The 144,179-nt window shown below is 48.5% G+C and overlaps 1 protein-coding gene and 1 pseudogene across 2 annotated transcripts in view; both read right to left on the bottom strand.

Moving 5' to 3' along the window:
- The window catches only part of LOC308252561 (phosphofurin acidic cluster sorting protein 2-like), a 13,528-nt pseudogene extending 5,027 nt beyond the window's left edge, over positions 1-8,501 (bottom strand). Inside the window, exons 1-3 of the transcript in view lie at positions 8,425-8,501; positions 7,983-8,237; positions 7,442-7,632 (exon numbers count right to left, since the gene is read on the bottom strand). The product of the transcript in view is annotated as a phosphofurin acidic cluster sorting protein 2-like (transcript). The remainder of the gene's footprint in view (positions 1-7,441; positions 7,633-7,982; positions 8,238-8,424) is intronic.
- Positions 8,502-50,091: 41,590 nt separating this feature from the next.
- On the bottom strand, positions 50,092-108,321 carry LOC308252560 (phosphofurin acidic cluster sorting protein 2-like; the record flags this gene model as incomplete). Its single annotated transcript, XM_080677355.1, is given in 21 exon segments — positions 50,092-50,165; positions 50,168-50,245; positions 50,248-50,587; positions 50,589-50,680; positions 50,683-51,086; positions 51,088-51,214; positions 51,217-51,393; positions 51,624-51,868; positions 52,839-53,022; positions 53,025-53,238; positions 64,834-65,348; positions 65,351-65,441; positions 67,037-67,147; positions 90,329-90,405; positions 92,236-92,362; positions 92,814-92,931; positions 93,122-93,235; positions 96,767-96,885; positions 98,328-98,465; positions 106,603-106,737; positions 108,301-108,321. Coding segments are annotated over 21 exon segments (3,501 nt in total).
- Positions 108,322-144,179: the final 35,858 nt, after the last annotated feature.

The following is a 144,179-nucleotide window of genomic DNA, read 5'->3' as shown; positions in this document are numbered from 1 at the left end:
AACTCGATCAGCTCCAAAAATACAGGGGCATGTCCTCCCTCCAGCCTGAATATCGGGTATTCTCAGGTGACTAAGAATCTCTGTGGAGGTGTCAGGTCATTCCTCATGACATGCAGGGGCCCCAAAGCAAAGATTTCAACTCAACTGCAATTAAAGTGACTGGTTCTGGTGGGGGAGCACCCATAAGTATTGGTCAACTAGTTCCCTGAACCCTCTGGTTGTTTTAGACAGCAGGGAGATAAACCAAGGCAAATAAGAGGGTTGAATGTGACTTGAGGGGTGAGAGCCTCATGGAGCTCAACCATAAGCAATGCATGTTGACCAGCTACATTATATAACAATTCTAGAAAATTTGCTCAGATTCTGCAGATATCAGAAAAACAAACAAACAAAACAACAACAATAACACACACACACACACACACACAACTACAAAACAACAAAAACAAAACACACCTAAAATTAACATGGGATTGTGCCTCCAAGGCCAGGAGATGCCAGATCCCAGCCCTCATTAATACTCCTGATAGGAAGCTTTTACTTGCAAGTGCTTTACAGAAATGGGAAGATTTAACTAGAAAATATTCTACTAAAAATGGCCAAAATGCAGTTTTATTTGCGTGTCTAAATTAATTTTTGGCATGCAAGAAAAATGCCAGGTCTAACATTAAACTGAATGAATGAATGGAAGCATATCTTGATTTGGAAATGAGGAGATTCTAAGGAGAAGCACATATAAATTCTTTTTTAAAAAATTAAGGAATTAGAAATTTTAGAGAATATCTCTGAACTCTTCCGAAGCTAATGAATGCCAACACCCTATTCTTCCGCCTTCTCTAGTTCCACCACTACATCCTTCGCCCTTTCCCTCCATTCTTCCTTCCCCTTCAGTCCCCTCCACTACCACTCCCCACTGACTTAAGGAATAATGAGAATAGGAATTCCAACAGCTTCCTTTGGAGAAAAGCTTGTCTCAGCAAAAGAGGAACCAGCAATTGTTCCTGATTTTCTCAATGACCCTGATGGGTTCACAAAGACATTTAACTGTTAGAACATGTAATCCTGGCTATTCTAACCAATTCCAATGGATATAGCTAATGGTTTCTGCCAGCAAATGCAACACAATTTCTAAATAAGGTTTGCAAGAAAATTCCTGTAGCGAAGTCTGCCCACTGTTAGAATCATAGGAAACTGAAATAGGATGTAGAAAAAGAAAAAAAAAAAACACAAAACAACCATAGGGTTGACCCAAGGGTGTTTCTCCTTCTCACTGATAGTTTGGGAGAAGTTAAAATGATCATAGAAAGGGAAGCCACTAAGACCCCTGTAGATACTGGGGCTACTTTATTTGTTCCTAACCACATCCAACTAAGAGGAATTTTTATTTTATTTTATTATTCTTTTTATTTTTTAAAGTATTACATATGTTTCCTTCCCGCCCCCCCCCCCCCGCCATGGGTCCCTCCCCAGCCACTCCCAACCCCTTGCGCATGCTCCCACACCCCCAGTGTCTGTGTCCATTGGTCAGAGTAAAGCTTCTGTGCAAATGGCAGGAATATTTAACCAATGTCTGTTTTTAATCAAAACCTGTTTCCAACTAGGGAATGTTACAGCAATATTAGCAAATATATATCTTTGCTAATAAAATCTGCCCCAATCCAACTGATAGGGAGAAGTGTTTTGTTTGTTAATTTGTTTTATGAAATCAGTGATACCCATACTTGCTTTTTATAGAAGGGTAATATGCATTTAGAAATTAATGAACAAGATACCGAACCCAACAGAGCCTCAGATGAATCCAGTGGGGTGTCCTTAAAGTTGGGGTCCTGGCTGCACCCAGGTTTCCTCAGGGGCTCTGGAAAAGGATCTGCTGGTGGAGTCATGCACAGACATGGAGAGGCATGGGGGAGATGGTGAGCATTCAGCAGGCAAGATGGGCATCTGGCCAACATTTGTCTGAAAAGGAGCCCAGAGTTGGAACCACATACATGCACCTCTGTCCTATACCCACCCAGGGGGGGGGGGAGCTGGGCCCCTTTGTTCTGAGGTCAGGCTTATGCAGTTCTGAACCCAACCCTCAATGGAAAATGGGGAAACTGGTGTCCATAGAGTGGCAGATGTTACCCAATGTCCATGACATTCAGAGCCCAGAGTTCAGGAGTGTTCAGACCTTCCAGGCCAAGGATCCCACCTCTCCAGCAGAGTTGGTCTGGACATTAGAAATCCTGACATACTGGGAAGCTCCTGCCTATTCTTCTGTATCTAGGGCCTAGGGTGGGAGGGAGGGGGTGCTTTGCTCTGGGATCCAGAAAGAGCACTAGCTCTTTTTTTTTCCAAAGAGGAATTTTTATTTTATTATTTTTTTATTGTTTAAAGTATTATATATGTTTCCATTTCCCCTCATGGACCCCTGCGCAGGCACTCCCACCCGCTAGCACATGCTCCCATACCCCCAGTGTCTGTGTCCATTGGTTATGCCTATATGCATGCATACACGTCCTTTGGTTGAACTCTTACTCTCTCCCCGCCCCCCCCCCCCCCACTCTCCCCTGCCTTCCCATTGAGATTTGAGAATCGGTTCGATGCTTCTCTGTCTCTGGATCTATTTTTGTTCATCAGTTTATGTTGTTCATTATATTCCACAAATGAGTGAGATCCTGTGATATTTATTGTTCTCCGACTGGCTTATTTCGCTTAGCATAATGCTTGCCATGTCCATCCAAGCTGTTGTGAATGGTAAGAGTTCTTTCTTTTTTCACAGCAGCACAGTATTCGATTGTGCAGGTGTACCACAGTGTTTTATCCACTCATCTGCTGATGGGCACTTAGCTGTTTCCAAATCTTAGCTATTGTGCTGCTATGAATATATGGGTGCATATGCTTTCTGATTGTTGTTTCTGATTTCTTGGGATATATTCCTAGAAGTGGAATTACTGGGTCAAATGGGAGTTCCATTTTTAATTTTTTAAACAAACTCCATACTGTTTTCCACATTGGCTGCACCAATCTGCATTCCCACCAGCAGTGCACAAGGGTTCCTTTTCCTCCACATCCTCACCAGTATTTGTCCTTTTTTGATTTGTTGATGATAGCCACTCTGACAGGTGTGATGGTATCTCATTGTGGTTTTTTTTTAATATATTTTTATTGATTTCAGAGAGGAATAGAAACATCAATGATGAGAGAATCATTGATTGGTTGCCTACTGCACACCCACTATTGGGGATCAATCCCCCACCCTGGGCATGTGCCCTTAACTGCAATAGAACCCTGGACCTTTCAGTCCGCAGGCCGACACTCACTGAGCCAAACCGGCTAGGGCACTCATTGTTGTTTTGATTTGCATCTCTTGGATGATTAGTGGCTTTGAGCATATTTTCATAAGGACAAGAGACATATGAAAACAGAATTTTTTTTCTTGTGACTAATAAAAAGAATTTTATTAAACTCACTGAAGTCACATTCCACATACAACCATCATCACTGTGGTCTGGCCAGTGAGATGTGCTGATACCTCCACTCTGGGGCCCTGAACCACACACCCCAGAACCACCTGGATGTGGAAATTGGGAGCTGTTAGAAAGGGGGAAATGGAAGTCATGTCCACCACAGGCCATTGTCAAATAAAACATTGACTTCTGGTTCCCACTCTGACATATAAGAGCTTGGAAGTCCTTACTCTCATCCTTACAATAAAAAAAAAAGATGAACAATCCAAAAAATAGAAACTCCTTTTCAATCCATCTGAAATTAACTATGACTGTGAAGTACAATACAAGCTAGCCTATCTTCCTGATAAGATGGAAAACATCTTTTCCACTCAAAGTGAGAGACAAAATAAAAAAGCATAAGAGAAGACAGATCTGAACACATCAAAATGTAACACCTCTATTTGGCAAAACACACATCAAATTGAGACAAATGGTAAGCTAGAGAAACCATTTGCAAGTTACATGGCAAAAAGGTGATATCCATAACAGTTCAGATTTCCTAGGAATCCAATGGAAAAGAGGGCAAAGGGTCTCAAACCGAAATTCCAAAACAAGGACTAGGCCAAAAAAGTATGTAAAAGATATCCAACTGCAGTTTAAACCAGAGTGAAAAATTCAGATGAAAATATTGCTCTTTCTCACCCTGGACAGGGTGCCTCATCAGTTGGTTGGGGAGTCATCCCATACACCAAAAGGTTGCAGGTTTGATTCCCGGTCAGGACACATACCTAGGTTGTGGGTTCTGAAAATGTTCTGGAACTAGAGAGTGTTTGTGATGTTATGGAACAGTTGCAAAAAATTGTGAATGTACTTGATGTTGGAATTTATACTTGGAAGGATCAAAGAACTAAAATTTATATAATTTAAATTTCTTTTAATATAATATTTAAAATACATTTTATTTTACTCAATAGTATAAGGAAAATGCACTAAAGTTCTAAGTATGTGTAAGATAAACACAAAAATGTTTTAAATTGCTATTATTGGGGAGGGGAAGCCCTCTCTGCCATGGCAGCTGAAACAGGCTGCAGTCCAGGACCTGGGACCACAGGCCTCGCAGGAGCTGAGGCGAGTTGCTCACAAGCTGAGGTGGGTCCACATCTGAAAATTCAGTGACAGCTGTGCCTGGAGCCTGCTCTGGCTCTGGAGACGGCACCAGAGTTGGCGTTTCCTCTTTAGGTGTTTCTTCATCTTATTCTGGAGCTGCTTCTAGATATCCAGGAAGAGAATATGTTACACCATAACTGCCTTTTGTGTACCTTCCAAGGAAGGGAACCTCCCATCTCCATCACTAAAATCCCAGTTCAAACCCAAACCCAGGAAGTCCTCCAGACTGCAGGCCATGGGCACTGACCTGAGCAACTCTGTGCTCCTGCCCAACCCCAGCCTCTGGGAGCTCTTCTCTGTGTGGTCCAGCCCCATCCCACCCCCTCACACACACCACCCTCTCTGACTCCGCCTCCTTCTGTGTCTCAGCCTCAGTGGGCTCAGGTGCTCCAGCTGTGAGGGAGATACTGGGCCTGGTTTGGCAGGTCTGGGACTGGAAAGGTGGGCTCTATGGAGGCCAAAATCGTGATCAGGCTGGGAAATTCTGGTGGCCGATAAAAATCTTGAGGGTACTGGTCCAGCCAGATGCCCAGAGTGCAGAAGATGGCCCCAGGAAGAGAGAGAGATGGACAGCAGGGTCTGAGGCCTGGCCTTTCATTCCACACGGCCCTCCCAGATCACCACTCAGAGAGCCTGGGGTCCTGTGCCTGCTGCTCCTGCCCATCCAGAAGCCAGACCTACTCCTTGTCCACCTTCAACCTGGCAGTCCTGGCAGAGACGCGCCTGGTCACCCAGGAGGGGCTGGCAGAAAGCCCTCCTAACTGACAGCTCTGGATCAATGAGGGAACCACTTGTACCCCTTCTTCATGGGAACCTGACATGCCCTCTCAGTGTCCCTGTTCCCTCCCCCTACCCTCCCACCCAAATGTCAACTCCATGAGGACAGGGAGGGCTGGTGTCTGCTCTGTTCATGTCACTCATTGACACACAGTAGGTGCTCCAGGAATAGCTGACCAATGAGCGAACAAAGAAAAACCGTCTCTACCTCTGCCGACCCAGAGACCTCCTAACACCTCAGACTTTGGCTCCTGGACCTACATGCTGCCTAATTCACTAGCTGCCTGATTCACTAGCTGCCTGTGGGGTTCTTCTCCTCCCGTTGACATTTACCTCCCATGGGTAGAGAGCAACAGCCACACTGCCACTGAGGAGGTTCTACAGATTAGTGAACAAGGTCCCTGGATAGGGGTGCAGGCAGGGCTGGGATTAGGAGTGGACGGGTATGAATTTTCTAAGGGGCTCACTCTGTCCACTGACCTCCCCACTCGCCCACACCACCCATATCCACATGCACAGCTCTCTGATTCATGTCCTTTTCTCTAGGAGAAGCCCTCAGACCTCTGCCCTCTTGCAGAAATCCCACCATGAGTGGGATCCAGGGTTCTGCCAGCACCTTGAATTCACACTCCCCATACTCCTCTCCTGGCTCTGACCCAAAACTGACTCACGTTTTCTGCTGGAACAGAGGTCCACAGTCCTCTTCACAGTACGGGAAGATGCGCCATAGGTAGAGGAGGCCAGGATGATGTCACATCGGCTGTCCTGTGGACACTATGAGCCTGTGACTGAATCGCTGAGCCAACTGCAGAATCGCTCCCGATTAGAAGGAAGCTCTGCAGTGCAGGCTTGGGGTCTGCTCTGAACACTGGATATGGTCAATGCCTAGAGACATGTCTGTACCTGGCAGACTTCTCATATATTTGCTGAGTGAGTGAGCCCAAACCAGCCCCATCTCAGATAGCTGGGCGAGCCTGGGCCCCACTGCTCACCCCTGGGGTTTCTGATCTGGCTTCACCCAGGACAGGGACCCATAATGGAATTTCCAAACTCTTTATCTAATGAAAAAAGTGCTTAGCCCTAGGCCTTGAGGAGAATCACGAATTTGGCAGAGACTTTGTCAATAGTAAGAGAAAATGACCAATTGGCTCAAACACAGCCCCTCCAGCAGACATCTCCACTGTCCAGACACCCAGAGGCACCCCACTGAGACCCTACAATAACCTATTGGGCCTCATTTCTCCCCATGTTCCGAGGAACAAAGACTCAGAGACATGCAGTGACCTGAAGTTTCACAGCAAACAGGTGGTCAAATGACCACTGTGCTGTGCAGGGGCAGCGGCTCACCTGGTACATGGCTGGTCCCTCACCTGTTGTAGCAAATGCTCTATAATAACAACGAAAGGTGGGGACAAATGTGGGGTCCCTGCCCAGGAAGGTGGGCACCGGTATTTGAGCCCAGGTGGTCAGTACCACACTGGTCCTTTGCTTTCTCTCTTCTGTTTTGACTTGTGAGGAGGGAGTTTATTGGACACCACGAGAGGGTGGGACTGGGGCCATTGGGCTGGTTGCAGCTGGGCCCAGGGCTGGCTGACCGGCCTCCGTGTTCTGTCAGGTGCTCCCATGGGAGGCCAGCGCTGAGTCGGGCACACAGTGAGGCTGACTCCCCGGGAAGCAGAGTCCTGGCTTCCAGGAGGGGCAGGTCTTGACGGTGAGAACCTTTCTCAATGGCGGTTTCTGGGTCCTGAGGGCCATCACCTTCAATGATTGTCCAGATCAACGCTGTCTGCCTGACCCCCCACTCGCCAGAGCGTTCTGGGTAATAAGCAGAGCAGCTGGGGGCTCCCTGTGGGCTCCACCACGTTACTTTCCAGGTTGTGAGCTCATTCACACTGAAAAGGGTTCCACTTTGTGTTTCCAGAGTCTGTCTCGGTGCTAAACTGAAATGTGAACAGAAAAGCGGCTGGTCCTTCCCGGGATTGGCCAGGGCAGGGGAAGGGCAGGGGACAGGCAGGCTTGAAGGTGGGATTGGAGTGTCTGAAGATGCAGGTGGGGAAGTGCTTGACTTGGGAGCTTCACGTTGTTCCACTCCACGCCGTCGAAGAGGACCCGCAGTGTGTCCTGAGGGTGCTTGGCCCTGCAGATCAGGCGGCTGATGCCCTTCCGGCACTGGCTCTGGTACTCCACGTCCTTGTCCTTGGTTTTCCTGGGCAAACACATCACCTTCTTGTTGTTCTCCTTGTCCACAGTCATGGACCTGGAGGGCGTGGCTGCAGCCTCACCCCTGCTGGGCAGCCTGCTGAGCTGCAGAGACTGGAAGGTGCACTTGAGGGTGCTGTTGGCAGTAGCCTGGTCTTTGTTCTCGGTGTCTCTCTTCCTGTCTGTGGGCTGCGCTGCCGTCCAGTAATCCACCTGCAGCCCCATCAGCTCAGCACCAGCACCCTGGCTGGTGGAGGACTCGTCTCCACTCACAGAAGGGGAGGAGGGAAGGATGTGTGAGGCCTCCTTGTTTGCCACAGACCTGTGTTGCGGGGTGGACGACAGCACGCTAGAGCCCAAGTGGGCCACATAATCTCAGTGTCCTGATGCGACCCAGAATGGTCCCACAATTCCAGTTCCACCACCCCCACAAAGGGAATGATGGTCAAGGACTCCTCATTGGGGCTCTTCTGTTTGTAGGTGAGTGTGGCCTCCACGATGAGCAGTTGGTGGGCACAATTGGCCCCTGAGACGTACTGTGTGATTCTCAACACCAAGCCCAGCGTGTCGTGGACAGCCCTGTGGGCCTGCTTGTAGAACAGGTCCTTCCAGGCCAGGTCCTGGAAGAAGCTCTTGTAACAGTAATGCACGGAGCCCAGGTACCTGGCCACAGGGTGGGAACCCATCAGGATTACCAGGAAGCGAATGTAGCCCAGCCGGGAGGGGCGGGGGGGGCAGATTGTAGGACAGCAGCTCTAGGAAGAGCCACAGCACAGCGCTAAAGTACTGCTGTGCCCCTGCCATCACGATCTTCACAGGCTTCGGGGGCTGGGAATTGAGGTGACAGTACCTCTGTATCCACGAGATGATGGTGCTGAAGGCCGCCTGGACCTCAGCCTTGGAGCAGGTGCACACCCCGGGCAGCATGTGTTGCTGCAGAACTCAGACGGGAACTGCCCCTGCCAGTCGGAGGCAGTGAGGAGGAGGATGTTCTGGGGCAGCTGGTGTCAGAGATGAGGATGTGGTTCAGCTGGTCGTACACCGTCTCCCTGGGGATCTGCAGGTGGCTCAGCGAGTTGGGGCAGTGCTTGTTGTCCAGGCTGTGGACCCACTTGTTCCTGGCTGTGCCTCCTGCTGCTCCTTCAGGAATGTGCTTCAGCCCCAGCAGCCCTCCTGCTCCTCTGGGATCTGGTGGAGGGGATGAGGAGAGACTCGGTCTTGGTGATGCACCCACTGGTTGCTTGGGGCACGTCTTCTCAGGCACATGGTTTGGACCTGGAGGCTCCTCCTGGCACTGGCACTGTGGATGCTCTAGCTCTCCATCTGAGAGCTGGGCTGGGACATGTCTTCCAAGTATGGCCTGAGCCAGAGCTTCGGGGTCCTGAGGACACGCTCATGGGCCACTGTCCCTGGGGCTCCCTAGTGAGTCATACAGCAGATCCAGGTCCTCCACCTCAGGAACCTGCTCCGAAGACTCCTGCTCTGAGTCCAGGACCTCCTTCCACACTTGCACCCTGCGCAGCCACGCCCCAACTTTCTTGTTGGCATCTTGTTGCCTGGTCATGAATGGCGATCTTACTTCTCCTTGGCGCTGCTTTTTGGGTGCCTCAAAGTCGAAGTCCTCCTCCTCCTGGTCCTGCCCGTTCCTGGAATCATGGCTGGCATGTTGCTCCGAGAAGATTTCATATTCCATCTCTGAGTAATGAACCCTGGACTGGGTCTTGGGGCCGGCCCGCCCGGTGCTGTCCTTGGGGTCAATGGGCTAGCTGGACAGGGAGGAGATGCTGACCTCACCCACGTGGGCACATGCCTCCATGATGGTGCTATATGAGGCTCAGCATCTGGCCACCCTCAAGGGGTCACTGCATCACCTCAGCCATGTCGATGGTGCCCAGGGCGAGCTTCCGGTAACCCAGGATGGTGTGGTTTTTAAGACGCTGCTTCTGCTGCAGCATGATCTGTAAGCTGTTGCCTTCTCTCTTTAGGAAGTGAGGGTACTGCAGTGAGGTCAGTGCCAGGTCGGTCTTCACGTGACCGCTAGGGAGCAGCAGAATCTCGTCTGACCTCAAGATGTTTTTGGAGCCCTGCAGTTTCACAGTTATCCCCACAGGGCTGAGCTCCTTCTCCAACTTCTTGTAGATCAGCAGCTTGGCTAAGGTGAGGCTACACAGCCTGGGCACGCAGGTGGGGCTGGAGCATTCAAAAACAAGTTCATGGGCACTTGTGTGTTGAGTGCGGTGAGCATGCTGTCCAGGCCCGCAGGCGCCAACATAGCATTCTGATTTCTACCCTGTGTTGGGAGAGGGGGCACATGCCATCAGAGGCAGCTCATAAACTGCCAGGTGGGTTGGGGGCTGCAGTTCAGACCGAACTTCCAGGCACTCAGTGATTGGCAGCAGGAGGTGGGACAGAAGTGACCACAGGTGCCACATGCTAACCTGTCGGCCTTGCAAACTCAGAGACCTAAAGTGACCACAAAGGATGGTCTGAAATTAAAACTTAACTAAATGCAGTTTGTGGTGGGTAGTCAAGTCCTAGGCCTACATCTTCCCTGACGAGGGTCAATCTTTACCTTAACTGAGCCTATTGTCTTTTTGCATCTAGAATAACATATCCTCTGAATGTCAACACAATTTTCCTTTATTCAGATCCCTCAAAGCACAAGCGCCGCTCTGCTCTCTGCAGAGTCCACACATCCCCTCATTGTTATTGGGTTCGTTGTTGACTGTTAACTACCCTGCACACACCCAAGTGAAAGAAGTCACCATTTTACTGTTCATCCAACCTCAGAGTTTTCCCCACTTTGCTTTCTCCTGGCTCCCTAGTCTATCACCAATGGATTTCATGGGACCCACAGAGGTCTCCTGTTTGAATTTTAATGTATAAAATAAGGTGCAAAGCTGCCATTCTCCAGAGCATTATCTCCATCGATTTGAGATTTTGTTTCTCAGCAATTGGTGACACTTTGGCTCAAATAAATTCACAAAAATTCTTCACAGGTTTGAAAATTTTTTACATTGACATGAGAAAAGATACTTGACAGGAAAAGTAGAATTGTAGGGGAGGAATGATGAAACACATTAGTACCTTAGGTCATTTCTTAGCAGAGGATGGACAGCACCTCCCTGTATTAACAGCATCAGTCCTGGGATTTCTGACAAAACATCTCATTCTAAGATGGGAACACAGAGGCTATTCCTGGGGTGGGAGGGTCTGGATATTAGGACAATGGGGTGGGACTGGTATGTGATCCCACAATTGACATGTCAACAGGGCAGCACAGCTGACATGTCAACAGGACGGGATCATATCCAGGTCCCACAGCAATGAAGAGATGGATCGCTAGCCTTGATAACAGGTCTCCCTCCTGGTATGTTGTGCAGCACAAGGAGACCCAGCTCCTGACCTGGAGGGTCTATGGGGATGTGGTTCTCGGGGCAGCAAAGGGTAAAGCAACAGACTTGGTTCCTTGAGCCCCATCTCCTTTTGGCAAAAGCATCCCCACTAATCACGATGATGTGTAAGTGTGGGAGAAGGTGTGTAAGGATTGTCAGAACAACATGGACACGTGGAGATGGGCGTAAAAAGAGAAAGTCTGTAGAAAAATGAAAAAATACTCTTGACTGAGAATAAAGTGAAATGGAACAATATCTCTCCTCTGATATTCCTAACACTTTGTGGGCAGTGACTTTGCATCTCTTCTGAAAGGGGCTGGACAGTGAGAGTGGGTTGTGGGGAGGATACGGGCCCCAGATTCCTTTGGAAATTGGACTCTAGGAGGGACCTAGGGGCCTAGCAGAGCAGCTTCTGGAACCCAGGGCTCTCTTCAACTACATGGGATCCTGGAGTCTGGGTCACCTCAGCACCTGCACTCACCCCGCAGCCGTGCTGCACACTGGAGGAGGTATGGGGCACCTGTGCCTCCTGCAGGGGCATGGAGTTGAGGACCACATCTGATGCCTCCGGTCCGTTCTCCTGTGTGGAGCTCTGTAAAGACAGTTCCCAGTCACCAGGGGAAAGCCTCAGAGCCCTGTTTTCCTGGTTCTGTGACCCTTGTGACCCTCCACTCCAGACACACACACAGTGTGATCCGTTCAGACCTCCACTGCAGAGGAAAAGGAGTGACAGCCTGAGGGCTAGGACTCCCATTGGCACAGATAAGGGACTCCTCTGGAAGCCCATCTCCAACAGCCTGCCCTGCCCTGCCCTGCCCTGGGATGTGATCACAGCAGAGCCTCTAGGTGATCCGCTGCCCCAAAAGCTGTTCCTGCCCCAGGGGTCTCCCTTCAGGTTCCTCTTCCCAATACATGAAGAGGAGGGGATGTGGGTTGCACAGGGATGGTGCACAGAGGTGGCCTGGCCTGAATGGGTCTGACCCAGCCCACCTTGTGTTACCTGAGGCCATATTTTTGAAAATGGCCAAAAACATCGGGGACGAGGGTTGAACCAACGTCTGCACCGTCTGGAAAAGCTCTCACTGCCGGGTCTCCGAAAGCAAGAGCACCAATCACTGGGAACACAGCAAGAGAACATCTTGCACTGGCAAATGCCTCTTGGCAAGTGAGCTGCCTGTGGGGCTAGATGTGGGGGCCTGGTTACAGGGTTTCCAAGTTCTATTGGTTAGTGACCTCAGTACCTGGGATTGTCTTGCCTGAGTCCCCTCATCTCATGACAGCTATGCAAATAGTCCTGTGGGCGCTGTCAGTGGACCTCTCTTCCCCGTAAAGCACCTGATCTGTACACAGTGGCACCAACACACCCCTAGCCCCCTAGAAACTCTGGGTGCAGCCAGGATCCCAGAGTTGAGGAAACTGACCTGGGCTCAGACTCAACCCCTCATTCTTACTTCTTCTGGATCCTGGATAAGTCATTGTGCCTGTCAGGGTTCGTCTTTCTCCTGCCTGCACAATGGGTTATGCAGCAAGTGCTTCTGAGGGCTGTTCAGGCTCATGTGGGGAGTAGCTGTAAAGTAGGAGGAGGACTGTCACATGTAGGTAGTGCCTCCAACCTCTTTTTCCTTCCTGTTGTCACCTCCTCTGAGTCTGCTTTTCTTCTAATCCCACCCAAGATTATCACATCTAGAGTGTGTGTGTGTGTGTGTGTGTGTGCGCGCGCGCGCGTGCATGCCAGTGCTCCCTTTCTGGATCCCAGAACAAAACAGCCCCACATAGGGAGGAACAGGCAGGAGCTGCCCAGTACATCAGGATTTCTAATTTCCAGACCAACTCTGTGGGGGAGGTGGGAGCCTTGGCCTGGAAGGTCTGAACATTCCTGAACTCTGGACTCTGAATATCATGTACCCTGTCCAATCCCTGCCTGACTATGGGCTTCTGTTTCCCACTTATACAATGAGGGTGTGATTCAGGACTGTGTAAGCATGAGCTCAGCATAAGGGGGCCCAGCCTCAGCTTTCTCCACCATGGGTGGATTGTGGACTGAGGTGCACCTTTGTGATTCCAGATCTGGGCGCCTTTTCAGACAAATACTGTCTAGGCTGCCAAATGCTCACCGTCTCCCCAAGGCCATTTCCATGTCTGTACACGATTCCACCAGCACCGCCTTTTCCAGAGCCCCTGATGGAACCTGGGTGCACCTAGGACCCCACCTTGAGGACACACAGCTGGGTTTATCTCACGCTCTGCATTCTGACCATCTGTGATCCTGGGCAAGGCATGGACCTCTCGGGTCACCGGTTCTCTCCTCAGTGACTCCCCATGGTCTTCACCTTCCTCATGTGGTGTGAATGTGTGCCCTCCCCTTAAGTGTGGGTGTCAGTAGTGACTCCATAGAAGATGGCAAAAGGATCCAATGACCTCCATGATTTGGTTCTAAAAGTTAGTGCCTAGCCCAGCCAGAGTGGTTGAGCATCATTCTGGGCACTGAAAGTTTGCTGTTTGGTTCCTGGTCAGGGCACGTACCTAGGTTGTGGGTTTGATCCCTAGTTGGGGTGCATACATGAGGCAACCAATTGATACTTCTCTCTCACATTGATGTTCCTCTCTCTCTCTCTCTCTCTCTCTCTCTCTCTCTCTATCTCCCCCCCCTCACCCCCTCCCGCCCCGCTCTGCCTCAAGTCAATTTTTTGAAAAAGAAATTTAATTTAACAATTTTAAAGCAAATTCATTTTTTTTATTTTTTAATCTTTATTGTTGAAAGTGTTACATATGTCCCCTTTTTCCCCCATTGATCTCTTCTAGCCAATCCCTGCCCCCCACCCCAGGCCTTCACCACCCTATTGTCTGTGTCCCTGGGTTATGCTACATGCATTCAAGTTCTTTGGTTGATCTCTTCCCACCCTGAAAAGTTTTTTTAAAAAGTCAGTGCCTACCACTTGCTCACTCTGATCTGTTCTCTTCCCCACACACACACACTGAGGAATAAGCCTCTGTGCTGTGAGCTGCTATCTGGAGAGACCCACATGGCCTAGCACTGAATGAGACCAACAGACAGAGAGGAAGTCAGGCCTTCCATCCAGACTGAATCCCAGAGTCCCCCCGAGTGAGCTCAGACCCTCAGTGACACGGATCCTGCCTCAGGTGACACCACAGTAGTTCCAGATGAGCCATGTAGGATTTCTCGTCACAGACGTGTGAGCTAATAAGTGTGTCTTGGTTAAGTCTCTAATGTGGGGGAACTCTCAGCAATAGATCACTAGCATGGTCGTCCCACATCAGGCCCTGGCCCTGCCCTCCTATCTCCCTCATTTTTCTCCTTCCAGGTCCCTCCAGCCCCACCCTCTCATTTCTAACACCCTCTGCCTCCAGTTTTGAGCATGGCTGTGAAACTTAGGAAAGGACCCTGGAAAGTAGAGCCAAACTGAAAAGTGTAATTTAAAATAGGAAACAGCATCTGTTGAGACCACAGTTCTGAGCTTCCAAGGTGAGGAGACGCTCCACGCAAGGCGGGTGGCTGTTCCTCCAGGCCCATTGCCAGTGCGCACAAGTGCACTGACCATCACCACAGACCTCTAAGGTAGACCTGCCCCTTGATTTCCAGACCTCCATTTAATTTCACAAAGCTTTCATCGGCTGCCATTGTGAAATCAGGATGAAGAGGGTAGACAAGTACTTACTCTTCTTTCTGGTTTAGGAATTGCACCCTAAAGAGAGTCTGTACAATGTTCCCGCGATGGGCTCACGTTCTCAGTGCTTATGGTCCTCAGGGTCAACGTTAGCACTCCTCACACTCCATTAGAATTTCCTTTCTATCCGTGTCAACCAACAGGGCTAAACTCCTTGAGAGCAGGGACCCTGGGTGTGGTCCAAAGTTAATACCCATTTGTCCTGAGACATTGTAGCTTGTGCCATGCGGGGTGCCGTACAAGGCTGTTAGTCTATCCTCACCAGGGTGGTTCAGAGCATCGAAAAGGATTGATTTAAAAGGAGAAGCCAGGCTGATCCACAACCTCGTTCAGCCTTGGGCCATGAGAAGGAATGGCCGCTGGGCTCTGGTGAGATGGAAGAGCCACAGGAAAAAGCTCAGCTGAACCAGGGCTCAGGGGCTGAAGGCGGAGAGAGGCTCTGACCCCAGAAGAGATTTGGAAGCGGTGCCTGTGGAGGAGATGAGTGTGGACCCCGGGCCCTGGGACATTCCCTGTCCCCTCTTCAGTGCTATGGGCCAATAGCGGAGATGCTCAGAATGCTGTTCAGTGCTAGTGGAACAGGGTGGAGTTTCTGTCCAGGTGCAGGTGGCAGTCAGTGTTCAGGAACTGCTTGCTGCTGGTTAAACCCTACAGCATTCTGCAACGTGGACGCCAGGGGGCACTTAAGACCATATTTTGCCCATGTACTGGTGGGAGATGAAGTCAAACAAAATGTGGGTTCCCAGGGGCAGCCCTGACATAAAGGGTCCCTGCCCCAATGCTCATCAGTCAATTTCCCCCAAAGTCCCATTGTCCTGGGCCTCAAGAACATCACATTTGTAGAGCAGATGCTTCCTGAGAGACTAATTATTCCCAACCTATAAGTCATAGTAACACGCTGGAGGCCCAGAAGAAACAGACTTGCTCAAGGCTCTGAAGGTTTATAAAGTTAAATTTTATAGAATCTAAATTAAATTTATGTTTAAGAGTATTTCATTAAATTTTCTTTAAAATAGACTGTAGATTACTCAATAGTATGAGAAAAATAGAGTAACATTGTTAGCATATATAAAATAGACACAAATATTTTAAAACTGTATCTATAGGGCTTGTAGGAGCCCCATCTGCCATGGCAGCTGACATGCGCTCTGGCCCAGGACCTGGGACCACAGGCTTCCCAGGAGCTGAGGTGAGTTGCCCACAAGCTGCACGTGGTTCCATATCTGGAAGTTCAGTGACGGCTGTGCCTGGAGCCTGCTCTGGCTCTGGAGAGGGCACTAGAGTTGGCATTTCCTCTTTAGGTGTTTCTTCATCTTGCTCTGAGCTGCTTCTGTAGATACAAGAAGAGAACATGTTACCACCATAACTGCCTTTTTTGTGCCTTTCTAGGAAGGGAACATCCCATCTCCATCACTGAAGTCCCAGTTCAAGCCCCCACCCCAGGAAGTCCTCCAGACTGCAGGCCACAGTCCCTGACCTGAGCGACTCTGTGCTCCTGCCTAACCCAGCCTCTGGGAGCTCTTCCCTGTGTGGCCCAGCCCCATCCACTCCCCACTCACCCACACTTCCCAAATCCACATGCACAGCTCTCTTTGACTCCCTCCCTTTTTTCTAGGAGAAGCCCTCAGACCGCTGCCATCTTGCAGAAATCCCACCATATGTGGGAACCAGGGTGTTGCCACCTTCTCCAAGTCACAGTCCCCATACTCTCCTAAAGGCTCTGATCCAAAGCCCATTCACTTTTTCTGCTGGTCCAGAGACCCACTTTCTGCTTCAAAATATGAGAAGATGCGGGGATACTTCGAGGAAGAAGTCACATTGACTGTCCTGTGGACGCTACCTGCCTGTGCAGCCTAGTGTGACTGACTCACTCCTGACTAGAAGGAAGCGCTGGAGTGCAGTCTGGGGACAGGGCATTTGCTGAATGAATGAGCCCAAACCAGCCTCATCTCAGATAGATGGGTGAGCCTGGGGTCCCATTTCTCACCCCTAGGATTTCTAATCGACTTGACCCACTACAGGGATGCATAATGGAATCTCCAATCTCTTTATCACAAGAGAAAATAGCTTAGCCTAAGGCCTGAGGAGAATCACAAATAAGGCAGAAGCTTCTTTAAGAAGAAAATGGCCAATTAGAACAACCATAGCCCCTCCAGCCACCTCTCCAGTGTCCAGGCACCCAGAGGGCCTTTTCCCAGGAGGAACCACCCCCCTACCCCCCTGAGTCCCTACAATAACCCTATGAGGCTGGGCCTAGGCTCTCCCCATGTTCAGAGAAACAAACACTCAGAAAGATGCAGTGACCTGAAGACTCACAGCAAGCAGGTGGCTGAGTGGCCACTGTGCTGTGGAGGGGCAGGGCTCACCTGGTACATGGTTGGTCCCACACACGTTGGTTAGTTGCAAATGTTCTGTATTAACACAGAAGGGTGGGTGGGGGGACGATGGTGGGGCCGCTGCCCAGGAAGCTGGGCACCAAGTACTTGATCAGTTTGCCCAGTCACTGTTCCTGGGCAGCCTGCACTGTACATCCTTCTATTTTATTTTATTTTTGCCCTGTAAGGGTCAAGTTTATTTGGAAGCCTGAGTGAGTGGTGTTGGGGTCAATATGAAGGCCCAGGGCTGGGATGTCTGGCCTCCATGTTGGGCTCAGGATGCCCCCCAGGGAGGCCAGTCCTTGGCCTCTGGCCACCCAGCTCTGAGTCCGGGCACAGGTTGGAGCCAGCACCCTGGGAAGCAGAGTCCTGGCTCCAGGGAGGGCAGGTGGAGAAGGTGAGGACAGTTCTCCCTACGTGGGTCAGGGTCCAAAAAAACAGACTTGCTCAAAGCTCTGAGGGTTTATAGGGTTAAATTTTATAGAATCTAAATTAAGTTTATGTTTAGGAATATTTCATTAAATGTTCTCTAAATACACTCTATGTTACTAAATATCATAAAAAATACAGTAAAATTGTAAACACATGTAACATGAACACAAAACGTTTAACACTATATCTAAATAGGGGTGGGGGTGCCCTTTCTTCCATGGCAGTTGACAATCGCTGTGGCCTGGGTTCTGGCACCACAGGCCTCACAGAAGTTGGGTGAGTTGCTCAAATGCTGCAGGTGGTTCTTCTGCCTCTAGAAGTTCAGTGAAAGCTGGGCCTGGATCTGGCTCTGGCTCTGGAGAGGCCACTTGGGTGGCATTGCCTCTTAAGGGTTTTCCTGATGTTGCTCTGGAACGGGTTCTGTAGATCCAAGAAGAGGACATGTTACCACCCTCACTGCCTTTTGTGTGCCTTCCAAAGGCACACTCACCCACACCACCTCCAGAGGCCTCTTCCTCCTCCTGTCTCGGCCTCAGTGGGCTCAGGTGCTCCCGCTGTGACTGGAGGTACTGGGTCTGGTTTGGCAGGTTAAGGACTGGAAAGTTGAGCTCTATGGAGGCCAACAGCATCATCAGGCTGGGAAATTCTGGAGGTGCTGGTCCAGCCAGATGCCCAGCGTGCAGGAGATGGCCCTGGGGAGAGAGAGAGGTGGGCAGCAGAGTCTGAGGTGTGCCCATTCCTTCCACACGGCCCTCCCAGAGGTCCTTTGCCTCCTGCTCCTGCCCACCCAGAAGCCAGACCGACTCCTTGTCCACCTTCAGTCTGGCAGTCCTGGCAGAGACGCGCCTGGTCACCCAGGAGGCTCTGGCAGAAAGCACTCCAAACTGACAGCTCTGGATCAGTGAGGGAACCACCTGTCCCCTTCTTCAAAGGAACCTGACATGGTCTCTCAGAGTCCCTGTTCCCTCCCATTAGGACTGAGAGGGCTGGTGTCCACCTTGTTCATGTCATTCAATGGCACAGAGTAGGTGCTTCAGGAATACTGACCAATGAGCGAACAAACGAACCCCAGGGCCTTCCTATCACCTCAAACTTTGGCTCCTGCACCTACATGCTGCATAATTCACTAGCTGTGCTGTGTGGTTCTTTGCCTCCCACTGAAACTGAACTCCCACCTGCTGGGGTACACCTGACAAGCTGCCACTGAGAAGGTTCTACCAGATTAGTGAGCAAAATCCCGGGATAGGGGTGCAGGCAGGGCTGGGATTAGGAGCGGAAGGGTATGAATTTTCTGAGGGTCTGACTCTCTCACTGAGCTCCCACTGCTCGCCCACACCACCCATATCCACATGCACAGCTCTCTGATTCATGTTCTTTTTTCTAGGAGAAGCCCTCAGACCTCTGCCCTCTTGCAGAAATCCCACCATGTGTGGGATCCAGGGTTCTGCCAGAACCTTGAATTCACAGTCCGCATACTCCCCTCCTGGCTCTGACCCAAAACTGGCTCACGTTTTCTGCTGGAACAGAGGTTCACCTTCCTCTTCACAAGACAGGAAGATGCAGCCACAGGTAGAGGAGGCCAGGAGGACGTCACATCGGCTGTCCTGTGGAAACCACGAGCCTATGCAGCCTAGTGTGACTGAATCGCTCCTGACTAGAAGGAAGCTCTGGAGTGCAGGCTTAGGATCTGCTCTGTGCACTGGATTATGGTCAGTGCCTAGAGACGAGTCTGTACCTGGCTGGGCTTCTAATATTTTTGCTGAATGAATGAGCCCAAACCAGCCCCATCTCAGATAGCTGGGTGACCCTGGGGCCCCACTACTCACCTCTGGCATCTCTGATCTGGAGTCACCTGGGACAGGGACCCCTAATGGGATCTCCAATCTCTTTATGAAATGAGAAAAGAGCTTAGCCCAAGGCCCCAAAGAGAATCACAAATTTGGCAGAGGCTTCCTCAACAGGAAGAGGAAATGACCAACTGGCTCAATCACAGCCCCTCCAGCAGACCTCTCCACTGTCTAGGCACCCAGAGAAAACTTACCTGTAGGACCCCAGCCAGTCCCTACAATAACCCTATGAGCTGGCTCCCGGGATCACCGAGGGTTCAGAGGAACAAACACTCAGGGAGTGCAGTGACCTGAAGGCAAACAGCCAACAGGTGGCCTGGTGACCATGTGCTCTGGAGGGAGAGGGGCTCACCTGGTAAATAATTGGTCCCACAGCTGTTGGGTGGTAGCAAATGTTCTGTAGTAACAGACAGGAATGAAGGTGGGTTCCCTGCTCAGGAATTCGACCACTTTGTCCAGACAGTGTGCCGGGGCGATGAGCACCATACAGGTCTTTTTTTTTTTCTCCCTGTGAGGCCGAAGTTCATTGCGAAACTCCAGTATGTGGTACTAGGGCCAGTTGGCTGGTTGGCAGCTGGATCCTAAGGTTAAGCTGACTGGCCTCGGTGTTCTGCTCAGATGCCCGCAATCAGAGACCAGCCCTTGACCTCTTGCCACCCAGCTCTGAGTCTGGGCACAGGCTGGAGCTGGCTCCCAGGGAAGCAGAGTCCTGGCTTCCAGGAAGGGCAGGTCTTCAAGGCCAGAACCTTCTCGCTAGGAATGTTGGGCATCCTGAGGCCAAAACACATCTCCCATGATTCTCCAGCTCAACACTGCCCTCCTGACTCCCACCTGCCAGAGCGTTCTGGTTATTGAACAGAGCAGTGAGGAGCTCCCAGTGAGGGGCAACCCCCGTAGGTTCCAGGCTGTGAGAGCATTCAAACCCAAAAAGGTTTCCCTTTGGTCTCCAGGGTCTGTGTCTGTAGTAAACTGAACTGTTCACAGAAAAGCAGCTGGGTCCTTCTGGGCAAGGCCAAGGCAGGGTGAAGGGCAGGTGGAGGGGCAGGGCTAGAAGGTGGAACTGGAGTGTCCAAAGATGCAGACGGGGAAGTGCTTGACGTGGGAGGACCACTGGGCTGCCAGCTGGAGAAATGTCACGTCATTCCACTCCACATCATCGATGATGACCGGCAGCATGTTCTGCTGGTTCTTGGCCTTGCAAACCAGGCGACGGATGCCCTTGATGCACTGGCTATTGGACTCCACATCCTCGTCCTTGGTTTTCTTGGGCGCCTTCTTTGTTTTCTCCTTGGTGACCACTGTCATGGACATGGCAGGTGTTGCTGTGGCCTTGCCACTGCTGTGCAGCCTGCTGACCTGGACAGACTGGAAGAAGCACTTGAGTGTGCTTTTGGCGGTAGGCAGGTCTTTCTTCTCCACGACTCTCTTTGTGTGTATTGGCTGGGCTGCCGTCCAGTAATCCACCTGCAGCTCCATCATCTCTGCATGGACACTCTGGCTGCGGGAGGACAGGCCCCCACTCATTGACGGGGGGGAGAGTGTGTTGGATGAGGCCTTCCTGGCAGGGGTCGGAAACTCACTGGAGCATGAGGGGGCCGCATCACCTGAGTCTCCTGACATGGATGAAGATGGTTCCACTCTTCCAACCTTCACTGCCCCCACAAAGGGGATGAACTTCTTTGAGGACTTGTCGTTGGGGCGCTGCTGCTTAGACATGAGCATGGCCTCTGCGATGGGCAGCAGGTAGACACAGTTGGCCCCCGCAACGTATTCTGTGATTCTCAACACAACGTCCTGTGTGTCCTGCAAGGTGTTCAGAGACTCCAGGTTGTTGAACATGTCCCACCAGTACAGGTCATGGAAGAAGTTGTAGTAGCGGCAATCCATGGAGCCCAGGTAGCTGGCCAAGGGGTGGGAACCCAGTGGGATGACCAGGAAGCGCATGTAGTCTAGCCATTGGGGTGGCTGGTGGGACAGCTGCTCCACGAAGACCCCCAGCACAGCGCTGAAGTAGGGCTGTGCTCCTGCCACCGCGATCTTCACAGGCGTCAGAGCCTGGGAATTGCAGTTGCAGTATCTCTGCATCCAGGAGACGATGATGCTGAAGGCCTCCTGGACGTCATCTGTGGAGCAAGTGCACACCACGGGCAGCGTGTGCCCCTGCAGGATGTCCGAAAGTAACTGGCCCTGCCATTCTGAGATGTTAACCAGGATGATGTTCTCAGGCAGCTTATCGTGGGAAATGAGGATGTTGTTTAGCTGGTCACACACGGGCTTCCTGGGGATCTGCCGCTGTCTCTGTGGTTCTGGGTCCTCGTTGTCCAGTCTGTTGCACCACTCATTCAGGGATGTGCTGCAGCCCCGGTGGCCAGACTGCTTCCTCTTGGACCTCCTGGAGGGGATGCCTAGAGACTTGGTGAAGCGCACTATGGATGGCAGCTTCCTGGTGAACCAACCCCGGGCGGAGGACTCTGCCTCCCGGCTGTCCTCCAGCTGTGCCAGCTGCTCCCCAGGGGAGCGAATTCTATGGGCCATTGAGTCAGAGCCACTATCACTTGACGTGCTGTCAAAGTATCGCCTGAGCTTGGGCTTTGGGGTGCTGGGGACGCTGATATCGTTCTCCATGTCCAGGCTACTCTCGCTTGAGCTCTCCACAATGTCATACCGACGGTCCAGGGCCTTCTCCACTTTGGGGACATGTCTCACAAGGGCCTGTTCTGAGGACGCGACCTTCTCCGACACTTGGGCCGTGAGCATAGATGCCACGGCTTTCTGGTGGTAATTCTGTTGCCAGGTCATGCACCTCCTTCTTACTATCAGGTTCCCTTCCTCAAAGTTCTTCTCCTGGGACTGCCTGTGGGCAGCACTGTAGCTGGCCACCTGGTGAAAGAATCTCTCAGACTGGCCGGCAGAGTAGGTAGGCGAGGTCTGGGCCGTGGTGCTGGCCTGCCTGGCACTGGCCTCATGATCGATGGGCTGGCTGGACAGGGAGGCCATCCGGATCTTGTCCACCTTAGTGGTGGGTGTGCTGTAGGCCACCAATTTGGAGTCACTGTGGCTTGGCTGCTTGCCTCCCGGGGAGCACGTGTTCTCAGGCAGGTGGGCCAGACTCAGAGGTTCCTTTCGGATCCTGGCGCTGTGGAGGCCCCACATCTCCATCTGCAAGCTAGAGTCTGACAGGTCTTCGATGCATGGCCTGAGCTTGGGATTGGGGCTGCTGAGGACACTGTGATTGTCCTTCATGTCTGGGCCGCTAGACAGGCCTTTGAAGTATGGCCTGAGCTTAGGTGTGGGAGTGCTGAGGACGCTGTCATCGTCCTCAATGTCTGGGCCACTGTCACTGGGGTTCTCCAGCATGTCATACAGGAGGTCCAGGTCCTCCTCCACCTCCGGGACATGCTCCCCATGGTCCTGCTCAGGGTCCAGGACCTCCTCCAACACTTGGACTGTGTGCAGCCATAACAGGACTTTCTGGTGGTAGTTCTGTTGCCCGGTCATGGTCCTCTCTCTCACTACCAGATTCCCCTCATTGAAGTCATCCTCCTCCTGGTCCTGCCTGTGGGCATCATTGGAGCTGGCCTCCAGCTTGGAGAAGAAGTCCTCACACTTGCACTCAGAGTAGTTATCCGAGGACTCAGCCTTGGGACTGGCTTGCCTGGTACTGTCCTCGTGGTCGAAGTGCGGCCTGGACAGGGAGGCCATCCGGATCTTGTCCACCTTGCTGGTGGGTGTGCTATAGGACACAAATGCATTGTCACTCTCACATGGCTGCTTGCCTCCCAAGGCCCACGCATTCTCTGGCATTTGGGCCAGACTCAGAGGCTCCGTTTGGGTCATGTCACTGTGGCTGCCCCACATCTCCGTCTGCGAGCTAGAGTCTGAGGGGCCTTCAAAGTATGGCCTGAGCTTGGGCCTGGGGATGCTGAGGACGCTGTCATCATCCTCCATGTATGGGTCACTTTTCCTGGGGTTCCCCATCATGTCAGACTGACGGTCCCTCTCTGACACTTTGGACCTGTGAAACAGCGCCAGGACTTTTCGCTTCAAGTTTCCTCGTATTGATCGCCGCTGCTTCTTTGGCTTCCCCTTCTCAAAGTCATCCTTGTGCAGGTCCTGTCTGTGCTTTCTACTGCAGCTGGCCTCCCGCTCAGAAAAGGAGCTCTCACCCTGCCCCTCGGTGTAGTTACCTGCGGACTTGGCCTTCAGGCTGGCCTGCATGGCACCGTCCTCATGTTCGATGGGCTGACTGCACAGGGAGGAGATCCAGATCTTGGCCACCTTGGTGGAGGACTCCTGGACACTGCTGTAGAGGCTCAGCATCTGGCCACACTTGGGGTTTTGCTGCATGACCTCAGCCATGTGGATGGCGCCCGTGGCCAGTGTCTTGTAGCGCACGGCAGTCCTGTTCTTATAGCGCTTCCTCTGCTCCAGCATGACCTGTAGCTTGTTGCCTTCTCCCTTGAGGAAGTGGGAGTACTGCAGGGAGAAGGTCAGCGCCAGGTCGGTCTCCACTGGTCCACTGGGAGGCAGCACAATCTCTTGGGACCTCAGGATGCCCTTGGAGTCCTGCATCTTCACAGAAATCACCACAGAGTTGAGGTCTTTTGCCAGCTCCTTGAAGATCACTAGCTTCTTTAAAGTGAGACTGCACCACCTGGGCACGCAGCTGGGTCTGGAGCAGTCCACCGCCCAGATGGCGAACAGCTTCTGGGGTACCTGTGTTTTGAGCACAGTGGATGTGCTGGCCAGGCCCACAGTTCGTGAGGAAGATGCAGCTGCTGGCACCTTACTGGTCCTTTTCCTACTCAGGGTTGATGGTTTGTCCTCCTGTGGTGGGACAGAAGAGGGACATGATTGGTGACAAGAGGTGGGGCATAAGTGATCGAGTGTGGAGACACAAAAAGTGGCCACTCGCTAACCTGTGATTAGGTCAGGGAAGGCCTGGGTGGTGGTCTTTTAAACTCAGAGACCTGAAGTTGTCACAAAGGATGTCCTAAAGTTAAAACTTTTTAACTAAAAGCAATTTATGGTGGGTCGCCATGTGCTAGGCTGGAATCCTCTCTTAAAAAAAGTCAATCTTTACCTTCACTGAACATGCCTTTAACTTAACTGAACATAGCTTTAGAATGTCAAAGGAATTTTCCTTGTTCTGGACACTCTGTGCTCTGTGGAGACCACAAATCCCCTCATTGTTATTGAGTTCATTGTTGGCTATTCTATCCTATATCCACCTATGGAAAGAAGTATGTATCTATTATTTTACTTTTTATCCAATCTATCACCAATGGATTTCATGCAACCCACATACATCTCCACTTTTGACTGTAATATCTAAAATAAGGTGAAAACTGCCATTCTCCAGAGCATTATTTCAATCCATTGAGATTTTGCTTCAAGGCAATTGACAGTTTGGCTCAGATAAAATCGCAACAATCATTCACAGTTTTGACTGCTTCTTACATTGACGTTTACTTGGCACAATACAGCAGGATCCCAGAAAAGCTTGCCCAGCACCACCCTGCAGACCTACACCTGGTGCTGGGATGCAGCAAAGGGCCCATTGACCCACCAGTTCCCTGCCCGTTGGGTGAACTTGTGTGAGTTGTCTCTTGGATCCAGGCCCTTCCCTTGCTTGTGCTGCTGACTTTATTTGAGCCATATTTTTGAATACTCTTGGTGGAACTAAGGTTAATGGTTGACAGATCCCAGGCTAAGGAGAGACAGGAGGAAAAATGGGCCTGGTTCTGTGTTTTCTAGTGGAATTGCCTTTTGAGAGATTGGGGACAACACCTTGGCTGTATAAATGAGAGCTGATCTGGTTCACCTAGGAAGATAAAGGGGCACATCCTCCTTGCTACACGAATTTCAGGTGTTCTTAGACAACTGAGGATCTTTGCGGATGTGTCAGAGGTCATTCCTCACAACATGCCCGAGCCCCGTAGGGAAACTCCCACACAACTGTAACTAAACCAACTCGCTCATCACGGGGAGCACTAATCAGGTGTGGTCCATCTGCACTGGTAGCCCTTCTGGTTGTTTTACACAGCAGGGAGAGAAACCGAGGCACAGAAGAGGGTTGAATGAGACACTAGGGGATGAGCATCGTGCAGCTCAACGCACAAAGCAACACACTTCAACCCACTACATCACACCCTCAAAAATGTGCTGAGACTCTGCAGACACCAAACAACAATAAAAACAACAGCAGCAAACAAACCTCTAGTTAACATGGGAAGTTGTGCCTCCACGGCTGGGAACTCCCAGACTCCAGCCCTCATTAATATCCCTGATAGGGAGCCTTGACTTGCAAGTGCTTTACAGAAATAGGAAGATTTATCTAGAAAATAGCAACTATAAAGTGACCAATACACAGTTGTCTTTGCGTGCCTAAGTTAATTTTTCGCAGGGAAAAAAGAAAAACTAGAAAAATGCCGGCCTGAAAATTAAACTGATTGAATGAATAGGACGCATATCTTGATTTGGAAATTAGAAACTTCTAAGAAGAAGCACCAATAAACTCTCCTTAAAAAAGAAATTAATAAGAAATTAAGATGGCGGCATAGGTAATCACCTATACTTGCTGCCTCTCACAACCACATCAAAACCATGACTAAATGGCAGAACAACTACCACCCAGAACTGCGGGAAAGCTGGCGGAGTGGAAGTTCCACAACTAGAGAGGTGAAGAAAGCGCATTGAGACCAGTAAGAGGTGCAGAGGCGAGGAAAGTGCTGGCACCTGGATGTGCTGCTCTTTAAACCAGGAGATAAAAGCTCCAGCTTGCTCTGAACTCCAGTTCCCGGCGAGACTCTGGGGGACCCAGGTACATACGGGGTGAAACTGGACTGTCTGGCATTGGGACAGGAACGCGAGGGCGGCTTACTCTTAGAGATGCCCGCAGCGATCATTGTTCCTGCATGGGGGGGGCGCAGGACTCAGAGAACCTGGGAAATTCCAGTTCAGGGCAGCCATTGCTGTTTGCTCTGTCCTGGTGATTCTCAGAGACCCCGCCCCATGCCATTTACAACCCCACCCAAGCTGTGTGCAGCAGCTTTTGCATATGAATGGCCTGTCCTTTTGCCTAAAACAAACTACAGCTGGGTCAGAGAGACCCAGAGATTCCAAAAGAAGGCCCACCACCTGGCAGCAGCAGCGGCCTTGCTTCACAGCTGGGCCTTGTCTGGGCACTTCCAAACCCCATACAAAGAGGAGGAATCTGCAGATGTCTCTGTAGCTCCTGCTGGGCTGCCCCAGACAATGACTGACCTTGCACCTCCTTGGAGATCCAAGAGCCAGTGTACCCAGTGGTCAGAGTGAGACCATACTGGATTACAACTCTTCACATTCCTAAGAGACACATGCTCAAGGAGCAGACTCAGTGAGCAAAGCCCCACGGAAGCAAGTTCTGCCCCGTAAGGGTGTGTCCTGTGCAACAGATCTTCCAGGGTAGACACAGCTGGTCATCACAGCCTATTGGCCTGGAGGTCAATTCGTCCCAGTGATATCAACAACAATCAAGGGTTAACTACAACAAAGCTGTGCAAACAGCCCCCAAAGGGGTGCACCAAGAGTGTCCACCTCAGGTGACTGGGGAGGCTGAACCACTGAGCCCTATAGGACAATAACCACACAAGGCCACTCTATCAACTAAAGGATACTTAGCAGCTACCCAGTACATAGAAACAAACACAGGGAAGCAGCAAAAATGTGGAGACAAAGAAACAAGTCACAAATGAAAGAAATGGATAAAAACAAAATACTGGATATAGAGTTCAAAGCCACAGTTATAAGGTTACTCAAGAATCTTCTAGAAACCTCAGAGAAGTTTAGTGAGAACCTCAAGGATATGAAAAAGGACCAATCAGAAAAAAAGTATACACTGACTGAAATTAAGAATAATATACAGAGATCCAACAGCAGACTAGAGAATCCCAAGAATCAAGCCAAAGATTTGAAATACGAAGAAGCAAAATACACCCAACTGGAAAAGCAAAATGAAAAAAAGAATCCAAAAATATGAAGATAGTGTAAGGAGCCTCTGGGACAACTTCAAGCATACCAACATCCAAATTATGGGGGTGCCAGAAGAAGAGAGAGAGCAAGATATTGAAAACCTATTTGAAGAAATAATGACAGAAAACTTCCCCTACCTGGTGAAAGAAATAGACTTACAAGTCCAGGAAGTGCAGAGAACCCCAAACAAAAGGAATCTAAAGAGGACCACAACAAGACGCATCACGATTAAAATGCCAAGGGCAAAAGACAAAGAGAGAATCTTAAAAGCAGCAAGAGAAAAACAGATAGTTACCTACAAGGGAGTACCCATACGACTGTCAGCTGATTTCTCAACAGAAACTATGCAGGCCAGAAGGGAGTGGCAAGAAATATACAAAGTGATGAATAGCAAGAACCTACAACCAAGATTACGCAGCAAAGCTATCATTCAGAATTGAAGGTCAGATAAAGAGCTTCACAGACAAGAAAAAGTAAATGAGTTCATCACCACCAAACCAGTATTATATGAAATGCTGAAGGGTATTCTCTAAGAAGAGAAAGAAAAAGGTAAAGATAAAAATTATGAACAATAAAGTGACAACAAATATATGTCTATCAACAAGTGAATCTAAAAATCAAGTGAATAAAAAATCTGAAGAACAGATAAACTGGTGAATATAATAGAATCAGGGGCATAGAAAGGGAATGGACTGACAATTCTCGGGGGGGAAGGAGGTGTGGGGGGTGCGGGAAGAGATTGGACAAAAAGCTTATACCTATGGACAAGGACAATGAGGGGGGTGGGGGTAAGGGCATGGGGTGGGGTGGGAACTGAGTGGAGGGGAGCTATGGGGGGAAAAAGAGAAACAACTGTAATAATCTGAACAATAAAGATTTATTTTTAAAAAATGAAATTTCAGAGATTATCTCTGAACTCTCCTGAAGCTAATAAATGCTAACACCCCATCTCCCCCTTCTATAGCACTTCCACTCCATCTTTTGCTCTCTGAGCTTCCTTGTCCAGACGTGTTCTTTCCCTTCCCTTCTTCATTCCTCTTCTGTCTCCTCCACTACCACTCCCTACTGACTTAAGGGAAAATGAGAATAGGACTCCTACCAGCTCCCTTTGGAGAAAAGCTGCTCTCAGCCAGGGAGGAACCAGCAATTGTTCTCGATTTTCTCTATGGCCCCGATTGGTTCACAAAGAAATTTCACTGTTAGAACATGTAATCCTGGCTATTCTAACCTATCCCAATTAATATACTCCTGGTGCCTGGGAGCAAAAGCAACAGAATTACTAAATAAGGTTGTAAGAAAACTCCTGTAGAGAAGTCTGTCCACTTGAAGGATTATAGGAAACTGAAATAGGATTTAGAAAAAGTAAACAAACACAAACAAGCATAGGTTGCTCCAAGTGTGTTTCACCTTCTCACTGATACTTTGGCAGAATTTTAAATTATCATTAAAAGGGAAGCCACTGCCCTAGCCAGTTTGGCTCAGGAGATAGAGTATCGGAGTGCAGACTGAAGGGTCCCATGTTTGATTCTGGTCAAGGGCACAAGCCCAGGATGCGGGCTCTATCCCCAGTAGGAGGCGTGCAGGAGTCAGCCAATTAATGATTCTCTCTCATCATTAATGTTTCTATCTCTCTCTCCCTCTCCCTTCCTCTCTGAATTCAATAAAAATCTATTTTAAAAATGGGGGGAGGGGAGAAGCCACTAAGTACCCTGTATATACTACGGTTGCTTTATTTGTTCTTAACCGCGCCCAATTGCTTTCACCATCTAAATAAAGCTTCCCTGCAAATGTCTGTTTTTTAATCAAAACCTGTTTCCTTCCAACTAGGAAATGTTATGGGAATATATATATATATTTACATATTTATATGGGTTGCTTATCAAATCTTCCCCAATTCACCTGTTAAATGAGTGGGGGTTTTTCTTTTTAATGAAATCAGTGATGCTTATATATGCTTTTTCCAGAATAGTTACATATATACTCAGAATAAGTGAACCAGATACTGAACCAAAAGGGAAATTAATGATTTTAAAGGAACCTTGCAGGAGGAAACTAAGCTTGAGATTGACCGAACGTTTGCTAATCATCTTTTCTTCATTATTATCTTCCACGAGAGCCTGAGAGATGGCTTCACAGGGTCCCCACCCTACTCAGAATGGCCCCAAACAGCCCAAACACCTGCCTGTAACACTTGGCTTGCTCTTCTGTCTCTCTATAAATGGGGAACCAGCCCACAGTGACTTGAGAATCCTCTTTTGGGGTACATATTCACCAAATGGGAGAAACTTGATCCTGAGTCCTTCAAGAAAGAATCCAACCTTCATTTGTTACCCCACCTACCTGGTCCCAATATAAAGTGGGTGATAGAGAGGTTTCACAACATTAATTTCAAGACTATCTTGCAGCTAGGACCTGTTTTGCCATTCCCAAGGGAGATGGACAGAGGTTTCATATACCTGAAAGCCTTTATTCCTCTCAGAGGTATATGCTTTCTGGAAACTAGAAAAATGTACCCAAATAGAAAGAAACATTCAAAAAATGAGTGAATGATTTGGTCAGTCCCTTGCCAACATTTGAGTGGCAACCCAGTCCCTGAGGTATTGAAAATGACTATCCTTATTTCACAAATGAAGTTTTCAAGGGGCCAGAGGTTTGGCTCTAGAAACAATTCAAAGCCCATCAACTCCTTTTACCTTCCCCAAACCTCCCCTATTCATTTCAGAGGCTTGTAGATAATTGGCTTTATGCAACCAAAGTCCCAGAACCTTTGAAGTGGAAATACCTGAGTTCACCAAGACCTCTTGTCTAGGCCATTTTTAAAAATACAAATCTCTGGAAGATATGTCTTATCCCAATAGAAAAAAAAATATCTTACCCACCTACACAAATCACTTTAGCTTATTTCAACTATTTCTTTCTAACTTAGTAAGTTTTAATGAAAGTTATAGAATATTTAGATATTTTGAAATAACATGAAATACTGAAACATTGATTGCAAGACAAGTCTTAAGTTCCCCTGCTTTTGGGTATTTTATTACAGGTCTGTAAAATTGATTTGGAGCTATTGATGTAATGTTTTGTGCTTTGTTGAAGGTGTGTTTCTTTTTTTTTTTTTTAAAACTTATTTTGTGTGTTTTTTTGTTGTTGTTTTAATTTAATAAATCTTTATTGTTCAAATTATTACAATTGTTCCTCTTTTTTCCCCATAGCTCCCCTCCACCCAGTTCCCACCCTTCCTCTGCCCTTACCCTCCCCCACTGTCCTCATCCATAGGTGTACGATTTTTGTCCAGGCTCTTCCGTCACTCCCCACACCCCTTTTCTCCCGAGAATTGTCAGTCCACTCCCTTTCTATGCCCCTGATTCTATTATATTCACCAGTTTATTCTGTTCATCAGATTTTTTTATTCACTTGATTTTTAGATTCACTTGTTGATAGATATGTATTTTTCATAATTTTTATCTTTACCTTTTGCTTCTTCTTCCTCTTCTTAAAGAATACCTTTCAGCATTTCATATAATACTGGTTTGGTGGTGATGAACTCCTTTAGCTTTTTCTTATCTGTGAAGCTCTTTATCTGCCCTTCAATTCTGAATGATAGATTTGCTGGGCAGAGTAATCTTGGTTGTACGTTCTTGCTCTTCATCACTTTGAATATTTCTTGCCACTCCCGTCTGGCCTGCATAGTTTCTGTTGAGAAATCAGCAGACAGCTGTATGGGTGCTCCCCTTGTAGGTAACTAACTGTTTTTCTCTTGCTGCTTTTAAGATTCTCTCTTTGTCTTTTGCCCTTGGCATTTTAATTGTGATGTGTCTTGGTGTGGTCCTCTTTGGATTCCTTTTGTTTGGGGATCTCTGTGCTTCCTGGACTTGTAAGTCTATTTCTTTCACCAGGTCGGAGAGGTTTTCGGTCGTTATTTCTTCAAATAGGTTTTCAGTATCTTGCTCTCTCTCTTCTTCTGGCACCCCCATAATTCTGATGTTGGTACACTTGAAGTTGTCCTAGAGGCTCCTTACACTATCTTCATATTTTTGGATTTTTTTTTGCTTTTTGCTTTTCCGGTTGAGTGTTTTTTGCTTCTTCGTATTTCAAATCTTTGACTTGATTCTTGCGAACATCTAGTCTGCTGTTAGATCTCTATATAATATTTTTTATTTCAGTCAGTGTATGTTTAATTTCTAGTTGGTCCTTTTTCATATCCTCGAGTGTCTTGCTAAATTTATTGGCCTTTTCTAGAAAATTCTTGAAAAACCTTATATGTTTTGAACTCTATATCCAGTCGTTTGCTTTCCTCCATTTCTTTCATTTGTGATCTGTTTCTTTGTCTCCGCATTTTGGCTGCTTCCCTGAGTTGATAGAGTGGCTTTGTGTGCTAGGTGTCCTATAGGGCCAGTGGCTCAGCCTCCCCAGTTACCTGAGGTGGACACTCTTGGTGCACCCCTTTGTGGGCTGTGTGCACAATCTTGCTGTATTTAAGCCTTGATTGTTACTGGTATCACTGGGACGAATTGACCTCCAGGCCAAATGGCTGTGAGGATCAGCTGTGTCTTCGCTGGGAGAACTTCTGTGCTGGAGACACCCTTATGAGACAAGACTTGTAAAAGCCTCTGTGCTCAGCTTGGATGGGGCAGAGTCTCAGGGCAGAGCAGACAGCATTGGTTTCCTGTCAGCCCTGCCCTAAGAGGCCCCTGTGTCTAAGTGTCTCATGGTAATCGCTGCAAGCGCCTCTGAGGGAAAGCCGCCCTCAAGTTCCACCTGCTGCCAGACAGTCCAGTTTCTCCCTGAATGAGTCTGGGACCCCAGAGTCTCTCCTGGAACTGGAGTTCAGTGCAGTCGGGAGCTTTTGTCTCCCTCCAGATTGAAAAAGCCAGCCGTGTATTCAGTGGCCCGCCCTCACCACGCCCATACACCTCAGTACCTCTGCCTTCCGCATTTCCTCTGAGTCTCAGTATACTTTTCTCTTTCCTGACAGTCCAGTTTCACCCCTTATGAGTCTGGGTCCCCAGAGTCTCACCCGGAACTGGAGTTCAGCACAGTTGGGAGCTTTTGTCTCCCTCCCACTTGAGAAAGCCAGCCGCACACTCAGTTGTCAGTCCTCTCCACGCGTGCGTCTCAGTACCTCTGCCTCCAGCAGTTCCTCTGAGTCTCAGTGTGCTTTTCTCTACCCTTCTAGTTGTAGAATTTTCACCCAGCCAACCTTGCTGTGGTTCTGGATGATGTCCGTTTTGTCTTTTAGTTGTAGTTTTGAAATTGTTGTGCGAGGCAGCAGTTTAGGTGTTTACCTATGCCGCCATCTTGGTTTCTCCTCCCAAAGGTGTGTTTCTTGAACATGAGAGTGTGATTAAAATATGTTCATCAACATAAATCTAAGGAATGCTGGTTGTTCACTTTTGTGCTTATCACTGGAAATTAAGGCTCCTAAGAGTTAAAAGTTCCAGTTAAGTTGAAAGAAATTATATAGTTGTGCTAATAGAAGGGTTGAGGTATGGGGAGTCATATTTGAAGGAAAAGCACAAATGTAATTTTCTCTAAGGATAGTGATTTCTGAATGGGTAAGAAGGTTTGTGAAATTTCATGAAATCTTTGTAAAAGAGGGTACAGGCTATAAACTTTTGTGAAAGTTTTATATAAAATATTCTTGTATTTTCTCTGAAAAAAATTATGTGTATAGCCTTTATGTGATATGTTTTCATCTATGTGATATGTGTGGTGAATTTTTAGCCTCCAGATGTCATTAGTAGGATACAATCTTTTACCTAAAAGATTAAATACTTATGTAAATTAAGGTGAATTCTGTAGTCTGGACAAAATATTTAATATTAAAACTGTTTGTAAGTATGATTCATGTCTTTAGAGTTATTACCATAAGACTGTGTTTGCTTTACTTAGATTTACAAAAAGTACAAAGTATAATCTTTTGCATATGTATATTTGACAACCTTCCTAAAGTTCCCATTTTAAGAGACTTTTTTAAAAAATATATATTTTATTAATTATTTACAGAGAGGAAGGGAGAGAGATAGAGAACTAGAAACATAAATGAGAGAGAAACATCGATCAGCTGCCTCCTGCACACCTCCTACTGGGGATGCACCTGCAACCAAGATACATGCCCTTGACTGGAATCTAACCTGGGACCCTTCAGTCCACAGGCCGCTGATCTATCCACTGATCGAAACCGGTTAGGGCTTAAAAGACTTTTTAAACAAAAGATGGCTGTGTTGGCAAGGATGCAGAGAAAAAGGAACTCTTTTGCACTACTGGTGGAATGCAGACTGGTGCAGCAACTGTGGAGAACAGTATAGAGTTTCCTCAAAAAAACTAAAAATGTAACTCCCATTTGACCTAGAGATCCCACTTCTAGGAATATATCCCAAGAAACTAGAAACACGAATCAGAAAGGATATATGCACCCCTATGTTCATAGCAGAACAATTCACCATAGCTAAGATTTGGAAACAGCCTAATGCCCATCAGCAGATGAGTGGATTAAAAAACTGTGGTACATCTACACAATGGAATACTATGTTGCAGTAAAAAAGAAGGAGGTCCTACCATTTGCAACAACATGGATGGAGATGGAGAGCATTATGCTAAGTGAAATAAGCCAGGCAGAAAAAGATAAATGTCACATGATCTCACTCATTTGTGGAATATAATCAACGGCATAGACTGATGAACAAGAACAGATCCAGAGACTGAGAAATGTCGATCAGAACCTCAAACCTCAGGGAAGGAGGGGGTCGGTGGGATAAGGGAGAGAGATCAACCAAGGGACTTGTGTGCATGCATATGAGCCTAATCAATGGATGCAGACAACAAGCGGGTGGGGCATGAGTGGGGGGTGGGAGGTAATGGGGGAATAAGGACACATATGTAAAAAAATAATAATAAAAATAATTTTTTTAAAAAAAGATGGCTTTGAGTTAATTCCAATGGGCCCTGGAATACCTCAAGGATATATTCTCTCTCCTTATTAAAGGGCCATTGTTGAACTGAATTAGTCCTACTTAATATGCTTGAAATTACTTGAGAAGCTTTGCCAAATTAAAAAAATGAAAACAACTGTGCTATTTGTGTACATATATTTTTATTAAAATGGATGTTCTAAAGATTTCAACCTGTCCTAGGAAGGAACATAGAAAGATTCAAAGAAAAGTTCAAATTGGAAACTCTCAGATGTAACAGGGGTCTTGGTATCAACGACACCAGGCCAGCCAAGAGGGATGGTTCCCTATGAGGGCATCTGGCAATGGGACTCTGGTTATTTGTGGCTCAAACATTGGAAGTTTATGAATTATACCCAATGCTCAATACAAGAAGCCATGGACAATGTTTTAAAATCTTACATATTATTTGTTCTTTTTATATTGAAATTGTGTATTGAATCCAAATATATACATATACTTACATATTTTCATATTATTCTCTGTCATTTTATAGTAATTGTTATTTTCCAAAAATTATTGCCTTGAAATGTTATAGTTTACAAAAAAAGCAAAGTTTTTTTATCAATTGCATTACAATCAAAACTATAACCATGCCACTTTGTTTTGTCATTCGTAGTTATTGTTTTATTCTAATGAATTTTCAAATATGTTACATCTATAGAAAAATCCATGAAAAGGACTCTGACTTACTCTAAATTACAGGTTTCTAAGCAGGTCACATCTTTGAACTGAATGAAGAAGTATAGAATTCTAAGGAATAACTGAATTCATGAAAATGCTGGCAAATAATCAGGATAAACAAAAAAAATGGGTATGGAACTAAATGAAGTGAAGATGATTATTGTTGTTATGACTCTGTTTAAAATACTGCTGATTTTTAAATCTTTTTGATTTCCAAATGTAAGGGAAACTGAAAGCAGACATTCTATATTACTATCAATGACTCACTAAGGTTATAGGCCTGAAATGAGTGACATTCATTTCATAGTACTCCCAAGAGACAAAGACTTTAAAGATCAAAACTTACAACCAGGAAATTTTTATTTATTGAAACATTAATTAAAGACTCTCTCCAATGTGGAAAAAAACGGTGTTACCTTATCAGATGCCTAAGCACAAATGGACATCTGTCTCTGACACTGGTCGCCATCCACCATGGAGATTGAAGACTTTTCAAGGGTGAGAAACCACTGGCCATGCGTGCTGACAGCTATCCCAAGAAGTCAACAAGGCCTGGATGCTCACAAATTACTGCTGCTCAAACCTTGTTCTTCTGTCTCCTAATTGTTATTGATTAAATGTACATCAACTGACTTTATATTGTTATGACCCTCTTTATGGTTTCCTAATGGAAACAATATCTGTCTCCCCAGGTCCCTCCCTTATTACACATGAAAAGTTGAATTTGGATACCTGCTAATTTTTCCCATCTACTAGATAATGACATTCTGATGATCAGTTATGATAACGAAAGAGTAGAGAGTCTTAATTCATCTGGCCAAACATAGCATAAGTACAAGTGACAGTGGATGAAGGAGGAAAACATATACTTAGCTTAATGAACCATTATGATAATGCATGCAAAGGGTTTTTTGGTTGGCTGAGATGCTTATTCCCCTCAGTCTAGCACTAGATATTTTCTATTCCTAAATGGTGTTACTGCTTTAATACTGTTGCTTTTGTTCTTGGTATGGAAATATTATACTCGATGCAAAATACTAAAACTTAAGACAAGCAGCAAAAGGACCCTGCTCATGGTAGCTCAAAATTTAAAATTGATCCGGAATATTTTGTAACCAGGACATAGAGGATCTCATGGCCTCCCATTCACCTGCCTTTTATTTTGAATAATAATAAAAATTACACCTTGAAAGCCATTTAAGTTTATTTAAGGTCTTGCCTCATCCCCAATGATCCATTGTTCAGCAAGACAAAACACTAACACTGATCATCAATGCATAATGTGTATTGATTTATGAACAAAAGGAGAATGTGTGGACGAAAAAAGGGGCCACATGCTAACCTGAATACGTCAGGGAAGTCCTGTGTGGAGTCCTTGCAAACTCAGAGACCTTAAGTAATTACAAAGGATGGTCTGAAATTAAAACACTAACTCAATGGAGCTCATGGTGGGTAGTCATGTCGTAGTCTGGCATCTTCCCTGACAAAGGTCCATCTTTACCCTAACAGAGTCTATGTACTGCCTTTTTGCATCTATGATAACATGTCTTTGGATTATCAAAGGAATCTTCCTTATTTTGGACAACTCATGCACAGGCACCACTCTGTGCTCTGCAGAGATCACAAATCCCTTCGTTGTTATTGAGTTCATTGTTGACTTGAAGCTATCCTACATCCACCTATGGAAGTATGTGCCTATCATTGTACCGGTGATCCAATCACAGAAGTTTCCACACTTTGCTTTCTCCTGTCTGCCTAATCTATCACCCATGGATTTCATGTGACCCACATATGTCTGCACTTTGCTTGTAACTTATAACATAAGGTGCAAAATTGTCATTCTCCCGTGCGTTCTCTCAACCCATTGAGATTTTGCTCTCTGGCAATTGTCGACACTTTGGATCAAATAAAGGCACAAAACTTTTTCACAGCTTTGAAAGTTTTTCACATTGATAAGAGAAAAGGTTCTTGTCAGGAAAAGTAGAATTGGAGGTAAGGAATATGAAACACATTAGTATCTTAGGTCATTTTCTTAGCAGAGGACAGACAGCACATGCTGTATTAACAGTGTCACCGTGTGATTTCTGACAAAACATCCCAATGTAAGATGAGACACAGAGGCTTTTCGTGGGGTGGAGGGTCTGGATATTAGGACATGTGGAGTGTTCAGGGTGGCACCGTTGTCATAGCAACAGAAGGTTATAAGGTCCAGGTCCCACAGGAATGAAGACATGAATCGCCGTGATAACCAGTCCCCGTCCTGGTACAATGTGCAGCTCAGGGAGGCCCCAGCTCCTGACCTGGAGGATACAGGGACCCAGATCCCTTTGGGAACTGGACACTAGGAGGGATCTTAGGGGAGGAGCAGGGTGCCTTCTGGAACTCAGGTCCTGTTGACACCCAGGGGTTCTGGAGTCTGGATCAACTGGGCACCTATACTCACCCTGCGGCCATGCTGCACGCTGGAGGAGGTATGGGGCACCTGCGCCTCCTGCAGGGGCATGGAGTTGAGGACCCCATCTGTCAGCTCCTCTCTGTTCTCCTGTGCGGAGCTCTGTAAAGACAGTTCCCAGTCACCAGGGGAAGCCTCAGAGCCCTGTTTTGCTGGTTCTGTGACCCCTGTGACCCTCCACTCCAGACACACACACACACTGTGATCTGCTGAGACCTCCACTGGCGAGGAAAAGGCGTGACAGCCTGAGGACTAGGACTCCCATTGGCACAGATAGAGACCCCTCTAGAAGCCCATCTCCAACTACCTGCCCTGCCCTACCCTGGGGTGTGATCACAGCAGGACCTCTAGGTCAGTGGTTCTCAACCTTAATAATGCCGCGACCCTTTAATACAGTTCCTCCTGTTGTGGTGACCACCAACCATAAAATTATGTTCGTTGCTACTTCATAACTGTAATTTTGCTACTGCTAATGAATCGTAATGTAAATACCTGTGTTTTTTGATGGTCTTAGGCTCTAAAGCAGCGGTTCTCAACCTGTGGGTCGCAACCCACAGGTTGAGAACCACTAGCAGGGTCGCCTAAGACCACTGGAAAACACAGATATTTACATTACGATTCATAACAGTAGCAAAATTACAGTTATGAAGTAGCAACGAACATAATTTTATGGTTGGGGTCACCACAACATGAGGAACTGTATTAAAGGGTCGCGGCATTAGAAAGATTGAGAACCACTGCTCTAGGTGATCCGCTGCCCCAAAAACTGTTCCTGCCCCAGGGGTCTCCCTTCAGGTCCCTCTTCCCACCACATGAAGGGAAGGCATGTGGGCTGCACAAGGATGGCCCACAGAGGAGGCTGGCCTGGCGTGAATGGGTCTGACCCAGGCCACCTTCTCTTACCTGACGGGATCTTCTTGAAAACGGCCAGAGGTGTCGGGCACGAGTGTTGAACCCTCCACAGAGTCTGGAACAACTCTCACTGCAGGGTCTCTGGGAACCAGAGCCCTGATAACTGGGAACACAACAAGAGAACATCTTGAACTGTCAACCGTCTCTTGCCAAGTGAGTGGCGGTTGGGCAGTTGCTAGAAAGTGGGTGCCTGGTTACGGGGGTTCCAAGTTCTATTAGGAAGTGACCTCACTTCCTGGGATTGCCAACCCCCCCCAACACCCCTCACCTAATAACAGCTATAGATAGTCCTGTGGGCTGCTGACTGCTCACCCACCTTCTCCATGGAATACCAACAGTGTACACAGTGACACCAACACACCCCTCTCCACAGCCCCTAGAAGATCTGGCTATAGCCAAGGTATCAGATTTGAGGAGACAGACCTGGGCTAAGACTCAACCCCTCATTTTTACCTCTTCTTGATCCTGGATAAGTCACTGTACCTGTCAGGGCCTGTCTCTCCCCTGCCTGCCCAATGGGTTATTGCAGCATGTGCTTCTTAGCAATGTTCAGGCTCATGAGGGGGAGTAGCTATCAAGTAGGAGGAGGACTGTCACAGGCAAATGTGCCTCCAAACTCTTTTTCTTCCTATTGTCACCTCCTCGGTGTCTGCTTTTCTTCCGTCTGTGCGCACACACACACAAGAGCTAGTGCTAGGTTGTATTGTGTTAACAGAGCCCTGAATCTCAGTGGTTTGCAGCAGCAAAGGTTAATTTGATAGCCATGTGACTTCAATGATCTGATGGATCTAAAAAGAGTTCCTGTCTTTTGGATTGTTCATCTTTTCTCTTCTTGTAAGGATAACAGTAAGGACTTCCAAGCTCTTATATGTCAGAGTGGAAACCAGAAGTCAATGTTTTATTTGACAATGGCCTGTGGTGGACATGACTTCCAATTCCCCCTTTCTAATAGCTGCTAATTTCCACATCCAGCTGATTCTGGGGTGTGTGGGTCAGGGCCCCAGAGAGGAGGTATCAGCACATTTCTTTGGTCAGACCACAGTGATGATGGTTGTATGTGGACATGTGACTTCAGTGAGTTTAATAAGATTCTTTATACTTGTGACCAGAAGAAAATTCTGGATGTTCTCAACTAAATTAGAGCAGCCAGCGAGTGAGAGAAAGAGACAGAGCTGTTCACCTGTAATAGTTGGGAGCCAGTGGACTGAAGGGTCTTGGGTTTGATTCCAGTTAAGTGTACATACTCAGTTGCAGGCTAGATCCTTAGCCCTGGTCTGGGCAAGCGAAGTAGGCAGCCAATCAATGTCTCTCTTTCTCACATCAATGTTTCTCTCTCTCTGTCTTCCTCCCTCCCTCCCAATCTCTCTAAAAACCAAGGGAAACTTATCCTTGAGTGAGAATTAACTAAAAATATTTTTAGTGAGAAGAATGGCACTGCCACTTGCATTGAAACCTCAGGACTGTTAGCTGAGTTCATTAAGGCTTGTTTTTTTTCACGTGAAAGATGAGTTGCAAGAATAAAATTGAGTAATAAAGTGCTTAACATAAAGATTGGCATGTGGTGGGCACTCAATATATATTGCCCATTACTATTATAAATACAATAGAGGCCTGATGCACAAAATTCGTGCAAGGGGCTTGGCCCTCGCAGCTACTCACAGCACCGGCTTCATCAGGAATGTCGTCCGGACAGTCATTCGGCTGTTCGGTCTAATTAGTATATTAGCTCTTTATTATATAGGATATGTATGTAAACAATCATCAGGTGGAAATACAAAGTGTGACATCGACAAAATAATCTAAAGCAGTAAGATGTTAACAGGAATTGCCCAGGACCTTCCAATGCTCTATTTCTCCATTTAATCATAAATGCACGGACTTACTAATTTCTGGATAGAAAGATAAAATATCGCAAAGGCACATGTTCTCCTGAATTAGTCTAAAATTTACTTATTTGAAGTAAAAATCATAACAGGATTTTGGGGAAACAAAAAGTATTCTAAACCTTATCTAAAAATAAATATGCAAACAAAGCAGCAAACAGTTGAAAAGAATATAAGGGGACTTGCTCTGTCAAATAGACAGGATTCTCAAGCAGTGCGGAATGGGTGCTGGAGTGAGCAGGCCACGGGAGCTGGGCAGCGACATCAGGAACAGGGCTGAGCACAGATAGGACTGAGTGGATCATTATGGAGGCCCTTTGGCAATAAATAGCACTGTGACAGTTGCTCAGATATTGAGGGGAAAACTTTATTTATTTTTTAAGTATATTTTATTGATTTTTTACAGAGAGGAAGGGAGAGGGATAGAGAGTTAGAAACATCGATCAGCTGCCTCCTGCACACCCCGCACTGGGGATGTTCCCGCAACCAAGGTACATGCCCTTGACTGGAATCGAACCTGGGACCCTTCAGTCCACAGGCTGATCCACTGAGCCAAAACAATTGGGGGATTGAGGGGAAAACTTTAGATCAATATTTCAGATCTTACAGAAAACATTTAAATGTATTTTAAATTAATACATTTTCCTGTGCCTTTTTCCTTTTGAAAATCTAATGCAGGTGAAATGAAAATTTTAAAAATAAAAAATGAGAGAATATAAATAGACTCTATTTAATTCCATGATATAGAGATAGAGAACACTTTCCACATGTTGATGTCTTTTTTGGGTGAGATGTAAAGGAGAAAAAAGTCAGTCCTATGAAGTCCTGAACAAAGAGCCTTGCAGACAGAGAGGTGTGTGTGCCAAGGCCTGAGGTGGAGAAGGGCTCACTGGGTTGAAGGAATGAAATAGGGCCAGTGTGGCTGGAGTAAAGAGGAGAGTGTGAGACAGGAAGTTGTGCAGGCCAAAGGGGTGCAGAGCCTGCAGAGTCTTGTTCAGGCTGTAAAATTTATTCCAAGTGCAATGAGGCCTTTTAGAGGGTTTCAAGTGAAAGACATTTAGCAACTATCTTTCCGTTTGTATTTGACAATAGTACTTTAATAATCAGATATGGCTGTTGCATTTTTGATCAGACACTTTTTCAGTGCCTATCACTTTTTATTAACTTTTATTAAGATACGTTTTTAAATTTTAGAATATTTATTCCTAGGTTTAATTTTCTAAAAATCCTACAGCATCTGAGAAATTTATTTTTTATTTTTAATTTAAGTATAGTTGATATACAATCTTATATGGTTACTAGTGGCCTGGTGCACAAAATTTGTGCACAGGGGGCGGAGGGTTGTGTCCCTCAGCCTGGCCTGCACCCTCTCCAATCTGGGACCCCTCAGGAGATGTTCAACTGCGGGATCAAGCCTAAACCGGCAGTCAGACATCCCTCTCACAATCCGGGACCGCTGGCTCCTAACCGCTCACCTGCCTGCCTGCCTGATTGCCCCTAACCATTCTGCCTGCTGACCTGCTCGCCTCCAACTGCCCCCCCCTGCCGGCCTGATCACCCCCAATTGTGCCCCCCTGCCAGCCTTCTGGCCTCCAACTGTCCCCCCCCTGCTGCCCTGCTTGCCCCTAGCTGGTCCTCCCTGCCAGCCTGCGCGCCCCCAACTGCCCTCCCCTCCTGGCCTGATCGCCCCTAAACAACTCTGCCTTGACCCTGCCACCATGGCTTTGGCCGGGAGGATGTCCAGAAGGTCTCCCGGTTTGATTAGCATATTACCCTTTTATTAGTATAAATATTGTTTCAGGTGTATGATATAGTAATTGGACCATTTTATCACCTCACCAATTCTTATAATCAATCTGTCACCATGCAAACTTATCACAATATTATTGACTATATTCCCCTTCCCCTTTCACCCATCCCCCACACTGTCCCTTCTGGTAACTATTCCTTTTTCTCTCTCTCTTTTTTTTTTAATGAGTCTGTGTTTTGTTTTGTTTTTAGAGTCCACATATAAATAAAATTCTATGGTAATTGTCTTTTGCTGCCTGAGTTAGTTCGCTTAGTATAATACTCTCTAGACCAGCTGTGGGCAAACTACGGCCTGCGGGCCAGATCCGGCCCGATCGGCTGTTCTATCGGGCCCACGGAGCCAAAAGAGCGGAGGGTTCTCTTGCTCTCCCCTCTGCTCCTTCACCAGCAGCAGTGTTAACATGGCAACGTCGGGAAACACGGCCACAGCTCCTTCTTCTGAGTGGGCAGATTTATATCCGCCCATTCAGTAGAAGGAACAACCTCTCAATCTTCCAGAGGCTCCTTGTAATGCCCGTGGACGGGTCCCCCGACATCACCCTGGGAATGCGTAGACATGTTATGGTGGTGATGTAGGGAGACACGCCCCTGGAGAGCACAGTATCAGAGCATTAGCTAAAAAGGAGACCAACAACACTGTTCCCACTGAAGTTGATGTTTTAAAGACCAAAACCCTTTCAACCCAGTCTACATTGCCATCTACATCTACGTCCCGGGCATAATTTGGAAGTTGCACTAAAGAAAATGTTTAATTTACTGTTTACACATTTTGTTCTTTTCTATTTGTTTTAGTTTTAAATTATTTTATTATATTTAAGTTTCATTTGAAAGGCTATTGTACCTTTCCTTTGTTAGGCAATTTTATTTTGCCTTTGCCATCTTCAGTATAAGGTATGTTATTGTGCTATGATTCCTCCATTTTTTGAAGTTTCAAATTATAATAATTAGTGTTTACATTCTTCTTGTTAAAATGTTTGAAATGAATAAAACTATTGAAATAAAAAAAAAAAGACCGTACCCTTTTATGTAATGATGTTTACTTTGAAGTTATATTAGTTCACACAAACACTCCGTCCATGCTTTTGTTCCAGCCCTCCGGTCCAGTTTAAGAACCCATTGTGGCCCTCGAGTAAAAAGTTTGCCCACCCCTGCTCTAGACCCACCCATGTTGTTGCAAATGGTAAGATTTCCTTCTTCTTTATGATCCAGTAATATTCTGTTGTACATATGCACCACATCATCTTCATCCATTCATCTGTTGATGGACACCTAGGTTACTTCCGTATCTCGGCTATTGCAAATAATGCTGCAGTGAACAAAGGGGTAGAGCATAGAGGCAGGGCTTTTAGAAGCTCTCCTAATATTAAACCATACTTGTGTTCCAGTATAACCTAATGAAGTAGATATGCTAATGTTTTATTTAGGCTTTTGTAGTCATATTTATTAATAAGTTGGTCCACAGCTGGTATTTTGTGTGTGCCAAACTTAATTCTTATTACGATATCTGTTGCATTAACTTCCATATTGAATTTGCACTCACATATGTTTATTTTCTAATATTTGGATTTTGTTGAATTTTCTTTAATATCCTTAAGTATAAAATGTAAAGGAAGTAAAAATCACTCCAGGTCCTGTTTACATTTTCGTGAAAATTCTTCCAATTTTGTTTTCTTACTAAATTATTTTTATTCACTCAATGTGCTGGTGAACATACTCTGTAAATATTTTCATCATTTTTAATGGATGCATGCTATTACATTTTATGATTGCATCAGATATATTTTTAATCAATATTGTGATGATAATATTTAGCTTTTTTCCTGTTTTTCCTACTACAGACAATGAATCAGTAAATGTCTTTGTACATTATTTTTGGATATATTTCTAGGTACATTCAAAGGGAAGCACACTTCATTTTTATACATATTGCCAGAGGGTCGCTCTGGAGTGCCTCAGAGCAGCATGCCATTGGGTAAAGCCAGCATCCACTCTATTCTATCCACTGGGATTTTGTCTCTCAGGGCCAGTCAGCGAAACAAAGGCACCAACTCAGCAAACTCTTTGAACGCCAACTGACAAATGCAATTGCAGAGCATGCCATGTGCTTCTCTGGGCACTTGAAGAAAAATGTCAAGGGAAGTCTCAGGGTCCTTGCCCCTAGTCAAAGATTCAAGGGATCACTTTGATCCACAGCCATTTATTGATACCTAATGGGTGTCTATTGCTGCCCTGGGCACCTAGGCACAGGCTACCAGACATGGTAGAAGTTTGGTCCCCAGATCTCCTGGGACCAGGTCAGAAACTTGTGCAAAGGCGAAATAACAGGACGTGTTAACCTGGATTATCTCTGATCCCAGAGATAAGACCAGCCTCCATGGAGCCCCCAGGGAAAGGAGGAACTAGGGTGAGAGGGAGCATCAGGAGCACCCACCAGGTCAGGCATGAGACTGCCTCAGTGCAACCATCTGTGCCCTCACTAATGCGGCTCCAGGGAGGTTCTGCTTCCTCCTCCCTCCAGGTTCCTTGACTCAGATGCTGCATTAATCACTAGGAAGGTCTCTGCCATCCAGGTTAACCCACTTAGTGGGTAAAAGTTAAATTATTTGGAAAGTTTCTCAGAAAACATGTTCCCCATCTCAGACATGGGTCTCCACAGGGCGAAGGAAAATAATGGGTAGGGAGGAGGGTGGTTGCTGTTTTGATTTTTGTTTTCTTGGTTCAGGTCTCCGTAAATCATATGCCTCAATTCATGACACCTCGTCACCACCATTCCTTGCAAGATATCTTCTTAATATTATTGTCTTTTATTACATCGAATCTCCATTCCCTTCTCCCTCCACAAAGGTAGCCACTTAAAAATAGGTATTGCACTTGAATAATTCATGTCTTTGTATGCTTGTGTGTTTTATATACACACAGTGTTGTGCTATAAACCCCATAGTGTTTCTTACTTTCTGAGCTAACATTATAATTTTTATGATCCACTCTGCTTGCTGTGTGGATACTCAAATCCCTGCTTCTTTTATCTTTTTCCAAACCATTCTCTCTATACACAGACGAATTTTCTTAGTCTAAATCAAACCCCATCAATTTCTTGCTCAAAGCATTTAAAGAACTTCCCATTACAATTAAAAATAAAGGAAACTAGCCTATGAGGTCTACTTGTTGGCTCCTACATACATCTCTAACCTCAACCAGTGTCCTTCTCCTTCTTCTGCTCCCCACACTTCAGCCATACTGGCTTTCACTCAGTTTGTGGAATTCACAAAGCTCTTTCATCTCAGAGCCTTTGCCTTCTCCCCCTCCCCCACCTCATCTCTTGGAAGGGCTTCCTCTTTCTCAGCCTTCAAGCCTCTCCTAACTGTGGACACTGGTGCAGCCCTTTTGGAGAGACCTTGTCAATATTAGTCATCTTGCGCCAGGCTCCCTGGAAGCAGTGACTCCTGGGAAATGCGACAGAGTTTAGTGAAGGAGTGACCGCAGAAGGAGAAGATGGAGGGAGGTGAGCAGAGATGTGGACTCAGCACGTTACGTTCAGCCTGGTCTTAAGAGGAAATCTGGGACAGGAATGGTACCCATTGAATGAGTCCCATTGGAGGAAAGGAGCCAGGCTTGTCTACCCAGTGCCAGTCATTACTGGCCTCTGGCTGAGCCTACATCCCAGGGCAGTAGAGGGGGAGCACCTACCCCCTCTGGACAGGGAAAGGGCTGTCAGGAGCCATGAGCAGCCAACATCCAAGCAGCTGGGAGGCGGGGATGGTTGAACCAGCCAGTGAAGTTGCACCCACTAGTAAAACCTAAGGCATACATGGCCTTCCTGCTAGAAGTTCATTCTTAGCAACATACTCTAGAGAACCTTCATTCACGTGCCCATGAAGAAGGATACAAGAAGTCAATTTTAGCATTGTTTATGATGGTGGAAAACTAGAGATAACCTAAATGTCCTTCAACAAGAGAATAAAGTAATCATAGTAAATACCTAGTAAAGCGGTAAAAGTAGTGGACTGGAGTATGTGTAGCAACGTGGACAAATCTCATAAAGCATGGTTTGAGTGAAAAACCAACACTAAATATAACTTGTGTCTACACAACTTTTGAGTAAAATTATAGAAACCGACTTAAGGACAAGCACAAAGTGGATGATAGTAACTAGATCTGGGGAAGGAAAAACTGGGATGGAATCAGGAGTTCAACTGTCTCCCTACTGTCACCCTAATGTTCTATTTAAAGACACACAGGAATGGCAGCATTTTAAGATTCAGTAGTAACACAGGTGATCATAATTTATTCTACATATATTTTATTCTTTTACATTTAATCCATAATATTCACACTTTAAAATTATAAAAAATATTTATGTGGCTGTATGTACACCTACAGTGATACTTTTTGTTTTTCCTGCATTATCATTTTACTTGCAAATAACAACAGAAACAAGTACACAGATGATCCATTTTCTTTTTTTAGGCTCCATCACAACACCTTGCCACGTTTCATCATGACACATGAGTTTGTTAGCCATGCTGTTCGTATACAATATGATTAACATCGCGGAAGGATGTTTATGTCAGTGGAAAAATACTCATAAAAAGGCTAATGTTTTTGAGAGGGAATTGATAGGATAAGGTTTGGAAACCCACTTATTCCAGCTGTCTCTTTGCTATGTATTCTATCAAATATTTCCAGTGGTCCATTCCCACCCAGTGATGCTGATCAGAAGAACCAGGTTCATGCTCTTAGACTCTGGGGGGCTATATTTTGACACAGAAGCCCTGCTTTTCCCCTGTGTCCCAGCCGAGGAAATGTTATTCAAAAAGTGATCAGTTCAAGCTTGAGAATGAGAGGCCTATGTTATAGGTTCTCCTACAGCAGTGGTCAGCAAACCGCGGCTCGCGAGCCACATGCGGGTCTTTGGCCTTGAGTGTGGCTCTTCCACAAAATACCACGTGCGGGTGTGCACGTACAGTGCAAGTGAAACTTCATGGCCCATGCGCAGAAGTTGGTTTTCGGCCTGGGTGAATCTATTTTGAAGAAGTGGCTTTAGAAGAAGTTTAAGTTTAAAAAATTTGGCTCTCAAAAGAAATTTCAATCGTTGTACTATTGATATTTGGCTCTGTTGACTAATGGGTTTGCCAACCACTGTACTACGGTGATTCTTCATGTTCTTTGGACTTAGCATAATTATATATGTGAATATTCAAATATCTAAGAGCATATTTAATTTTAATTTTGCTAAGTACTTATAGATGGGCCTCCTGGGTGCCTGTACTAGTTTACAGTCCCATCAGTCCACGATGTTTCCATTTGTCCCATAGACTCACCAACACTTGGCATCATCACATTCTAATCGTCATGCAGATTGGTGTAAAGAGCGCCTCATTACTTCTCTGACTACAAGTGCAATTTAACGTCTCTTCATATCTTGTTAACGTTTTGGGTTTCCCTTTATGAAATTCCCTTTTCATATACTATACCCATTTTTTATGTGACAGACATTTCTTAAAAACTCTAGATATTAATCCCAACAAGGGATTTCAGAGAAAGCTTGCAAGTTTTAAGATGGAGCTCCTATAGGCATTTGTGCTCAGGTTTTTGAGTGGATGAAAGTTTCCATTTCTCTGGGATAAGTGCCCAGGAGTGCAATAGCTGGGTTGTGCGGTAGTTGCATGTTTAGTTTTATAAGAAACGACCAAACTGCTTTCCCCAGTGGCTGTAATGGTCTACATTCCCACCAGCCCTGAATGAGTGAGTTTCTCCACATCCTCACCAGCATCGAGTGTTATCACAGTCGTTTATTTTAGTTAGTCTCCTTGTGGTTTAATTAACCTTTTCCTAATGGCTTATGATGTTGAACTTTTCAAGTGCGCATGTGACATGTTATAGCCTCTTCAGTGAAGTGTCTGTTCATTTATTCCGTTTAATTCTCCAGTGAAACCACCTGGGCCTGGAAGCCCCTCATTAGAATGCTTTAACTACAAATTCAGTCTCTTTAATAGACTAGTCAGCGCATCACTTTCTTCTGAGGAAGGTTGTATAGTTTGTTTCTTTCCAGGAATCGGTCATTTCACCTAACCTGTTGGAACTATGTGCACAGCGCTGTTCTGTTTCTTGGTCAGTCTGGCTAGAAATCTGTTTATTTTACCAATATTTCTAGAGAAGCAGTTTTCCAGTTTGTTGAGGGCTGTTTTGAAATTCTTTGTTTTACTGATTTCTGCCATTATGTTTTCCCCCTTCCTTGTTTCTTCAAGGTCACTCTATTGCTCTCTCTAATTTACTATTTGGAGACTTAGATCTCTCTTCACAGCTGTAATTCTTCCCTTAGAAGTCTATTTAAAACTAAAACTCTCTTCTATAGCTGCTTTGATTGGCAGTTTTTCTTTATTGTTTTTTAGTTGTGAGTATTCCATAATCTCACTCATGATTTCCTTTGAACTCAGGGTTTATGTAGAATATACTTCACTTCAGCTTCAGTTATACCTTCTTCAGTGTCCAGATATTTGGGAATTTTAAAGTTATCCTTTATTATTAACTTCTTACCTTAATGCATTATGTTAGAGAACACATATGCATCATGCATTATGCATTATGGTTCATGAACATGTCAATGGAGAACAAACATATATTTCTTCACTGAAACTTATTGAGACTTCCTATGTGGCATACTACGTGGTAATGATTTATTTTGTTTAAAAGACTGGGTATAATCTGTTAGTCTATGTATAACAAAGCAAACAATAACTTCCATTTGTCAAATTTTCTTCTGATTTTTAGAAAATCATTTATTGCTTCTCATTTAATAGGTCCTATTTCTTAAAGGAGGTTAAAAATTAACACATTCTATTTTGCAAGACAGGATGCTTTCCCTAAATTAAAACACATTCAGTTAAATGTATCCCTGTGGTTTCTTACACATGTCTATATTTTCCTCAGCAAGACATGCTCTTTACCATGCTATCCCTCATCCACTACACAGTGCTGACACTAACTGGTATTTTAAAATTTTTTTCACACTTTTTCTGTATTCTTTTAGTCAAGAATAAACTTAGCATGGGGCCCCATTGCTCACTCCTGGGATTTTTGGTTCTGGCTTCACCCAGGACATGGACCCCTCATAGAATCTCTAATCTCTGTATCTAAGGAGAAAAGAGCTTAGCCCAAGGCCTCGTGGAGAATCACAAATGAGGCAGAGGCTTTGTCACGAGGAAGAGAAAATGGCCAATGAGCTCAACCACAGCCCGTCCAGCAGACCTCTCCACTGTCCAGGCACCCAGACAGCGCTTTCCAGGGAGGACCCCACTGAGTCTCTACAATAAACCTGTGAGCTTGATCCTAAGCTCACCCCGTGTTTAGAGGCACAAGCACTCAGAGACACAAAGTGACCTGAAGGCTCACAGCAAGCAGGTGGCCAAGTGACCACTGTGCTGTGGAGGGGCAGGGTGCTCACCTGGTAAATGGATGGTCCCCGACCTGTTTGGTGGTACAAATGTTCTGTAATAACACAGAAATATGAGGGTGGAAGTGGAGTTCCTGCTCAGGAAGGCGGGCAGCTGGTATTCCACCAGTTTGTCTAGTTGGTGTGCCTGGAGGTCTGCACCACAGAGGTATTTTTCTAGGGAACCACGAGTGGGTGGTGCTAGGGCCACTGGGTGGTTGGCAGCTGGGGCTCAGGGCTGGGCTGACTGGCCTCCATGTTCTGCTTAGGACTCCCCCATTGGGAGGCCAGCCCTTGGCATCTGACCACCAGCTCTGAGTTCTGTGGGGGCAGAGTCCTGGCTTCCAGGAAGGGCACGTGGAGAAGGTGAGAGCCCTTCTCGCTGGAAGTGTTAGGGGTCCTGAGGCCAAACTCACCTCCCATGAGTCTCCAGCTCAGCACTGCCCGCCTAACCTAACACCACCAGAGAGTTCTGGGTAATCAGCAGAGCAGTTGGGGGCTCCCACTGGGGGCACCACATTAGTTTCTGGGTTGTGAGCACATTCGCACTTAAGAAGGTTTCTCTTTGTGTTTCCAGGGTCGGTCTCTGTACTAAACTGAAACGTCCACAGAAAAGCAGCTGGGCCCTCCTGTGCTTGGCGTAAGCAGGGCTACAGGCAGGGCTGGAAGGTGGAGTCGGAATGTCTGGAGATGCAGATGGGGAAGTGCTGGACGTGGGAGGACCCCGGGCTGCCAGCTGGAAGAACTTCAGGTCATTCCACACCACACCTTTGATGAGGACCCGCAGCATGTTCTGCTGGTGCTGGCCCTGCAGACTAGGCAGCTTATGCCCTCCAGGCACTGGCTTTTGGACTCCACAACCTTGTCCTTGGTTTTCTTGGGCAAAAACAGCACCTTCTTTTTCTTCTCCTTGGTGAGCCCTGTCATGCACATGGTGGGTGTTGCTGCAGCCTCTCCCCTGCTGTGCAGCCTACTGACCTGGAGAGAGTGGAAGGTGCACTTGAGGGTGTTGTTGGGGGCAGGCAGGTCTTTCTTCTTCGAGTCTCTCTTCCTGTCTGTGGGCTGGGCTGCAGTCCAGTAATCCACCTGCCGCTCCATCAGCTTCGTGCCATCGCCCTGGCTGGAGGTGGACAAGCCCCAGTCACTGACGGGGTGCAGAGGGGGGTGACAAGGCCTCATTGGCAACCAGAGGTATGGAGAGAGGGATGAACGAAAGCATGCTGCAGCCCAAGGGGGCCCATTATCTGAGTCTCCTGACGTGTCTGAGGACTGTTGCACTATCCCAACTTTCACCCACTCCCCGAAGGGAATGAACCATAAGGACTCCTCGTGGGGGCTCTTCTGCTTGTAGGAGAGCAGGGCTTCCTCTACGGGCAGTTCCACAGTTGTCCCCATGATGTACTGTGTGATTCTCGTCACGATGTCCAGCGTGTCCTGCATGGCGCTCTGGGCCTCCAGCTTGTGGAACAGGTCCCGCCAGGCCAGGTCCTGGAAGAAGATGTTGTAGAGGTAATGCATGGAGCCCAGGTGCCTGGCTACAGGGTGGGAACCCAGCGGGATGACCAGGAAGTACATGTATCCCAGCCAGTCCAGCATCTTGTAGGACAGCAGCTCCAGGAAGCAGCGCAGCACAGCGCTGAAGTAGTTGTGCCCCTGCCACCAGGATCTTCACCGGCTTCGGGGGCTGGGAATTATAGTGACAGTATCTCTGTATCTGCCAGATGATGGAGCTGAAGGCTGCCTGGACGTCAGCCATGAAGCAGGTGCACAGCAAGGCAGCGTGTGCCCTTGCAGGGTGTCCGAGGGGAACTGACCCTGCCAGTTGGAGGTGTTAACGAGGATGATGTTCTCCGGCAGCTGGTCATCAGAGATGAGGATGTGGTTCAGCTGGTTGTACATGGTCTTCCTGGGGATCTGCAGCTGACTCCCTGAGTCCGGGCAGCGCTCATTGTCTAGGGCCCAGGCGTCATCAAACTACGGCCAGCTGGCCACATGGGCCCGCCGAGGACATTTATCCGCCCCACCGGATGCCGCTGCCTGTCCTGCTTAGCAGCCGGCTCGTCCCAGGCCCGCAGTGCGCATAGGAATTTGTTCATAGTTGTTTTTTTAAACTATAGTCCGGCCCTCCAACGGTCTGAGGGACAGTGAACTGGCCCCTGTTTAAAAAATTTGAGGACCCCTGGTAGGCTGTTGCCCTGCTTGTTCTGTGGCTGTGCCATCTGCCGCTCCTTCAGGTACATGCCCCAGTCATGGTGGCTGGGATGCTTCCCCTTGGCCTTGGTGGAGGGGATGATGAGAGCTTCAGTCTTGGTGATGCACCCACTGGGCAGTAGCTTCTTGGTGAGCATGTCCAGGGCTGAGGTCTCTACCTCGGGGCTGTCCTTGGGCTGTACTGGCTGCTGCCCTGGGTGGGCATGCTCTGAGGAGCTAAGTGGGAGACCCTGTCACTTGGCTATTGCTGCCTGGGCTTGGTCTTCTCGGGCACTGCGGCCAGACTAGGAGGCTCCTTTCTTTGTTTTGTTAACCTGCACTGGAGGTTATTTTTCCACTGATTTTTTAGAAAGTTGAAGCGAGGGGGAGAGACAGAGAAGGAGAGAAGCATCAATGTGAGAGAGACACATGGATTGGTTGCCTCCTGCATGTGCCATGACCAGGGCTGGAGATCAAGCCTGTAATCGAGACAGGTGTGCCCTTGACCACAATTGAACCCTGGACCCTTTAGTCCAGGGGCCAACACATTAGCCCTCAGTGAAACCTACAAGGCTTGGAAGCTCCTCCTGGAGCTGGGCACCTTGGATGCTCCCCATGTCCTTTTTCGAACTGAAATGTGACAGGCCTTCTCAGTATGGCCAGAGCTTAGGCTTGATGGTACTGAGAAGGCTGTCATCTTCCTCCCTGTCTAGGCTACTGTCGCTGGTTCTCCAGCATCTAAGACAGAAGGTGCAGGTCCTCCTCCACTCGGGGACATGATCTGCAGGGTCCTGCTCTGAGTGTAGGACATCCTCTGACACTTGGGCCCTGCTCAGCCAAGCCATGACATTCTGATTTAAGTTTGGATGCCTTGTCATGGACATGGTTGTGACTTTCAATAGTCGCTGCTAACTGGGCTCCCTCATGTCAAAGTCATCCTGGTCTGGGTCCTACCCATGGGCGGCATCTTCACTGGCCTCCTGCTCTGAGAAGCTCTCATACTCCTCCTTTGAGTAGTGATCTGTGGACTTGGCCTTGGGCCAGCCTGCATGGCACTGTCCTCATGCTAGTCATGGAGAAGGTACAGGCCCAGGAGACCTTGGGGTTGAGGGTGCTGTGGGCCACCGTGTTCCAAACACTGTCGATGGGCTATTTGATGCCTGAGGCTCATGTGTTCTCTCACACTTTGGCCAGATTTGCAGGCTACTGTTGGCTCTGGGCCCTGTGGATGCTCCCCATCTTTGACTGTGAGCTGGAGTGTGCCAAGCCTTCAAAGTACAGCCTGAGCTTGGGCTTGGGAGTGCTGAGGGTGCTGTTATCATCCTCCATGTCTGGGTCACTGTCGCTGGAGTTTTCTAGTGTGTCGAATAGAAGGTCCAGATCCTCCTCCAACCTGGGGACATGCTCGAGTCCACAACCTCCTCTGACACTTTGAACTTGCCCAGCCATGCCACGACTTTCTCCTTGATATTTTGTGGCCTGGTAATGGACGTCTTTCCTAATATCCATGGCCTCTGCTTCTTGGGCATCCCCATGACAATGTCCTCCTCAGCCCGGTCTAGGCCATGGGTGGCATTGTTGCTGGCCTGTTGTTCAGAGGAGAAGCTCTGATATACCCCCTTGGAGTATTTAACCCTTGACTTGGCCTTGCATCTGGCCTGTATAGCACTGTCCTCTTGGAGGATGGGTTGGCTGACAGGGAGCAGATCCACATCTCAGCCACTTCGGCAGAAGCCTCCTTGATGCTGCTGCAGAGGCACAGCCCCTGGCCACCCTTGAGGGGTTGCTGCCTGACCTCGGCCATGTGGATGGTGCCCACAGGGAGTGTCCTGTAGCTCCAGATGATCTGGTTCTTTTTTTTTTTTTTTTTTTTTAAATATATTTTATTGATTTTTTTACAGAGAGGAAAGGAGAGGGATAGAGAGTTAGAAACATCGATGAGAGAGAAACATCGATCAGCTGCCTCCTGCACACCTCCTACTGGGGATGTGCCCGCAACCAAGTTACGTGCCCTTGACCGGAATCGAACCCGGGACCTCTCAGTCCGCAGGCCGACGCTCTATCCACTGAGCCAAACCGGTTTTGGCCAGATGATCTGGTTCTTAAAGCGCTTCCTCCAGTGCACAGGACCTGTAGCTTGTTGTAGCTTGTTGTCTTCTCCCGAGGAAGTTGGGGTCTTGCAGTGAGGTCAGCCCCAGGTCTGTCTCCAGTTGTCCACTAGGGAACAGCACACTCTCATAGGATGTGCTTGTAGCCCTGCATTTTCATGGTGATCACCATTGATATGAGGTTGGAGCCCTGTATCTTCATGGCAATCACCAGGGAGATGAAGTCCTTCTCCAGCTCTTTGAAGACCACCATCTTCACTAAGGTCAGGTTGCACAACCTGGGCACGAATCTGAGGCTGGGGCTGTCCAACTCCTCGGTAGCAAACAGGTTCTTGGGCATTGGTGTGTTGAGCCTGGGCACGGGGCTGGGGGTGTAGGGGGTTGTGGAGACCAGGGCTGTCGGCATCAAGGAAGCTGCAGCTGCTTGCCCCATGCAGGTCCTTTCTGTATTCTGGGGTGATGGTTTCTCTTCCTGTGTTGGGACAGAAGAGAGACATTCCATCAGGGGCAGCTTATGAACTACCAGGTGGCTTGGGGGCTATAGTTCAAACTGAACCCCTAAGCACTCAGTGATTATTGTCAGGAGGTGGGACACGAGTGATCCAAGGACAGCGTATGCGAAAAGGGACCACATGCTCACTGACTAGCTCAGGGAAGGCCTGTGCGGTGTTCTTGCAAACTCAGAGACCTAAAGTTATTACAAAGGATGTTCTGAAATGAAAACTTTTAAGCTAAATGCAGTTTATGGTGGGTAGTCATGTCCTAGGCTGGCATCTTCCCTGACAAAGGTCAATCTTTACCTTAACTGAGCCTGTCTATTGTCTATTGGCATCTACAATAACATATCTTTGGAATGTCAAAGGAATTTCCCTTTTTCCGGACCCCTCAAAGCATAGACAATGCTCTGTGGAGACCACAAATGCCCTCATTGTACCCGAGTTAATTGTTGACTTGTAACTCTCCTATATCCACCTATGTAAAAGAAATATGTCTGTGTCATTTTAATGTTTATCCAGTCACATAGGATTCCCCACTTTGATTTCTCTGGGACCCTAATGTATCACCACTGGATTTCATGTTACCAACATACATCTCCTGTCTTAATTGTAATGTATAAAATAAGATGCACAACTGCCATTCTCCAGAGTATTCTCTCAATCTGCTGAGATTTTCTTCCCACCAATTGTTGACAGCTGGACTTAAAGAAACTCACAAAAATTCTTCACAGGTTTGAGTGTTTCTTACTTTGACACTTACTTGGCATAGTGGGTTAGGATTCCAAAGAACCCGCTCCACCCCCATCCTGGACCAAACTGTGGACCCGGTGCTAGGATTCAACAAAAAATCCATTGAACCCACTGGTTCCCCACCCATCAGGTGAACCTGGGTGAATTGTGTCTTAGATCTAGGACTTACCCTCTATGGTCATAGAGGGTTTGATTTATTTGAGCTGTATTTTTTTTTAATATATTTTATTGATATTTTACAGAGAGGAAGGGAGAGGGATAGAGAGCTAGAAACATCGATGAGAGAGAAACATCGATCAGCTGCCTCCTGCACACCTCCCACTGGGGATGTGCCCGCAACCAAGGTACATGCCCTTAACCGGAATCGAACCCGGAATCCTTCAGTCCGCAGGCCGACGCTCTATCCACTGAGCCAAACCGGTTTCGGCCTGAGCTGTATTTTTAAATACTCCAGGTGTAACTAAGATTAAGGGTTGAGGGAACTTAGGCTAAGACAAGACAGAAGGAACAATGGGTGCCTGGTTTTATACTGTGGTTTTCCAATTGGAATTGCTTTCTGAGAATCTGAGAAAAATTAACCTTTGCTGTATAAATTAAAGTTGAACTCGATCAGCTCCAAAAATACAGGGGCATGTCCTCCCTCCAGCCTGAATATCGGGTATTCTCAGGTGACTAAGAATCTCTGTGGAGGTGTCAGGTCATTCCTCATGACATGCAGGGGCCCCAAAGCAAAGATTTCAACTCAACTGCAATTAAAGTGACTGGTTCTGGTGGGGGAGCACCCATAAGTTTTGGTCAACTAGTTCCCTGAACCCTCTGGTTGTTTTAGACAGCAGGGAGATAAACCAAGGCAAATAAGAGGGTTGAATGTGACTTGAGGGGTGAGAGCCTCATGGAGCTCAACCATAAGCAATGCATGTTGACCAGCTACATTATATAACAATCCTAGAAAATTTGCTCAGATTCTGCAGATATCAGAAAAACAAACAAACAAAACAACAACAATAACACACACACACACACACACACACACACACACACACACACACAACTACAAAACAACAAAAACAAAACACACCTAAAATTAACATGGGATTGTGCCTCCAAGGCCAGGAGATGCCAGATCCCAGCCCTCATTAACACTCCTGATAGGAAGCTTTTACTTGCAAGTGCTTTACAGAAATGGGAAGATTTAACTAGAAAATATCCTACTAAAAATGGCCAAAATGCAGTTTTATTTGCGTGCCTAATTTAATTTTTGGCATGCAAGAAAAATGCCAGGTCTAACATTAAACTGAATGAATGAATGGAAGCATATCTTGATTTGGAAATGAGGAGATTCTAAGGAGAAGCACATATAAATTCTTTTTTAAAAAATTAAGGAATTAGAAATTTTAGAGACTGTCTCTGAACTCTTCCAAAGCTAATGAATGCCAACACCCTATTCTTCCGCCTTCTCTAGTTCCACCACTACATCCTTCGCCCTTTCCCTCCCTTCTTCCTTCCCCTTCATTCCCCTCCACTACCACTCCCCACTGACTTAAGGAATAATGAGAATAGGAATTCCAACAGCTTCCTTTGGAGAAAAGCTTGTCTCAGCAAAAGAGGAACCAGCAATTGTTCCTGATTTTCTCAATGACCCTGATGGGTTCACAAAGACATTTAACTGTTAGAACATGTAATCCTGGCTATTCTAACCAATTCCAATGGATATAGCTAATGGTTTCTGCCAGCAAATGCAACACAATTTCTAAATAAGGTTTGCAAGGAAATTCCTGTAGCGAAGTCTGTCCACTGTTAGAATCATAGAAAACTGAAATAGGATGTAGAAAAAGGAAAAAAAAAAAAAAAAAACACAAAACAACCATAGGGTTGACCCAAGGGTGTTTCTCCTTCTCACTGATAGTTTGGGAGAAGTTAAAATGATCATAGAAAGGGAAGCCACTAAGACCCCTGTAGATACTGGGGCTACTTTATTTGTTCCTAACCACATCCAACTAAGAGGAATTTTTATTTTATTTTATTATTCTTTTTATTGTTTAAAGTATTACATATGTTTCCTTTTCCCCCGCCATGGGTCCCTCCCCAGCCACTCCCAACCCCTTGGGCATGCTCCCACACCCCCATTGTCTGTGTCCATTGGTCAGAGTAAAGCTTCTGTGCAAAAGGCAGGAATATTTAACCAATGTCTGTTTTAAATCAAAACCTGTTTCCAACTAGGGAATGTTATAGCAATATTAGCAAATATATATCTTTGCTAATAAAATCTGCCCCAATGCAACTGATAGGGAGAAGTGTTTTGTTTGTTAATTTGTTTTATGAAATCAGTGATACCCACACTTGCTTTTTACAGAAGGGTAATATGCATTTAGAATTAAATGAACAAGATACCGAACCCAACAGAGCCTCAGATGAATCCAGTAGGGTGTCCTTAAAGTTGGGGTCCTGGCTGCACCCAGTTTTCCTCAGGGGCTCTGGAAAAGGATCTGCTGGTGGAGTCATGCACAGACATGGAGAGGCATGGGGGAGATGGTGAGCATTCAGCAGGCAAGATGGGCATCTGGCCAACATTTGTCTGAAAAGGAGCCCAGAGTTGGAACCACATACATGCACCTCTGTCCTATACCCACCCAGGGGGGAGGGAGCTGGGCCCCTATGTTCTGAGCTCAGGCTTATGCAGTTCTGAACCCAATCCTCAATGGAAAATGAGGAAACTGATGTCCATAGAGTGGTAGATGTTACCCAATGTCCATGACATTCAGAGCCCAGAGTTCAGGAGTGTTCAGACCTTCCAGGCCAAGGATCCCACCTCTCCAACAGAGTTGGTCTGGACATTAGAAATCCTGACATACTGGGAAGCTCCTGCCTATTCTTCTGTATCTAGGGCCTAGGGTGGGAGGGAGGGGGTGCTTTGCTCTGGGATCCAGAAAGAGCACTAGCTCTTTTTTTATTTTTTTCCAAAGAGGAATTTTTATTTTATTATTTTTTTATTGTTTAAAGTATTATATATGTTTCCATTTCCCCTCATGGACCCCTGCGCAGGCACTCCCACCCGCTAGCACATGCTCCCATACCCCCAGTGTCTGTGTCCATTGGTTATGCCTATATGCATGCATACACGTCCTTTGGTTGAACTCTTACTCTCCCCCCACACACACACACACTCTCTCCTGCCTTCCCATTGAGATTTGAGAATCGGTTCGATGCTTCTCTGTCTCTGGATCTATTTTTGTTCATCAGTTTATGTTGTTCATTATATTCCACAAATGAGTGAGATCATGTGATATTTATTTTTCTCCGACTGGCTTATTTCGCTTACCATAATGCTTGCCATGTCCATCCAAGCTGTTGTGAATGGTAAGAGTTCTTTGTTTTTTCACAGCAGCACAGTATTCGATTGTGCAGATGTACCACAGTTTTTTATCCACTCATCTGCTGATGGGCACTTAGCTGTTTCCAAATCTTAGCTATTGTGCTGCTATGAATATATGGGTGCATATATGCTTTCTGATTGTTGTTTCTGATTTCTTGGGATATATTTCTAGAAGTGGAATTACTGGGTCAAATGGGAGTTCCATTTTTAATTTTTTAAACAAACTCCATACTGTTTTCCACATTGGCTGCACCAATGTGCATTCCCACCAGCAGTGCACAAGGGTTCCTTTTCCTCCACATCCTCACCAGTATTTGTCCTTTCTTGATTTGTTGATGATAGCCACTCTGACAGGTGTGATGGTATCTCATTGTGGGTTTTTTTAATATATTTTTATTGATTTCAGAGAGGAATACAAACATCAGTGATGAGAGAATCATTGATTGGTTGCCTCCTGCACACCCACTATTGGGGATCAATCCCCCACCCTGGTCATGTGCCCTTAACTGCAATAGAACCCTGGACCTTTCAGTCCGCAGGCCGACACTCTATCCACTGAGCCAAACTGGCTAGGGCACTCATTGTTGTTTTGATTTGCATCTCTTGGATGATTAGTGGCTTTGAGCATATTTTCATAAGGACAAGAGAAATATGAAAACAGAATTTTTTTTCTTGTGACTAATAAAAAGAATTTCATTAAACTCACTGAAGTCACATGTCCACATACAACCATCATCACTGTGGTCTGGCCAGTGAGATGTGCTGATACCTCCACTCTGGGGCCCTGGACCACACACCCCAGAACCACCTGGATGTGGAAATTGGCAGCTGTTAGAAAGGGGGAAATGGAAGTCATGTCCACCACAGGCCATTGTCAAATAAAACATTGACTTCTGGTTCCCACTCTGACATATAAGAGCTTGGAAGTCCTTACTCTTATCCTTACAAGAAAAAAAAAAATGAACAATCCGAAAAACAGAAACTCTTTTTCAATCCTTCTGAAATTAACTATGACTGTGAAATACAATACAAGCTAGCCTATCTTCCTGATAAGATGGAAAACATCTTTTCCACTCAAAGTGAGAGACAAAATAAAAAAGCATAAGAGAAGACAGATCTGAACACATCAAAATGTAACACCTCTATTTGGCAAAACACACATCAAATTGAGACAAATGGCAAACTAGAGAAACCATTTGCAAGTTACATGGCAAAAAGCTGATATCCATAACAGTTCAGATTTCCTAGCAATCCAATGGAAAAGAGGGCAAAGGGTCTCAAACCGAAATTCCAAAACAAGGAATAGGCAAAAAAAAGTATGTAAAAGATATCCAACTGCAGTTTAAACCAGAATGAACAATTCAAATGAAAATATTGCTCTTTCTCACCCTGGACAGGGTGCCTCATCAGTTGGTTGCGGAGTCATCCCATACACCAAAAGGTTGCAGGTTTGATTCCCGGTCAGGACACATACCTAGGTTGTGGGTTCTGAAAATGTTCTGGAACTACAGAGTGTTTGTGATGTTATGGAACAGTTGCAAAAAATTGTGAATGTACTTGATGTTGGAATTTATACTTGGAAGGATCAAAGAACTAAAATTTATATAATTTAAATTTCTTTTAATATAATATTTAAAATACATTTTATTTTACTCAATAGTATAAGGAAAATGCACTAAAGTTCTAAGTATGTGTAAGATAAACACAAAAATGTTTTAAATTGCTATTATTGGGGAGGGGAAGCCCTCTCTGCCATGGCAGCTGAAACAGGCTGCCGCCCAGGACCTGGGACCACAGGCCTCGCAGGAGCTGAGGCGAGTTGCTCACAAGCTGAGGTGGGTCCACATCTGAAAATTCAGTGACAGCTGTGCCTGGAGCCTGCTCTGGCTCTGGAGACGGCACCAGAGTTGGCGTTTCCTCTTTAGGTATTTCTTCATCTTATTCTGGAGCTGCTTCTAGAGATCCAGGAAGAGAATATGTTACACCATGACTGCCTTTTGTGTACCTTCCAAGGAAGGGAACCTCTCATCTCCATCACTAAAATCCCAGTTCAAACCCAAACCCAGGAAGTCCTCCAGACTGCAGGCCATGGGCACTGACCTGAGCAACTCTGTGCTCCTGCCCAACCCCAGCCTCTGGGAGCTCTTCTCTGTGTGGTCCAGCCCCATCCCACCCCCTCACACACACCACCCACTCCTTCTCCTCCTGTGTCTCCGCCTCAGTGGGCTCAGGTGCTCCAGCTGTGAGGGACATACTGGGCCTGGTTTGGCAGGTCTGGGACTGGAAAGGTGAGCTCTATGGAGGCCAAAAGCATGATCAGGCTGGGAAATTCTGGCGGCCGATAAAAATCTTAAGGGTACTAGTCCAGCCAGATGCCCAGGGTGCAGAAGATGGCCCCAGGAAGAGAGAGAGATGAACAGCAGGGTCTGAGGCCTGGCCTTTCCTTCCACACGGCCTCCCAGAGCACCACTCAGAGAGCCTGGGGTCCTGTGCCTGCTGCTCCTGCCCATCCAGAAGCCAGACCTACTCCTTGTCCACCTTCAACCTGGCAGTCCTGGCAGAGATGTGTCTGGTCACCCAGGAGGGGCTGGCAGAAAGCCCTCCTAACTGACAGCTCTGGATCAATGAAGGAACCACTTGTACCCCTTCTTCACGGGAACCTAACATGCTCTCTCAGTGTCCCTGTCCCCTCCCCCTACCCTCCCGCCCAAATGTCAACTCCATGAGGACAGGGAGGGCTGGTGTCTGCTCTGTTCATGTCACTCATTGACACACAGTAGGTGCTCCAGGAATAGCTGACCAATGAGCGAACAAAGAAAAACCGTCTCCACCTCTGCTGACTCCTAACAACTCAGACTTTGGCTCCTGGACCTACATGCTGCCTGATTCACTAGCTGCCTGTGGAGTTCTTCTCCTCCCGTTGACATTTACCTCCCATGGGTAGAGAGCAACAGCCACACTGCCACTGAGGAGGTTCTACAGATTAGTGAGCAAGGTCCCTGGATAGGGGTGCAGGCAGGGCTGGGATTAGGAGTGGACGGGTATGAATTTTCTGAGGGGCTCACTCTGTCCACTGACCTCCCCACTCGCCCACACCACCCATATCCACATGCACAGCTCTCTGATTCATGTCCTTTTCTCTAGGAGAAGCCCTCAGACCTCTGCCCTCTTGCAGAAATCCCACCATGAGTGGGATCCAGGGTTCTGCCAGCACCTTGAATTCACACTCCCCATACTCCTCTCTTGGCTCTGACCCAAAACTGACTCACGTTTTCTGCTGGAACAGAGGTCCACAGTCCTCTTCACAGTACGGGAAGATGCGCCATAGGTAGAGGAGGCCAGGATGATGTCACATCGGCTGTCCTGTGGACACTATGAGCCTGTGACTGAATCGCTAAGCCAACTGCAGAATCGCTCCAGACTAGAAGGAAGCTCTGCAGTGCAGGTTTGGGGTCTGCTCTGAGCACTGGATATGGTCAGTGCCTAGAGATGTGTCTGTACCTGGCAGACTTCTCATATATTTGCTGAGTGACTGAGCCCAAACCAGCCCCATCTCAGATAGCTGGGTGAGCCTGGGCCCCACTGCTCACCTCTGGGGTTTCTGATCTGGCTTCACCCAGGACAGGGACCCATAATGGAATTTCCAATCTCTTTATCTAATGAGAAAAGTGCTTAGCCCTGGGCCTTGAGGAGAATCATGAATTTGGCAGAGACTTTGTCAATAGTAAGAGAAAATGACCAATTGGCTCAAACACAGCCCCTCCAGCAGACCTCTCCACTGTCCAGACACCCAGAGGCACCCCACTGAGACCCTACAATAACCTATTGGGCCTCATTTCTCCCCATGTTCCGAGGAACAAAGACTCAGAGACATGCAGTGACCTGAAGTTTCACAGCAAACAGGTGGTCAAATGACCACTGTGCTGTGCAGGGGCAGCGGCTCACCTGGTACATGGCTGGTCCCTCACCTGTTGTAGCAAATGCTCTATAATAACACGGAAAGGTGGGGACAAATGTGGGGTCCCTGCCCAGGAAGGTGGGCACCAGTATTTCAGCCCAGGTGGTCAGTACCACACTGGTCCTTTGCTTTCTCTCTTCTGTTTTGCCTTGTGAGGAGGGAGTTTATTGGACACCACGAGAGGCTGGGACTAGGGCCACTGGGCTCGTGGCAGCTGGGCCCAGGGCTGGCTGACCGGCCTCCGTGTTCTGTCAGGTGCTCCCATGGGAGGCCAGCGCTGAGTCGGGCACACAGTGAGGCTGACTCCCCGGGAAGCAGAGTCCTGGCTTCCAGGACGGGCAGGTCTTGAAGGTGAGAACTTTTCTCAATGGCGGTTTCTGGGTCCTGAGGGCCATCACCTTCAATGATTGTCCAGCTCAACCCTGTCTGCCTGGCCCCCCACTTGCCAGAGCGTTCTGGGTAATAAGCAGAGCAGCTGGGGGCTCCCTGGGGGCTCCACCACGTTACTTTCCAGGTTGTGAGCTCATTCACACTGAAAAGGGTTCCACTTTGTGTTTCCAGAGTCTGTCTCGGTGCTAAACTGAAATGTGAACAGAAAAGCGGCTGGTCCTTCCCGGGGTTGGCCAGGGCAGGGGAAGGGCAGGGGACGGGCAGGCTCAAAGGTGGGATTGGAGCGTCTGAAGATGTAGGTGGGGAAGTGCTTGACTTGGGAGCTTCACGTTGTTCCACTCCACGCCGTCGATGAGGACCCGCAGTGCGTCCTGAGGGTGCTTGGCCCTGCAGATCAGGCGGCTGATGCCCTCCCCGCACTGGCTCTGGTACTCCACATCCTTGTCCTTGGTTTTCCTGGGCAAACACATCACCTTCTTGTTGTTCTCCTTGTCCACAGTCATGGACCTGGAGGGCGTGGCTACAGCCTCACCCCTGCTGGGCAGCCTGCTGAGCTGCAGAGACTGGAAGGTGCACTTGAGGGTGCTGTTGGCAGTAGCCTGGTCTTTGTTCTCGGTGTCTCTCTTCCTGTCTGTGGGCTGCGCTGCCGTCCAGTAATCCACCTGCAGCCCCATCAGCTCAGCACCAGCACCCTGGCTGGAGGAGGACTTGTCTCCACTCACAGAAGGGGAGGAGGGAAGGATGTGTGAGGCCTCCTTGTTTGCCACAGACCTGTGTGGCGGGGTGGACGACAGCACGCTAGAGCCCAAACGGGCCACATAATCTCAGTGTCCTGATGCAACCCAGAATGGTCCCACAATTCCAGTTCCATCACCCCCACGAAGGGAATGATGGTCAAGGAATCCTCATTGGGGCTCTTCTGTTTGTAGGTGAGTGTGGCCTCCACGATGGGCAGTTGGTGGGCACAATTGGCCCCTGAGACATACTGTGTGATTCTCAACACCAAGCCCAGCGTGTCGTGCACAGCCCTGTGGGCCTCCTTGTAGAAAAGGTCCTTCCAGGCCAGGTCCTGGAAGAAGCTCTTGTAACAGTAATGCACAGAGCCCAGGTACCTGGACACAGGGTGGGAACCCATCAGGATTACCAGGAAGCACATGTAGCCCAGCCAGGGGGTGGGGGGGCAGGTTGTAGGACAGCAGCTCTAGGAAGAGCCACAGCACAGCGCTGAAGTACTGCTGTGCCCCTGCCATCACGATCTTCACAGGCTTCGGGGGCTGGGAATTGAGGTGACAGTACCTCTGTATCCACGAGATGATGGTGCTGAAGGCCGCCTGGACCTCAGCCTTGGAGCAGGTGCACACCCGGGCAGCATGTGTTGCTGCAGAACTCAGACGGGAACTGCCCCTGCCAGTCGGAGGCGTTGAGGAGGAGGATGTTCTGGGGCAGCTGGTGTCAGAGATGAGGATGTGGTTCAGCTGGTCGTACACCGTCTCCCTGGGGATCTGCAGGTGGCTCAGCGGGTCGGGGCAATGCTTGTTGTCCAGGCTGTGGACCCACTTGTTCCTGGCTGTGCCTCCTGCTGCTCCTTCAGGGATGTGCTTCAGCCCCAGCAGCCCTCCTGCTCCTCTGGGATCTGGTGGAGGGGACGAGGAGAGACTCGGTCTTGGTGATGCACCCACTGGTTGCTTGGGGCTCATCTTCTCAGGCACATGGTTTGGACCTGGAGGCTCCTCCTGGCACTGGCACTGTGGATGCTCTAGCTCTCCATCTGAGAGCTGGGCTGGGACAGGTCTTCCAAGTATGGCCTGAGCCAGGGCTTCGGGGTCCTGAGGACACGCTCATGGGCCACTGTCCCTGGGGCTCCCTAGTGAGTCATACAGCAGATCCAGGTCCTCCACCTCAGGGACCTGCTCCGAAGACTCCTGCTCTGAGTCCAGGACCTCCTTCCACACTTGCACCCTGCGCAGCCACGCCCCAACTTTCTTGTTGGCATCTTGTTGCCTGGTCATGAATGGCGATCTTACTTCTCCTTGGCGCTGCTTTTTGGGTGCCTCAAAGTCGAAGTCCTCCTCCTCCTGGTCCTGCCCGTGCCTGGAATCATGGCTGGCCTGTTGCTCCGAGAAGATTTCATACTCCATCTCTGAGTAATGAACCCTGGACTGGGTCTTGGGGCCGGCCTGCCCGGTGCTGTCCTCGGGGTCAATGGGCTGGCTGGACAGGGAGGCGATGCTGACCTCAGGCACGTGGGCACATGCCTCCGTGATGGTGCTATGGAGGCTCAGCATGTGGCCACCCTCAAGGGGTCGCTGCATCACCTCAGCCATGTCGATGGTGCCCAGGGCGAGCTTCCGGTAACCCAGGATGGTGTGGTTTTTAAGACGCTGCTTCTGCTGCAGCATGATCTGTAAGCTGTTGCCTTCTCTCTTTAGGAAGTGAGGGTACTGCAGTGAGGTCAGTGCCAGGTCGGTCTTCACGTGACCGCTAGGGAGCAGCAGAATCTCGTCTGACCTCAAGATGTTTTTGGAGCCCTGCAGTTTCACAGTTATCCCCACAGGGCTGAGCTCCTTCTCCAACTTCTTGTAGATCAGCAGCTTGGCTAAGGTGAGGCTACACAGCCTGGGCACGCAGGTGGGGCTGGAGCATTCAAAAACAAGTTCATGGGCACTTGTGTGTTGAGTGCGGTGAGCATGCTGTCCAGGCCCGCAGGCGCCAACATAGCATTCTGATTTCTACCCTGTGTTGGGACAGAGGGGGCACATGCCATCAGAGGCAGCTCATAAACTGCCAGGTGGGTTGGGGGCTGCAGCTCAGACCGAACTTCCAGGCACTCAGTGATTGGTAGCAGGAGGTGGGACAGAAGTGACCACAGGTGCCACATGCTAACCTGGCAGCCTTGCAAACTCAGAGACCTAAAGTGACCACAAAGGATGGTCTAAAATTAAAACTTAACTAAATGCAGTTTGTGGTGGGTAGTCAAGTCCTAGGCCTGCATCTTCCCTGACGAGGGTCAATCTTTACCTTAACTGAGCCTATTGTCTTTTTGCATCTAGAATAACATATCCTCTGAATGTCAACATAATTTTCCTTTATTCAGATCCCTCAAAGCACAAGCGCCGCTCTGCTCTCTGCAGAGACCACACATCCCCTCATTGTTATTGGGTTCGTTGTTGACTGTTAACTACCCTGCACACACCCAAGTGAAAGAAGTACGTGTCACCATTTTACTGTTCATCCAACCTCAGAGTTTTCCCCACTTTGCTTTCTCCTGGCTCCCTAGTCTATCACCAATGGATTTCATGGGACCCACAGAGGTCTCCTGTTTGAATTTTAATGTATAAATAAGGTGCAAAGCTGCCATTCTCCAGAGCATTATCTCCATCCATTTGAGATTTTGTTTCCCAGCAATTGGTGACACTTTGGCTCAAATAAATTCACAAAAATTTTTCACAGGTTTGAAAATTTTTTACATTGACATGAGAAAAGATACTTGACAGGAAAAGTAGAATTGTAGGGGAGGAATGATGAAACACATTAGTACCTTAGGTCATTTCTTAGCAGAGGATGGACAGCACCTCCCTGTATTAACAGCATCAGTCCTGGGATTTCTGACAAAACATCTCATTCTAAGATGGGAACACAGAGGCTTTTCCTGGGGTGGGAGGGTCTGGATATTAGGACAATGGGGTGGGACTTGTATGTGATCCCACAATTGACATGTCAACAGGGCAGCACAGCTGACATGTCAACAGGACGGGATCATATCCAGGTCCCACAGCAGTGAAGAGATGGATCGCTAGCCTTGATAACAGGTCTCCCTCCTGGTATGTTGTGCAGCCCAAGGAGACCTCAGCTCCTGACCTGGAGGGTCTATGGGGATGTGGTTCTCGGGGCAGCAAAGGGTAAAGCAACAGACTTGGTTCCTTGAGCCCCATGTCCTTTTGGCAAAAGCATCCCCACTAATCACGATGATGTGTAAGAGTGGGAGAAGGTGTGTAAGGATTGTCAGAACAACATGGACACATGGAGATGGGCGTTAAAAAGAGAAAGTCTGTAGAAAAATGCAAAAATACTCTTGACTGAGAATAAAGTGAAATGGAACAATGTCTCTCCTCTGGTATTCCTAACACTTTGTGGGCAGTGACTTTGCATCTCTTCTGAAAGGGGCTGGACAGTGAGAGTGGGTTGTGGGGAGGATACGGGCCCCAAATTCCTTTGGAAATTGGACTCTAGGAGGGACCTAGGGGCCTAGCAGAGCAGCTTCTGGAACCCAGGGCTCTCTTCAACTACATGGGATCCTGGAGTCTGGGTCATCTCAGCACCTGCACTCACCCCGCAGCCGTGCTGCACACTGGAGGATGGATGGGGCACCTGTGCCTCCTGCAGGGGCATGGAGTTGAGGACCCCATCTGATGCCTCCAGTCCATTCTCCTGTGTGGAGCTCTGTAAAGACAGTTCCCAGTCACCAGGGGAAAGCCTCAGAGCCCTGTTTTGCTGGTTCTGTGACCCCTGTGACCCTCCACTCCAGACACACACACAGTGTGATCCGTTCAGACCTCCACTGCAGAGGAAAAGGAGTGACAGCCTGAGGGCCTAGGACTCCCATTGGTGCAGATAAGGGACCCCTCTGGAAGCCCATCTCCAACGGCCTGCCCTGCCCTGCCCTGGGGTGTGATCACAGCAGAGCCTCTAGGTGATCCGCTGCCCCAAAAGCTGTACCTGCCCCAGGGGTCTCCCTTCAGGTTCCTCTTCCCAATACATGAAGAGGAGGGGATGTGGGTTGCACAGGGATGGTGCACAGAGGTGGCCTGGCCTGAATGGGTCTGACCCAGCCCACCTTGTGTTACCTGAGGCGATATTTTTGAAAATGGCAAAAAACATCAGGGACAAGGGTCGAACCAACGTCTGCACCGTCTGGAAAAGCTCTCACTGCAGGGTCTCCGGAAGCAAGAGCACCAGTCACTGGGAACACAGCAAGAGAACATCTTGCATTGGCAAATGCCTCTTGGCAAGTGAGCTGCCTGTGGGGCTATATGTGGGGGCCTGGTTACAGGGTTTCCAAGTTCTATTGGTTAGTGACCTCAGTACCTGGGATTGTCTTGCCTGAGTCCCCTCATCTCATGACAGCTATGCAAATAGTCCTGTGGGCGCTGTCAGTGGACCTCTCTTCCCCGTGAAGCACCTGATCTGTACACAGTGGCACCAACACACCCCTAGCCCCCTAGAAACTCTGGGTGCAGCCAGGATCCCAGAGTTGAGGAAACTGACCTGGGCTCAGACTCAACCCCTCATTCTTACTTCTTCTGGATCCTGGATAAGTCATTGTGCCTGTCAGGGTTCGTCTTTCTCCTGCCCGCACAATGGGTTATGCAGCAAGTGCTTCTTAGGGCTGTTCAGGCTCATGTGGGGAGTAGCTGTAAAGTAGGAGGAGGACTGTCACATGTAGGTAGTGCCTCCAACCTCTTTTTCCCTCCTGTTATCACCTCCTCTGAGTCTGCTTTTCTTCTAATCCCACCCAAGATCATCACATCTAGAGTGTGTGTGTGTGTGTGTGCGCGCGCGTGTGCATGCCAGTGCTCCCTTTCTGGATCCCAGAACCAAACAGCCGCACATAGGGAGGAACAGGCAGGAGCTGCCCAGTAAGTCAGGATTTCTAATTTCCAGACCAACTCTGTGGGGGAGGTGGGAGCCTTGGCCTGGAAGGTCTGAACATTCCTGAACTCTGGACTCTGAATATCATGTACCCTGTCCAATCCCTGCCTGACTATGGGCTTCTGTTTCCCACTTATACAATGCGGGTGTGATTCAGGACTGTGTAAGGAAGAGCTGAGCATAAGGGGGCCCAGCCTCAGCTTTCTCCACCATGGGTGGGTTGTGGACTGAGGTGCACCTTTGTGATTCCAGATCTGGGCGCCTTTTCAGACAAATACTGTTTAGGCTGCCAAATGCTCACCGTCTCCCCCAGGCCATTTCCATGTCTGTACACGATTCCACCAGCACCGCCTTTTCCAGAGCCCCTGATGGAACCTGGGTGCACCTAGGACCCCACCTTGAGGACACACGGCTGGGTTTATCTCACGCTCTGCATTCTGACCATCTGTGATCCTGGGCAAGGCATGGACCTCTCGGGTCACTGGTTCTCTCCTCAGTGACTCCCCATGGTCTTCACCTTCCTCATGTGGTGTGAATGTGTGCCCTCCCCTTAAGTGTGGGTGTCAGTAGTGACTCCATAGAAGATGGCAAAAGGATCCAATGACCTCCATGATTTGGTTCTAAAAGTTAGTGCCTAGCCCAGCCAGAGTGGTTGAGCATCATTCTGGGCACTGAAAGTTTGCTGTTTGGTTCCTGGTCAGGGCACGTACCTAGGTTGTGGGTTTGATCCCTAGTTGGGGTGCATACAGGAGGCAACCAATTGATACTTCTCTCTCACATTGATGTTCCTCTCTCTCTCTCTCCTCTCTCTCTCTCTCTTCCCCCCTCACCCCCCGCTCTGCCTCAAGTCAATTTTTTGAAAAAGCAATTTAATTTAACAATTTTAAAGCAAATTCATTTTTTTTATTTTTTAATCTTTATTGTTGAAAGTGTTACATATGTCCCCTTTTTCTCCCATTGATCTCTTCTAGCCAATCCCTGCCCCCACCCCAGGCCTTCACCACCCTATTGTCTGTGTCCCTGGGTTATGCTACATGCATTCAAGTTCTTTGGTTGATCTCTTCCCACCCTGAAAAGTTTTTTAAAAAGTCAGTGCCTACCACTTGCTCACTCTGATCTGTTCTCTTCCCCACACACACACACTGAGGAATAAGCCTCTGTGCTGTGAGCTGCTATCTGGAGAGACCCACATGGCCTAGCACTGAATGAGACCAACAGACAGAGAGGAAGTCAGGCCTTCCATCCAAACTGAATCCCAGAGTCCCCCCGAGTGAGCTCAGACCCTCAGTGACACGGATCCTGCCTCAGGTGACACCACAGTAGTTCCAGCTGAGCCATGTAGGATTCCTCGTCACAGACGTGTGAGCTAATAAGTGTGTCTTGGTTAAGTCTCTAATGTGGGGGAACTCTCAGCAATAGATCACTAGCATGGTCGTCCCACATCAGGCCCTGGCCCTGCCCTCCTATCTCCCTCATTTTTCTCCTTCCAGGTCCCTCCAGCCCCCACCCTCTCATTTCTAACACCCTCTGCCTCCAGTTTTGAGGATGGCTGTGAAACTTAGGAAAGGACCCTGGAAAGTAGAGCCAAACTGAAAAGTGTAATTTAAAATAGGAAACAGCATCTGTTGAGACCACAGTTCTGAGCTTCCAAGGTGAGGAGACGCTCCACGCAAGGCAGGTGGCTGTTCCTCCAGGCCCATTGCCAGTGCGCACAAGTGCACTGACCATCACCACAGACCTCTAAGGTAGACCTGCCCCTTGATTTCACAGACCTCCATTTAATTTCACAAAGCTTTCATCAGCTGCCATTGTGAAATCAGGATGAAGAGGGTAGACAAGTACTTACTCTTCTTTCTGGTTTAGGAATTGCACCCTAAAGAGAGTCTGTACAATGTTCCCGCGATGGGCTCACGTTCTCAGTGCTTATGGTCCTCAGGGTCAACGGTAGGACTCCTCACACTCCATTAGAATTTCCTTCCTATCCGTGTCACCAACAGGGCTGAACTCCTTGAGAGCAGGGACCCTGGGTGTGGTCCAAAGTTAATACCCATTTGTCCTGAGACAGTGTAGCTTGTGTCATGCAGGGTGCCATACGAGGCTGTTAGTCTATCCTTACCCGGTGGTTCAGAGCATCGAAGAGGATTGATGTAAAGGGAGAAGCCAGGCTGATCCACAACCTCGTTCAGCCTTGGGCCATGAGAAGGAATGGCCGCTGGGCTCTGGTGAGACGGAAGAGCCTCAGGAAAAAGCTCAGCTGAACCAGGGCTCAGGGGCTGAGGTCGGAGAGAGGCTCTGACCCCAAAGAAGACTTGGAAGCGGTACCTGTGGAGGAGATGAGTGTGGACCCCGGGCCCTGGGACATTCCCTGTCCCCTCTTCAGTGCTATGGGCCAACAGAGGAGATGCTTGGAATGCTATTCAGTGCAAGTGGAGGAGGGTGGAGTTTCTGTCCAGGTGCAGGTGGCAGTCAGTGTTCAGGAACTGCTTGCTGCTGGTTAAACCCTACAGCATTCTGCAACGTGGAAGCCAGGGGGTGCTTAAGACCATGCTTTGCCCATGTGCTGGTGGGAGATGAAGTCAAATGAAATGTGGATTCCTAAGGACATTCGTGACATAAAGGGTCCCTGCCCCAATACACATCAGTCAGTTCCACCCAGAGTCCCATTGTCCTCGGTCTCAAGAATGTCACATCCTTAAAGCAGGTGGCTCTTCGGGGACAATCTATTCCTAACCTTAACTTACGGTAACACAACCAAGGCCCAGAGAAAAACTGACTTGCTCAATATTATGAAGGTTGTTTGGTGACAGTGCTGACCACAAGGAAGGTCCCCTGATTCTCAGTGAACACTCATGCTGGTTCCAGCCTTTGCAAATTGCTAACCTGTCTTCCATTGATTTCCTCAACTTTAGATGAGTACTATTACCTCACTACATTTGATGGGCACTTTTACACCCTTTATCTCATGTGATTGAGTTGAGTATCCTGTGGAGAATGATTCTTATTCCTCTTTGACACTCTGCTAAACCAAGACAAGGTGAGTCTCTCCCCTGAGTCACACAGAGAGTTATGGTGGAGCTGCGACTGGAGCTCAGAAATCCTGACCCTGGGACAAGTTGTTAAGTTCTATTCCCATTTTTTAGATTTATTGATTGATTTTTAGAGGGGGGGAGAGGAGAGAGAGAGAGAGAGAGAGAGAGAGAGAGAGAGAGAGAGAGAGAGAGTCATCAATCAATTGTTCCACTTATTTGTGCACTCGTTGGTTGATTCCTGTATGTGCCCTGACTGGGGATCAAACCTGCAAACTTGGTGTATCGGGATGATGCTCTAACCAATGGAGCTACTAGGCCAGGGCCTCTAATCACATCTTCTTGTGATTTGTCTTTTCATTCATCCGATGAGTACTCAGTGAGAGTCTGTCGTGTGCCAGAACCCTGCTCCTCGGGCAGTTCCTTGCCAGGTTGTGGGGAGGGCAGTACATCAATATTATCAGAACAATACAGGCGTTGAAAATAGTGATGCAAAGCTGTCATGGGATTCTGCAAGAAGCAATAAAAACCATTCGGGAGATTCATAGGGCCTCACAGAACAGGTGGCTGTAGAATGGGGTCCTGAAAGGTGAGCTCAGTTCTGCAGGTGGAAAGAGTGCAAAGGGAACAGCGGGGCGGCGGTGGGGGGGAGCAGAACATCCCAAAAGAGCTGCTGGGTTTGATCCACACCCAGATTGTTCCCCACACCTTGCCACCATCCTCGCCCAGGAAAGGATTGTCAGATCCTAGAGAATATGTGTTGGAACTAAGTGTAAGATAATATCTCATGGTTGCTCCAAACAGGATTCAGCACAGTGTAAGCTTCAGTGCTCTGCTTCCATTTGCCTCAATATTATGGGATAAAATAATTGCTACTTTTCATTCAGAGCTTCCTTTTATTTCCCATGGTCCTCAGTTTCAGAGTCAATTGCTGAATCTCAAATGAAGCCTTTGATTTCTTTGCTTTGTGTTTTTATTCTTAAAATAAAAAATACTTTTCCTTGTCCTACTGAACTATTAAAAACTAGCCCAGCTGGTGTGGCTCAGTGGTTGAGCATCAACCTATGAACCAGGAGATCACGGTTCGATTCCTGGTCTGATTCCCAGTCGGAGTACATGACCAGGTTGCAGGCTCAATTCCCAGTGTAGGGCATGCAAGAGGCAGCTGATCAATGATTCTCTCTCATCATTGATGTTTCTATCTCTCTATCCCTCTCCCTTACTCTCTGAAATCAATAAAACGATTTAAAATTTAAAAAGCTAAATGAACGCAGTCCAAGTGAGCCAACCAGGTTCTGTGGGAATCATGTAGCAGAGGACGGGACCCCTGCCTCGTGCAATCCAACAAAGCAGCCTTCAGATGTGGAGAGGAGCAGCCGCTGGCATCCCTGCTGCTCCACGTACATCTAGTTGATAACCTCTGTGCTGCTTTTGCTCTGTGATGTGAAGTCACCATATTTTGCTCCCCACTGTTAACCCTCCATTCATATTACCTCCAAGTCCCAACCACCACAAATGCTTTGTTCTACACAAAACAAACATAATTATCTGGTCCCTATGGCTCTGTGAACATTTCCTTGGAGCCTGTACTCTAGAGTAGAATGTCTGGGACACGATTTACCTGTGTTCTTAGCTGGACGGATACATCCTCACCAACAGTACCAAGAGTTCCTGAAACTCTGAGTACTGCCAATAGGCCTGCTCTGGCTATGGTACATTACTGCAGGAGACAGATTATTTCAATAAAACATAGAGAAAAGCTGGATCCAGCTTCGTAAATAGTTTCTGTGTGGCCATAAGAAAGCAACCACGTCAGCCAGGAATGGCAGATCCAGGACCCCCAAGAGAAAGGAAACTCAGTGAGTGAGCGCGGCCCCTGCACTGCTTTTCCTGTCAAGACATCAGCCATGGTTTGTTGTTGTTGTTGTTGTTGTTGTTGTTGTTGCTGCTGCTGCTGCTGCTGTTGTTCATGTTTGTGTTTTGGCATCTCTCCATGTTAATGCAGAAGCAGGTTGGGCCATCTCCCATCACACTTTAGCTCTGATATTCTTCTTTGGGGGAAAATACAGATGACAGTTGAGCATTGACCTATGAACCAGGAGGTCACGGTTTGATTCTGGTCGGGGCACGTGCCTGGGTTGTGAGCTCAGTTCCCAGGAGGAGGCAGCCAATCAATGATTCTCTCTCATCATTGATGTTTCTATCTCTCTCTCCCTCTCCCTTCCTCTCTGAAATCAATAAAAATATATTTAAGTAAATAAATAAAATGCATCTTATAAATTGTAACTATATCCATTGAATAACTCCTCCTTGCCCTGCTCCTCCCAGACCCTGATGACCATGAATCTTTCTGTCTCTATGAAGGATACTAATCTAGGAACCTCGTTAATGGGATTCATAGGGTTTGGGTACTTAATTATGCTCTCTATCCCTCATGCAGCCAACCTGAGTTTTAACCAAGGACGTTGGTGGCCCACTAGCAGCGACGTCCTCACTCCCCTGGAAAAGGAGGGTAACCCGGTGCTCTCTTCCCCCAATTCAAGGGCTGGGCTTGAGGATGGGAAGAGTTGACCCCTAGAGGGACGCCAGACGCCTGCTGCATCCCACCCCTCTCGGCCGTCTTCACAGACCACTGCGTGGTGGGCGATGCTGAACTGTAGAGTGGGCAGGACTCATCATACTCCACTTCATACTAAGATGGGGCTTCCCAGAGGACATCAACGCACACCAGGATTAGGGTTCACCTGTGCCCTTTGTCCTTCCAGAGGGTGAGATCACAGCAGAGGCCTGCACACCGCCCCTCTGTGCTGAGTTCCAGCTCGGAGGCTGTGTCTTTGAAGAGGGTGACAGGGGCCGATCAAACCACCCCTCCCTGATGGGCATCTTCTCCATTTGCTTTTGTTTTCTCCCCACATTGTCTGAGTACCTTTTAGTTCTTTTTTTTTATTTAAATATATTTGTATTGATTTCAGAGAGGAAGACGAGAGGGAGAGAGAGATCGAAGCATCATTGATGAGAGTGAATCATTTATCGGCTGCCTCCTGCACACCAGACACAGGGAATCAAGCCTGCAACCCAGGCATGTGCCTGACCGGGATTCGAACCGTGACCTCCTGATTCATAGGTCAATGCTCAACCACTGAGCCACGCCGGCCAGGCTACCTTTTAGTTCTCGGTAAAATACAAAGAAAATAAAGAGAGAGCCTTATCATAAAAGTTCAGATGGCGGCTATGGAAAGAGAGGGGGTGGCAGTAGCCGGAGAGACGTCCATAATGTTCTGTTCATTGACCCGGGCGACAGTCCCAGGCGCAGAGGTAATTCATTGGACAGCACATTGTGCTTTTCCTATATTTCCCCGTGTTTGATCTATACCAAACACAAATAACAAGTAGCATGTACACCAATACAACTATCTGCATTTGCAATAGTGCGTAAAAGTAAGCAGAAAAATAAACTGCTTTTGGGTGGGGAACTGAATGGGAATGGAGATATGAGGAAAATAAAAGGATGAATAAAGTAAGAGAAGGACTTCAACATCAACAGATCAATGATGTTTAGATTCCTGGAGTTGAGGATTAGAAATAGCTCAGACTCTGAAACTGAGGCCAAGATTGTACAAAAGGAAAACCTTCAATATAAAAATGAATAACTTATTGTAAGCATTTTGACATGCAAAATCCAAAAGCTACACCAGGGCTTACATGGAAATGAAATCTCCGTTTCCTCCTCAACATGAGGATAACAGCTCCATCGCATAAGGCTGTGAAGGTCAAGGAGGATGTTAGACGGCAGGTATCGTGATTCCTGGCACATTTAAGGGCTCATTGACGGTGGGAGGAGTTCCTGCCAGCTGTCAGAACAAACCTGCAGGACAACTGGGGATGAGTCAACAGAGCATGCTGCCTTCAGAGTCCCACCCTCTTTATGTCCAGAAACCCAGTTTCTATTCCAAATTTCTTGTCCTGTTATGATGCATCCCACTGCACCCCTCCCTGCCCCCCAGCCCCATTCAATTTTGGGACAGGAGACAATTCTAGGTGTTGTCGCTTGGGGGTTGCATGGAATTTTACCAGGAAATGCTGAACACACGCCTAGGTGTGTCCCACCCACCTGAGTGAGACAGTGGTCCAGGCTGAGCTTTATAAAGGGACCAGTCTTTGCCCAGATGCACTGCACACTCATCCTTCCCCTCAGCACTGCCTCCTCGGCTCCAGGAAGTCTGCACCAGGTGGGGTTCTCAGGGCCCAGCATGTCTGCTGTCTGCAGGAGCAGGGGAAGCAGTGATGGGAGAGGATTCAGGAGCCTGGGCCCAGTCTCCGCTCTGCCTCCCATGGGGCTGAGGCTTCACACTGAGGTCCTCTTCCGCAGCAAGATGAAGGGACCAGACCTTCCCCATTGCTCTGTTGGCTCCCTGTGACAACCCTTGTGGAACATCCCCAGTTGTAACTGAGGACATGACCCTCCCTCTCCTCCTTGTCTTCTCTCTCTCTGGACTCAGCGAACTGTCAGGCCCCAGATTGCTGTAGACCCACTGTGCACCCAACCTCAAGGTAGAGTGGCTATCCCTTCCGAATCCTTGAAGATTCTCCTAACCCCAGGCCTGGGACCTCCATTCTCCTTGCCCTGGTGACGAGACCTGCCCTTACCTGGGTCAGGGACTGATCCAAAAAGATCCCCAACCTCCTCTCTGCCTGAGGGAATGATGGTGACCTCCTAGGCACAAGCCTCAGCTCTGCACATGGCCCAGTTGACAGGAGCCTTGGCTAGCTCCACTTAGCGAATAACAATAGGGAAGTTTCTCCCAGATCAGTAGAAGATGGTGGCTTGTGGGCACCCGTGTGAGCCATGGGCACTTCCTGGGTGCTTTGGTAATTCTGTGATGTGAGGGCAGCACTGTCCCATTTCTCTGGCTTTAGATCCAGAGTATTGGGGAAATTACCAGCTTTAGGCTACAGGATGTTCTCTTTATTTAAATGTGGTCTAGACTTTTAGTTCCAGAGAGCAGGGAGACACAAAGGACAAATAATCCCCAATAACAGACAACCCAAGGATCCCAGCTCACTTCCACTCAACAGCCTAAGATCCGGGGCAGGTGTTTCTCTTCTCATAAACCTGAGCCTGGCTCCTAGTCCCTCTTTCTCTCGCCCACGGGTGGCCCCATAAGGTTTCCACCGGGGCCCAGGACAGGGCTGTGTTTCTCTGCTCACACTCACCATCCTACTCACCAGCCCACTTCACGCAGCTCTTGCTGTATGGTCTGGTCAGCCCCCAGGGGACCTTGTTCAAGCCCAGTAGGGTCAGACCAGATAGTTCAGATGTTATTTTGTCCAGAGACCCAACCCTGACATTGATGCTGGAGATTAACTCGGTGCTTCTGGAAGCGTGGGGGGTGTCTAAATGCTCTGTTGGGCTCGGCGCCCCACCTGGGGCTTCATTCCTTCTCCTTGTGGTTGACCCCTCCCCTCTCTGCTTCTGCCTCCTGTGGTCCTAACCTCCATGCACTTCTGTTTTCTCCTCCATTTCCTCTGGACCCTGACCTGCACGGGCCCCATCCCAGCCTTGGTCCCAACCTGTACCTCGTGAGCATCTCATCCCACCTCCTAGGGGAACACAGTTCCTCCTGCTCTACCTGAACCTCGTTTCACTGGCTCCTCAGCCCCCACCCCTTTGTCTAACTATCAGATTTCACCCAGTGAACTCCAAGGTTACTGACCAACTGGGCTCAGGAAGAGGTTGCTGCCCAGAGAAGCAGCGGGCCCCAGGTGCTGCTGGCTGCCAGGCACCGCAGGAGCCGGACACTGAATGAGCTGCAGGAACCTAGGATTGGATGCGCTGCCCAGGCTGCAGGAGCCAGACCTGAGCCCCACGCATGTGCCTGTGTCCCAGAGTTTGCCCAGCAAGCACAGAACCAGAAACAGAAGCCTTCTCCTGCAACGTGCCTCTTCCGCCCTCTACTGGCAAAGCTGAACATGGTGCCATTTGACAAGGGAAACATGACTCTTGCGCCCTCTACTGGCAAAGATGAACATGGTGCCAGTTGACAAGGGAAACATGACTGGATCCATTTCACAGTCTAGGCCTGAAGGGAAAACTTGGTGCTGAGACCAGCTCAGCTGCTCTTCAGGGCGAGAATAAAGGTAAACAAAAAATTATCACAAACCCGTAAGGAAAAGACCAACCACCCAATAGAAAGAAAAGAAATACGGAGAAGCACAGAGAAAAGGTGAAAGCGGAGGCAGATAGGACCTTTGCTGTCCTTCCGGGGGCTCAGCTGCACCCCTGCCCTTTGATTCTAGAAGACACCCCTGTCTCTTTTGAATGAATGCCTCCTTTTCTGTCAGCTTAAACTAGCTGGAGCTGGCTTGAAGCCCTGCCACAAAGTCAGCCTAATCAATACAAGCTGGCAACAAGTCACTGAATTAAAATCTTAGATAATTTTATCATCACTGAGTCCTTGTAATAGTTTGTAACTGTTGGTATCTCTGGAATTTTAACCTTTGCAGTTTGGGGAAGCTTTCTTCCCTAGGGGAAAATTCTATAATAAAGAAGTTAAAATCTTTTTTCATTATATTCATTATTGCACTCTAAGTAGCTGGATGACATCTGGGCCTCCTTGTCCATTTTCCCTAGACGTTTTCTGGGATCCCTTACTAGTGACAAATTCTTGTAAAACCTGCCGATTGATATTTTAGAGCAAAGGTATAAAGACTTCCTTGTCAGTTTTATATTTAAATTCCTTAAATATAATACCTTGCAGGAGATTACTAAGATTCATCTGACCCAATAATTTGAGCAAGTTCTCTACCCTCTTTCTCATAAACACGCCTTTCCATAGTACAGTCTTGCTGCATCTATCCCGTCTTCATCTGTATGTTTTCATGTGGACCCATTTATGTTGCATTTCTTTTTATTCCCTCTTTCATAGGGGCTGTGTCATGTTATTCATCCACTCGATGGAGTCAATTCATCAACCACATTCTTCGCCTACTGGAGTTACGAGATTCACTCACCTTTAACACCATTAGTGCCACACACACTTAACCCTGGGTGTCTTCAGCTTTTCCCAGTAGCGATTTCATTTCTACACGGCAAGTAGGTTTCCGCAGTCTCACATCCCATCTCTCATCTGATCATTTGTTTTGATTTGAAGAAAGGGGCTCTAGCTGTTTTCAATTTTAAGTTTCCATTTAACTTTTGATTCTCTCAGTATCTGATTTTCCTTTTCACCAAATTCCTTCTGCTTCCTGCATGATGCTCATCTTTTCTCCCAATGTTCCTATTACAGGCTGCCCTGTAATGTCCTCCATGCAGCCATAGTCCATTCTCCCCTGAAACTACTCCTTACAAGCTTTATTTGATGCATATTTCTCTATTCTGTTCTCTCTGGCAACTCCCTTTCATTTTCCTGCAAGATCTTGTGCCTCGCTGGGACACAAGACATTTGTGTGACAATGATTATGACAGTCCCTTAGGTGGGGGGCCGGCATCTTTCAACTCCCTTGCACCCTCAATTCCCCCACCGCTTCCTCACTGGGCCTGAGACACTGTAACAGGAGAGAGGCTTACACAGAGCCTGCACACTGGATCAGTGGTTCCCAAAGGGAAAGGCCACAGCAGAACCCCTCCTATGCTTGGTGAGATACAGGCCCCGGGGCCCACCCCAGTCCAGTGAGTTCTAGTCTCTGGAATCTGCATGTTAACATCACTCCAGGGATTCCTATGTGCCCTGAGGCTGAGCTGCTAGAGAAGGCCTCCCTCCACAGCTGGGAGCAGCATCCTGTTCTGAGTGGAGAGGGCTGCTCTGAAGTTGGGGATGACCTTCTACAAAGTTTCTCCAGGTGTTATCTCCAGGTATGTTTCCAGCAGGTATTATCTCTGCCTAAGGAATTGGAAACCGCCCGGCCGGTGTGGCTCAGTGGTTGAGCATCGACCTATGAACCAGGAGGTCGTGGTTTAATTCCCAGTCAGGGCATATGCTCGGGTTGCAGGCTCGATTCCCAGTAGGGGGCGTGGAGGAGGCAGCAGATCAATGATTCTCTCACATCACTGATATCTCTCTCTCTCTCTCTCTCTCTCTCTCTCTCTCTCTCTCTCTCTCTCTCTTCTCTCTCTCCCTCCCTCTCTGTTCCTCTCTGAAATCACGTCCCCTTCTGAGGATCACTGGCCTTAGGTGGCATGACTAGGTCTCAGAGTTCTTCTCTGGAACATCAGCTTGGCTCCCATAAGCAGTGCCCACCATGAGAACACCATTAAATATCTAAGGGCAGATGTTTGAATGGGCCATAGCAGTAAGCCACCCAATTCACATTTCAAATTCAGGGAACTGCTGGAGTCACAGGAACCAGCCATGGAGCCAGTCCACACTGTGGAGAGGCACCATTTCATCGGAACACCCTGCCTCATTCCAGACAGTGGAAGAGGAGCCCTGGCTCTGTGTGGGAAGGAGAACATTTGACATGTCTCTCTATTTCTACAAGATTGAGGGTCCTCCAAACACGCCCCCAATGGGTCATGGTGTGGTGATTGTCTTTACATTGCCAAGACCACCTGTCGCTGGAGGGTCTGGAGGAAGGAGGAAGGAGACTCCGGGTGAGGTGAAAGCATGTTAGGGTGTGGCACCGCACAGCAGACATCGCTACCCACTGGGGTGGTCGGGATGAGGGCACATCCTGAGGGCTGAGTGGCACCGAGGAGGCAGCGGGGCTTGCAGTTCACACCATTAGCCAAAGGTTGCAAGGCAGACCTCTCAGAGCAGGGGCTGAGAAAGGGGAGACGTGGTCCCGCCTGAGCCCCGTCTCTCATGGCAGAGGCCTTGTGACAAAGCAGCAGCACTGGAACGCCCGCCACGCAAAAGGACTGAGAGGCAGAGAGAACCAAGAGAAAGGGGGCCTCACCTCCCCCTAAACTAGTGAGGGCCTCTCTACTAAGGAGGGGATACTGTCAACCACCAAAACTGGGGCCGTGCCTACGGCGACCATGAGACTGTGCCTCTCAGGTGTCCAACTGCAGGGGGCATGGCTGACCAGTGGCCCCAGCTGCCGCGCTCTGAGACCCATCGCTGCGTTCACATCGCTGCCAGGCCCCCACAGGCTGCTCTCCCCCAGGGACTGGGCGTGGCGGGCAGAGTGATGAAGGCTCATTCTTGTGATATGCAGGACTCCACCGGTGGGAGACTTTGGCTAGGGCTTCCCCCGGCCCCACCACCACTCCCCGCCCCCCACCCCCCACCCCCCGGCACCCACCCAGGAAGCAGCCTTGCTGAATTTTTCTTAGAAATGGACTGATATCAAAGATGCCTCCATCCTGCCATGGTTCTCCCATCTCTCCTTCACCAGGGGCAAGCCTGCATCACAGCCTGAGGGCTCTCCAGCCTTCTCCAGCTCCTTCCCCATTTCCTCTCACAGGTCATTCCTCTACATTCCTATTCCCCTTGGGATGTCTGCTTCTCAGAGTACCCAGACTAGCATGGAGGTCTTTCAGAGGCAGTCCCCAAAGGAGAGGCCTCTTTGCCTCTCCCTTCCCCACCCCAACACTGGAGGAAAAGTGCAGAGGAAGGAGGGGCTTGGACATAGCGGGCAGGGGAAGCAGCTACCAGTCAAAAATCGGCACCCAATGAGTCAATGAGTTCAACAGGCAAGGAGGACTGTATTGAAGACTATTGCAATAGGGGAGCGAGATTGACCGCAGCTCCACATACAACAGGAACGAGTGGGGAGTTCTAGCCAGCAGGCAGGGTGAGCGATTGGATGGAAAATTACTACGAGGAACTTGGTTATGTATCAAAGGCTGGGGAAGGGCAACTTGGATATCAAAGGTGATGAGTGGGGAGGATTCTTGATAAACCAGTTTAATGGGATGCTTTGCTAAAACAGGGCTGGGCAGGCCGAGGACTGGCCAAAGATGACAACTAGCTGAAAAGGGGGCTCAGAGATGTGGTCAAGGAGGGGGTCTTTGCCACACACAGGACCCTGGGCCCAACAGGCTAACCTGCCCTAGAAGGTTGGTGGGGATGCTAGAACGGGATGTGAGCTGATGTTTAAAACAAACAGGACTGAGTGAACTGAAATGGCCCTGTTTTAATAACTGGCTGCTACTGCAAAGTGAGAGAATTGGACTGCGGTAGTGGTATTGGCGCCAGCTACCACGGGGGCAGAGGCGGGTTGGCTGGCACACCGCTGGCAGGACCACAGGCACAGCAGGCACTTGGAGAGTGAGAAGGAAGACCCAGCCGAGCAGCTGCAGGGGCCTCTCCCCATGGGGAGGCTGAGTGATGGCCCAGGATGTCTGATGACTGCTGCGAGCTGCTGGACACCGAGGTGGGGGAACAGGTGGCAAGAGTCTGAAGACCCAGCCTCTAACTTGGCAGAGTGCCCCATCTAGTGGGGGCACACCTGAATAGACCCAGGTGAGCTTGCTGAGAATCTGAAGGTTTAAAGGAACTGAACAGGCCCAGCTGAAGGTTTAGTGAGGGTGGGGACGTCCGGCTCACAGGCCGCACAAGGCCGGAGAAGTCATTGGTCCGGCCCTTCCAGGCACTAGGGGTGAGTTAATTAAATGTTTGACCAGATACAGCAGGCCACTTTCTAAGCTGGTAGTTTTGTGTTGCCCGAGAATGATGTTGTAAATATCCACATGGCCTCGGCAGAAAAGAGGTGCCCCTCCCCTGGTCAGAGGACCTGTAACTGGCCCAGCTGGAGTCATCCCTGCCCCCGACAGCCCTTCCCACACAGACAGGAAACAGTCACCCTCCACAGAGCTCCATGGAATCAGCGATCCCCCCGCGTCTGGGAAGAACGCATGAACCCAGGAAGCAGACAACCCATGAGGTGCAGACGGGCCTGGATGTTAGTGTAGAAGATGCAGCTTCACTTGCAGCCATGGGGACTCCGCAGATGGAACCTAAAATCTGAGAAATAGGAAGCCTGAGACCACAGGCTCGGGGGAGGCCCCACGTGACGTGGGAGTGACCACAGGGCCCCACATGACGTGGGAGTGACCACGGAGCCCCACATGACGTGGGAGTGATCACGGCGGCCCCACATGACGTGGGTGTGACCACAGCGGCCCAGGATACTGCAGACATGATTCCCGGACTGCAGCTCCGAGCCGGGCAGAGGAGCCAGAGGGCTGGATGCACTTTACCGGGTCCATCCCGATGCGTCTGGAACCCCAGTCCAGAACACACCCTGCACCAAACTTGCATTCCAAACTGAAATTTGATCCTGGTTCTTTAACAACATGGAGACAATAACACACACTTTAATGGGCTGTTTGGATGACTAAGTGAGATAATACAGTCAGTTCTGCTGAAATACTTGTTTTGAAAATGGTAGTTTGGTCCAATGCCATTGATATATTAGAAGAAAATATAACACAAACTGCATGTTTGAATATGCAACCCTCCCATGAGAATATTAGGTGCACGCGGAAAACCGCACCCAGCTAAATCGAGCTGCATAGGAACACACAAAGCCCACATGGACACAGCTCCAACATCCACCAGCCTCAGGGCACACCACTGTTATGAGCTGCACCCCTCCACATCTGGCGTTACTGCTGTCCCGGGGTTTCAGAAACTCTTACTCCACCTCTCGGTAACTCACACACGGCAACCCTTCCAACACCGGCCTTCACAATCAAACTTCAGGTCTGACTCAAAGTAAGAACACCGTGTTTATTGTAGAGTTTATATATTTCTTAATCCTCTAACGTGTAAAACTGTGCTACCGTTTCCACTCAGTAGTGAATGAATTTTTTTAATTAGCAATGCTGTTTTATTTGAATTACAATAGAATCTACTTGATAATTTTCATAAATGCAATTTCCAACTCTAAAAGCAAGTTTTTTGTTTGTTGTTTTCATCTTCATTGTTGAAAGAATTACCTATGTCCCTCTTTTTCCCCCATGGACCCCCTCCAGCCCACCCCTGTCCCCCGCCCCAGACCTTCACAAACCATGAATTTTTTTTAATCCTCACCCAAGGATATGTCCATTGATTTTTAGAGAGAGAGGAAAAGAGAAAGTGAGAGAGCTGTGAGAGGAACATTGGTCAGTTGCCTCCCGTACGCACCCCGACCAGGGATCAAACCCACAACCGTGATAGGGAATGTGCCGTGACAGGGAATCGAACCGGCAACCTTTAGGTATACAGGAGGACGCTCCAACCAACTGAGCCATACGAACCAGGACTAGTGAATGAATTTTTATTTTTATGTGTCACTGACAGCGTTTGTAAGTGTTATGTCCTTCGCTCTGTTTTTCCCACTTGCACAACTTTGCACAGTGTTGTGATTTTTTTAGGAACTAATATGTTGTGTTACAGGAAAACTGGCTGAATATGTACAACACTTAACCTCGTGGTAACAGTCAATACATGTCAGCTGCTGTTCCAGTTATTACAATAACAATCATCATGGAACCTCTGGCGCTTGAATAACACTTGCCAGTTTTTTTCAAAGCTCTTTCCCAATTATAAACTCACTTCTCTCCTCATGCTTCCCTTGTAGATGGTTTTTCCAATTACACATAAAAGAAAATGCAAATCCAAGAGGTTAAAAAATTTGCCCAAGATCACACAACCAAGTCCCAATAAATAAAGGCCTGTCCCTTGCCTTCAGATTTCTTAAGGGAAAACACACACACACACACACACACAAACACACACAAAACCTCCAAACATTATAAAACAAAGTGTATCTATGTAAGAGTGTGGCCATGCAGGAGTCAAAGGGGATAGGAGGGAGGGCACTTAATCATGAAAGAATCCCTGAAGAAATAAACTGGGACTCTGGAGAGAAAGTGGGCAGAAGGAAGAAAACCCCAGGTTGAAGACAAATCGGTGAATGGCAGGGGTCTCAAACTCAGATGCCCACCTGGGCCAGGCCGAGCAATAGCAGGAAAGGGTGAGATCCTCCAGGTGTATTCGAGGGAACTATGGTGCACAGGCCCCACCTAGGGGCCTCTGTAAGCTCTGAGCAATCCCTGCCACTCCACAGGCATGGATACCGCATCGGATTTGTAACAGAAGTGGGAAGTTTCTGTGATTTTCTAGGTTTTCAAAAAATGTTTGTGGTCAGTATTTTGTTTATTTTTTTTTAATATATGTTTGTTGATTTCACAGAGGAAAGGAGAGGGAAAGAGAGAGACACATCAATGATGAGAGAGAATAATTGATTGGCTGCCTCCTGCATGCCCCACACTGAGGATGGAGCCCACAACTCAGGCACGCGTCCTGACCGGGAATCAAACGGTGACCTCCTGGTTCATAGGTTGACACTCAAACACTGAGCCATGACCGGCCAGGCTGTAGTCAGTTTTTTAAACATCAGAAACTCATTGGGAAAATTTAAAACACTTTCGAGGCTAAAGTAACACATCTGCAGGCCCCACATGGCCCGGGGGCTGCCAGTATTCAACCTCTGGTGAGTTAAAGGTGACGCTCGCTTGGGGGTGGGGCCCCAAGCAAAGAAGTCTGAACACTGATGGACACAAAATATGTTATTTATTGTCAATTCCTGCAAAGACACATTTAAGCAACCAAATATACATTTGTCAACCTTTTAGAATTTGTTTTATACATTAACAAATACAATGTGCTACCATAGCAATAAATTAAATGTACACTATTTACATGACATAGGCAGTCAGGGTCCACAAGTCACCCCCTCACGAAGAGGGAAGGAAGGGAAGTCACCACCACGGGGGGCCTCAGGGCCAAGCTGCACCCCTGGGGCCCTGCGCCTGCCCAGAGGAAGAGCTCACATGGAAAGGCATCCTTCCCCGGGCCGGGGTGTGGAAGGGGAGCGCATGACAGGGAGCTTTGGCGCACATGCGAAGGAGCAGCGAGGGGGGACTGACCCTTCCAAGCGAAAATGTCACAAGATCAAAGACAACAGCGTTGAAGTTCCAGCCTTCCCACCAAACACCCTCTCCCCGGGACTGGTAAGGCACAGAGCAGAGCCGCTGCCCCAGCACCTCTCCCTAGGCAGGGCTCCTGGTCCTTGGCCCTGCTGGGGGCTGTCTCCTTCCTTCCCCAGGGGCCCATGGTCCAGCTAAAAGGGGGGACATGTGGGTTAGGGTTGGGCAAAGGGCTCGTGATGAAACAGATATCAGAACTTGTACTAGAGAATGCCCCAACCGCCCCTGGCAGGCTGCGGGACAGGCTTGGCAAACCCCACTGACCCACCCTTGCCCTTGAGGGAGGGGTAGCCAGAGGCTGGGAGGAGCCGCGGGGTCCTGAGCGGCCAGGTCCCTGCCAGACAGCTGCAGCCCTAAGATCTGCCTGAACCCCAACCATCCCCCCCACCACAGACCTGCCTCTACCTCAGGACTGAATGAAGAAGGTAGTGTTTGCATTGGCACCTTAAACCCTCAGGGCGAGAAACTGAAACAGGCTCCCTCCCGTCCTGCCTGGTCACCTGCATCTACATTTTCACTAACCACCGTGGTTTAAGGATCAGAGAGAATCAAAGGGTTTTCTCTTACACTTTTCTTAACTGAAAAAAAGGGAAACTGAGTGTCGGATAACTGCGTCTACGCCCTGGCCTCCTCCCCGCTTACACGCCCGAGTGGAAATGCCAATGTCACTGAGGAACAAGCCACTGAAATCTCTTTTCCCGCCTCGTCTTCAGGGCCCAAAGCTGCATCAGAGCCCCAGGCCCTCTCTGAAAAGTCCCAGCGAATATCTCTCCCGATGAACAGCCCCACCAGCACCCTGGGCGGTTCACACCCCCCAGCCAGGGCCCAGACCCCAGCTCACCGGCTCCCACACCTCAGGGCCCCAGCACACGCAGCCACTTGCTGCGCCAGCCACGTAGGCGGTGCGAGGAAGGGCCCTGGGTTGCGTGTTCTCAGCCTGGCTTTGCCGCTGGCTGGTCATGTGGCCTCAAGCAAGTTATGCTCCCCTCTCGGGGGCTGAGGCTTCTCCTCCGGACAATGGCCTGGCTGGATTCGATGCTCAAAGAAGCCGGGGCGGGGGGGGGGGGGGGGGGGGGGTGGGCGTGAACAGCAAAATGCTCCCGACAAGGCTGAACCACAGAATCGTTTTCAGGAAACCCCGTGTTCCACTCATGACAGAAGCTCCAGCTAAGACCCCACAGAAGCTCTTCCTGCCTCCGTTTTTAAGCATCATCTGAGCAGAGGCACCTGGGTGCCTACAGAGCCCATGGGCAGTTTCTTCCTTGAGTGAGTCAGGCGGTTCCCGCAGCCAGAGGCGCGAGCAGGAAACACTTCTCCTGTGTCGGGGGCCACACACAGAGCCCCTCGGGTACCAGCATGAGCACCATCGGGACGGATCTAGTTACAAGGACCCGTGAGGCTTCAGCACATCTATGAGCCCCAAAACTGGGCGCAGCAATTAACGGAAAGACATCTGAGCCCAGAGCAGATGCAAGGAGACTGTCCAGGCACGCAAGCTGCCTGCCCCGTGGTCCCGAGGGCCTGGGACGACTGCGGGTCCTGCTTCTCCTCTCCTCTCCCCTCGCCCTGGCCATGTACATTCTGGAAGCTACAGGATGGACTTGCTAAAGATGGTGATGCAGACACAGAGGAAGGGACCTTTCAGATCCTTCCCAGGCATCCCCGTTAGCAGAGGGTAGACCCACTGCTCAGGCCTGCGATTCTTGGGGCAGACCTGTGCCTCTCGGTTTCCGGGACATGCCCAGCCAGCCTGGCCCCGGGCTCAGAGGCAGGAGCAAGGCCGTCCTGGGAGGCGAGGGCTGCAGGAGGGTGGGGGGCAAACGGTGGGGGAAGGTGGGTATGAGGTTCCGAAGCAGGATGGAGCGGGGACCACCTGGAAACCCCAGAGGACCCCCCCAGACCACGAACACAGCACCACCACCCAGCAGCTGCAAATACCAGCTCTCCAGAGAAGCAAGCCAGAGCCTGGGGTTGTTTTTAAAGAAATGCAGTTCGACCTTCCAAGTTCCTTCAGAAACCCAGCCAACAGTATGCCGCCAGGACCTGCAGGCCTGGTCACTGCAGCGGGTGCTGCTGCAGGAACGTTTAATCCACGCCACGCGGACATTTGTTGACCTTCTAACCAGAATAAATTCCACGGGGCTAGGACTTGAAGTAGACACGTTTCCCAGACAGTGTGAGGGGAGGGGCCCACCGGCCTGCAAACAGGACCCCACAGGGTCCACGTGAGTGGGGGACGAAGGACCGAGGTTTTGCTCTCATTGCAAAAGCAAAGGGGAAACGGTCACAAAATCAGGTGTAACATTTATATGCCTTACTCCGGAATAAGCCCAGATCCGATGCAAATAAAGCACTGGGCTGGAGACCCTTGTCATCTGCTCGTTAAAGCCCTGGCCGCCCGTGTCACAGAGGGCCCAGGTGCACTTGAAACTGCCGCACCTCCAAGGGTCTGCTCTTCAGACTCCGTTTTCCTGGAGGACACTCAGAAACCACCGAGGACTCGGGGGTGGGGAGCAGCCAAGGAGCCACAGAGAGCACGCTGGCTCACCCCCGGGGAGGTGGCTCTGGCTGAGGGGCCCTGGCAGGCAGTGTCCCAACTGCATCAGCTGGGGCCCAGGCTGCAGGAATCCCACCGGTGTGACAGCTGCCTGTAGACCCACAGTGGAAAGGGGAACAGGAGACTGGGGAAAGAGGGGGTGGCAGAGATCGAGCCCGACAGCCCAAGGACACAGCCCCCGGGCAGCACTATGCCTCCCACAGATGCCAGAACATAAGCACAGAAGGAGGCCGCCCCTTCCCCTCACCTGAGTCCTCCTCCCTCGCCAAGGCCTGACCGCACCTGAGTCCTCCCACCTCACCTCCCCGCTCTAACCAAGAGGTGGGTTGAAGTAACTCCCCAGGAACCTACGAACCTCCGCCACCCGCAGGGACAGGGATCCTGGCCTGGCCTGGGTCTCAGGGTCTCCAGCCAAGGCCCAGGCGCTCACTGCCTTGCTCCCTCCCAGCTCCTCCTCTCCTGGCACCCACCCCTTCCTGGGAAAAGCATCTGCTCAAAGGGAGAGACTGGCTCCGGCCTCTCCCACAGCAACCACACAGGAGCCTGTGTGAATGAGGCCACGAGGAAGAGTGTGGTGCCCGCTCTCACACGCCCAGCCCTGTCGCAGCTTCACCCAGCCATGCCCGGGCAGCAGGGACAGAGGCCCCGGCAGCTGTCAGCAGATGGGGAAGAAGCTCCTAGCACAGAAGCAAACAGATGTTGGGAGCTCCAGAAATGTGGGAGCGACAGAGCCGACTTCTACCAGGACATCCTCAAGGAGCTATAGATTCCGCTGCTGGAAAAGTGCTCCCTCCAGCAGCACAAAATGCCTGCCTGTCAGGACCCGGCGCCGCCCCTCCCCAGGCGCAGCCCCCTCCGGGCCTCTGCTCCCCACCATACCAGGCTCTGCCTCTTGGCTCTCTGAGTCCCCAGTACCCAGACCCCCGCTCACCCAACACTGGCTGCTGCAGACAAAAACAAGGTAACAAATGACCCAGACACACAGCACATGTGGGGTCAGGAGCAGGGGAGCCTGGAGGAATGAGGCCTTGTCCAGAGATGGGGAGGTGCTCGCAGGGTGTCTTGGCAAAGGAGTGGGCAGGGCTGTGCCGGTCGGGGCACTGGGACAGGTAGCTGGTCTGGTGGGCAGGTGGCCGGAGGAGCAACAGGCCTGTGACGGTCAGAGTAGTGAATGGCACCCCCAAACTGCTAGGATAGGAGCTTCTCCAAGACAGAATCAGGGCTTCCCTGGAGGAGACAAGAAGGAGGGAGGCGATCAAACACTGGGTGAAGGAAGGAAGGGCAAACACGTGTGCCCATGGCCATAGCCCATGGATATGCTCGGACAGGAGGGGCCCACACAGGGTGCCCGTCGTCAGACAGCCGAGCAGGTGGGCATCGACAGGAACCTGGTGAACAGGGTCTGCAGTGTAGGATGGGAGCTGAGCGTGCCGGCACCCCCAGCTCACCTGCTTTTTTTACAGATCAGGTTTGTACAAATGGGCTCAGCTCTGCACCTCCCCTTGGTTCCAACTGTGACTCTCAGCCCTGCAGCCCCGTAGCAGGGGGAAAATCAGAGGGTCTCTGCTAACTTCACCCGCACACGTTCAGGCCTTGCGGGGAGCTGGGCCCAGGCCCGATGTGCTGAAAACCACACACTCCTGCCCGCCCCCCAACTGGCTGTGGCTGCCAGCAGGGTCCTCCCTCGGGGCGCCGCGCAGTGTTTAGGGTGCTGAGGCATCCCTGGACACTCGGGTAGGAGAGCTCAGCCCAGAGCCCTGGCAAAGGCCACTGATGGCAGAAAGGCAGGGGCAAACGGACGCCTCTCGCTCCAGGAGAGGAAGCAGCTCTGGGCGACTGCCCCAGCCAGGCACCTCTGGGGCAAGGAGACCAACTCAGTGAGTCCAGCCCAGACCCACACAACCCTTCCCATCCACACCGAGGCCACCCGCCTTCCTCTCATCCTGGGCCCCATCACAGAGGCTTCAGAAGAGGCGACTACCCACCCCAGCCGTCAGGGTCTCGGGACAGTGTCGGGTTAGCAGGCCCCGTGGCCACAGCAGGACACACACTTGACCCACCTTTGACAGGCGAAGGTCTCCTCTTTCACATTAGTGACCCTGTTTCAAGAAAAATCCACGCGAGAGTTTTATAAAACTAGGCAACATAACCCCTGCCGACTGCACCTTCTGTGCGCCCAGCTCTCCACTCTCCAGTGAGCTCGGAAGGGACCCAAGGCCCCGGGAGCCAACCATTCACAACTCACATCTGTGTGTGTCCGATGGTGTGGCTCTAACACAGGACATGGGGCAGAGTTGGCTGGCGACCCCCAGGCTGCTGCACCACGTGGCACCAACAGCCTCACCCCCAGGTGGGACCAGAGGTTCCTCCCCCCGCTGTGACATGCCCAGGAAGGAAGGCTGGCTGGGAGGAGGTTGGAATGTGGGATGCGGGAGTCTCCCGCTGCCACACCCACACCCATAGAGCCTTACCACACTGGAGCTCGCATGGCTGAGCTTATCAAAGCGGAATTTCAGGTTTGACCTCGGGGAATTTCGGCCTTTGGCATCTAGGAAAAAGAAGAATGTCCATGAAGAGGGTGGGGCTGTGGCGGTCATGGGCTGCTGGGGAACTGGGCAGGGAGGCCAGAAGGGGCGCTCCACTCCATGACACACTCTAGCTAACACACCAATTCACAAGAGCCAACCCTTAAATTTTTACAAATGTTGTGAGCTGGTTGTTACACACACAGTCACAAGCTTAGCCCTGACCGGTAACTCAGCTGTTACAGCAGCCTGAGCGATTCCTGGTCAAGGGCATGTACCTGGGTTGCAGGTTTGATCCCCAGCCCTAGTTTGGGGCATATCCAGGAGGCAACCAACCAATGTATTTCTCTCACATCAATGTTCCTCTCCCTCTCTCTCTCTTCCTCCCTCCTTTCCACTCTCTCTAAAAAAAATCAATGGAAAAAATATCCTCCAGTGGGGATTAATAAAAAAAATTAATTATAAGCTTATAATTAAGTGATATTCATCAAAGGTAATAAATACTCAGAAGTCATCGCTTCCTCGTTATTTCACTACATTTTACCACTCCCTATTCTTTTAAGGTTATTTACGTCAGTCACATTGGTGGCTTGAGATCAGCAAATGCTACAAATCAACTTAATCTGCTGTTTTGTTGCTGAGACTTCAGAAACTAATGGAGAGAATATTAGCAATATAGATGCAATGTGAAAGTGTATGTGTCTATAGCACTTGCGAATAACACGGAAAACTGAGTAAATATTCTTCCGGTATTTGAGGCATGGGAAGGCTGAGGAACGTGTCCAATGTCACATCGCTCGTCAGTGATGGACTCAGGGTCCTGTGCTTGCCCCCACCCCACCGTGCTGCCCTCCTGGAGGGCGGGACCAAGACTCTGACTTCTGGGCACCCACAGAGCCCATCAGTGCCTACCAGGCACGTCTACCGACATGCCCCTCAGGTGCCAACCTTCACCCTCTCCCCAGAGCCGGCTCCTCCTACTCTGTCCAACTGCAGGGATCCCAGAACCCCGAAGGCCCAGACTCCTGGCTCTCCCTGTAGCCCCCGCTACTGAGCCCCGAAGATTTACCTCCTTGGCATCTCTTGAATCCAATGCTCCATCACCCCACAATCCACAGCCCATCACCCCTCACCACTCACTGTGACCCTCGCTGATCTTCCCCCCTGCACCTGCTCCAACCAGTCTTTCCTCCTGGGCCAGCTGCAGCCACAAAATGGTCTTTCTCAACACCAGATGGCGCTTCTCTACTTAAGAACCTTCAAAGACTTAAGACCTTCCCATGGCTTCCACTGCCTGCAGGACAGAGCCCAAATCCTCACCAGGGGCAGCCCTGGCCCTGTCCCCTAACCATGGTTTCCTGTCTCACCTGTCCCCTAGTACCCTGGCCCTGTCCCCTAACTACTGACTCCTCTCTCACCTGTCCCGTCACCATTGTGAACTCCAGCCCCCCTGATTCACGTGTGGTTCCAGATCACGGCCTCTCATGTGCTGTTCCCTCCACCTGCAATGCTCTCCCCACCTGGTACCCTTGCATTTTGAGGACCATCGCTGTGATGGGGGGCCCTGAGTCGGAGATGGGGAGGAGCGAGAGGTCCGTGGAAAGAACCTCGGCTTTCGACTCACACAGTCCCAACTCCCCTCTGAGCTCGGTTCCCGTGAGTAACGAGAGGACAAGAACAGGCCCTGAAGGCTGATGTACAGACACAGTGAGGGAGCAGAGCTCAAGGCCTCACACTGGGGTTGGACCGAGACTGGCCAGTTACAGACACCTGGGGCTGGCGCCCCACAAACAGTGCTCAGGGCACAGCCCCCGCCCTGGCTGCGTGGTGCACACCACATGGTGAACACCGACCTGTCGGACTCCGGCTCATGATGATGGGGGTGGTGGCCGCCCCCAGGCTGGGGCTCTCGCTGCTTGGGGACGAGCTGTAGACAAACACCTCCTGCTTGAAGGGCGAGGTTGTGGACGGCTGGCTGCTCTGGGGAGAGAGGCCGGGTGAGCGAGGTGGGCCCACCCTCAGCTGACCTGGGCAGCCCCTGCCTCCCACTGCCCACTTGGACACGCTCTTTCCTCCTGCTGCCTCCAGCCCTGGCTCCCCTCCAGCCCTGGCTCCCCTCCATCCCCAGGCAGTGCCCCTGACCACACCCATGCAGCGCTGAGCCCTCTCCTCTCCAGCCAAGAACTCCACGGCAGGGACACGCTCAGCCTGACCTCTGACCCTCTGCTGCTGCTGCTCCTCTGTCACCCCAGGGAGACCCTAAACCACCGCTGCCAGAGGGTGGAGATGGCTGGGTGGGCCACCTCTTGTTTCCATACTCCCCGCTCTCCCCGGAGCCTGGAGGGGGCTCTGCCCACAGGAGCTGTTTTAACACACAGAGCAGTGGGCCCAGGTGCCTCCCCGCTGCCCAGGTTGGCCAGGCCGCACCTACCCCACTGTCACACTCCTCCATGGCCTCGCCCTCCCCGTCCGTGCTGCTGAAGCTGCTGGTGCTGGAGGAGGAACGGGAGATGTTGGCCCGGCCGTTCTCCTTCAACTTCATGAAGGGCCTGCAGGGGGGCGGGAAGGCGGCCCTGGTCACACGTGGGAGCCGAGGGCAGGGCAGGCCCCGCAGAGACTGAGTGGCTCCCCGTGGCCCTGCCTGCTGGCTTGTGCATTCCAGGGGGTCCCCAAAGCGGGAGATGCCAGAGCAGAGGCCTATTCCAGGTCCCGCGGGGCTAGAGCCAGCTTCACTCTTACTTCTCCTTGCTGGGGCAGATCTCCGGAGAGCTGGGGTTGGACGAGGTCTCAGACTTTACCTCCTGAGAAGAGTGCCCACCGTCCACAGTCTTGGGGTTGCTGGATGCACTGTCACTGAGGAGGTGAGGATGAAGAGGGGTGAGCTGGTTCCCAACTCCCACCTCACTCCAGGCCCGAGACTGCACCATGGGGTCCTGTGGGGTCACAGCATCCCCGACAGAGCACAGCCTCCGGGCCATCTATCCCACCATGCCCCCATCAGACAACGGGATTTTCTGCTTTGCCGGGGTCCCTCCCCTGCAGGCTCCTGGGTGAGAGTCCAGAGCTACCAGGCAGGAGTCCCGGCTTGAGGCCACCGAGCCCAAGTCCATCCCAGCTGGCAGAGCTCTGGGTCAAGGGCTGGCCACAGAGGGAATGGAGTGAGGTCTGGGACATCCACCATCACAGCCAGCACACACGCACCCCTCGGGGCCCCGGCAGGGCCACGGCTGCAGAACGCCAGGGGACACCCTTCACACAGACTACAAAATGGCTCCCCGGATACGTGTGCTGAGTGCTGGGAAGGGCTTCTGGGTAAACAGGCTACTCCCAGCCAGGGCCAAGGGTTTCCTTCTGCAGTTTAACAAAGGCCACAAACACTGCCCATCAGTTGCTCAGTGTCCACTGTTGGGGCCCTGTCCCTAATGTACTTTTATTTTCATGACAGCTTCATGGACATACAATCCACATACAACTCACTCATTTAAATTGTGCAATTCAATGGTTTTTAGTATATTCACAACCATGACTACCATCTAATTTTAGAACATTTAGAACATGTGAGAAACCCCAGACTCACTCACAACCACTCCCATTCCTCCCTCCCCCCAGCCCCTGACAGAATCTACTTCCTGTCCCTATGGATTTGCCTATTCTGGACATTGCATGTGAATGGAGCCATACAATACAGTGTGGTCTTTTTGTGAATGGCTTCTTTCACTCAGCTAGTGTTTTAAAGGCTCATCTATGTTGTAGCATGTGTCCATCATACTTCACTCCTTTTTATTGCAAAGTAATACTTCACTTTTTGGGAGGGCATGTGGATCGTTTCCGCTTGGGGCTACTATGACAATGCTGCCACGGACATCCGTGTGCTGGTGCTTATGCAGACACGTGTGTTCTTTCCCTTGGGTGTGCATCTGGCAGGGAATTGCTGGGCCTTGTGGCAACTCCACGGTTAACCCTCTGAGGAGCTGCCAGGCCGTGGTCCAAAGCAGCCTCACCAGTTCACATTCCCACCAGCCATGCACCAGGTTCCAATTTCCCTACGTCCTTGCCAACACTTCCATCTTGTCTTCTGTATTAACCATCCTGGAGGCATGAGGTGCCCCGATGTACTTCTAACGAGGTCACCAGGGACCTCCTCACTGTCCACCCCACCAGGGGCTGGGGTCACTGTGCTCTGCTCGGCTGCCACTGCAGGCCTCTCTCCTGCAAGGTCTCCTGCCCTAGCTTCCGAGGGCCCCCCCTCCCCAGGCTCTCTTCCTCCTCGCTCCCCTTCCTTCCCTGTCATTTTCACTGGCTCTGCCTCCTTTCTCCACTTGCCCTTAAGTGCTGGTGTTCCCCAGGCATTCTCCACACCCTCTTGGGTGAGCATATTCATTGATTCATCTTAAGCACCACCTCCTCCCACCTCCCAGTGACTCCCACCTCTCCTTCAGTCACCAAATCTCTCCCAAGCTCAAGACCAGCAATTCTGAGCACTCAGAGCCCTGGGTCTCCCTACTGAGTGGGCCACAAGGACTCACTCACACACACAGCTTCCAAACAGAGCTCTGCATCCTCCTCCATCACCGCCCTCGTCCTGCGTGCCCACGCCCGGGGCTGGCACCACCGCCAGGGCTACAGGAAGGCACTTGTACACGTGGAGGTCAACCTGCCTGCCTCCCTTTCCTTCGTGAGACTGTAAGCTCCTGGAGGGCAGGTTTGTGTCTTTGGAGCTCCTGTCTGAGCTCTGAGCCCCCACACACCAGGCACTCGAGGGATGCTGCTTGCCGAATTCAACACCAGGTGGGCTCACTGACTAAAGGATCAGAAAGACAATTAGCAAGAACGGGGTAAGTAGGATATGAGAGCTGTTGAGCTGTGTGAGTTCTTTACATATTTTGGAAATTAACCCCTTCTCAGATGTTCATTGGATAATATGTTCTCCCATACAGTGGGCTCCCCTTCCTTTGGTGGGTGGATTCTTTTGCTGTGCAGAAGCTTTTCAGTTTCAGGTAGTCCCCTCTGTTTACTTTTCCCTTTGCTTTATGCTAAGCAAAATAAGCCAGTCAGAGAGAGGCAACTATCACATGATCTCACTTACACGTGGGATCTAATGAACAGAATAAACTGACGAACAAACAGACATGGAAACATGGAACAGACTGAGAGATCTCAGAGGGAGTGGGCGGGGCGGGAGAGATTAACCAAAGGACCTATAGGCATATTTGCACAGCCATGGACACAGCCAGCAGTGCGGTGAAGGCCTGGGAGGGGTAGGAGCAGGGTGGAGGGAGCAAAGCGGGGAGAAATGGGGGACATCTGTAATAAACAATAAAAATAAATTCTAAAAAAAGGAAGGAAGGAAGGAAGGAAGGAAGGAAGGAAGGAAGGAAAGAAGGAAGGAAGGGAGGGAGGAAGGAAAGGAGAAAGGAAGGAAGGAATAAAGGAAGGAAGAAAAAAAGAAGGAAAGAAGGAAGGAAGGAAGGAAGGAAGGAAGGAAGGAAGGAAGGAAGGAAAGAAGGAAGGGAGGGAGGGAGAGAGGGAGGGAGGAAGGAAAGAAGGAAGGAAGGAAACAAACTCTGGAAGTCCAAAGGCATGTTCCACGAACTCTGCTGTCAGAATCAGGGGAGGCTTCCATAAAGGGACATGTGAGTGAGCTTTGGAAAAGGAAGCACAGAAAGAAACGACTCTGAGCCGCATTTCCAGCTGGGGCCAAACTGCGAGACCCATTCACATTGTCGGGTGCAGGGACCTCAAAGCTGCCCGAGTGGACGAAGCACTGAATGAGTGACGGGGGACGTGGGGGACGAAGCACTGAATGAGTGACGGGGGATATTGGGGGACGAAGCACTGAATGAGTGACGGGGGATATTGGGGGACGAAGCACTGAATGAGTGACGGGGGACATCGGGGACGAAGCACTGAATGAGTGACGGGGGACATCGGGGACGAAGCACTGAATGAGTGACGGGGGATGTGGGGGACGAAGCACTGACTGAGTGACGGGGGATGTGGGGGACAAAGCACTGACTGAGTGACGGGGGACGTGGGGGACGAAGCACTGAATGAGTGACGGGGGATATTGGGGGACGAAGCACTGAATGAGTGATGGGGGACGTGGGGGACGAAGCACTGAATGAGTGACGGGGGATATTGGGGGACGAAACACTGACTGAGTGACGGGGGACATGGGGGACAATGCACTGAATGAGTGACGGGGGACATGGGGGACAAGCACTGAATGAGTGACGGGGGATATTGGGGGACGAAGCACTGACTGAGTGACGGGGGACGTGGGGGCCTGACGTGGGGACCAGGGTTAGACGGAAACCATCGCTCGAAGCTGAAGCTGCGGGCAGCCCTCCCGAGGGAGCCCACCCACGCCACGTGGACACTCACCACCTTGTCCGGCTGTCCCCTTGGCCTTCAGAGCCCGTGTGCAGACGGGGGAAGAGCCCCGACCGCCGCTTGATGGGGCTCCGCGACTGGTTCTTCGCAGTTGCCGCCGCCACCGGAGGCTGCCAATGTGACCACCAAAATGAGCGCTCACTCCCCAAACCCAGGTCTCCTTCCCTTCACCCCCTTCCCGGTCTACAAAGAGCCTGTGCACCACCTCCCACCCCCACAGCTGGTCTGGGAGATCCCCAGAAACACAGCAGGTAATCGTTAGAACAGAATTCTTGGAGGAACATGGGGTCAGGGCCACCCTAAGGAGAACCCCAGGTACTGAGAGGACGGGATGACTGAGTGGGTCACAGACTGGGAACCACAAAGCTGAGAGAGTCCTGGGAGTGCCCTGGTTCAACTCCTCGCTTTACCAAGGAAGTCCTGGAGAAGTCGAGGGGCGAGGGAATTTGGTCAAGGTCACGTAGCAAATCCGTGGCAGGACAAGCATGCGGTCCACACGCACCCACAGGCAGAGAGAGCCTGCCAAGCATGTGGCTCTGCTTCTGCCACGTGTGGGGGACGACGGACGGAGGGTGGCAGAATGAGAAGGGGGAGATGGGAGCCCGCCAGGCCTCTAAGCCAGGCAGGCCCCAGTGTTTGCCATTCACACGCGGTGCAGCCTTGGGCAAGTGGAAGAATTCTCTGGGCCCCAGTCTCACCCACAGATTGGAGATAATTGCCCGGCCCTGCTCCCTTCACAGACCCGCTGGGAGGAACAGGATAATAGCTATGAAAACACTATTTGGTAAATCAAATGCATTACACACGATCGTTTACAATGCCAATTGTCAGTATCGTGGTGGGTATGTTCTGCTATTACAAAAAAGAACAAGAAAACCCCAACGTGCACAAACACAAAGCCACTTTGCTTTATAAAAGGAGGGACGCTGGTCCCCTCACCTGGCCAGCTCCTGGTGCAAGCTGACCAGACCCAAAACCGGGACCGGCCGGGCTCTCTTTTCTTAGAACTGTACACACAGCGATTAAGAGCAGAGACTTAGGATCTGGGCGACCTAAACGCGAATCCCAGTTCTTCGGCGTAGCTGGGTGACCTCCAGCAAGTTACCTAACCCCTCGGGGCCTCCCCTTCCTCAGATGTGCAATGGAGAGCACTCAGCACCTCCCTCAGACAGCTGTCACAGGGACCCATGAGTTACTTAGCTCAGTGCCTGGTGCACCGCAAGCAGGGGGCAGCTGCGTGTCATTAGGAATAACAAAGGGAGGGCCCTCTCACAGTCCCAGGGCCCAGGACCACTGCGCAGGGCTGGTCCTGAGGAGGCCCAAGTGTCAAGGAAACTCCGAGAGCAGGACAACAGGTGCGCTCCGGTCTGGGCCAGCCCCAAGTGCTGCCTGGCTGGAGGCTCTCACTTCAAGGGGAGGGGTCGCCCCTGGGCAGCCTCAGTCTCCCTCCCCATCATTCAGCTCGCCCTGCTGATCACCTGGCCCAAACCTGGGTGAACACACCCCTGCCCCCACCAAGGCCTGGGGGACCCCAGGGCCCGCAGACACTCACCGAGAAGGTGGTCTTGGTGACCTCCACACTGTTGTGGGAGATGCCCCCGCTGAGGCTGCCGGGGAGGCCCCCGCCGTGCGGCTTCTTCTGGCTGGTCACCATGGTCTCCATGGAGTGGCTGCGCACACGGATGGCCCTCTGTGGGGACAGCAGGTGAGGGAGGCCTGAGAGTTGGAGCCAGGCCTCTCCAGATGACCCCGCTGCCTCAGTGGGATCTGCAGACACACTCCAGGCTCTCCTCGCTCCTCTCTCTCTCTCTCGCTCTCTCTTTCTCTCTCCCTCTCTCTCGGCGGCCCACATGCTAATCACTACAGTCTGCAGAGGACTTTCAGAGGCTCTGGGCACGTGGCACTCTGCAGGCAGAGGTGAGGGAGGACACTGGACAGAGGAGTCTGAGGGGTCAGTGCCCCAGATGCCCTGCAAGGTGGACAAAGGTTGTTACCGGGAAGGAAAGTGAGGCTTGGAGAGCTTACCAAGCCTGAGCTTCCTCATCTGCAAGTCAGGAATGACATGGTCCAAGCAGCAGAAAACTAAGCATTCTCCTATATTTAAATACCGGGTATCCATTCTGCGTCACCCCAAAGTGTGCCTGCTACAACTTGGTGTATGTTCGCAGTTGGTGCACTGTGGCCAGAGCACTTCCGGGTCCGTACACTGAGCCACACCACACCCGCAGCGGCTAGAGATGAGCCCGCAGCTGGTGCGGCTGCCGACACAGCATACACACTCTCAGACTCCAGGCTTTCGGCCTCAGAGGGCCTGGAGCTTCTCAGGCCGCGTGGAGCCCTGTGGCCACTTAGGGCCACCAAAGAACGAAGGGCCCATCTGTACACATCGCAGTGTCCAGGAGGGGACAACCAGGACAGTCACTGGTCCCGGTGCCTGCAAGGATGAGAACAGTTAAAATGAAGATTGCTGCGCCCACAGCAGGGAGAGGGCGGGGAGGTGCCGGCTGCTCTCGGACTGCTCGGCAGAGCTCTGCCGGCCACCTGTGTTGCTCTGGAACCTGACCCAAGGTTAGAGTGAGGCAGACAGATCCCACCTGGACCCGAGGGAGGATTTCCTGACACGGGAAGTCCTAGAGGCTTCCACCCACCATGTGGACGATGCTCCCTGGTTCTGAAGGCCTTCAAAGACGACAGGAGTTCTAGGGAGGGAAGTTTCTCTCCAGGATCCCCCAAACCCCACATCGTTTCCCTTTGACCAGTCATTCAGTCCCTCGATAATGCGGCCAGGTAGCCACACATACAAAGCTCTTAGCAGAGCACCCGGCACATACTAAGTACCCAATCAATGTGGCTGCTCTTCTTGTTAATAGCAAGCATTTGTCACGTGCTACCTGTGTGCCCAGCACTGCAGAAACTGGGAGAATTGTAGGAGGGGAGTCAAAGACGTAGGAGAGACGGCCCCTGCCTCCAAGGAGTGTACAGTCAGCAGGGAAACAAAACATCCCTAAACTTAGGGCAATGGAAAAGGCCCAGAGCCACTGTGTTAACCAGCTGTCCAGGTCCCCACGGCCTCAGAGCCACATGCAAAGACTCACGGATGCAGACATTACCAGTTGCTCACATACAAGTGCCATCCCCCCATGTTCCTTGCTGGCAGAGCCACAGTCTGGCCCAATGTCCCCACTTCCTCCACAGGACAAATGAGTAAATCATGACCCTCTCAGGCAGTCACATCATCCAAACCCTTGCCAGTGGGACATGAGGGGACGTCACTGTGGGCTTCGAGGAAAGATCTCCTCTGATTCCCAAAAGAGATGTGACACCTCTGCACCTAGGACCGCAGCAGCCACCATGGGCTGTGAGGGGTCAAGCCTACGGGCGAAGCTAACAAGATGGGGACGGCAGAGGGGCAAGGGGATGGAACCTGCCTGCCACTGACTACGCGGAGCCATGAGCCACCTGGGCCTTCTGGTTAAGTGAGCTAGTGGATCTTCCTCATTGCGTGAGTCAGCTGAGGCGGGGAGTTCTCGGAAACCTCAGCTTCAAAAAACTGATGCAGAAGGACAAAGGTGGGACACTGCCCCCATCCTCACCTGGTTCACACCCCGCGTGAACCCCATGTGTCTGTTTACACGCTCCACGTGTCCACCTACATGGAACGGATGCCCTTCCCTCCCTTGAAGCATTGAGTCTACAGAAAGGTCGTCCCAAGAAAGCAGCAGGAATGCTGCACCCACCCCAAATCGCAGGTCCCCCGGGAGCTCTCCCCAATGTCAGGAATTTGCCAAGCTCAGGAATGGCCGAGGACCGCACACTGCCTGCCTTTCAATCCTGGGAAGGAAGCTGACTCAGGAAGGAGGGCCGTTTGCAAAGATGATGGTCCTAGAGGCGAGCTCCCCTTGAACGAGGCAGGGAGCCCACCAGCCGTGGATCCCTGATGGCATTCATCTGGCCTGGCCTGTCTGAGCCGAAGATGCCCCCTCGAGGGACTTCAACTCTCTCTCTTTCTAGACCACAGAAGAGCGTCACCTAGCAACATGGATAAACAGCCAGCACCTTCTCTTCATTCCACCACCCAAAGATCAGTCAGACGTGTGCCCTTGGGAAAACTGAAGGCAGGGAAGGCGTGGCACCACTCGGAGGTGTCCTTGGATAAACAGTTTCCTTAAATGAGTCACGTGCTCCATCAACTCAACCTCATTCCATTCTGTTGGTGCCTCGTGTGTGCCGCCACCACCATCGTCATCAACTGTGATATGTCAATGAATCATTTATGTTCGGATGCTTTCTCACTGTCTCTCTGCAGAGGAGATTAAATGAGCCCTGCGTGACGGCAGCTGATCCACTGAGCTTCACACACGTGATCTTATTGCATCCTTCCAGCTCTGAGATGCAGAGAAGACAGACACAGAGAAAAGGTCCTGAAACGCAAAGGACTGCCGAGGGAGGTCACACCAAAGGTAAGAGATGGAACCAGGACCCTGGGTTGCAGATGAAAGGGTCCCAAAAACCAGCCCAGCTTGAACATATAATTCAACTGGTTGATGGACTGAGGGTGATTAGAAACCAAGTGATTTCGGCCTCCTTGACATTAGGGAGGACTCGTGTCCTCAAAAGCCGTGCTGCTGCTGAGTCAGTGAGGTAAGTCTGAGGACACAGTGGCTGGCAGGGAACTCCAGGGATGTGCGGGGCTTGACTCCTGGTTTCCCCCGGCACTTGGTATGTGAGCCTCTCTGAGACAGTCTTCTCCCCTGTATAGCGTGGTGATGGTCCCCACGTGAGCATGACACGATGGATGACCAATCCCTGGCATGACACCTGCTTACTCAAGGTCATCTCTCCTCCCCACTCTTAGGGATGGGAAAAGAGGTGATGGCTACCTTGAAACCCTACAATGATGCTCCATTTGGACAAAATCACGCAGTGGCATGGTCTAAAGAATGTCACATGTCAATCTGAGGTAGAGCTGGACACACTAGCCTTTTCAAATCGGTCAGAAGAGTCAGGTACAGGGCGAAGAAGAGGACAGAGGGCGGTGATGTGGACAGAGAGAGGCAGGAGAGAAGAGGACAGGCCCATGAAGACTTTGCCGGGGCATCAGGAGGTCTCCAGGGACAACCTGGCCCCTCTCCCACTCAGGCCCTGCACATCCAGGCCACAGTTCATGTCCTCTCCACTTGCACCTTCCCAGGGATGGGCTGCTCACTGCCTTCGTGGGCGAACACCCTGGCCTTTGAAAAGATCTTCTGCACACCACGCTGAAATCTTACCATTTCCAGATGTTGGCGCCATGGACTAGTCTTTTCCATACTTCACACAACTATCCCGATCTGTCCTCAGAAGCTCTCCTCCAAGCTCATCACCTCTGGTTCTGTCCCCCACCCTGAGTCACCGCAGTTTCCCAGCCCTCAGCACACCTTGGGGGGAGTGAGAAAAGAGGGGTGGAGTCACTCCCGCATGTCTGCGTGTGTCACACCAGCTAGTGTCACAGAGAGAGCCCGTCTCCTCCGGGCCTACCCAAACCCCACTTCTTTACAAATGGGTTTTGTGAGCTGTTTCAATCTAACAAATTCAACTTGGGGGACCTAATGCACAAGGATAACACTAAGGGAAACGCATGCTTATCTGTACCAAGTAAGCAACAGAGGCAGGGCCGACGGAGAGAAAGATGCTAATTTCTTGCCAGCTGTGATGACGCCCTAATCAGAAGAATCTGAGGTCCAAAACAGGTTCTTCTGCCCCTTTGGCAGCACAAATAAAGGAGGAAGGCTGATGGGAGTAGGAAATATCCCTCCATGTCTCCTTTCAGTCAGACCAGAGCTCCAATCCATGAGCTGCCCCAGCCAGGGAGGGCACTTTGCCAGAGTTACTTGCAGAGTGGCACTCTGGCCACTAGGGGTCAGAGCAGACCAGTGCCTCGGCTGCCAGCCCCTCACAGGTGGAGAGACATTCACCCAATACTCCTGCTCTCCTTTGTCCCAGTTCTGGGGTTGGTGGTGACACTCTCCTCCAGCCCTCAGGGCCCCCTTCTGCATGAGGTCATCAGAGGGTTGGGCTAGCTCAGGGTTTCTCAAAATGTGGCTCCCACGTGCCTTGTGTACATATGTTGATACATCAAGTAGCATCCCTTTGCCTTTCCATTTTATTAGAGACCAACAGAAACTTCAACAGCGGGCAGTGGCTGAGCATGGCATTTGAGAACAACAGTTCAGAGATCAATATTTTTCAAATGTGAGTAATACCCAGCTGCTTGAAAAAGAAAACTATTCTGGGTGGAGGAGGGCGATGGGGGAAGGAATGCGGGACATCTGTAACACTGTCAACAATAACTAATGTATATGTTTTTCAAATAAAACTATTCTTGCAAGACTCCAAGACTATGTCCATACACCCCCAGCACCGGTGGCGCCGGCTGCACTGGCCCCTGCCTACTTACTTTTGTCTTTCGATGGTGAGTCTCACTGCCAAAGTTTAATCTCGACTGGAAATGCATTTTTTATATCATCCGCTATGTAAAAATGCAAAATGTGTAAATGTTTGTAGAACTGGAGGATTCCTGAGAATATCCCCAAGCTTCTCAGAAGCAGGTCTAGGCGTCCATGAACTAACTGTTCTGTTTCTCATGGAAGAAACACTAAGCCGACAGCCAGTGAACTGAAGCCAGACGTGGAGAGGAGAAGAGCTACTCTAAGTGGTGTGAGGAGCCAGGAGCACAGCCTGGGGCAGCGACGGGTCTGCTTCTAGGCAGAGGGACAAAGGGTCCCTGGGCTGTAGGGGAGGGGGAACAGCCACAGAGGCAGGGATGGGTGACTGGGGTCGCTGTGAGCCCTGGGACTTCTCGATTATGTTTCTGTGTATCTGTGTGAGGAGACCTGTGACAGCAAGGAGACAGCAGGAACTTCTCCTCCTGGAACTGTTTCATGCACCACTCTTGCAAGGACTTCGTGGCAGTCCAGACAGAACGCCAAGAGGAATGCCAATGATTCTGACACCACAGCACCGTCCAAGGTGCCTGGGAAGAAATAGCGAAACTAAAGACAGTTTCCTGAGCTGGGGCAGACCACAGCCTGGGACACCCACCGAAGGCAGTGATGGAACGCATAGGGCAAAGAGCTAGTGCCCCGACGGGAGGAGGAAACAAAGCTACTCATATCCGGCAGAGCTGGGAAGGTGTGCTTTGGGCGACTGACCGTGACGGCCCCTCCCTCACCCCACAGTGCCTCTCGGACATGGGCATGGAAGCAGAAGGTAGAAGGGACTGTCCTCAGTCCACAGTTGGAAGGAGTTAGGGTTGAAGAGAAAACTTCCCTGGATTACTGGATCAGAGACAAGGAATGGGCAAGGCCTGAAGATCTCCCTCCCCGTAGTCAAGCCACTGGAGTCGGCCCAGAGGCAGGGGACTGGGAAATGGCCTCGCGTCACTGTCCTTTAGACCCACAACCTGAGGTCGCTGCCGGGCCGTTTTATCCGCTGGGCACCGTGGGCATGGTGTCCATGGCCTGCAGGAGTTGACAGGTTACAGAAATATTTGAAAACTGAAAAAACTATTGTTAACTCCAAAAGGCAGAGAGAAACCTGCAAAACGGAAAGCAGCAAATCACTAGATGTCTGCAGTCAGCCACAGCTCGAGTCATGAATAAATTACATCTGCTATGGAGCCGGGAGCATTTGACATGCTTACCAGGATGTGGGCGGAGCCCACGGAGGTGTTCCTAGTTACCTGGTCTCCCATTCACCCCTCCCTCTGCCCGGCTAGCTGCCCTGGCTCCCTCTCCTCCCCCCTCCTCATCTCCCCCATCCCCCTTTCCTCTGAATCTCCATTTCTCCCGTTTCACCCTGGCCGCCACTGTCCATCAGGGCTGAGACAGATGTCCCAGGAATCTCCCACCAGCCTGGACATGCAGTTCGGCTCCTGCCTGCACCCGCGTGAGGAATCTCGGCAGCTGGCCCTTGGGGCCAGCAGGCCCTGCCCTGTGCTCTGTGCCACTGCCTGGCAGGGGGGCAGACCCCAGGCTTGCCGGGGCCAGGCTAGTGGGTGGAATCTTAATTGAGTTGGGACCCAGAGGCGGTGTCATGTGGCAATTGGGAACACACGCTTCGGAATCTGCCAGACACAGCTTCGATTCCCGAATCTGTTGGGTGACTTGGGACAAATTATTCCGTTTCTTCGGGTCTCCGTTTCCTCATATGCAAAATTACACTCCTAAATATTGAAACTGAGTAAAAGTGATTCTACCCATAATCCCAGCCTCACACAGGGCATAGGGAGCAGCCATGAGAGTTTAGCAAGGGTGGGCAAACTTTTTGACTCGAGGGCCACAATGGGTTCTTAAACTGGACCGGAGGGCCAGAACAAAAGCATGGATGGAGTGTTTGTGTGAACTAATATAAATTCAAAGTAAAGGAGCGGAGGGGAGAGCAAGAGAACCGGATAGAACAGCCGGATCCGGCCCGCGGGCCGTAGTTTGCCCACGGCTGGTTTAGAGGGATGATGGGTGTTAAGCTTTCACTTTACAGGGCAATGCTAACAGCGCACACGTTCACCGGGCATTGACTGTATTCCGGGCCATGCAACCTCTTCGGACTATTTCCATGAATTCTCCCAACAATGCCAAGACACAGGTCCCGTTGATCATCCCTGTGTTGTTAATGTAGCACAGAGACTTGAAAGACTGTGCCCAGGATCACACAGCTGGGATTCTAATACAGGCAGGTCCAACCCCAACCCCACACACTGTCCCCAAAACGGTAGCTTTATAAATCCTTCTGCCACGGGCAATCAACAGAACATTGACTAAGAACCAGAAAACCTGGGTTTGAAACAAGGCTTTACCTCTGAGCGGGTGTGAGGTTTTTTTTGTGGGTTTTTTAAAATATGTTTTTATTGATTTCAGAGAGGAAGGGAGAGGGAGAAAGAGATAGAAATATCAATGATGAGAGAGAATCATCGATAGGCTGCCTCCTGCATGACCCCTACTGGGGATCGAGCCCACAAACTGGGCATGTGCCCTCCGGACCAGGAATCGAACCATGACCTCCTGGTTCATGGGTCAACACTCAGCCACTGAGCCATGCCGGCCGGGCAGTGGGTGTAGGTTTGAGCAGTCCTGTGGCCTCTCATCCTGTCCCCTGTGTGGGACTGGAAATATCAAGACCCGTGCTAACCGGAAAGGGTAACAGCCAGGCTCAGATCAGATGCTGGACGTCAGTGCTGTGTGGACCAGCAAGCGCTTGGCAAACACATGACAACGGATCTTCTTTATGCCAGGCCAGCGAAGTGGCTGTCCCAGATCCACTTGAATACTCCCAGGGACAGGGAGCTCGCTACTTATTTTAGCAGCTCATTCTGGCTAGAAAGTCCTTCCCTTTGCAAAGTCCACAGGGACTTGCCTCTAACTCCATCACACTGGCCCTGGCCAGGTCCTCGGTGCCCTGCCAGCTGAAGAAATCCTTGCGGAACCCCACACCAGCTGCTGAAGACAGCGACGACCTGTGTCCTTGCTCCTGTCATTCTGCCCTGGGCGCCTGACCACAGAAGGAGGCAGGTGGGAGCAGGAGTGTTCTTGGTTTGCACTGGCTTCTCCCCTGCTAACTCTTCCCCCAGCCCCAGACTCCGGGCCAGCAGGAGAGGATCCAGGTCAAGACACTCACACTCACACTTCCTGATGCCCCTGTCCTCTGCCAACCCCTGCAGTGCCCCTGCTGGTCCTGCCACATCTGGCTGGCACTGGGCTCTGGGGTCAGGATCATGTGGATCTTGGACCTCTTCCCTTGTTTGTCCCGACCCTCCCGGCCACAGCAATCGGCAGCCGCCCTTGTGCCCGTACCTTGAAGGACTCCAGGAATCCCCCGTGGCCCCCATTCTCAAACTTGTACTCTTCAGGGCCAAGTCCCAGCATGGCCTGTGTGTGGGCATGGAGCTCATCATGAAGGTTGTCCAAGAGGGCAGCCCTCGTCCGGTCCTGGGAGGGAGGAGGGTGGAGTTTGTGGAGCAGGCACTGAGAGCAGAGGGGGCTCCAGATGCCTGGATGAGGACTGCTCTTGGGGCCAAGTGCATCTTGGTGATGGTGTGGACCTCAGGCCAGGCTGGGCTCCACGCTCACAAATGTCGCAATTGACACTACAGCTCAATGCCCAGCCCTCTGCTCTCTTCCCTCTGCCCCTTCTCGGTGGGCCGCCCCACCCTCCCAGCTCTACCTGACTCCTGGCCCGGCCCAGATCTCTACCCCAAGCTCCACATCCATATACCACTGCCCACTGCTCCTCTCCATCCAGATGTTCCTCCAGAGCCATCCATACAACCTCCAGGGGGCGCCATGCACCCAGATCGGGACTGGCCCTTTCAGTAACCCAGCCTGTGCAGGCACCTCCAGATCAGCAGTCCCTAGCACAGCTACCTCCCACAGGTGGGGGTGTCTCCGTGGTGCCAGCAGGCCAGTCAGCACTCACCTGTATACACAGGGCCACCTCCAGACATGCTTCTGTTGCTTCAGGAGCCCCCCTCCTTGAGATCCCATCATCCCGGTGGGTCACTCCTACCTCCTACCACAGTCTCCTACTAACCCCCCAATCAGGCCACAATCTTTAGGGACAAATAGGCAACTGTCTCCAAAATCTTCTTCTGTTCCACCTGCAGGAAACTCGGTACTTGTCCATGAGGTTGCCTCCTCCACCTCCTACTCTCACCATTTCATTAGCACCTCAGTGCTAAGACCATCACCTCCCTCCACTTCAGGGACATCCTGTCCTCACCATACTCCGCAGCTTGTCATCATTTAGGACATGTCTGACTTCTCCCCGCCTATGCCTCACTCTCCCCTTACTATTGTCCATTCCCTTCCCCTTCTCATTCCACCCGCTCTCAAACTCAGGAACATCTGCTTCCCCTCTCTCCTCCTCACCAGGACTGCTCAGGAACTATCATGCCTGGAACCATCATGCCAGGGCTCCCAGAGCTGGTGTCTGACTTGCTCTCTGCTCAGCCATCCCTGTTCCTGTCCTGGGAACCAACCTCCTGATGATCCCAGTAATTGCAACCCCACCCCCACATCCCTGACTGTATCCTGTCTCAATTCTGTTTTTCTAATTCTTCACTCTGCCTGAAATGTCTCTCAATGCCTGGCTTACCTGGTTAACATCCTATATCTCCACAGACTAGAAATGGCAAGTTCTCTTAGGGACTCTCTTTGGAAGTGGACACACAATACTTCTCCATAGAGAAATGTCCTCTTCCTGTCACCCTAAGCCCACTTGTGCTATGGGAACCACATGGCATCATTGTCCTCATATATCTGTATTCCAATGAGAATGGTGATGGAAAAGACTTTACCATCACTGGTCTCTAGTACTTAGCAGTTCCAGCACACAGGACTTACTCTAAAACCATTTTTTGTTAAAATGTATTTGTTCAAATTCTGGTCCATCCCATCTACTGTTACCAGCAATACTAAATGTAAAAAGGCCCATGGCCTCTAAGGTAGACCTAGCAGCCTCCCTTTACTTCTCCAGCCTTTGTTTAATCTCACAATGCTTCCCTCAATTGCCATGGTGCATGAAAAAGCAGGATACAGTGGGTAGACAAATCCTTATTCATCTTCTGATTTGCTTTAGGAATCCCATCCTAAGGAGCCTTGTGTGATCCCCAGACGGGCTCGTGTTCTCAATGCTTGTGATACCAGGTCAACCCTAGGACTCATCACACCCCACTAGAATTTCCTTAATATCCCTGTCAGCCCAGAGAGGTGCTCACCTTGAGGGCATGGACTGTGTGCCTGGTCCAAAGCTTATTCCCATTTGTCCTGAGACATTGCAGCTTTTTGCAGGGCAAGGAGCCTAAAAGGGTGTTAGTGCCATCTCTACAGGGTGGTTTGGAGCACTGAAGAGGATTGGTGTAAAGGGAGAAGCCAGGCTGTCTCCACAACCTTGTTCAGCCTTGGGGCGTGAGAAAGAATTGCCTCTGGGATCTGGTGAGATGCAAGAGCCTCAGGAAAAAGCTCAGCTGAACCAGAGCTCAGGGGCTGAGGGCGGAGAGAGGCTCTGACCCCAGAAGAGATTTGGAAGCGGTGCCTGTGGAGGAGATGAGTGTGGACACCGGGCCCTGGGACATTCCCTGTCCCCTCTTCAGTGCTATGGGCCAACAGAGGAGATGCTCAGAATGCTGTTCATTGCAAGTGGAGCAGGGTGGAGTTTCTGTCCAGGTGCAGGTGGCAGTCCGTGTTCAGGAACTGCTTGCTGCTGGTTAAACCCTACAGCATTCTGCAACGTCGACGCCAGGGGGCACTAAGACCATATTTTGCCCATGTACTGGTGGGAGATGAAGTCAAACAAAATGTGGGTTCCCAGGGGCAGCCCTGACATAAAGGGTCCCTGCCCCAATGCTCATCAGTCAATTTCCCCCAAAGTCCCATTGTCCTGGGCCTCAAGAACATCACATTTGTAGAGCAGATGCTTCCTGAGAGACTAATTATTCCCAACCTATAAGTCATAGTAACACGCTGGAGGCCCAGAAGAAACAGACTTGCTCAAGGCTCTGAAGGTTTATAAAGTTAAATTTTATAGAATCTAAATTAAATTTATGTTTAAGAGTATTTCATTAAATTTTCTTTAAAATAGACTGTAGATTACTCAATAGTATGAGAAAAATAGAGTAACATTGTTAGCATATATAAAATAGACACACATATTTTAAAACTGTATCTATAGGGCTTGTAGGAGCCCCATCTGCCATGGCAGCTGACATGCGCTCTGGCCCAGGACCTGGGACCACAGGCTTCCCCGGAGCTGAGGTGAGTTGCCCACAAGGTGCAGGTGGTTCCACATCTGGAAGTTCAGTGACGGCTGTGCCTGGAGCCTGCTCTGGCTCTGGAGAGGGCACTAGAGTTGGCATTTCCTCTTTAGGTGTTTCTTCATCTTGCTCTGAGCTGCTTCTGTAGATACAAGAAGAGAACATGTTACCACCATAACTGCCTTTTTTGTGCCTTTCTAGGAAGGGAACCTCCCATCTCCATCACTGAAGTCTCAGTTCAAGCCCCCACCCCAGGAAGTCCTCCAGACTGCAGGCCACAGTCCCTGACCTGAGCGATTCTGTGCTCCTGCCTAACCCAGCCTCTGGGAGTTCTTTCCTCTGTGGCCCAGCCCCATCCCCGCTCCATTCACCCACACTTCCCAAATCCACATGCACAGCTCTCTTTGACTCCCTCCCTTTTTTCTAGGAGAAGCCCTCACACCTCTGCCATCTTGCAGAAATCCCACCATATGTGGGAACCAGGGTGTTGCCACCTTCTCCAAGTCACAGTCCCCATACTCTCCTTAAGGCTCTGATCCAAAGCCCATTCACTTTTTCTGCTGGTCCAGAGATCCACTTTCTGCTTCAAAATATGAGAAGATGCAGGGATACTTCGAGGAAGAAGTCACATTGACTGTCCTGTGGACGCTACCTGCCGGTGCAGCCTAGTGTGACTGAGTCACTCCTGACTAGAAGGAAGCGCTGGAGAGCAGTCTGGGGACAGGGCATTTGCTGAATGAATGAGTCCAAACCAGCCTCTTCTCAGATAGCTGGGTGAGCCTGGGGTCCCATTTCTCACCCCTATGATTTCTAATCGACTTGACCCACTACAGGGATGCATAATGGAATCTCCAATCTCTTTATCACAAGAGAAAATAGCTTAGCCTAAGGCCTGAGGAGAATCACAAATAAGGCAGAAGCTTCTTTAAGAAGAAAATGGCCAATTAGAACAACCATAGCCCCTCCAGCCACCTCTCCAGTGTCGAGGCACCCAGAGGGCCTTTTCCCAGGAGGAACCACCCCCCTACCCCCCTGAGTCCCTACAATAACCCTATGAGGCTGAGCCTAGGCTCTCCCATGTTCAGAGAAACAAACACTCAGAAAGATGTAGTGACCTGAAGACTCACAGCAAGCAGGTGTTTGAGTGGCCACTGTGCTGTGGAGGGGCAGGGCTCACCTGGTACATGGTTGGTCCCACACACGTTGGTTAGTAGCAAATGTTCTGTATTAACACAGAAGGGTGGGTGGGGACGATGGTGGGGCCGCTGCCCAGGAAGCTGGGCACCAAGTACTTGATCAGTTTGCCCAGTCACTGTTCCTGGGCAGCCTGCACTGTACATCCTTCTATTTTATTTTATTTTTGCCCTGTGAGGGTCAAGTTTATTTGGAAGCCTGAGTGAGTGGTGTTGGGGTCAATATGAAGGCCCAGGGCTGGGATGTCTGGCCTCCAGGTTGGGCTCAGGATGCCCCCCAGGGAGGCCAGTCCTTGGCCTCTGGCCACCCAGCTCTGAGTCTGGGCACAGGATGGAGCCAGCACCCTGGGAAGCAGAGTCCTGGCTCCAGGGAGGGCAGGTGGAGAAGGTGAGGACAGTTCTCCCTACGTGGGTCAGGGTCCAGAAAAACAGACTTGCTCAAAGCTCTGAGGGTTTATAGGGTTAAATTTTATAGAATCTAAATTAAGTTTATGTTTAGGAATATTTCATTAAATGTTCTCTAAATACACTCTATGTTACTAAATATCATAAAAAATACAGTAAAATTGTAAACACATGTAACATGAACACAAAACGTTTAACACTACATCTAAATAGGGGTGGGGGTGCCCTTTCTTCCATGGCAGTTGACAATCGCTGTGGCCTGGGTTCTGGCACCACAGGCCTCACAGAAGTTGGGTGAGTTGCTCAAATGCTGCAGGTGGTTCTTCTGCCTCTAGAAGTTCAGTGAAAGCTGGGCCTGGATCCGGCTCTGGCTCTGGAGAGGCCACTTGGGTGGCGTTGCCTCTTGAGGGTTTTCCTGATGTTGCTCTGGAATGGGTTCTGTAGATCCAAGAAGAGGACATGTTACCACCCTCACTGCCTTTTGTGTGCCTTCCAAAGGCACACTCACCCACACCACCTCCAGAGGCCTCTTCCTCCTCCTGTCTCGGCCTCAGTGGGCTCAGGTGCTCCCAATGTGACTGGAGGTACTGGGCCTGGTTTGGCAGGTTAAGGACTGGAAAGTTGAGCTCTATGGAGGCCAACAGCATCATCAGGCTGGGAAATTCTGGAGGTGCTGGTCCAGCCAGATGCCCAGCGTGCAGGAGATGGCCCTGGGGAGAGAGAGAGGTGGGCAGCAGAGTCTGAGGTGTGCCCATTCCTTCCACACGGCCCTCCCAGAGGTCCTTTGCCTCCTGCTCCTGCCCACCCAGAAGCCAGACCGACTCCTTGTCCACCTTCAGTCTGGCAGTCCTGGCAGAGACGCGCCTGGTCACCCAGGAGGCGCTGGCAGAAAGCACTCCTAACTGACAGCTCTGGATCAACGAGGGAACCACCTGTCCCCTTCTTCAAAGGAACCTGACATGGTCTCTCAGAGTCCCTGTTTCCTCCCATTAGGACTGAGAGGGCTGGTGTCCACCTTGTTCATGTCATTCAATGGCACAGAGTAGGTGCTTCAGGAATACTGACCAATGAGCGAACAAACGAACCCCAGGGCCTTCCTATCACCTCAAACTTTGGCTCCTGCACCTACATGCTGCATAATTCACTAGCTGTGCTGTGTGGTTCTTTGCCTCCCACTGAAACTGAACTCCCACCTGCTGGGGTACACCTGACAAGCTGCCACTGAGAAGGTTCTACCAGATTAGTGAGCAAAATCCCGGGATAGCGGTGCAGGCAGGGCTGGGATTAGGAGCAGAAGGGTATGAATTTTCTGAGGGTCTGACTCTCTCAGTGAGCTCCCACTGCTCACCCACACCACCCATATCCACATGCACAGCTCTCTGATTCATGTCCTTTTTTCTAGGAGAAGCCCTCAGACCTCTGCCCTCTTGCAGAAAACCCACCATGTGTGGGACCAGGGTTCTGCCAGAACCTTGAATTCACAGTCCGCATACTCCCCTCCTGGCTCTGACCCAAAACTGACTCACGTTTTCTGCTGGAACAGAGGTTCACCTTCCTCTTCACAAGACAGGAAGATGCAGCCACAGGTAGAGGAGGCCAGGAGGACGTCACATCGGCTGTCCTGTGGACACCACGAGCCTGTGCAGCCTAGTGTGACTGAATCCGCTCCTGACTAGAAGGAAGCTCTGGAGTGCAGGCTTAGGATCTGCTCTGTGCACTGTATTATGGTCAGTGCCTAGAGATGAGTCTGTACCTGGCTGGGCTTCTAATATTTTTAATGAATGAATGAGCCCAAACCAGCCCCATCTCAGATAGCTGGGTGACGCTGGGGCCCCACTACTCACCTCTGGCATCTCTGATCTGGAGTCACCTGGGACAGGGACCCCTAATGGGATCTCCAATCTCTTTATGAAATGAGAAAAGAGCTTAGCCCAAGGCCCCAAAGAGAATCACAAATTTGGCAGAGCCTTCCTCAACAGGAAGAGAAAATGACCAACTGGCTCAATCACAGCCCCTCCAGCAGACCTCTCCACTGTCTAGGCACCCAGAGAAAACTTACCTGTAGGACCCCAGCCAGTCCCTACAATAACCCTATGAGCTGGCTCCCGGGATCACCGAGGGTTCAGAGGAACAAACACTCAGGGAGTGCAGTGACCTGAAGGCAAACAGCCAACAGGTGGCCTGGTGACCATGTGCTCTGGAGGGAGAGGGGCTCACCTGGTAAATAATTGGTCCCACAGCTGTTGGGTGGTAGCAAATGTTCTGTAGTAACAGACAGGAATGAAGGTGGGTTCCCTGCTCAGGAATTAGACCACTTTGTCCAGACAGTGTGCCAGGGCGATGAGCACCATACAGGTCTTTTTTTTTTTCTCCCTGTGAGGCCGAAGTTCATTGCGAAACTCCAGTATGTGGTACTAGGGCCAGTTGGCTGGTTGGCAGCTGGATCCTAAGGTTAAGCTGACTGGCCTCGGTGTTCTGCTCAGATGCCCGCAGTCAGAGACCAGCCCTTGACCTCTTGCCACCCAGCTCTGAGTCTGGGCACAGGCTGGAGCTGGCTCCCAGGGAAGCAGAGTCCTGGCTTCCAGGAAGGGCAGGTCTTCAAGGCCAGAACCTTCTCGCTAGGAATGTTGGGCATCCTGAGGCCAAAACACATCTCCCATGATTCTCCAGCTCAACACTGCCCTCCTGACTCCCACCTGCCAGAACGTTCTGGTTATTGAACAGAGCAGTGAGGAGCTCCCAGTGAGGGGCAACCCCCTTAGGTTCCAGGCTGTGAGAGCATTCAAACCCAAAAAGGTTTCCCTTTGGTTTCCAGGGTCTGTGTCTGTAGTAAACTGAACTGTTCACAGAAAAGCAGCTGGGTCCTTCTGGGCAAGGCCAAGGCAGGGTGAAGGGCAGGGGGAAGGGCAGGGCTAGAAGGTGGAACTGGAGTGTCCAAAGATGCAGACGGGGAAGTGCTTGACGTGGGAGGACCACTGGGCTGCCAGCTGGAGAAATGTTACGTCGTTCCACTCCACATCGTCGATGATGACCGGCAGCATGTTCTGCTGGTGCTTGGCCTTGCAAACCAGGCGACGGATGCCCTTGATGCACTGGCTATTGGACTCCACATCCTCGTCCTTGGTTTCCTTGGGCGCCTTCTTTTTTTTCTCCTTGGTGACCACTGTCATGGACATGGCAGGTGTTGCTGTGGCCTTGCTACTGCTGTGCAGCCTGCTGACCTGGACAGACTGGAAGAAGCACTTGAGTGTGTTTTTGGCGGTAGGCAGGTCTTTCTTCTCCATGACTCTCTTTGTGTGTATTGGCTGGGCTGCCGTCCAGTAATCCACCTGCAGCTCCATCATCTCTGCATGGACACTCTGGCTGCGGGAGGACAGGCCCCCACTCGTTGTCGGGGGAGAGAGTGTGTTGGATGAGGCCTTCCTGGCAGGGGTCGGAAACTCACTGGAGCATGAGGGGGCCGCATCACCTGAGTCTCCTGACATGGATGAAGATGGTTCCACTCTTCCAACCTTCACTGCCCCCACAAAGGGGATGAACTTCTTTGAGGACTTCTCGTTGGGGCGCTGCTGCTTAGACATGAGCATGGCCTCTGCGATGGGCAGCAGGTAGACACAGTTGGCCCCCGCGACGTATTCTGTGATTCTCGACACAACGTCCTGTGTGTCCTGCAAGGTGTTCAGAGACTCCAGGTTGTTGAACATGTCCCACCAGTACAGGTCATGGAAGAAGTTGTAGTAGCGGCAATCCATGGAGCCCAGGTAGCTGGCCAAAGGGTGGGAACCCAGTGGGATGACCAGGAAGCGCATGTAGTCTAGCCATTGGGGTGGCTGGTGGGACAGCTGCTCCACGAAGACCCCCAGCACAGCGCTGAAGTAGGGCTGTGCTCCTGCCACCGCGATCTTCACAGGTGTCAGAGCCTGGGAATTGCAGTTGCAGTATCTCTGCATCCAGGAGACGATGATGCTGAAGGCCTCCTGGACGTCATCTGTGGAGCAAGTGCACACCACGGGCAGCGTGTGCCCCTGCAGGATGTCCGAAAGTAACTGGCCCTGCCATTCTGAGATGTTAACCAGGATGATGTTCTCAGGCAGCTTGTCGTGGGAAATGAGGATGTTGTTTAGCTGGTCACACACGGGCTTCCTGGGGATCTGCCGCTGTCTCTGTGGTTCTGGGTCCTCGTTGTCCGATCTGTTGCACCACTCATTCAGGGATGTGCTGCAGCCCCGGTGGCCAGACTGCTTCCTCTTGGACCTCCTGGAGGGGATGCCTAGAGACTTGGTGAAGCGCACTATGGATGGCAGCTTCCTGGTGAACCAACCCCGGGCGGAGGACTCTGCCTCCCGGCTGTCCTCCAGCTGTGCCAGCTGCTCCCCAGGGGAGCGAATTCTATGGGCCATTGAGTCAGAGCCACTATCACTTGACGTGCTGTCAAAGTATCGCCTGAGCTTGGGCTTTGGGGTGCTGGGGACGCTGATATCGTTCTCCATGTCCAGGCTACTCTCGCTTGAGCTCTCCACAATGTCATACCGACGGTCCAGGGCCTTCTCCACTTTGGGGACATGTCTCACAAGGGCCTGTTCTGAGGACGCGACCTTCTCCGACACTTGGGCCATGAGCATAGATGCCACGGCTTTCTGGTGGTAATTCTGTTGCCAGGTCATGCACCTCCTTCTTACTATCAGGTTCCCTTCCTCAAAGTTCTTCTCCTGGGACTGCCTGTGGGCAGCACTGTAGCTGGCCACCTGGTGAAAGAATCTCTCAGACTGGCCGGCAGAGTCGGTAGGCGAGGTCTGGGCCGTGGTGCTGGCCTGCCTGGCACTGGCCTCATGATCGATGGGCTGGCTGGACAGGGAGGCCATCCGGATCTTGTCCACCTTAGTGGTGGGTGTGCTGTAGGCCACAAATTTGGAGTCACTGTGGCTTGGCTGCTTGCCTCCCGGGGAGCACGTGTTCTCAGGCAGGTGGGCCAGACTCAGAGGTTCCTTTTGGATCCTGGCGCTGTGGAGGCCCCACATCTCCATCTGCAAGCTAGAGTCTGACAGGCCTTCGATGCATGGCCTGAGCTTGGGATTGGGGCTGCTGAGGACACTGTGATTGTCCTTCATGTCTGGGCCGCTAGACAGGCCTTTGAAGTATGGCCTGAGCTTAGGTGTGGGAGTGCTGAGGACGCTGTCATCGTCCTCAATGTCTGGGCCACTGTCACTGGGGTTCTCCAGCATGTCATACAGGAGGTCCAGGTCCTCCTCCACCTCCGGGACATGCTCCCCATGGTCCTGCTCAGGGTCCAGGACCTCCTCCCACACTTGGACTGTGTGCAGCCATAACAGGACTTTCTGGTGGTAGTTCTGTTGCCCGGTCATGGTCCTCTCTCTCACTACTGGATTCCCCTCATTGAAGTCATCCTCCTCCTGGTCCTGCCTGTGGGCATCATTGGAGCTGGCCTCCAGCTTGGAGAAGAAGTCCTCACACTTGCACTCAGAGTAGTTATCCGAGGACTCAGCCTTGGGACTGGCTTGCCTGGCGCTGTCCTCATGGTCGATGGGCGGCCTGGACAGGGAGGCCATCCGGATCTTGTCCACCTTGCTGGTGGGTGTGCTATAGGACACAAATGCATTGTCACTCTCACATGGCTGCTTGCCTCCCAAGGCCCACGCATTCTCTGGCATTTGGGCCAGACTCAGAGGCTCCGTTTGGGTCATGTCACTGTGGCTGCCCCACATCTCCGTCTGCGAGCTAGAGTCTGACGGGCCTTCAAAGTATGGCCTGAGCTTGGGCCTGGGGATGCTGAGGACGCTGTCATCATCCTCCATGTATGGGTCACTTTTCCTGGGGTTCCCCATCATGTCAGACTGACGGTCCCTCTCTGACACTTTGGACCTGTGAAACAGCGCCAGGACTTTTCGCTTCAAGTTTCCTCGTATTGATCGCCGCTGCTTCTTTGGCTTCCCCTTCTCAAAGTCATCCTTGTGCAGGTCCTGTCTGTGCTTTCTACTGCAGCTGGCCTCCCGCTCAGAAAAGGAGCTCTCATCCTGCCCCCCGGTGTAGTTACCTGCGGACTTGGCCTTCGGGCTGGCCTGCATGGCAACGTCCTCATGTTCGATGGGCTGACTGCACAGGGAGGAGATCCAGATCTTGGCCACCTTGGTGGAGGACTGCTTGACACTGCTGTAGAGGCTCAGCATCTGGCCACACTTGGGGTTTTGCTGCATGACCTCAGCCATGTGGATGGCGCCAGTGGCCAGTGTCTTGTAGCGCACGGCAGTCCTGTTCTTATAACGCTTCCTCTGCTCCAGCATGACCTGCAGCTTGTTGCCTTCTCCCTTGAGGAAGTGGGAGTACTGCAGGGAGAAGGTCAGTGCCAGGCCGGTCTCCACTGGTCCACTGGGAGGCAGCACAATCTCTTGGGACCTCAGGATGCCCTTGGAGTCCTGCAGCTTCACAGAAATCACCACAGAGTTGAGGTCTTTTGCCAGCTCCTTGAAGATCACTAGCTTCTTTAAAGTGAGACTGCACCACCTGGGCACGCAGCCGGGTCTGGAGCAGTCCACCGCCCAGATGGCGAACAGCTTCTGGGGTACCTGTGTTTTGAGCACAGTGGATGTGCTGGCCAGGCCCACAGTTCGTGAGGAAGCTGCAGCTGCTGGCACCTTACTGGTCCTTTTCCTACTCAGGGTTGATGGTTTGTCCTCCTGTGGTGGGACAGAGGAGGGACATGATTGGTGACAAGAGGTGGGGCATAAGTGATCGAGTGTGGAGACACAAAAAGTGGCCACTCGCTAACCTGTGATTAGGTCAGGGAAGGCCTGGGTGGTGGTCTTTTAAACTCAGAGACCTGAAGTTGTCACAAAGGATGTCCTAAAGTTAAAACTTTTTAACTAAAAGCAATTTATGGTGGGTCGCCATGTGCTAGGCTGGAATCCTCTCTTAAAAAAAGTCAATCTTTACCTTCACTGAACATGCCTTTAACTTAACTGAACATAGCTTTAGAATGTCAAAGGAATTTTCCTTGTTCTGGACACTCTGTGCTCTGTGGAGACCACAAATCCCCTCATTGTTATTGAGTTCATTGTTGGCTGTTCTATCCTATATCCACCTATGGAAAGAAGTATGTGTCTATCATTTTACTTTTTATCCAATCTATCACCAATGGATTTCATGCAACCCACATACATCTCCACTTTTGACTGTAATATCTAAAATAAGGTGAAAACTGCCATTCTCCAGAGCATTATTTCAATCCATTGAGATTTTGCTTCAAGGCAATTGACAGTTTGGCTCAGATAAAATCGCAACAATCGTTCACAGTTTTGACTGCTTCTTACATTGACATTTACTTGGCACAATACAGCAGGATCCCAGAAAAGCTTGCCCAGCACCACCCTGCAGACCTACACCTGGTGCTGGGATACAGCAAAGGGCCCATTGACCCACCAGTTCCCTGCCCGTTGGGTGAACTTGTGTGAGATGTCTCTTGGATCCAGGCCCTTCCCTTGCTTGTGCTGCTGACTTTATTTGAGCCATATTTTTGAATACTCTTGGTGGAACTAAGGTTAATGGTTGACAGATCCCAGGCTAAGGAGAGACAGGAGGAAAAATGGGCCTGGTTCTGTGTTTTCTAGTGGAATTGCCTTTTGAGAGACTGGGGACAACACCTTGGCTGTATAAATGAGAGATGACCTGGTTCACCTAGGAAGATAAAGGGGCACAGCCTCCTAGCTACACGAATTTCAGGTGTTCTTAGACAACTGAGGATCTTTGCAGATGTGTCAGAGGTCATTCCTCACAACATGTCCGAGCCCCGTAGGGAAACTCCAACACAACTGTAACTAAACCAAATCGCTCTTCACGGGGAGCACTAATAAGGTGTGGTCCATCTGCACTGGTAGCCCTTCTGGTTGTTTTACACAGCAGGGAGAGAAACCGAGGCACAGAAGAGGGTTGAATGAGACTCTAGGGGATGAGCATCGTGCAGCTCAACCCACAAAGCAACACACTTCAACCCACTACATCACACCCTCAAAAATGTGCTGAGACTCTGCAGACACCAAACAACAATAAAAACAACAGCAGCAAACAAACCTCTAGTTAACATGGGAAGTTGTGCCTCCACGGCTGGGAATTCCCAGACTCCAGCCCTCATTAATATCCCTGATAGGGAGCCTTGACTTGCAAGTGCTTTACAGAAATAGGAAGATTTATCTAGAAAATATCAACTATAAAGTGACCAATACACAGTTGTCTTTGCGTGCCTAAGTTAATTTTTCGCAGGGAAAAAAGAAAAACTAGAAAAATGCCGGCCTGAAAATTAAACTGATTGAATGAATAGGACGCATATCTTGATTTGGAAATTAGAAACTTCTAAGGAGAAGCACCAATAAACTCTCCTTCAAAAAGAAATTAATAAGAAATTAAGATGGCGGCATAGGTAATCACCTATACTTGCTGCCTCTCACAACCACATCAAAACCATGACTAAATGGCAGAACAACTACCACCCAGAACTGCGGGAAAGCTGGCTGAGTGGAAGTTCCACAACTAGAGAGGTGAAGAAAGCGCATTGAGACCAGTAAGAGGTGCAGAGGCGAGGAAAGTGCTGGCACCTGGATGTGCTGCTCTTTAAACCGGGAGATAAAAGCTCCCGCTTGCTCTGAACTCCAGTTCCCGGCGAGACTCTGGGGGACCCAGGTACATACGGGGTGAAAATGGACTGTCTGGCATTGGGACAGGAACGCGAGGGCGGCTTACTCTTAGAGATGCCCGCAGCGATCATTGTTCCTGCATGGGGGGCGCAGGACTCAGAGAACCTGGGAAGTTCCAGTTCAGGGCAGCCATTGCTGTTTGCTCTGTCCTGGTGATTCTCAGAGACCCCGCCCCATGCCATTTACAACCCCACCCAAGCTGTGAGCAGCAGCTTTTGCATATGAATGGCCTGTCCTTTTGCCTAAAAGGAACTACAGCTGGGTCAGAGAGACCCAGAGATTCCAAAAGAAGGCCCACCACCTGGCAGCAGCAGCGGCCTTGCTTCACAGCTGGGCCTTGTCTGGGCACTTCCAAACCCCATACAAAGAGGAGGAATCTGCAGATGTCTCTGTAGCTCCTGCTGGGCGGCCCCAGACAATGACTGACCTTGCACCTCCTTGGAGATCCAAGAGCCAGTGTACCCAGTGGTCAGAGTGAGACCATACTGGATTACAACTCTTCACATCCCTAAGAGACACACACTCAAGGAGCAGACTCAGTGAGCACCAAAGCCCCACGGAAGCAAGTTCTGCCCCATAAGGGTGTGTCCTGTGCAACAGATCTTCCAGTGTAGACACAGCTGGTCATCACAGCCTATTGGCCTGGAGGTCAATTCGTCCCAGTGATATCAACAGCAATCAAGGGTTAACTACAACAAGGCTGCGCAAACAGCCCCCAAAGGGGTGCACCAAGAGTGTCCACCTCGGGTGACTGGGGAGGCTGAACCACTGAGCCCTATAGGACAATAACCACACAAGGCTACTCTATCAACTCAAGTAGACTTAGCAGCTACCCAGTACATAAAAACAAACACAGGGAAGCAGCAAAATGTGAGGACAAAGAAACAAGTTACAAATGAAAGAAATGAATAAAAACAAAATACTGGATATAGAGTTCAAAGCCACAGTTATAAGGTTACTCAAGAATCTTCTAGAAACCTCAGAGAAGTTTAGTGAGAACCTCAAGGATATGAAAAAGGACCAATCAGAAATAAAGTATACACTGACTGAAATTAAGAATAATATACAGAGATCCAACAGCAGACTAGAGAATCCCAAGAATCAAGCCAAAGATTTGAAATACGAAGAAGCAAAATACACCCAACTGGAAAAGCAAAATGAAAAAAAGAATCCAAAAATATGAAGATAGTGTAAGGAACCTCTGGGACAACTTCAAGCATACCAACATCTGAATTATGGGGGTGCCAGAAGAAGAGAGAGAGCAAGATATTGAAAACCTATTTGAAGAAATAATGACAGAAAACTTCCCCCACCTGGTGAAAGAAATAGACTTACAAGTCCAGGAAGCACAGAGAACCCCAAACAAAAGGAATCTAAAGAGGACCACAACAAGACGCATCACGATTAAAATGCCAAGGGCAAAAGACAAAGAGAGAATCTTAAAAGCAGCAAGAGAAAAACAGTTAGTTACCTACAAGGGAGTACCCATACGACTGTCAGCTGATTTCTCAACAGAAACTATGCAGGCCAGAAGGGAGTGGCAAGAAATATACAAAGTGATGAATAGCAAGAACCTACAACCAAGATTACGCAGCAAAGCTATCATTTAGAATTGAAGGTCAGATAAAGAGCTTCACAGACAAGAAAAAGTAAATGAGTTCATCACCACCAAACCAGTATTATATGAAATGCTGAAGGGTATTCTCTAAGAAGAGAAAGAAAAAGGTAAAGATAAAAATTATGAACAACAAAGTGACAACAAATATATGTCTATCAACAAGTGAATCTAAAAATCAAGTGAATAAAAAATCTGAAGAACAGATAAACTGGTGAATATAATAGAATCAGGGGCATAGAAAGGGAATGGACTGACAATTCTCGGGGGGGGGAAGGAGGTGTGGGGGGTGCGGGAAGAGATTGGACAAAAAGCTTATACCTATGGACAAGGACAATGAGGGGGGTGGGGGTAAGGGCATGGGGTGGGGTGGGAACTGAGTGGAGGGGAGCTATGGGGGGAAAAAGAGAAACAACTGTAATAATATGAACAATAAAGATTTATTTTTAAAAAATGAAATTTCAGAGATTATCTCTGAACTCTCCTGAAGCTAATAAATGCTAACACCCCATCTCCCCCTTCTATAGCACTTCCACTCCATCTTTTGCTCTCTGAGCTTCCTTGTCCAGACATGTTCTTTCCCTTCCCTTCTTCATTGCTCTTCTGTCTCCTCCACTACCACTCCCTACTGACTTAAGGGAAAATGAGAATAGGACTCCTACCAGCTCCCTTTGGAGAAAAGCTGCTCTCAGCCAGGGAGGAACCAGCAATTGTTCTCGATTTTCTCTATGGCCCTGATTGGTTCACAAAGAAATTTCACTGTTAGAACATGTAATCCTGGCTATTCTAACCTATCCCAATTAATATACTCCTGGTACCTGGGAGCAAAAGCAACAGAATTACTAAATAAGGTTGTAAGAAAACTCCTGTAGAGAAGTCTGTCCACTTTAAGGATTATAGGAAACTGAAATAGGATTTAGAAAAAGTAAACAAACACAAACAAGCATAGGGTAGCTCCAAGTGTGTTTCACCTTCTCACTGATACTTTGGCAGAATTTTAAATTATCATTAAAAGGGAAGCCACTGCCCTAGCCAGTTTGGCTCAGGAGATAGAGTATCGGCGTGCAGACTGAAGGGTCCCAGGTTTGATTCTGGTCAAGGGCACAAGCCCAGGATGCGGGCTCTATCCCCAGTAGGAGGCGTGCAGGAGTCAGCCAATTGATGATTCTCTCTCATCATTGATGTTTCTATCTCTCTCTCCCTCTCCCTTCCTCTCTGAATTCAATAAAAATCTATTTTAAAAATGGGGGGAGGGGAGAAGCCACTAAGTACCCTGTATATACTAAGGTTGCTTTATTTGTTCTTAACCGCGCCCAATTGCTTTCACCATCTAAATAAAGCTTCCCTACAAATGTCTGTTTTTTAATCAAAACCTGTTTCCTTCCAACTAGGGAATGTTATGGGAATATATATATTTATATATTTATATGGGTTGCTTATCAAATCTTCCCCAATTCACCTGTTAAATGAGTGGGGGTTTTTCTTTTTAATGAAATCAGTGATGCTTATATATGCTTTTTCCAGAATAGTTACATATATACTCAGAATAAGTGAACCAGATACTGAACCAAAAGTGAAATTAATGATTTTAAAGGAACTTTGCAGGAGGAAACTAAGCTTGAGATTGACCGAACGTTTGCTAATCATCTTTTCTTCATTATTATCTTCCACGAGAGCCTGAGAGATGGCTTCACAGGGTACCCACCCTACTCAGAATGGCCCCAAACAGCCCAAACACCTGCCTGTAACACTTGGCTTGCTCTTTTGTCTCTCTATAAATGGGGAACCAGCCCACAGTGACTTGAGAATCCTCTTTTGGGGTACATATTCACCAAATGGGAGAAACTTGATCCTGAGTCCTTCAAGAAAGAATCCAACCTTCATTTGTTACCCCACCTACCTGGTCCCAATATAAAGTGGGTGATAGAGAGGTTTCACACCATTAATTTCAAGACTATCTTGCAGCTAGGACCTGTTTTGCCATTCCCAAGGGAGATGGACAGAGGTTTCATATACCTGAAAGCCTTTATTCCTCTCAGAGGTATGTGCTTTCTGGAAACTAGAAAAATGTATCCAAATAGAAAGAAACATTCAAAAAATGAGTGAATGATTTGGTCAGTCCCTTGCCAACATTTTAGTGGCAACCCAGTCCCTGAAGTATTGAAAATGACTATCCTTGTTTGACAAATGAAGTTTTCAAGGGGCCAGAGGTTTGGCTCTAGAAACAATTCAAAGCCCATCAACTCCTTTTACCTTCCCCAAACCTCCCCTATTCATTTCAGAGGCTTGTAGATAATTGGCTTTATGCAACCAAAGTCCCAGAACCTTTGAAGTGGAAATACCTGAGTTCACCAAGACCTCTTGTCTGGGCCATTTTTATAAATACAAATCTCTGGAAGATATGTCTTATCCCAATAGAAAAAAATATCTTACCCACCTACACAAATCACTTTAGCTTATTTCAACTATTTCTTTCTAACTTAGTAAGTTTTAATGAAAGTTATAGAATATCTAGATATTTTGAAATAACATGAAATACTGAAACATTGATTGCTAGACAAGTCTTAGGTTCCCCTGCTTTTGGGTTTTTTATTACAGGTCTGTAAAATTGATTTGGAGCTGTTGATGTAATGTTTTGTGCTTTGTTGAAGGTGTGTTTCTTTTTTTTTTTAACTTATTTTGTGTGTTTTTTTGTTGTTTTTTTAATTTAATAAATCTTTATTGTTCAAATTATTACAATTGTTCCTCTTTTTTCCCCATAGCTCCCCTCCACCCGGTTCCCACCCATCCTCTGTCCTTACCCTCCCCCACTGTCCTCATCCATAGGTGTACGATTTTTGTCCAGGCTCTTCCGTCACCCCCCACACCCCTTTTCTCCCGAGAATTGTCAGTCCACTCCCTTTCTATGCCCCTGATTCTATTATATTCACCAGTTTATTCTGTTCATCAGATTTTTTATTCACTTGACTTTTAGATTCACTTGTTGATAGATACGTATTTTTCATAATTTTTATCTTTACCTTTTGCTTCTTCTTCCTCTTCTTAAAGAATACCTTTCAGCATTTCATATAATACTGGTTTGGTGGTGATGAACTCCTTTAGCTTTTTCTTATCTGTGAAGCTCTTTATCTGCCCTTCAATTCTGAATGATAGATTTGCTGGGCAGAGTAATCTTGGTTGTAGGTACTTGCTCTTCAAAACTTTGAATATTTCTTGCCACTCCCGTCTGGCCTGCATAGTTTCTGTTGAGAAATCAGCAGACAGCTGTATGGGTGCTCCCCTTGTAGGTAACTAACTGTTTTTCTCTTGCTGCTTTTAAGATTCTCTCTTTGTCTTTTGCCCTTGGCATTTTAATTGTGATGTGTCTTGTTGTGGTCCTCTTTAGATTCCTTTTGTTTGGGGTTCTCTGTGCTTCCTGGACTTGTAAGTCTATTTCTTTCACCAGGTGGGGGAAGTTTTCTGTCATTATTTCTTCAAATATGTTTTCAGTATCTTGCTCTCTCTCTTCTTCTGGCACCCCCATAATTCTGATGTTGGTGCACTTGAAGTTGTCCTAGAGGCTCCTTACACTATCTTCATATTTTTGGATTCTTTTTTTCATTTTGCTTTTCCAGTTGGGTGTATTTTGCTTCTTCGTATTTCAAATCTTTGACTTGATTCTTGTGAACCTCTAGTCTGCTGTTAGATCTCTGTATAATATTTTTTATTTCAGTCAGTGTATGTTTAATTTCTAGTTGGTCCTTTTTCATATCCTCGAGGGTCTTGCTAAATTTATTGGCCTTTTCTAAAAAATTCTTGAAAAACCTTATAAGTTTTGAACTCTATATCCAGTCGTTTGCTTTCCTCCATTTCTTTCTTTTGTGATCTGTTTCTTTGTCTCTGCATTTTGGCTGCTTCCCTGAGTTGATAGAGTGGCTTTGTGTGCTAGGTGTCCTATAGGGCCAGGGCTCAGCCTCCCCAGTTACCTGAGGTAGACACTCTTGGTGCACCCCTTTGTGGGCTGTGTGCACAATCTTGCTGTATTTAAGCCTTGATTGTTATTGGTATCACTGGGAGGAATTGACCTCCAGGCCCAATGGCTGTGAGGATCAGCTGTGTCTTCGCTGGGAGAACTTCTGTGCTGGAGACACCCTTATGAGACAAGACTTGCAAAAGCCTCTGTGCTCAGCTTGGATGGGGCAGAGTCTCAGGGCAGAGCAGACAGCATTGGTTTCCCGTCAGCCCTGCCCTAATAGGCCCCTGTGTCTCAGTGTCCCATGGTAATCGCTGCAAGCACCTCTGAGGGAAAGCCGCCCTCAAGTTCCACCTGCTGCCAGACAGTCCAGTTTCTCCCTGAATGAGTCTGGGTCCCCAGAGTCTCTCCCGGAACTGGAGTTCAGTGCAGTTGGGAGCTTTTGTCTCCCTCCGGATTGAAAAAGCCAACTGCGTATTCAGTTGCCCGCCCTCACCACGCCCATGCGCCTTAGTACCCCTGCCTTCCACAGTTCCTCTGAGTCTCAGTATACTTTTCTCTTTCCTGACAGTCCAGTTTCACCCCTTATGAGTCTGGGTCCCCAGAGTCTCGCCCGGAACTGGAGTTCAGCGCAGTTGGGAGCTTTTGTCTCCCTCCCGCTTGAGAAAGCCAGCCACACACTCAGTTGCCAGTCCTCTCCGCACGTGCGTCTCAGTACCTCTGCCTCCAGCAGTTCCTCCGAGTCTCAGTGTGCTTTTCTCTACCCTTCTAGTTGTAGAATTTTCACTCAGCCAGCCTTGCTGTGGTTCTGGATGATGTCCATTTTGTCTTTTAGTTGTAGTTTTGAAATTGTTGTGCAAGGCAGCAGTTTAGGTGTTTACCTATGCCGCCATCTTGGTTTCTCCTCCCAAAGGTGTGTTTCTTGAACGTGAGATTGTGATTAAAATATGATCATCAACATCAATCTAAGGAATGCTGGTTGTTCACTTTTGTGCTTATCACTGGAAATTAAGGCTCCTAAGAGTTAAAAGTTCCAGTTAAGTTGGAAGAAATTATATAGTTGTGCTAATAGAAGGCTTGAGGTATAAGGAGTCATATTTGAAGGAAAAGCACAAATGTAATTTTCTCTAAGTATAGTGATTTCTGAATGTGTAAGAAGGTTTGTGAAAGTTCATGAAAGTTTTGTAAAAGGGGGTACAGGCTATAAACTTTTGTGAAAGTTTTATATAAAATATTCTTGTATTTTCTCTGAAAAAATTATGTGTATAGCCTTTATGTGATATGTTTTCATCTATGTGATATGTGTGGTGATTTTTCAGCCTCCAGATGTCATTAGTAGGATATAAACTTTTACCTAAAAGATTAAATACTTATGTAAATTAAGGTGAATTCTGTAGTCTGGACAAAATATTTAATATTAAAACTGTTTGTAAGTATGATTCATGTCTTTAGAGTTATTACCATAAGCCTATGTTTGCTTTACTTAGATTTACAAAAAGTACAAGGTATAATCTTTTGCATATGTATATTTGACAACCTTCCTAAAGTTCCCATTTTAAGAGACTTTTTTAAAAAATATATAATTTATTAATTTTTTACAGAGAGGAAGGGAGAGAGATAGAGAACTAGAAACATAAATGAGAGAGAAACATTGATCAGCTGCCTCCTGCACACCTCCTACTGGGGATGCACCTGCAACCAAGATACATGCCCTCGACCGGAATCTAACCTGGGAACCTTCAGTCCACAGGCCGATGATCTATCCACTGATCGAAACTGGTTAGGGCTTAAAAGACTTTTTAAACAAAAGATGGCTGTGTTGGCAAGGATGCAGAGAAAAAGGAACTCTTTTGCACTGCTGGTGGAATGCAGACTGGTTCAGCAACTGTGGAGAACAGTATGGAGTTTCCTCAAAAAACTAAAAATGTAACTCCCACTTGACCTAGTGATCCCACTTCTAGGAATATATCCCAAGAAACTAGAAACACGACTCAGAAAGGATATATGCACCCCTATGTTCATAGCAGCAATAATTCACCATAGCTAAGATTTGGAAACAGCCTAAATGCCCATCAGCAGATGAGTGGATTAAAAAACTGTGGTACATCTACACAATGGAATACTACGTTGCAATAAAAAAGAAGGAGTTCCTACCATTTGCAACAACATGGATGGAGATGGAGAGCATTATGCTAAGTGAAATAAGCCAGGCAGAAAAAGATAAATGTCACATGATCTCACTCATTTATGGAATATAATCAATGGAATAGACTGATGAACAAGAACAGATCCAGAGACTGAGAAATGTCGATCAGAACCTCAAACCTCAGGGAAGGAGAGGGTCGATGGGATAAGGGAGAGAGATCAACCAAGGACTTGTGTGCATACATATGAGCCTAATCAATGGATGCAGACAACAGGCAGGTGGGGCATGAGTGGGGGGTGGGAGGTAATGGGGGAATAAGGACACATATGTAAAAAAATAATAATAAAAATAATTTTTTTAAAAAAAGATGGCTTTGAGTTAATTCCAATGGGCCCTGGAATACCTCAAGGATATATTCTCTCTCCTTATTAAAGGGCCATTGTTGAACTGAATTAGTCCTACTTAATATGCTTGAAATTACTTGAGAAGCTTTGCCAAATTAAAAAATGAAAACAACTGTGCTATTTGTGTACATATATTTTTATTAAAATGGATGTTCTAATGATTTCAACCTGTCCTAGGAAGGAACATAGAAAGATTCAAAGAAAAGTTCAAATTGGAAACTCTCAGATGTAACAGGGGTCTTGGTGTCAGCGACACCAGGCCAGCCAAGAGGGATGGTTCCCTATGAGGGCATCTGGCAGTGGGACTCTGGTTATTTGTGGCTCAAACATTGGAAGTTTATGAATTATACCCAATGCTCAATACAAGAAGCCATGGACAATGTTTTAAAATCTTACATTTTATTTGTTCTTTTTATATTGAAATTGTATATTGAATCCAAATATATACATATACTTATATATTTTCATATTATTCTCTGTCATTTTATAGTAATTATTATTTTCCAAAAATTATTGCCTTGAAATGTTATAGTTTACAAAAAAAGCAAAGTTTTTTATCAATTGCATTACAATCAAAACTATAACCATGCCACTTTGTTTTGTCATTCGTAGTTATTGTTTTATTCTAATGAATTTTCAAATATGTTACATCTTTAGAAAAATCCATGAAAAGGACTCTGAATTACTCTAAATTACAGGTTTCTAAGCAGGTCACATCTTTGAACTGAATGAAAAAGTATAGAATTCTAAGGAATAACTGAATTCATGAAAATACTGGCAAATAATCAGGATAAACAAAAAAAAATGGGTATGGAACTAAAGGAAGTGAAGATGATTATTGTTGTTATGACTCTGTTTAAAATACTGCTGATTTTTAAATCTTTTTGATTTCCAAATGTAAGGGAAAATAAAAGCAGACATTCTATATTACTATCAATGACTCACTAAGGTTATAGGCCTGAAATGAGTGACATTCATTTCATAGTACTCCCAAGAGACAAAGACTTTAAAGACCAAAACTTACAACCAGGAGATTTTTATTTATTGAAACATTAATTAAAGACTCTCTCCAATGTGGAAAAAAGGGTGTTACCTTATCAGATGCCCTACCACAAATGGACATCTGTCTCTGACACTGGCCTCCATCCACCATGGAGATTGAAGACTGTTCAAGGGTGAGAAACCACTGGCCATGGGGGCTGACAGCTATCCCAAGAAGTCAACAAGGCCTGGATGCTCACAAATTACTGCTGCTCAAACCTTGTTATTCTATCTCCTAATTGTTATTGATTAAATGTACATCAACTGATTTTATATTGTTATTACCCTCTTTATGGTTTCCTAATGGAAACAATATCTGTCTCCCCAGGCCCCTCCCTTATTACACATGGAAAGTTGAATTTGGATACCTCCTAATTTTTCCCATCTACTAGACAATGACATTCTGATGATCAGTTATGATAACGAAAGAGTAGAGAGTCTTAATTCATCTGGCCAAACATAGCATAAGTACAAGTGACAGTGGATGAAGGAGGAAAACATATACTTAGCTTAATGAACCATTATGATAATGCATGCAAAGGGTTTTTTGGTTGGCTGAGATGCTTATTCCCCTCAGTCTAGCACTAGATATTTTCTATTCCTAAATGGTGTTACTGCTTTAATACTGTTGCTTTTGTTCTTGGTATGGAAATATTATACTCGAAGCAAAATACTAAAACTTAAGACAAGCAGCAAAAAGACCCTGCTCATGGTAGCTCAAAATTTAAAATTGATCCAGAATATTTTGTAACAAGGACATAGAGGATCTCATGGCCTCCTATTCACCTTACTTTTATTTTGAATAATAATAAAAATTACACCTTGAAAGCCATTTAAGTTTATTTAAGGTCTTGCCTCATCCCCAATGATCCATTGTTCAGCAAGACAAAACACTAACACTGATCATCAATGCATAATGTGTATTGATTTATGAACAAAAGGAGAATGTGTGGACGAAAAAAGGGGCCACATGCTAACCTGACTACGTCAGGGAAGTCCTGTGTGGAGTCCTTGCAAACTCAGAGACCTTAAGTAATTACAAAGGATGGTCTGAAATTAAAACACTAACTCAATGGAGCTCATGGTGGGTAGTCATGTCGTAGTCTGGCATCTTCCCTGACAAAGGTCAATCTTTACCCTAACAGAGTCTATGTACTGCCTTTTTGCATCTATGATAACATGTCTTTGGATTATCAAAGGAATATTCCTTATTTTGGACAACTCATGCACAGGCACCACTCTGTGCTCTGCAGAGATCACAAATCCCTCCGTTGTTAATGAGTTCATTGTTGACTTGAAGCTATCCTACATCCACCTATGGAAAAGAAGTATTTGCCTATCATTTTACCGATGATCCAATTACAGAAGTTTCCACACTTTGCTTTCTCCTGTCTGCCTAATCTATCACCCATGGATTTCATGTGACCCACATATCTCTGCACTTTGCTTGTAATTTATAACGTAAGGTGCAAAATTGTCATTCTCCCATGCGTTCTCTCAACCCATTGAGATTTTGCTCTCTGGCAATTGTCGACACTTTGGATCAAATAAAGGCACAAAACTTTTTCACAGCTTTGAAAGTTTTTCACATTGATAAGAGAAAAGGTTCTTGGCAGGAAAAGTAGAATTGGAGGTAAGGAATATGAAACACATTAGTATCTTAGGTCATATTCTTAGCAGAGGACAGACAGCACATGCTGTATTAACAGTGTCACCGTGTGATTTCTGACAAAACATCCCAATGTAAGATGAGACACAGAGTCTTTTTGTGGGGTGGAGGGTCTGGATATTAGGACATGTGGAGTGCTCAGGGTGGCACTGTTGTCATGGCAACAGAAGGTTATAAGGTCCAGGTCCCACAGAAATGAAGACATGAATCGCCGTGATAACCAGTGCCCGTCCTGGTACAATGTGCAGCTCAGGGAGGCCCCAGCTCCTGACCTGGAGGATACAGGGACCCAGATCCTTTTGGGAACTGGACACTAGGAGGGATCTTAGGGGAGTAGCAGGGTGCCTTCTGGAACTCAGGTCCTATTGACAACCAGGGGTTCTGGAGTCTGGATCAACTGGGCACCTATACTCACCCTGCGGCCATGCTGCATCCTGGAGGAGGTATGGGGCACCTGTGCCTCCTGCAGGGGCATGGAGTTGAGGACCCCATCTGTCAGCTCCTCTCTGTTCTCCTGTGCGGAGCTCTGTAAAGACAGTTCCCAGTCACCAGGGGAAAGCCTCAGAGCCCTGTTTTGCTGGTTCTGTGACCCCTGTGACCCTCCACTCCAGACACACACACACACACTGTGATCTGCTGAGACCTCCACTGGCGAGGAAAAGGCGTGACAGCCTGAGGACTAGGACTCCCATTGGCACAGATAGAGACCCCTCTAGAAGCCCATCTCCAACTACCTGCCCTGCCCTACCCTGGGGTGTGATCACAGCAGGACCTCTAGGTCAGTGGTTCTCAACCTTTCTAATGCCGCGACCCTTTAATACAGTTCCTCCTGTTGTGGTGACCACCAACCATAAAATTATGTTCGTTGCTACTTCATAACTGTAATTTTGCTACTGTTAATGAATCATAATGTAAATACCTGTGTTTTTTGATGGTCTTAGGCTCTAAAGCAGCGGTTCTCAACCTGTGGGTCGCAACCCACAGGTTGAGAACCACTAGCAGGGTCGCCTAAGACCATTGGAAAACACAGATATTTACATTGCGATTCATAACAGTAGCAAAATTACAGTTATGAAGTAGCAAAAAAAATAATTTTATGGTTGGGGTCACCACAACATGAGGAACTGTATTAAAGGGTCGCGGCATTAGAAAGATTGAGAACCACTGCTCTAGGTGATCCGCTGCCCCAAAAACTGTTCCTGCCCCAAGGGGTCTCCCTTCAGGTCCCTCTTCCCACCACATGAAGGGAAGGCATGTGGGCTGCACAGGGATGGCCCACAGAGGAGGCTGGCCTGGCGTGAATGGGTCTGACCCAGGCCACCTTCTCTTACCTGACGGGATCTTCTTGAAAACGGCCAGAGGTGTCGGGCACGAGTGTTGAACCGTCTACAGAGTCTGGAACAACTCTCACTGCAGGGTCTCTGGGAACCAGAGCCCTGATAACTGGGAACACAACAAGAGAACATCTTGAACTGTCAACCGTCTCTTGCCAAGTGAGTGGCGGTTGGGCAGTTGCTAGAAAGTGGGTGCCTGGTTACGGGGGTTCCAAGTTCTATTAGGAAGTGACCTCACTTCCTGGGATTGCCACCCCCCCAACACCCCTCAAATAATAACAGCTATAGATAGTCCTATGGGCTGCTGACTGCTCACCCACCTTCTCCATGGAATACCAACAGTGTACACAGTGACACCAACACACCCCTCTCCACAGCCCCTAGAAGATCTGGCTATAGCCAAGGTCCCAGATTTGAGGAGACAGACCTGGGCTAAGACTCAACCCCTCATTTTTACCTCTTCTTGATCCTGGATAAGTCACTGTACCTGTCAGGGCCTGTCTCTCCCCTGCCTGCACAATGGGTTATTGCAGCATGTGCTTCTTAGCGATGTTCAGGCTCATGAGGGGGAGTAGCTATCAAGTAGGAGGAGGACTGTCACAGGCAAATGTGCCTCCAAACTCTTTTTCTTCCTATTGTCACCTCCTCGGTGTCTGCTTTTCTTCTGTCTGTGCGCACACACACACAAGAGCTAGTGCTAGGTTGTATTGTGTTAACAGAGCCCTGAATCTCAGTGGTTTGCAGCAGCAACGCTTAATTTGATAGCCATGTGACTTCAATGATCTGATGGATCTAAAAAGAGTTCCTGTTTTTTGGATTGTTCATCTTTTCTCTTCTTGTAAGGATAAGAGTAAGGACTTCCAAGCTCTTATATGTCAGAGTGGAAACCAGAAGTCAATGTTTTATTTGACATGGCCTGTGGTGGACATGACTTCCAATTTCCCCTTTCTAATAGCTGACAATTTCCACATCAAGGTGGTTCTGGGTGTGTGGGTCAGGGCCCCAGAGTGGAGGTATCAGCACATTTCTTTGGTCAGACCACAGTGATGATGGTTGTATGTGGACATGTGACTTCAGTGAGTTTAATAAGATTCTTTATACTTGTGACCAGAAGAAAATTCTGGATGTTCTCAACTAAATTAGAGCAGCCAGCGAGTGAGAGAAAGAGACAGAGCTGTTCACCTGTAATAGTTGGGAGCCAGTGGACTGAAGGGTCTTGGGTTTGATTCCAGTTAAGTGTACATACTCAGTTGCAGGCTAGATCCTTAGCCCTGGTCTGGGCAAGCGAAGTAGGCAGCCAATCAATGTCTCTCTTTCTCACATCAATGTTTCTCTCTCTCTGTCTTCCTCCCTCCCTCCCAATCTCTCTAAAAACCAAGGGAAACTTATCCTTGAGTGAGAATTAACTAAAAATATTTTTAGTGAGAAGAATGGCACTGCCACTTGCATTGAAACCTCAGGCACGTTAGCTGAGTTCATTAAGGCTTGTTTTTTTTCACTTGAAAGATGAGTTGTAAGAATAAAATTGAGTAATAAAGTGCTTAACATAAAGAGTTGGCATGTGGTGGGCACTCAATATATATTACCCATTACTATTATAAATACAATAGAGGCCTGATGCACAAAATTCGTGCAAGGGGCTTGGCCCTCGCAGCTACTCACAGCACCGGCTTCATCAGGAATGTCGTCCGGACAGTCATTCGGCTTTTTGGTCTAATTAGTATATTAGCTCTTTATTATATAGGATATGTATGTAAACAATCATCAGGTGGAAATACAAAGTGTGACATCGACAAAATAATCTAAAGCAGTAAGATGTTAACAGGAATTGCCCAGGACCTTCCAATGTTCTATTTCTCCATTTAATCATAAATGCACGGACTTACTAATTTCTGAATAGAAAGATAAAATATCGCAAAGGCACATGTTCTCCTGAATTAGTCTAAAATTTACTTATTTGAAGTAAAAATCATAACAGGATTTTGGGGAAACAAAAAATATTCTAAACCTTATCTAAAAATAAATATGCAAACAAATCAGCAAACAGTTGAAAAGAATATAATGGGACTTGCTCTGTCAAATAGACAGGATTCTCAAGCAGTGCGGAATGGGTGCTGGAGTGAGCAGGCCACAGGAGCTGGGCAGCGACATCAGGAACAGGGCTGAGCACAGATAGGACTGAGTGGATCATTATGGAGGCCCTTTGGCAATAAATAGCACTGGGACAGCTGCTCAGTTATTGAGGGGAAAACTTTATTTATTTTTTAAATATATTTTATTGATTTTTACAGAGAGGAAGGGAGAGGGATAGAGAGTTAGAAACATCGATCAGCTGCCTCCTGCACACCCCGCACTGGGGATGTTCCCGCAACCAAGGTACATGCCCTTGACTGGAATCGAACCTGGGACCCTTCAGTCCACAGGCTGATCCACTGAGCCAAAACAATTGGGGGATTGAGGGGAAAACTTTAGATCAATATTTCAGATCTTACAGAAAACATTTAAATGTATTTTAAATTAATACATTTTACTGTGTCTTTTTCCTTTTGAAAATCTAATGCAGGTGAAATGAAAATTTTAAAAATAAAAAATGAGAGAATATAAATAGACTCTATTTAATTCCATGATATAGAGATAGAGAACACTTTCCACATGTTGATGTCTTTTTTGGGTGAGATGTAAAGGAGAAAAAAGTCAGTCCTATGAAGTCCTGAACAAAGAGCCTTGCAGACAGAGAGGTGTGTGTGCCAAGGCCTGAGGTGGAGAAGGGCTCACTGGGTTGAAGGAATGAAATAGGGCCAGTGTGGCTGGAGTAAAGAGGAGAGTGTGAGACAGGAAGTTGTGCAGGCCAAAGGGGTGCAGAGCCTGCAGAGTCTTGTTCAGGCTGTAAAATTTATTCCAAGTGCAATGAGGCCTTTTAGAGGGTTTCAAGTGAAAGACATTTAGCAACTATCTTTCCGTTTGTATTTGACAATAGTACTTTAATAATCAGATATGGCTGTTGCATTTTTGATCAGACGCTTTTTCAGTGCCTATCACTTTTTATTAACTTTTATTAAGATACGTTTTTAAATTTTAGAATATTTATTCCTAGGTTTAATTTTATAAAAATCCTACAGCATCTGAGAAATTTATTTTTTATTTTTAATTTAAGTATAGTTGATATACAATCTTATATGGTTACTAGTGGCCTGGTGCACAAAATTTGTGCACAGGGGGCGGAGGGTTGTGTCCCTCAGCCTGGCCTGCACCCTCTCCAATCTGGGACCCCTCAGGAGATGTTCGACTGCGGGATCAAGCCTAAACCGGCAGTCAGACATCCCTCTCACAATCCGGGACCGCTGGCTCCTAACCGCTCACCTGCCTGCCTGCCTGATTGCCCCTAACCATTCTGCCTGCTGACCTGCTCGCCTCCAACTGCCCCCCCCTGCCGGCCTGATCACCCCCAATTGTGCCCCCCTGCCAGCCTTCTGGCCTCCAACTGTCCCCCCCCTGCTGCCCTGCTTGCCCCCAGCTGGTCCTCCCTGCCAGCCTGCTCGCCCCCAACTGCCCTCCCCTCCTGGCCTGATCGCCCCTAAACAACTCTGCCTTGACCCTGCCACCATGGCTTTGGCCGGGAGGATGTCCAGAAGGTCTCCCGGTTTGATTAGCATATTACCCTTTTATTAGTATAAATATTGTTTCAGGTGTATGATATAGTAATTGGACCATTTTATCACCTCACCAATTCTTATAATCAATCTGTCACCATGCAAACTTATCACAATATTATTGACTATATTTCCCTTCCCCTTTCACCCATCCCCCACACTGTCCCTTCTGGTAGCTATTCCTTTTTCTCTCTGGTTTTTTTTTTTTTTTAATGAGTCTGTGTTTTGTTTTGTTTTTAGAGTCCACATATAAATAAAATTCTATGGTAATTGTCTTTTGCTGCCTGAGTTAGTTCGCTTAGTATAATACTCTCTAGACCAGCTGTGGGCAAACTACGGCCTGCAGGCCGGATCCGGCCTGATCGGCTGTTCTATCGGGCCCACGGAGCCGAAAGAGCGGAGGGTTCTCTTGCTCTCCCCTCTGCTTCTTCACCAGCAGCAGTGTTAACATGGCAACGTCGGGAAACACGGCCAACAGCTCCTTCTTCTGAGTGGGCAGATTTATATCCGCCCATTCAGTAGAAGGAACAACCTCTCGATCTTCCAGAGGCTCCTTGTAATGCCCGCGGACGGGTCCCCCGACATCACCCTGGGAATGCGTAGACATGTTATGGTGGTGATGTAGGGAGACACGCCCCTGGAGAGCACTGTATCAGAGCATTAGCTAAAAAGGAGACCAACAGCACTGTTCCCACTGAAGTTGATGTTTTAAAGACCAAAAACCTTTCAACCCAGTCTACATTGCCATCTACATCTACGTCCCGGGCATAATTTGGAAGTTGCACTAAAGAAAATGTTTAATTTACTGTTTACACATTTTGTTCTTTTCTATTTGTTTTAGTTTTAAATTATTTTATTATATTTAAGTTTCATTTGAAAGGCTATTGTACCTTTCCTTTGTTAGGCAATTTTATTTTGCCTTTGCCATCTTCAGTATAAGGTATGTTATTGTGCTATGATTCCTCCATTTTTTGAAGTTTCAAATTATAATAATTAGTGTTTACATTCTTCTTGTTAAAATGTTTGAAATGAATAAAACTATTGAAATAAAAAAAAAGACCGTACCCTTTTATGTAATGATGTTTACTTTGAATTTATATTAGTTCACACAAACACTCCGTCCATGCTTTTGTTCCAGCCCTCCTGTCCAGTTTAAGAACCCATTGGGGCCCTCGAGTCAAAAAGTTTGCCCACCCCTGCTCTAGACCCACCCATGTTGTTGCAAATGGTAAGATTTCCTTCTTCTTTATGATCCAGTAATATTCTGTTGTACATATGCACCACATCATCTTCATCCATTCATCTGTTGATGGACACCTAGGTTACTTCCGTATCTCGGCTATTGCAAATAATGCTGCAGTGAACATAGGGGTAGAGCATAGAGGCAGGGCTTTTAGAAGCTCTCCTAATATTAAACCATACTTGTGTTCCAGTATAACCTAATGAAGTAGATATGCTAATGTTTTATTTAGGCTTTTGTAGTCATATTTATTAATAAGTTGGTCCACAGCTGGTTTTTTGTGTGTGCCAAACTTACTTCTTATTACGATATCTGTTGCATTAACTTCCATATTGAATTTGCACTCACATATGTTTATTTTCTAATATTTGGATTTTGTTGAATTTTCTTTAATATCCTTAAGTATAAAATGTAAAGGAAGTAAAAATCACTCCAGGTCCTGTTTACATTTTCGTGAAAATTCTTCCAATTTTGTTTTCTTACTAAATTATTTTTATTCACTCAATGTGCTGGTGAACATACTCTGTAAATATTTTCATCATTTTTAATGGATGCATGCTATTACATTTTATGATTGCATCAGATATATTTTTAATCAATATTGTGATGATAATATTTAGCTTTTTTCCTGTTTTTCCTACTACAGACAATGAATCAGTAAATGTCTTTGTACATTATTTTTGGATATATTTCTAGGTACATTCAAAGGGAAGCACACTTCATTTTTATACATATTGCCAGAGTGTCGCTCTGGAGTGCCTCAGAGCAGCATGCCATTTGGTAAAGCCAGCATCCACTCTATTCTATCCACTGGGATTTTGTCTCTCAGGGCCAGACAGCAAAACAAAGGCACCAACTCAGCAAACTCTTTGAATGCCAACTGACAAATGCATTTGCAGAGCATGCCATGTGCTTCTCTGGGCACTTGAAGAAAAATGTCAAGGGAAGTCTCAGGGTCCTTGCCCCCAGTCAAAGATTCAAGGGATCACTTTAATCCACAGCCATTTATTGATACCTAATGGGTGTCTACTGCTGCCCTGGGCACCTAGGCACAGGCTACCAGACATGGTAGAAGTTTGGTCCCCAGATCTCCTGGGACCAGGTCAGAAACTTGTGCAAAGGCGAAATAACAGGACGTGTTAACCTGGATTATCTCTGAACCCAGAGATAAGACCAGGCTCCATGGAGCCCCCAGGGAAAGGAGGAACTAGGGTGAGAGGGAGCATCAGGAGCACCCACCAGGTCAGGCATGAGACTGCCTCAGTGCAACCATCTGTGCCCTCACTAATGCGGCTCCAGGGAGGTTCTGCCTCCTCCTCCCTCCAGGTTCCTTGACTCAGATGCTGCATTAATCACTAGGAAGGTCTCTGCCATCCAGGTCAACCCACTTAGTGGGTAAAAGTTGGATTATTTGGAAAGTTTCTCAGAAAACCTATTCCCCATCCCAGACATGGGTCTCCACAGGGCGAAGGAAAATAATGGGTAGGGAGGAGGGTGGTTGCTGTTTTGATTTTTGTTTTCTTGGTTCAGGTCTCCGTAAATCATATGCCTCAATTCATGACACCTCGTCACCACCATTCCTTGCAAGATATCTTCTTAATATTATTGTCTTTTATTACATCGAATCTCCATTCCCTTCTCCCTCCACAAAGGTAGCCACTTAAAAATAGGTATTGCACTTGAATAATTCATGTCTTTGTATGCTTGTGTGTTTTATATACACACAGTGTTGTGCTATAAACCCCATAGTGTTTCTTACTTTCTGAGCTAACATTATAATTTTTATGATCCACTCTGCTTGCTGTGTGGATACTCAAATACCTGCTTCTTTTATCTTTTTCCAAACCATTCTCTCTATACACAGATGAATTTTCTTACTCTAAATCAAACCCTATCTATTTCTTGCTCAAAGCATTTAAAGAACTTCCCATTACAATTAAAAATAAAGGAAACTAGCCTATGAGGTCTACTTGTTGGCTCCTACATACATCTCCAACCTCAACCAGTGTCCTTCTCCTTCTTCTGCTCCCCACACTTCAGCCATACTGGCTTTCACTCAGTTTGTGGAATTCACAAAGCTCTTTCATCTCAGAGCCTTTGCCTTCTCCCCCTCCCCCACCTCATCTCTTGGAAGGGCTTCCTCGTTCTCAGCCTTCAAGCCTCTCCTAACTGTGGACACTGGTGCAGCCCTTTTGGAGAGACCTTGGCAATATTAGTCATCTTGCGCCAGGCTCCCTGGAGGCAGTGACTCCTGGGAACTGGGACAGAGTTTAGTGAAGGAGTGACCGCAGAAGGAGAAGATGGAGGGAGGTGAGCAGAGATGTGGACTCAACACCTTACGTTCAGCCTGGTCTTAAGAGGAAATCTGGGACAGGAATGGTACCCATTGAATGAGTCCCATTGGAGGTAAGGAGCCAGGCTTGTCTACCCAGTGCCAGTCATTACTGGCCTCTGGCTGAGCCTACATCCCAGGGCAGTAGAGGGGGAGCACCTACCCCCTCTGGACAGGGAAAGGGCAGTCAGGAGCCATGAGCAGCCAACATCCAAGCAGCTGGGAGGCGGGGATGGCTGAACCAGCCAGTGAAGTTGCACCCACTAGTAAAAACTAAGGCATACATGGCCTTTCTGCTAGAAGTTCATTCTTAGCAACATACTCTAGAGAACCTTCATTCACGTGCCCATGAAGAAGGATACAAGAAGTCAATTTTAGCATTGTTTATGATGGTGGAAATCTAAAGATAACCTAAATGTCCTTCAACAAGAGAATAAAGTAATCATAGTAAATACCTAGTAAAGCGGTAAAAGTAGTGGACTTGAGTATGTGTAGCAACGTGGACAAATCTCATAAAGCATGGTTTGAGTGAAAAACCAACACTAAATATAACTTGTGTCTACACAACTTTCGAGTAAAATTATAGAAACCGACTTAAGGACAAGCACAAAGTGGATGATAGTAACTAGATCTGGGGAAGGAAAAACTGGGATGGAATCAGGAGTTCAACTGTCTCCCAACTCTCACCCTAATGTTCTATTTAAAGACACACAGGAATGGCAGCATTTTAAGATTCAGTAGTAACACAGGTGATCATAATTTATTCTACATATATTTTATTCTTTTACATTTAATCCATAATATTCACACTTTAAAATTATAAAAAATATTTATGTGGCTATATGTACACCTACAGTGATACTTTTTGTTTTTCCTGCATTATCATTTTACATGCAAATAACAACAGAAACAAGTACACGGATGATCCATTTTCCTTTTTTAGGCTCCATCACAACACCTTGCCACGTTTCATCATGACACATGAGTTTGTTAGCCATGCTGTTCATATACAATATGATTAACATCGCAGAAGGATGTTTATGTCAGTGGAAAAATACTCATAAAAAGGCTAATGTTTTTGAGAGGGAATTGATAGGATAAGGTTTGGAAACCCACTTATTCCAGCTGTCTCTTTGCTATGTATTCTATAAAATATTTCCAGTGGTCCATTCCCACCCAGTGATGCTGATCAGAAGAACCAGGTTCAAATGAAACTAAAGCAGTCATATTTTTGTGCAAAAAGTTAAAATTTAAAGTTATCAAGACTGCATTATAAAATTTACAAAAGCCTCCATTAATCAAAAAAGGGGGGATAGTAGGGTAATATCATGTAAGGAAAAATATCCTATAAGTAAATTACATCTAGAAAATTTTTACTTTACAAAATTAATTTCTATTTGTAATGCTAACAGCAAAACACACATGGTGTCTAAATAAGACAAAGGAAAATCGTCTGGGCAAAAATAAAAAGGATCCCAAATCAATTATATAGAAAAGATTCCTTTATTAACTTTTGGTCGAGAATATGTTTGTATATTTTCAGAAAACAACTCCAAGACCATGTGGATTCCTGCAACAGAGAGGAATTGACAGGTCTGCTCCAACCATGAAGACAAGAGGAGAAACAGTCCAGAGATGGGAGACGCTGATGACGCCTTGCCACGCTAGCAGTCAGAAGCTGTGCGACGCAGCACTTGCCTTGGACCAAACCAGAGAGGATTGGACCTGTATTGCCACCATGTGCCCACCATCCAGATATCATTGCTGACATGTACACATAAGGAACTGTTTGACATTGAAACGGGGAATCAGAACTGTTGGACATTGAAATTGGGACTCAAACATTTATTTGTTATTTTATGTCTATTTCTAGTCTGCAGAGGCAAGATTTTTTAAAGGGAAGAAAGGGGGGAAAAATAGATACAGAAGCAAAGAAGCATTGAACAGACTGTCCAACTACAGTGGAAAGGCAGAGGAGGTTTTGGGGGGAGGGGGGCTGTAAGAGATCAACCGAAGGACTTGTACGCATGCATATAAGCATAACCAATGGATAAAAGACACTGGGGGGGGGCAGGTAAAGGCATGTACTGGGGGGAAGGGGAGGGTGGGGGGAGGTCAATGGGGGAAAAAAAGAGACATATGTACTACTATTTTTAATACTTCAAACAATTAAAAAAAATGTAAAAAAAAAAAAAAAAGGAAATAAAACAGCAGGGCATAAGAGATTGACAGTGAAAAAAAAAAGAACCAGGTTCATGCTCTTAGACTCTGGGGGGCTATATTTTGACACAGAAGCCCTGCTTTTCCCCTGTGTCCCAGCCGAGGAAATGTTATTCAAAAAGTGATCAGTTCAAGCTTGAGAATGAGAGGCCTATGTTATAGGTTCTCCTACAGCAGTGGTCAGCAAACCGCGGCTCGCGAGCCACATGCGGGTCTTTGGCCTTGAGTGTGGCTCTTCCACAAAATGCCACGTGCGGGTGTGCACGTACAGTGCAATTGAAACTTCATGGCCCATGCGCAGAAGTCGGTTTTCGGCCTGGGTGAATCTATTTTGAAGAAGTGGCATTAGAAGAAATTTAAGTTTAAAAAATTTGGCTCTCAAAAGAAATTTCAATCGTTGTACTATTGATATTTGGCTCTGTTGACTAATGGGTTTGCCGACCACTGTCCTACGGTGATTCTTCATGTTCTTTGGACTTAGCATAATTATATATGTGAATATTCAAATATCTAAGAGCATATTTAATTTTAATTTTGCTAAGTACTTATAGATGGGCCTCCTGGGTGCCTGTACTAGTTTACAGTCCCATCAGTCCACGATGTTTCCATTTGTCCCATAGACTCACCAACACTTGGCATCATCACATTCTAATCATCATGCAGATTGGTGTAAAGAGCGCCTCATTACTTCTCTGACTACAAGTGCAATTTAATGTCTCTTCATATCTTGTTAACGTTTTGGGTTTCCCTTTATGAAATTCCCTTTTCATATACTCTACCCATTTTTTATGTGACAGACATTTCTTAAAAACTCTAGATATTAATCCCAACAAGGGATTTCAGAGAAAGCTTGCAAGTTTTAAGATGGAGCTCCTATAGGCATTTGTGCTCAGGTTTTTGAGTGGATGAAAGTTTCCATTTCTCTGGGATAAGTGCCCAGGAGTGCAATAGCTGGGTTGTGCGGTAGTTGCATGTTTAGTTTTATAAGAAACAACCAAACTGCTTTCCCCAGTGGCTGTAATGGTCTACATTCCCACCAGCCCTGAATGAGTGAGTTTCTCCACATCCTCACCAGCATCGAGTGTTATCACAGTCGTTTATTTTAGTTAGTCTCCTTGTGGTTTAATTAACCTTTTCCTAATGGCTTATGATGTTGAACTTTTCAAGTGCGCATGTGACATGTTATAGCCTCTTCAGTGAAGTGTCTGTTCATTTATTCCGTTTAATTCTCCAGTGAAACCACGTGGGCCTGGAAGCCCCTCATTAGAATGCTTTAACTACAAATTCAGTCTCTTTAATAGACTAGTCAGCGCATCACTTTCTTCTGAGGAAGGTTGTATAGTTTGTTTCTTTCCAGGAATCGGTCATTTCACCTAACCTGTTGGAACTATGTGCACAGCGCTCTTCTATTTCTTGGTCAGTCTGGCTAGAAATCTGTTTATTTTACCAATATTTCTAGAGAAGCAGTTTTCCAGTTTGTTGAGGGCTGTTTTGAAATTCTTTGTTTTACTGATTTCTGCCATTATGTTTTCCCCCTTCCTTGTTTCTATTGCTCTCTCTAATTTACTATTTGGAGACTTAGATCTCTCTTCACAGCTGTAATTCTTCCCTTAGAAGTCTATTTAAAACTAAAACTCTCTTCTATAGCTGCTTTGATTGGCAGCTTTTCTTTATTGTTTTTTAGTTGTGAGTATTCCATAATCTCACTCATGATTTCCTTTGAACTCAGGGTTTATGTAGAATATACTTCACTTCAGCTTCAGTTATACCTTCTTCAGTGTCCAGATATTTGGGAATTTTAAAGTTATCCTTTATAATTAACTTCTTACCTTAATGCATTATGTTAGAGAACACATATGCATCATGCATTATGCATTATGGTTCATGAACATGTCAATGGAGAACAAACATATATTTCTTCACTGAAATTTATTGAGACTTCCTATGTGGCATACTACGTGGTAATGATTTATTTTGTTTAAAAGACTGGGTATAATCTGTTAGTCTATGTATAACAAAGCAAACAATAACTTCCATTTGTCAAATTTTCTTCTGATTTTTAGAAAATCATTTATTGCTTCTCATTTAATAGGTCCTATTTCTTAAAGGAGGTTAAAAATTAACACATTCTATTTTGCAAGACAGGATGCTTTCCCTTAAGTTAAAACACATTCAGTTAAATGTATCCCTGTGGTTTCTTACACATGTCTATATTTTCCTCAGCAAGACACGCTCTTTAACATGCTGTCCCTCATCCACTACACAGTGCTGACACTAACTGGTATTTTAGAATTTTTTTCACACTTTTTCTGTATTCTTTTAGTCAAGAATAAACTTAGCATGGGGCCCCATTGCTCACTCCTGGGATTTTTGGTTCTGGCTTCACCCAGGACATGGACCCCTCATAGAATCTCTAATCTCTGTATCTAAGGAGAAAAGACCTTAGCCCAAGGCCTCGTGGAGAATCACAAATGAGATAGAGGCTTTGTCACGAGGAAGAGAAAATGGCCAATGAGCTCAACCACAGCCCGTACAGCAGACCTCTCCACTGTCCAGGCACCCAGACAGCGCTTTCCAGGGAGGACCCCACTGAGTCTCTACAATAAACCTGTGAGCTTGATCCTAAGCTCACCCCGTGTTTAGAGGCACAAGCACTCAGAGACACAAAGTGACCTGAAGGCTCACAGCAAGCAGGTGGCCAAGTGACCACTGTGCAG

Source organism: Plecotus auritus, assembly GCF_963455305.1.
Source record: "Plecotus auritus genome assembly, chromosome: 7".
In the NCBI taxonomy this organism is placed as follows: domain Eukaryota; kingdom Metazoa; phylum Chordata; class Mammalia; order Chiroptera; family Vespertilionidae; genus Plecotus; species Plecotus auritus.
Note: the sequence above shows the minus strand (reverse complement) of the source record. Positions and strands in the feature narration are given on the sequence as shown.